We start from the raw sequence: 123,203 nt of genomic DNA, 5'->3' as shown, positions 1-123,203 counted from the left end.
TATAGTTGTTTGGTTAGCATTTTGAAGAAATTTAAGGTAACATATCATCTCTCTCTCTCTCTCATAACATCTCTCTCTCTCAGTGTGTCGGTATTTGTGTATGTGTGTGAAGCATACCTTCTGAATAACCTCGCTATCCATGTTGATGTCCTTTCCTGAACGAATCGGCCTGAGAGAATGAGAAGAAGGCTCTCAAAACGAAAGGAAGCAGAGGACGAGGAGGAGGAGGTAAATCACTGCAAAATACAGTTTTTTGAAGTGGGTATGGAATGTCTCTGTCTGTCTGTGTGTCTCCAGAAAAACAAACCTCCGGGCTCTTTCCACACACTCCTAAGCATAGCGGTAGAAGGATTAAGGAAACCCTTGGGGTAGTATGTCCTGGAAGTGCCCACAAGCAACACACCATAACTTGGCCTGGCTTGGCTTGACCTGGCCTGGCCTTCCTGCCTACATGTCGATGACTCGCATCCCATAACTACCAGGGGGTGGTGTGTTTCGAACATGCCCACAAGCAGCACCCCCATAACATGACCTGGCCTGCCTTCACATGCCCTTCCTGCCTGCCTACGTTGTCGATGACTCGCACCTCGTAACTACTGCAGGCGGTATGTATCGAAAGTGCCCACAAGCAACACACCACCCCATAACCTGACGTGGCATGGCCTTCTTGACCGCCCACGTGTCGATGACTCGCATCCCGTAACTATCGGGGGGTGGTATGTATCGAAAGTTCCCGCAAGCAACACACCCATAACCTAACCTAGCCTGGCTCGGCCTAGCTTGACATGGCCTTCCTGCATGCGTGTCGATGACTTGCATCCCATAACTATCAACCTATAGACAACATAGTGTTCATGCATACTAATATCGTCCCCTCACCTTGCGCCATCAAGAACATCTACCCCTTTTTTCCAACCACATCATAAAAATCATGGTATGCTCAAATTACCTCATTAATCATGAACAAGTGTAGGTCAAGCAACTCCTTAAGTAATGGGCAAATATTGCAATTATTGTAGTTGAATCCATTATAAAATCCATGGAGGACCGATCACCACTGACACCCCCCCCCCCCCCCCCCCCCCCCCCCCCCCAGGCAATAAAAAAGTGAAAAAAACTCCAATCCCCTTGCTTCACATACACAACCTTAGATCAAGCATACGTAGGATATAAACCTTGAAAAACCAAATGAGGTTGACATTAAGCCCATCCCTTAGTTGTTGCATCTTAGCATAACGATAACTTTGACATTGCAATTTACTCCACGTGTCCAAAAGCTCCTTAGTACCTAGTGTTGAGAATCAAGCTCAACTTGTTCTAGTGTGTGAACTCACCTTGAGAGTGAATAAACACTCCAACGGTCAAGAGTCACCATTATGTCACCTCTTTGTATTCTAGCATTTAGTATGAGTCATAGAATCATATTCTATGGCACATAACTTATGAGCTTTCACATTCCCATGCTCCATGAGTCTTGTACTTAATGAAGAGAGAGGGTGACTATATAAAGCACCCTCCTCCCACCTTGTATAATGTTGAGTCTTTCTCCTTTGTTAATATAATCTACCTTGCATATACTCTGTGTCTTACTCCTTGTCTCTCTCTCACTCACTCTCTCTCTCTCTCTCTCATACACACACACAGTTCACACCTATTCCACTACACAAGAATCATACCCGATTCTTTACATGGTATCAGAGCGATTTGGTAGCTCCATCTAGCCCATTCGCGTGTGTTGAGCTCTACGTTGTCGTGAAGATCCGTCACTACGCGCGGATCGTGAGGCGGAACCGCCGGGGTTCTGGACCAGAAGGATTTAGAGTCGATACAAGCTTTGGCGAGAAAGTACTTAAGATAGATTGGGAAAGAGAGAAGTTGAGATTACATGATTGATTTGGAAACGAATTTCTTCCTCTTAATTTTCATAAAAAAAACCATGTTTTTCTCCTCCCCCTTCCCTCTTTTATAGATGCTCTCATGCATATGATGCATGTGAGGGTACAAGACATGCATAAATTGCATGTTTGCCATTTGGCGCTTAAGTATTACATGTGGTGCATGCTAACCATGTCACTCATTTTAGCACTCATGGATGAGAATTTACATGTAAAAGTACAATGATAGAAATATAATTTTAGTTAAATACTATGGCTTAATGGTAAGCCATTTGACTCCTAACTTGGAGGTGCAAGGTTTGAATCCATATTTGCCCTTCTTGTATATGTAAATATGTATATATTTTTATATATTTATTTTATCTAGTCGCCGATTCGCCGGATACCGGTGCCGTCGCCGGATGCCGCCGGATCACCGGCTCCATCGCCGATCCGGTTTTGGTTGGCCAAAACCCTTTTCAAGTAGCTAGCCACCTCCACTCTAAGTTCAAGTTACCTTAAACTCTCTATGCTCCACACATAGACACAAAGATAATATCTTTTGCTCCACCTTATATATGATGAGAGCCGTATTTGTCGTGCCTATGTGGGATATCTCACAATTTTCTCTTTTCTTTTCACAAACTTTATACCCTCATATCTTGACATTTAGTTGTCCATTTCTCGTGTAATAAAGTGCATTCGAAACCTCCATCATTTTGTACTTAGATATTAAAAATGTTATCTTCACAATTATTGTATTACATGATTCATACTCGATTTTGTACGTTTTATGTGATTTTCACACTATTGCCGAAAATCTTCACGACAACGCCGACGTTCAAAAAGAACCGACTCATCAATATTGTAGCTTCGCTACATAGCTTGCATTCGAAGAGAGAAGAAGAAGAAGAAGAATCGACATAATGAATACTCAAATGGGGAGCGCTCTCCCTACCGAGAAGTTGGATCGAAACAACTTCGCATCTTGGGAGTACAAGATGCACCAATACCTTGTCGGACAAGGCTATTGGAGCTACATCAAAGGAGAGCACGAAGACCGACCTGTCGAAGCGGCTCCCGGATACGCGACATGGGAGCAAGCCGCAAGCTGCGTGATGTATTGCTTAGCGACATGTGTTCATGATCACATGCTCGGCTACATTCGCAAAGCCAAGGCGCCGAAGGAGGCATGGGAAAATCTACGAAAGATTTTTGCGGCGAACACAACCGCAAGAAGGCTTCAACTCCGCCAAGAGTTGAACAACATTCAACAAAGGGACATGTCCATCACGACATACACCTTGAAGATCAAGGAGCTTTGTAACTCGCTCGGCTCGATAAGCGTAAGTATCGATGATGATGAGATGGTGCAAATATGCCTCAGCGGCCTTGCACCACGGTTCGGCGCGATGCGAACCGCCGTTCTAGCAAGGGTGAAATCTCCCTCCTTTTTCGAGCTCCAATCAATGCTATTGGTCGAAGAAAACCACGTGCGTACAAGGAGCAATGAGTCGGAAGGCCACATGCTCTACACGCTCTCGAACGAAGGAAGAGGACGCGGACGAGCGAGAGGCCGATTTGGCCAAGGACAAGGCGGACGAGGTCCAACCTACGACAACAACTCCCAATTTCGGCCGCAAAACGGAAGCCAATGAGGAACCTTCGCAAGAAGGGGGAGCTTCCACTCCGGCCCAAGCCGTCAAAACGCAACCGAATGCGGATATTGCGGAAAGCTCGGTCACCACGAAGAAGAGTGTCGAAAGAAGATGCGTGAATCAGCTTCCACAAGCCGACAACTCACGAATTACGTGCACAATTCCGACTACGAAGAGTATAGCGGAATGTACGGGCACAACTCCGACTACGAAGATCGTGGCGGAATGTATGCACACAACTCCGACCGTGGCGGAATGTTCATGATGAAACATAGAGCAAACTCTATGTTGGCCTCTACCTCAACTAGTGCCCTCAATCCGGAGGACGTATGGTTTGTTGACTCCGGAGCCTCAAACCATATGACATCCCATAAAGAATGGTTTCTCGAACTTCGAGAGCCGGAGCGACCCGGTTATGTCGAAACAGGAGATGACACTATGCACCCGATTCGGCACATCGGCAATGTTCCGTTCCTTCAATCTCAACAAACTCAAAGCAATGAAATCGAAAGGAGTCGTCATCGGACTTCCGACATTCAAAGAGAAGGAGATTGAAGGTGTATGCGAAGCGTGCCAATTCGGCAAGCAACACCGACACCCATTCCCGAAAGAGCGAAACGTGAGCAAAGGTCTACTCGACGTAGTCCATTCCGACGTATGGGGACCGGCACAGACGGCTACATTCAACGGATGCCGATATTACGTTCTCTTCATCGATGACTTCTCTAGGCACACTTGGATCTACCCGATGCGGCAAAAGATCGAAGTGTTCAGACACTTCCAAAAATTCAAGAATGAAGTGGAGAAAGCCACATGCCGACATGTACGATGTCTCCGATCGGAGATCGGCAAGGAGTACTTCTCGGACGATTTCACGACGTATCTCCGAAAGGAAGGAATTCGGCGAGAATTCACTTGTCGACACACTCTGCAACAAAACGGAGTAGCCGAGCGCAAAAATCGGCACATCCTCGAAGTAGCACGGGCCATGATGAATGAGAAGCATATGCCCAAGTCATATTGGGCCGAAGCTGCAAATACGGTCGTCTACCTAATGAACCGGTGCACAACATCCGGGGTGCACGAGGTCACTCCGCACGAAAAATACTTTGGAAAGAAGCCGGACTTATCGCACACCCGGATATTCGGCGTGATAGCGTATGTGCACATCCCCAACGAGAAGTGTCAAAAGCTTGACCCGAAGTCAGAGAAATGTATCCTCGTAGGATACAGGGCCTAAAATTGACGGGTTAGTCTTAAAGTTTTTTGACGGGCATTTTTTAAAGATGTATGTCATATGACAGAAGATTGCAAAAACTTAACATGTCATTTGACATACAGATTTTAGACATGAAAAGCTCTATGTAATGTTACATTGTTATATATTTTATTGCTATAGAAAGTACACAAATGAACATAACTACCTCACAAAGATAATGAAATACGTAAAATAAATACAAACAACCAAGTTATTAAGTAATACAAAAACTATATTGTATAAAATTAAATAATGTGATAGATGGTAACTTACCTATTTAAAATGTTGAAGCTTGAGCCTAGCCTTGAAGGATGTCTTCTTCTATTGTTGCTGCAGAACAACTACATATAAAATCAATAATTTTTAAGTGGAACAATAGCTTACTACCCTAATAGAAGTACTTACTCACTTATTTTCTATACTAATAAGTTATTACTAACCTTAATTTCTTCATAAAGCATAGATGATAGTTATTAGTAATAACTTAATAACTATAAAAAGAATGGTAACTATTAAAAGTTTTAATTTTAACTTAAAACTTGTGTATTAAAACTATTTCATTTCAATATAATACAAACAGCCAAGTTATTGTTTAAATAATACAAAAACTATATTGTATAATATTACATAATGTAATAGATGGTAACTTGCCTATTTGAAATGTTGAAGCTTGAGCCTAGCCTTGAAGGATGTCTTCTTCTATTGTTGCTGTAGAAATACATATGAAATCAATAATTTTTAAGTGAAACAATAGCTTGCTACCCTAATAGAAGTACTTACTCACTTATTTTCTATACTAATAAGTTATTACTAACCTTAATTTCTTCATAAAGCATAGATGATAGTTATTAGTAATAACTTAATAACTATAAAAAGGATGGTAACTATTAAAAGTTTTAATTTTAACTTAAAACTTGTGTATTAAAAGTATTTCATTTCAATATAATACAATCAGGCAAGTTATTGCTTAAGTAATACAAAAACTATATTGTATAATATTACATAATGTAATAGATGGTAACTTACCTATTTAAAATGTTGAAGCTTAAGCCTAGCCTTGAAGGGTGTCTTCTTCTATTGTTGCTGCAGAAAAACTACATATAAAATCAATAATTTTTAAGTGGACTGTGGAAGAATAGCTTGCTACCCTAATAGAAGTACTCACCTTTGTTCTGTACTAATAAGTTATTATTAACCTTAATTTTTTAATAAAGCATAGATAATAGTAAAATGTAATAACTTATAAGTATAAAAAGATGGTTAGTAAAATTTTTAGTTTTAAATTAAAACTTAAATTAAACCTAGAGTCTAGACTCTACACTCTAGTATATTAGAATTTAAAGTATTTTTTTTTCGAAAAAAAAAGTATATTAGAGTATTTAATAAATGACTAATGTTATTGTTAAAATTTTAAATCGATTTGAGAATTTATATCATAAATCATGATTCATCATTACAATTTACAACTTACAATTTATATTTTTTATTTTAAGTGTGTTTTTAAAAAACATATAAGATATATATATATATATATATATATACTAGTAACTAAATACATATATATAAACTTAGAAGTTATAATATTGTCATATTAATATATATTAGACTAGACTCTTAATTCTAGGACCTAGTATATTACACACTTTATACTAGTAACTTAGTAAGTTGTAACTACATACTACACACATAGTTATAACTTATAACTTATTAGTTATTACATATAATATATATATATATTATATGACATGGAAATTAGAATTTTAGCATGTCATTTGACATGGATAATTTTTAGTGGCCTTTCATATGAAAAGGAAAATTTTATACTTTATATGTCATTTGACGGACATTTTTATTAGATGTATGTTTTTGACGGGCAAAATGGCCTTTGACGGGCATTACACCCGTCAAATTTTTGCCCTGGTAGGATACTCACTGGAGCAAACGGGGTACAAGTGTTACAACCCCTCAACTCAAAAATCTTGAGTAAGTCGAGACGTCGTTTTTGACGAGTCCGCATCCTGGTACGCACCAAAGACAACTTCGACTCTGACTCCGCTTGACCTGGAATCCGCCGAACAAGAGATAGAGGATGAAGATCGCCTTACGTGCATGTTCGAAGAAAGTCTGATCACGACCCGATTGAGCGGACCACAAGAGCCTTTGAGCAATCAAAGCACATCGCGGCCTAGCCCGAAGATGGACAAAGGCAAGGCGAAAATGGCGGAATACGAAGACGATCGCTTCAACGACGATGAGTTGACTCACTCACTCAATAGTGAGTTCAACGGCTTTGATGTACCAATCGGAGCTAAGAAAGCCCTCATCTCTGCAAATGAAAAGCTCTGTCGCTCCACCTGTGAAAAGAATCCGATCAGCCGATTCGGCTACAACAACTACATGGCATATCACTATGCCTTTATGATGAAGGTGGCGACAGTACGCGAGTCGGAAACATTTTCCGAAACAACCAAGGATACGCGATGGATCGAAACCATGAACGAGGAGATGCAGGCACTACGCAAGAACAAGACGTGGGATCTCGTTCCCACCTCACCACACAAAAAGGCGATCGCATGCAGATGGATTTACAAAGTGAACTACAACGCCGACGGTTCCGTCAACCGCTACAAAGCGCGACTCGTAGTGAAAGGCTACGCCCAAACGCACGAAGTTGACTACGAAGAGACCTTTGCCCCGGTGGCAAAGATGACGACGGTACGGACCGTAATTGCGCTTGCCACGGCGAAAGGGTGGCACCTCCATCAAATGGACGTCAAGAACGCCTTTCTACAAGGCGAATTGGAAGAGGAGGTGTACATGATACAACCACCCGGTTTCAACTCGAGCACCCATCCGAAAGATGTATGTTGACTCAAGAAGCCACTCTACAGCCTCAAGCAAGCACCGTGTGCTTGGCATTCGAAGATAACCCAATATCTTCATCAAATTGGCTTCCGTATGTCAAAATCGGACAACTCCCTCTACATACGAAGCGATTCCGCAAGTCCAATCGTCATCATCCTATATGTGGATGACCTTGTCATTGGAGGTGAGCATCTCGTCGAAATCAATAAGGTCAAATCCCTCCTTTCCGACAAGTTCGAGATGACGGACATGAAGGAGCTCCACTACTTCCTCGACATCGAGGTAATTCGGACTCCGGCCAGAATCATGATCTCTCAACGGCACTACATCCTCAACTTGTTATACAAGTTCGGGATGGTTGAGTGCAAATCCGCAGCAACCCCGCTCGATCGCAATCTCAAACTAGATGCAACCTTTGTCACCAAAGCGTGTGAGCCGACTCAGTATCAGCAACTCATCGGGAGTCTCATCTACCTCACGATCACACGACCCGATCTCAATTATCCGATCAGTCTCCTTAGCCAATTCATGCAAACACCGTGTAATACTCACTTGGATTGCGCTAAGCGAGTTCTACGATATGTGAGTGGCACAATGGATTGCGGCATCCTCTACAAGACTGAGATGCCAATACGACTTGAGCCGACTCAGTATCGGGAGTCTCATCTACCTCACGATCACACGACCCGATCTCAATTATCCGATCGGTCTCCTTAGCCAATTCATGCAAACATCGCGTAATACTCACTTGGATTGCGCTAAGCGAGTTCTACGATACGTGAGCGGCACAATGGATTGCAGCATCCTCTACAAGACCGTGATGCCAATACGACTCGAGGGGTACACAAACGTCGATTGGGCCGGCTACAAAGCCGATAGAAGATCAACCTCCGGATTTGTTTTCTCCCTCGGCAGCGGAGCAATATCTTGGAGCAACAAAAGCAACCAACCGTCGCTCTTTCGAGCACAGAGGCGGAATACAAGAGCGCGGCAGTGGCCGCATGTGAAGCCGTATGGCTCAAAAGGATACTCAAGGATTTGGGCGTACTTCCCTTTATTGCGACAACATGAGCAATATCTATCTGGCTCGGAACCTGGTGTTCCACGCGCGGACAAAGCACATCAAAGTGCACTATCACTTCATCCGAGAGCGCATTCTAGCTGGCGATGTCGACCTACAACACATTAGCACCAATCTTCAAACGGTCGACATCTTCATTAAAGCCTTAGGAGCCAACAAGTTGTGGCAATTCATGACCGATCTCGGATTGACGATCCCTGACCTGCCAAGCTTGAGGGGGAGTACTGAAGACACTACGCAATAACGCGAGGATTCCGCAACCACGCAAGGAAGTTGCGAAGCGTGGATTCCGCAACCGCACAACGAAGCCGCGAAGAGCCGATCTACCGCACAAAGCCGCGAAGAAAGACGCAAGCCGAAGCACATACTTCACAACTACGCACAACGCAAGCTGGAGCACGGATTCCGCAACTCCGCATAAATGCGAGTTTACGCGAGTTGACGCGGACTCCGGAACGCGAGTCGAAGCAGATTTCGGATACCGTCTGAAACCGACCCGACTTGAGCTTGAGGGGGTGTGTTGAGAATCAAGCTCAACTTTGTCTAGTGTGTGAACTCACCTTGAGAGTGAATAAACACTCCAACGGTCAAGAGTCACCATTATGTCACCTCTTTGTATTCTAGCATTTAGTATGAGTCATAGAATCATATTCTATGACACATAACTTATGAGCTTTCACATCCCCCGTGCTCCATGAGTCTTGTAGTTAATGAAGAGAGAGGGTGACTATATAAAGCACCCTCCTCCCACCTTGTATAATGTTGAGTCTTTCTCCTTTGTTAATATAATCTACCTTGCGTATACTCTGTGTCTTACTCCTTGTCTCTCTCTCACTCTCTCTCTCTCTCTCTCTCTCTCTCTCTCTCTCTCTCTCTCTCTCTCTCTCTCTCTCTCATACACACACACAGTTCACACCTATTCCGCTACACAAGAATCATACCCGATTCTTTACACCTAGTGGTGCATGTATTAATAACACATTACACCTAGAGAGAACTTTAGAGAACTCTTGACGAGAACCCCCAAGTCATTGTTGGCCATTAGTTAACCATACTTTTTGATGAATGACATTAATGTTTTGTAGAGTTATATCACATGTCTCTTCTACCTTCCTATCCCTTTTGTAGCAAAAAGTTCACCAAATTAGGCTCCTTGAGAAAATCAAATTGAGATTGAAGCAAAATAGAATATTGTAATAGATTATGATGCATTAACACACATGTCAAAACCACCCATAAGTAACCTTGGTTGACCCACAAATTAAGTCTAAAAAAGTGAGCCCCATAATGCAACATGTTGACTAACATAGTTAACGGCATACATCCCTACCAACCATATTACACCTTGGGAGGGGGGTGGAGCCATTCCCCCACCTCACAATGATTTGCAATGCCATTGCCATAGCCTTCAATCCCACAATGCTTATTATATCCCTATCATAACCCTATTCTACCATTACCGTTCATCATCAATCATCAAGATCAATATCATTAACCCTAACCCTATAACCTATAACCAGGAAGATATTTTTTCATTACATATTGGGATTTGATTGTTGATGATTTACTTGCAGCATTTCAAGAAATGTTCAATCTAGTATTATGCCTCAAAAGTGGAAAGCGGGATTGATATGCCTCATTCCGAAAGGTGATGTTGTTACGGATGAGGTGAAGGGTTGGTTGCCCATTACTTTATTGAATACAATTTACAACATTTACGCTAAGTTATTGGCGTTGAGATTACAATCCTTTCTTCCAGATATTGTGCATGAATTGCATATGGGATTTATGCAAGAACGTAATATTTTTTATAATGTTTTTCTATTTTGGGAATTAACAAGGATGGCAGTGAAGAATAAAGAAGATCTTGCGGTACTTTTATTAGATTTTGAAAAGGCATATGACACAATTGATTGGGATTTCATGGAAGGTTCGTTTTTGAGATTAGGTTTTCCTGTTCAATGGATTAGGGCTATAGCTTCGTTGTATCGTGAGGCCTTTAGTTCAGTCTTGGTAGCCGATGGGCAAACTAGAAAATTCTCTATTTACGGTTCTGTACGTCAAGGTTGTCCATTGGCCCCATTCCTGTTTTTGCTAGTAATGGAAACATTCTCAATGTATTTAAATTCTTCTCAAGTTTCTCTGAAGGGTTTGCCTTTGCCTGCAATGCAACAACAACTATTGGATTCAGAATTTGAGATGATACTGCAATTTATGTTCAAGGTAATGATGAAAATTTAAGTAAATTGCAAGAAGTAGTGGAGGAATTCTGTTTGGCCTCTAGAGCAAAGATAAATTGGCATAAATCTCTTGGTTTTTGGGTATCACAAAATTCGTTGCCTTCTTGGATGCCTTCGCAAGAATTCAAGTGGGTTCATGATGGAACCACTACTCATTACTTGGGTTGCCAAGTGGGACTTCATGTTATTGCAGATATGTTAGTTGCTCTTCTACTTGTAAAGTTAAGGAGAAATTTGTTGCTTTGGGATTCAGTTAACCTATCATTTGCAGGTTGTGTACTTGTAGCTAACCAAGTTCTTTTAGCTACTATTTGGTATATTGTTTCTACTACATTGTTTGCTAGATCATGTATTTTGCAAGTGCAACGCCTCATTTGCAATTACATTTGGGGAGGAAAAACAAGTCAAGATAAAAGGCCAAGAGTAGCTTGGTCAATCAATTTGATTGCTCCGCAACAAAATGGTGGGTTGGGGCTGGTGGATCCAAAAGCACAATGTAAGGCTTTGCTTTCTAAATTTGTGTGTAGAGTTATGTTGTCAATGCAAGGTGTTTGGAGTCGGTTGATGATGCATAGGTTGTCTACTATGTGTCTAACAATAGGTGGAATGTGGCAACCCTCATTAAGATGGGCCTTTATTCAGAATTTTCACTTGTTTAAAACAACCTTATCAGAAGATAGGTTTTTTAATGGAATTCTCGCAAGTTGGTCAGGTGTTAAAAAGTTTCTAGTTCGGAAGATGCCTTCGACAACGGATGACTTGTTGAGACAACCTTTGACCTGGAATTTTTTCTTCTCTGATACAAGGGATTTTCTGCTTGGTAGTCGTCCTCGGTTGAATTGGGCTTCTTTAGATGCATCAATAGCATGTAATGTTCTATCATGGGGATGTTATGTTATGAATCATCCGTTACAATTTTTGTCGATGCTTTCAGTTCGAGGAAGTGTTATTATGTGCAATGATATGCAAGAGGCATTGGGACAAATTATGGCTTCATGGTCCCCTTCTAGCAATCTGGTTTGGTTATTTCTCTCCTTTAAAAGTTATTTTAGGAGCCAAAGTAACTAACATTGTAGGTGATGTTATATACTTTAATGTGGCATGTATTTTCTGCATCAGAAGTGTGGATGTCCGCCAATGTTTTAGTTATTCGAGTAGTTGCAAGATCTGGAAAAAAATGGTTTTTGGATCCACTCTTTCAAGAATTCTTACGGTGTTGTTCATTGTGGGTTTTTTTTTAAAAACCGCTTTACAATTTGGATTGGGATTCAATTGATTATCAATGGAAAAAGCTAAGTGTTGGAGGAAATGGTAAACATTTGGAGTTTTTCCAATATTCGGCTAAGCTAGGTAGAAATTTATTATTGCAATCAAAGTATAAATGCCATGCTGCCATGAAGCATTGGACTGCAAATAATGTGCATGCATTGCAACTTACAAAATTTTGGAAATGGTTGTGGAGTATGCAATTGCCGAAAAAAGTGATTTGTTTTCGTTGGCAGTTGATGCATTATGCTCTTCCTGTTGGTGATTGGTTGAGGCAAAATCAGCAATATGGTTGTGGAATACATTGTGGTGCATCTGGGGAATCTATTTTGCATTTGTTTTGGTTATGTCCCAAGATCAAGCAATTTTGGAGTAAGTTGCTTTTATTGCTGAGACACCATTATTTTCGTTCTATTTTCTCGTGGGGTGTAGTATTATGGGGTGTCCTTCATGGAGATGTTATGAAGTATGAAAGTAGGCATGCTTCTCATGTCTTTCACCTTCCCATGGGTACCTCTATCTCACTTCATTTCCATCTTTTATTCTACGGTTTAGGATTGAAATTTTGGTTATTTGGCGTACTATTACGTCATTAGCTATTTGGACAATATGGAAAGTGAGATGTGATGTCATTTTTAATAATGCTCACATACATCTCAACACCATGCTTATTGAATTCTGGTTATTATTTGTCCATACCCTACGTGGGCAATATCATGATCTGCAGGGTTCAACTGATGTTCTATGGCAACGTCAAGTGGACTTTAAGAAACGATGGTGAGGGCTTCACTTATTTTCAGATACAACTTCTGGTGTGAGGTGGAATTATGCCATACCTTCTTTTATATTGCAGTAGTTTGTACTCCACTTGTTTCTTATATGATATCATTTGTTTGATCAGATGTTGGTATTAGCCTTTCTATTACTATAGAGGTGAGATGAAATGTCTCCTTCTGTTTTCTATCTGTCCATTTCTCAAGTACATAATATACTAAGGTGTATCTTTCTTTCAAAAAAAAGAACACCTAAGGGTATTTGGGGTTCCCCCCCTCAATAATTAAATAAAAGGTTTTAAAAAACTTGCGTTCAACGTTTTCTTTCTTTAAATTATTAGGAAAAACACAATTGTCAAGTGCAAGGTCAAACTCGTGTTTTTGGAATTGTTAGAAAATGAACATCTACCTTTAATCGTCAAACTCACAATGGCCAACTCGGTTTTTTTTTTAGTAAGAAAATAGGTCACATTTAAAGGTGGGGGATCCCACTTAATTTGTTCTCTCCATGCATTCAAATGTCCAAAATTTATTTATTATTAGGGGAACCATAAATTATGGTACCACTTTCTTTAGTTGTCAATCACAAAGATCTAATTACATGTGAGAAAATATATGTATTGGCAATAATGTGATTAATAACATACTTTTTCAATGGTTATTTCTGTGATTTGAATGAGTAACTATGTATTTGCAATAATTTACATTGCAATAAATGCTAGTGTTATAGTAATTTAGATTTCTAATGACATGAAAATTCACCCGAAAACTTCGTGTGCTTTTCAAATGTCAATTGTTTAATCTAAAGGGTTGAGTTTGCTCGAACATTTAAAATGTCAACTCTATTATTGTGAAATTTGGATAATTATTTATATTATGAACTTTGAAGCTTGACTTGAAGAACCAAATGCATCATGTATGGCCCATGTAGAGATTTGATGGTTCATTAGTCATTTAAAAAAATACATAATTAAAAGCTATTGTCGTGTGCTAAAAGGTCACGACTGTTTGAGATAAGTTTGTTAAATGGAATGAGAAGATCACATCCAATTATTGCCAAAAACAATTGGTCTGCATTGAATTCTAATTCGGATGCATGTTAGCCTTCTACTTCTTTTGACATTGAGCTATTTATACGATGTAATTGTTTTATTTGGAAGGTGTAAACCAAGGATCCAACATCATGACTTTGCCTTGTTAGGTGAATGACGTAAATGTGGATACATTATCTACTTAGGTATGCATGGTATCAATTTGATTAGATGGGTTGTATAATAACATAAGTAATGTTGAATTGGAAAGGCAATTCTGATCGAAGGCTTGCATGATTTGAAAAGGCAACCTAAATTGGTGACCTGCGTGCCCTCTCTAAGGTATGTGACACATTGTTAAATGATTGAAGCAAGTGTTTTGCAGGGAGCTCAAAGGAAATATCCCTTAAGGAATTTGGAATATCCATTAGCTTATTGAAAAAAGTGTTTGCATTTTGAGTTAGAAGACTTCTTGGTGTGCAAGTTGGCACACCATTTCAGCTTTCAAGGACAATGTTTGATCTACATTGACTAGATTGACAAATGCCCCCCTAAACCCATTTGAAAAACAAAAAGAAAATGTCATGTTTTTTCGAGTTCTTGAAAGATGCACAAATTAGATAATAGTCAAGAACAATCTCCAAACGTGGTCCAAAATCATGCAAAAAATGTAAGCACGGACATAGAATATGATCATATTTACTGTAAATTCAATTTAAAAAAGTTGATTTCATTGACCAAAAGAATGGATTCCAAACCATACATACATACATATAAAGGGCCATCATCAAACTTTGTCTACCACACATACTTACATCTTGCAACAATTCCAAACCATACATACATACATATAAAGGGCCATCATCAAACTTTGCCTACCACACATACTTACAGCTTGCAACGATACCAAACCATACATACATACATATAAAGGGCTATCATCAATGCTTTTGTGCATCTTGCAACGAAGCTTATTTCACGAGAAGAAATAAGATGAACAATCCCCATATGCATTCAATAAGAAGAATGGGGGGGGATTCAAGGAGAAAAAAAAACTTAAGAGCATTGGGATATACTGATTGTGGGATAATTAAAGAGTCTTTCTCCTAATCACACAATATTAGTGCTAATTACAAATATATTGGTGCTAATCATTCAGCTTAATCAAGTTTGCTAGATTTTCTACTAGTTAAAGTTCAACTTTAGTGGCATCTTTGTAGAACTATCGTATGCAAAACTTGCTTTATGGTGTGTTCGAAATTGTAATTCGTGAGGTTGTGGATGCATTGAGATATGAGCCAGCCTTTTGTGCACACACTCAAATTATTTGAGTATTGGCAAATTTCAATAATGTTCGTCCATTGATGTGAGAATGGGAACATCGAACTTGGAATTTTGGAAAATGTACATAGCTTACAACGAGGTGTTGTTGATAGTGCAATATGTTGTTTAAGTACATGTGCATATGCATTCGATCATAAAAATTGTTAGACTTGGCAATCTTCACTTTGTTATTATTGCCAAATTTGTAAAAGCATTAGTTTATTGGTTTATTTTGTTCATGGTTTTGCATTCTAGTGCAAATTGAAGTTTTTTGAATGTTGTAAAGATTTTTGTTTTATTTGCAAATCAATGAGATTTCTCATGCATTGATATTAGGTTCACTTGCTAAAAAATTTGGTCTCTAAAGCTGGGGTTCCATTTAACATACTGTTAATCTCCTTTAGAATTCCATGGTTTCATAATAGAGGGTGATGGGATCAAAAGGTTGCAATTTTTCATTGCTCTTCGAGTTCAAGTTTCACTCATGGAAAAGATTGCAATGTCAAAAAATATGTGCACTAGTTTTGATTTCTTTATTTCTCCAATTCAAAACTTTCTTTACCAGACCCATTCACTCTTATCCATCTTCATTTGGTACAAAAGAACTTTTCTACAACACTAAGGTGGTCTAGGTTGTGGGCTACAAGGAGAGGATTAGTCTCTATCTTCTTTTTTTACTATAAAATGTATGGAATAAGGGAGTTATATATGTCATGAAATGTTTCAATAAATGGGTTCTATTAGTAGCTTGAATCTATACCAATTGTATCCTAATGTTTTGCCAACCGTGCTCTTTTCATGATTCTCTTTTCAACCAATTGTGATGTTGCATGAGATCAAAGAAGGGGCATGGAGTTTTCGTGATTGGGATCCTAGAAAGAACCCTAGATTTTGGGCATGTCTTATGCTCATAGTAATATCGGCATATCCATGTATGAAGTCTATTTACAATGTTTTGACAGTCATGATGGTGCAATTTCAAATAGGTAATGAAGAGTGCCAACCCAATCATTTGGCACTATGCATTAACAAGACAAGGTCTCCTACTCAATTTTGTGATTGTTTGCTTCAACCAAATGGACATCAAGCTCTAGAGATGAAGCATATAAAAACTATCTGCAAATTGATATTTATGATAGTAGATGAAGATGATTGGAGAAACAATTGGGTTAGAGTCACATTTGAGACATGGAGATAAATATATCTCAAGGTGGTTCTATAATAATTGACCTCTTCTAATGCTCATGTTTATTCATCCCATTGAGCTAACACTCTTGGTATGCTTGAGTATGATTATCCTTGTTCTTACCAAGAAACCTAGGGAAGTTCAACTTATACATTCAAGATATGAAATTCCTTTAGACATGATCCAAACCCATGAGGGGGCTGAAATTGAGGCAATTACATAGCCCAAAGAAATTACAGAATGACTCATTAAATGTGGAGGGAGCTCTGGCTGTGTTGAAAAAGCAGAGAATTGATGCTCTCTTTGTATGTAGAGAGGCTTCCCATGAAATATCAAGGAATGTTAATGAGATCTCTAGTATAACCATATTTGGCTGTGCATTTGCTACAAATTTTAGACATGGATCACCAAGTGATCACTGATAATGATTGACAGTCTCAGCCTTGTGAGATGCAGTGTCCAAACCATGGATTTGAATGGTGTTCAAAGATACCTAGAGAATTGATGCTCTCTTTGTATGTAGCGAGGCTTCCAATTAAATGTCAAGGAATGTTGAGGAGATCTCTAGAATAACCATATATTGGCTGTGCTTGATATGTGACTCTATTTTATGAGGAGGTGAATTCTTTAGAAGAAAAGGTGTTTTTTTAACTTTCCATTTGCTGCTAAAATTTACAGTAAAGCATGAAGCATGACACCAGTATTGCTGCAAAAGAACAGTATTAGTTAAGACCCCGGCAACTGAGTTAAACTACTTTCTGGATTTAGTAATCTTTCTAAAACACCATAGTGAAATTTGCAGGTCACAATATTAGTCTGCACATCAATTTTTTAGATGTATTTTGACACATCTTTTGAGCAGACGTAAGCAGAATTCTCTTTTTGATGTAGTAACCTTTCTAAAGCACCATGGTGCAAAATAATTTTTCGCATGTCACTATATTAGTCTGCAAATCAAATTTTTAATGTATTTTGACAGATCTTTTGATCAGATGTAAACAGTTAATTCATGATCTTTCATGGTCCATAAAAGGAACCAAACATATAAATGCAATGTAGGATGCATATTATGAAGAATGCTAAGATGATGCTGTTTTTGTATGCCAAAAATGTCACACCCGTATAAATAGTAACAATGGAAAGGAATGTGTTCATTTTAGAGTGTTTGAAGATGGGAATGGCTAGTTTCTAGTACTCTACTTGACAATGCAATCCTAGGTAGTCGAGTATGCTCTTTTTTCATTTGGAATACCTAGAATATCATGTATACATGGCCCATGTCTAAGCAATAATAAAAAAATTCAAATGTACTTGGTAAAGTTGATACCATTGTTGATAGCACAATTGTATAGTATCTGTACATGTGGACCTTCTGTTATTGTCTTTGTTTATCAACCGGCCATTCTCAACATATTCTACAATTGAACAAATTGGTCATACTAGTTTCCGAACCATCACAAAAAATCAAGCTCCCAGAGCAGACACATTCAATAGCATGAATTGCAAAGTATGCATTCCTTTAACATATACATATGGCTGTCGAGCACCAACAACTGCAGAGGATGATAGATACTAGGTCCTTAATCAATCCAGCACTGAGTTCAGCAAAACTAACATACACAGCACATAAAACAGCCTCTTCAAGCATATGGCAACCCCGTAACTTAATATTGGAATATCTTACAAAACAATATCATGCTTTTTAGCTTGATGAAGGAAAGAGAAGAGCATATATCAAAGGATCTGTTCTCGGTAACTTAATATTGGAATGCCTTACAAAATAATATCATATTTTTTTACATCTGTTCTCGGTAACTCATACATCAAAAGGTTCCGTTCTAATTGTTTTGTCAAATATCCCAGTTACGGCACTTGCAGTGAACTTTGGCAAGCATAGCCATATAATCACTTGACCTACATGATGATTCCCATTAAGACAAGCGAATAACTCTCGAAAGAAATCATAATGCACCATTTTATTAGCAGCATATGAGCTCACAAACAAGTTAACCGTTATCAGGAACACATGAGCTCATGATTTACAATACCTTGAGCCATATGGAGTGCCCGTGGCAGCTAGTATGGCAGTTTTTGCAGCATCAGAATTTCCCTGCATTGCAGCAATTGCAAGTATCAATATCATCTGTTACAATCCCCATAATCTTGTGGGGATACTAAAATAACCGACAAATAAGAAGATACAGATAATATACCTGGCATTCATGGCACAAACCCGCATAAAGATATGCATAAAATATTTCATACGGCTCTCCGTCTTTGAATTCATTTACCAGCTTTGGTTCCAAAGATTTTCCACACCTATTTATCCATTTGTGGAAAGTACACACCTTTCAAATGTAGAACATGGCTTTCGATTCAAATACTTACATCATTCGGATCGCCCCCGTGTTTGAATAGCTGATATGCTTTCCTCATGACAGGACGACGATCCAATCCGACCTTAAAGGGAGAATCACAAGGGAATCTATCAGAGTATGCATTTTTGCAACATAAAAAACTGTTACAAACCAGTCACCGTCAAATTTTAGATTCTTCTATTTCATAATCTCAGAGACTAAATAATCTCTACAAAACTCAGAGACAGAATAAATAAAGAATCCTGATCGTTATATACATATTAAAACTGGACCCACAATTCAAGCTCCAAAACATGTCGGATTTCTATTGTACATAAACTTGTGCTGTCACATTGCCTGATTACCGTTGTAAATTATCATACAAACAAGGCATATGTCAATCATGCCTATTGCCTAGCAGTTTGCCAGACCATGTGCAGCAATGCTGACTAGTAGTACAGCAAAGAAATATATACCATAGTTGCCAATAATGCTACTTGCTTGATCGATTAACAATACATTATGTATGTGTTTGTGGGCATTTTCAAGCAAAACACACCTATAGGTGGAATCAAGACTCTTCTGTGCTTATAGAATGACATCAACTACAAACAAAAAAAATAAAGGAAATAGAGATTCATTACCTCCAAGAAGTCCTTTCGAGCTTCATCTTCTCCTCGAATCCGTGCTTCACACAGAAATGACCAGATTGCCTCTTCAGTGTCATTTGGATTGACCGCCACATCTTCCCTGAATTGTGCTGCTCCATCTAAAAACCTGAGCATTAAACGGAGATCAATACAATTAAAAGAAGAAACAGATGAGATCGTGAAATTCATTCCTTACCTATCCACATAGTACAGTGATAGGCCTCTCTGCCAAAGATCTGCGAGAAAAAAGGCGAGAAGATGGAACCATGTCTCCCAATAAATACTTGATTGAACAATTTAAATATGCTCATTGTAATGACATGGAGTATCAATGAGCTCACTGACATGGCTTTTGTCGAGGGTCGAGTTCTAGTGCTCTGTCGAACTCCACAAGCGAGCCTTCTACATCTCCCTAACAATCAATTAAAAGGCATAGATATGAAGAGAAATTGAGCACATAATCTTGCGAAATCAGGGAGGGAATGAGTGTTTAGGTCTCGATCTCTCTGTGTCTATCTGTCTCTGTGTATAATATGGAGCATATCAAACACATGCCAAACCAAAGAATCTAAACACAGAAGACACAGGACAAACTAAGGATCTAAACACAGAAAACACAGAACAAACTAAGAATCTAAACACAGAAGACACAGAACAAACTAAGAATCTAAACACAGAAGAGACAGAACAAGCTAAGCACGGGAGAAATGGAATATACTGACCAAAAAATGAGACAGGGCATATGAAAAGCAAAAGAGCAGGAGCATATGCACAGAGAGAGAGAGAGAGAGAGAGAGAGAGAAAGAAACCTGAACAAAGAGCTCCATGCCTCGTTTCACACAAAGGGAGGCTTGCTGTGCTTTAGTCTTCCCTGTCGCAGAAGAAGACATAGATGCTGCCATAGCTGCAGCCACGAGAGCTCCTCCAGCACCAATGGCAGCCCACAGGAAGCTCCCTGACCCTAGAACAGATGCAGCGAGATTAACGGATCTGCGCCTGTGCAAACGGGATGGGGATTTGGATGAAAACACAGGGATCTTGAAGCTATATGGGATTGAGCGATGGCGATGGCGATGATCAGAGGGAAGTACAGGAAATGGACGAGAGAGAAGCTGCGACGAGGAGGCCATTGCCGCATGCTTTCTTCTAGCCACTTGTAGCTTTTATATCTGTACATGCTTAAAGATAAGAAGCAGAGAGCCCGCCCTACTTTTTCTGTTCTTGTTTCGTGTGATCTGAAGACGCCATGGCTGCCCTTTCTTCCTCTGCTCTTCTCCTTCTTCACCCCTCTTCTTCTTCTTCTTCTTCTTCTCTGTCCATCAGACCATTATCCAGCATTGCTAAGCCGAGTCTCTGCGATCGCTTCTTCTGTGCTGTTCAGCCACATTTGCATCCCAACCACAGGATTTCTGCGGCTGCTGCTTCTGCTTCTTTTTCTTCATCATCATTATCAGCTCACGGGAGGTTCAATGTCTGCAATAGGAAATTAGGGTTCCGGATCCTTGCCACTCCTGATGCGGCCGAAGCAGAGGGAGGCTCTGAGACGCAGCCCATCAAAGACTTCTTAGACGAAGCAAAGAGTGTCGGCCGGGTAAGTGTGTGTGTGTGTGGGTGTGCATGGCTATGGTGATGGTTGTCTGTGCATGTGTAGCTCTTTCATCTTCCTCTATCTATGGCCATGGCTATCTGTGCATCTGTAGCTCTTTCATCTTCCTCTATCTATGGCTATGGCTATGGCTGCAGCACTATGTGCATTTGTACCTCTTTCATCTTCCTCTATCTATGGCTATGGCTATGGCTATGGCTGCAGCTCCATGTGTATTTGTACTTCTTTCATCTTCCTCTATCTATGGCTATGGCTATGGCTGCAGCTCTATGTATATGTGTAACTCTTTCATCTTCCTCAAGCTATGGCTATGGCTATGGCTATGGCTATGGCTGCAGCTCCATGTGTATTTGTACTTCTTTCATCTTCCTCTATCTATGGCTATGGCTATGGCTATGGCTGCAGCTCTATGTGTATGTGTAACTCTTTCATCTTCCTCAAGCTATGGCTATGGCAATGGCTATGGCAATGGCTATGGCTATGGCTGCAGCTCCATGTGTATTTGTACTTCTTTCATCTTCCTCTATCTATGGCTATGGCTATGGCTATGGCTGCAGCTCTATGTGTATGTGTAACTCTTTCATCTTCCTCAAGCTATGGCTATGGCTATAGCTCTATGTGTATGTGTAGCTCTTTCACCTTCCTCTAACAGTCGGCAACGGTTCGGTTTGAGCCGAACCGAACCTCAAAACCGTGACTTAACGGTTTAAACGATTCAGTTCGGTTCAGTTTCAACAATTAGAAACCACGGTTTAATTGTTTCTTCTTCTTTTTTAAGTATTTTTAAACAATATTTTTCATTTTCAAGCCTTATTCTCACATTTTAGGAAAATCTTTAAATTTTTGAATTTTTGAATTTTGACGAAGTTGAAAATTGAAATCATGGTTTGAATGGTTTGATTTTCTTTTTTAATGGTTCGGTTTATCGGTTTCGTGGTTCGGTTCAAGTTTCACAATTTTTTAACGGCTCACTTTTGACACTCTCGAACCGTTGTCGATTGTTACAAGCTTCCTCTATATATGACTATGGCCATGGTTGCAACTCTATGTGTATTTATAACTCTTTCAGCTTCTTCTATCTATGGCTATGGCTATAACTCTATGTATATGTGTAACTCATTCATCTTCCTCTATCTATGGCCATGACTATATGTGTATGTGTAACTCTTTGATCTTCCTCTATCTATGGCTATGGCTATGGGTATGCACACACATACACATATATGTATATACGTATATGTATCCATGTGTGTATATGCATATACGTACCCATGTGTGTATATACATATATGTACGTACGTGTATCCATATGTGACTGTGTGTATATCTATGTTTGAGCACCGCTTCCTCTTCCTCTCCTTCTGTATACGTATTTGTGCTCAAAATTGGATACATTCACATCAATGTGACAATGTTAATCGACCACCCTGAAGAGCAAAAGGCATGATTTTCGTTTTCTTTTCTCCTGTTTTTCCACTCGCTTTCATCGCAGATCAGGATCATCGTGAACACTGGAGCCGGGATCCTAGAGTCTGTCACCAGCTTGGAGAAGTTGTTTTACCACACAGTCGCGGGGCGAGGCGAGTACGCGAACCTCATGAATAAAGATGAGAATGTAGATTTCCACCTAGCCCTGAAGAAGATCAAATCCGTCCGATTCGCAAAAGGCAAGTCTATGACTGGTGACATACCGACGTACATGATGCGGATCATGGACGAGGATGACAAGGCGGCCGCTCTTTTCCTTGTCATGTGGAAACCCGATACGAAAGGGGAGTATGATCCAGGGCAAGTGGAAGCTTTTGAATCCCTTCTCGCCAAGTATGGCGACACCCATCAGTTCAAATAGTGAAAGATGGCTCTCACGTGGGGACGAGCCTCTACTCTACTCTTTGAGAAGTTTATTATTCTACTCTCTTTCTTCTCTTGACTTCTTTCCATGTGTATAAAAAGATAATTTTCGATGGAGATCTTTTGAAACAATTAGAGAATGAGTTTGCTTTACTTTAGGCTCGTGTAATGGATTGGTTGTGGTGACAAGGTTTTCAACAATAGTGGTCATGTAACTATGACAAGACAAAACTGTGTAACTATGTTAGGGCAAACTTTGTCTTGTACTCGATTTGCCTTTCATATATTTTGTTGATGCTTGGGACCTCTCCATCCATTCACAATTTCGGAATATGAAATATTGTTGAAGGCTGAAATTATTCATCTTTTGTCCATTTCTTGTAAATTCATTTCCATGCCTCATATCTTCACATTGGGTTCGCTAACTCAGCTTACAATATTTTTGTATCATGGGTTCAAAACTCGTTTCCTCTAAGAGAGCGGGAAGCACAAGTGACGTGATGCAAATGTGATGGAATGTGTTACGTTATGCAGATGCCCATCATCCTTAGCTCGATCGAGTAACACATCAACCTTCTATAAGTTGGATGTCCCAGGTTTTAAAGCCTTCGAAGATGCTTTCTCTCCCCTCCCCCCGCCAAAATCCTTGGCCATGGGTTGGCTAGCAAGGCTCTCACTCTTAAATCGGACATGAATCTAGCTTATGGGCACTTTATATCACTAACATTGGTCACTGGGATTACTTGCCCCTTGGGCCTTCTTCACTTCTTTTCTTTAAACAAACACACCATTATGAAGGACGAGTTCCAAGTATTTTATGGAGACATTCAATTTATGAAGTGTTTGTTTGGATTATATTTATATATTTATTAGGGGATTTAATAACATCAAGCCGTCTTAGCTCAGCTGGTAGAGCGCGTGGCTTTTAACCACGTGGTCGTGGGTTCGATTCCCACAGACGGCGCAATACTAGTGTTCTCTCTTATAGAGTCTTGTGTAGGTATCATATATTTGTTACGCTCTTTTGTAAATAAAATGTAACTATATTTTAATAGTCTTTTTGGCTTTCTTTTGTCAATAAACTAAAGGGTTTAATGTCTGCATTCCAACAAATTTGGGTTTCTATGGTTTGTATTATTTATAGCTAGTTAAATATTCTAAAGTTTTCTCAATTAATAATTCCTCGTTTTTGTAGCTTATAATCCATGAGATATCATCCATGTTTGAAAGTAAAACACACCTTCTTCCTAACAAGCGGCAACGGTTTGAGAAGTGTCAAAAGTGAGCCGTTTAAAATTTGTGAAACTTGAACCGAACCACGAAACCGATAAACCGAACCATTAAAAAAGAAATTCAAACCATGATTTCAATTTTCAACTTCGTCAAAATTCAAAAATTCAAAAATTTAAAGATTTTCCTAAAATGTGAGAATAAGGCTTGAAAATGAAAAATATTGTTTAAAAATACTTAAAAAAGAAGAAGAAACAATTAAACCGTGGTTTCTAATTGTTGAAACTGAACCGAACTGGATCGTTTAAACCGTTAAGTCACAGTTTTGAGGTTCGGTTTGGCTCAAACCGAACCGTTGCCGACTGTTACTTCTCCCCTTGGGGACACGGCAAACTAGATGCCTCGCATCTCCAATAATATCAAGCTACCTGCTTGGTCAAAATGTCAATCTTGTATATACCGTTGCATTTTGGTGATCTCAAAGCCATAACCTGTTATGGGTTCAAAATGTCTCCCATAAAGGTTGTCCCTGCTTCATGCAAGCGCACAACCTAAAAGACAAGCTTTTCCCTGTCTTTGTTAAATGTTTAAACTTTGCATATGATGCTTGCTCATTGTGATCGAGAATGTTCGCTCTGTGTTGGATTCCTCGAGAAATTAACTTCCATGGGATAGTTTTTTTTACTATCGTTGACGATGCCCTTGGGCACCATGGATATTATACCACACGTTTACCTTGAATAAATCTAAAAAACGTGAGAAATAATTATGAACATCTTTATGGATGGCCAATGCGAGGCAACGATACGCAAATTCTAAATCTTTCCATGTGGCATTTTGCCCTTGTACCAATTTTTTATTATCTTAGCCTAACGTATTCTGGATGGGCCTAACAACCCCTTTTTGCCCTTTTTCCAATCAAAAGTTGCCACATGCTTTGTCTGTCCCTTGTTACCGGTGGCCAAGTGTGAACACGCTCTTAATTAAATTGTGTTTGTGTCTCCCTCTGTCTATTGACTTGCTTGCTTTTTGTGAGAATGCCTCCACTTGTTTGAATATAATTGCCAAACCTAGTATTGTTTGTCTTTTCTTCTCATTCTTATTTTATGTAGAAAATGGTATTCCTTGGCTTAGCTTAACATTATTGTCTTGGGAAATCCCTTTGGAGCACGTTATTAGTGTTACACTACCTACATATTGAATCTTATATTGAATACATGTCGTCGTCATATATTTTATCCTTGTGGAATCTTATATGATATATCTAATGCACGTCGAATATTATACTTTAGATTCTCAAAGAAAAGTCAAGCACATGTTATACAAAATTTTCTGCCACTCTTTATGCCCTTATCTTGGCATATTTCCTTCACTATAGTCTCCATCTCTATCTCAAGCACATTGTTTACTACCACAATCAATGCATGTGTAATGAATGATACATGGGAATGGTTGACCATCAGTAGTTGATTCCATCACAATTCTAGAATGATAGTAATAATATTTCAATTTGTGGTTGATGGTAGTCCTAAAGGTCCTAAAACGTGCTCATCTTAGAGCTTCGATAAAGTTAACTCGTGAATCTAATCAATGATGCACGATTACAACTCACATTGCAAATTCTCGAATCATGTCTTTGTTTGTAAGCTCAAAGATGTAGTAATGGGGACTTGTATATTTCTTCTTTCTGTGCATATCTAATACATAGATGACAGACAAAGGGCAACAACTCATGTCGGCAGATCTTGAGAGAAGAATAAAAAAGTATCACATATTCAAGTGTTTTTTGTCATCCGCCCCACATATATAATGTTTCTTCAACGTGACGACATTCATACATACAATAATAACAACATTCCTTAGTCATCATATCTACCACTATCTATCCTCCCCAATGTATTATTGTTATTCTGTAAATTATGTAGGATGTAATGCACATATTTGACATTGAAAATTACATGTTCAACCTCCGCATTCTCCTACTTGTAACAGGTGCCGATTATCTCAATCATTTTTAGAAGTCACGCTATCGATCTCCTTTTTCATCGTTAAGGGTTCATCATGACATAAAGACAAATGACAACACCTCATGTGTACATCATATATTGTCATGATCATTCAAAACGGTAAAAAGACGAAGATAATAAATCAATGCAACAAGTTAAGAATATGAAATTACAAATATGCACATACGACCAAATCTTGAAAATCATACACGACTTGATTTTGGGATCTTATCATGTTCACTATTTTTTACCATACAAAGCATGAACACACAATGTGTACATATTGAGTTTGAGAGTGCGTGAGATAGATAAACCAATGAGCATGAATATTCGTAGAATTGTTTATGAATATTTAAGGCTAGATCCTTGCTCATAATGTCTTAGATTCATGTAATTTTGTAAAGGGGATCACAATGAGAGTTGCATCTAATTAACTAATCCAAAATAGTTCGCAAGTCGTGAAGACATGAATGAATAACATAAAAAACAACCCTCATATTAAGGGTAGTATCATCACTACCTCGATAGTTAGTATTCAATTTATTAACTTTGCCATCAGTAAAAACACAATACAATAGTTACGTTGTTGCGTCAAGAACATGGTAAGTTTTTTTTTTGGGTGGTTGTTATTTTCAAATAAATTATGAGTGAGAAAAAGCCAGAAACAAGTCCTTCTATGTAACACAATACTTCGATTTGAGGCCGTTCTTTTTGACATATGTACTACAAGTGACAATCAACACGGCATTGCACCATAATGATACCCTTGCTATTAGATGCTTGGGCAACTCTTGATGCAATCACAAGAATTATGTCTAATTAAAGCCAAATGGATGGTTGTGTGCATGCAAATAAAGCCAACTTCTCGCCTAGTTGGCTTCGTAAAAAAAACTTCAGAATTCGTAGACCCAAATTGATTCATAAAGGTGTATGGAATCAAGATCATATGGAATGCATGCACATAATAACCACATTACATGTATTAACAACGTATGCGAGTGTTAAGTATTATACTTTTTAGAACAAAAATTCACAAGTGCGTGTACTTTATGCGTGTTGGTGTACATAATCAAACATCCAACATGCATTTTGTTTTATGGTCAACATCGGCCTTTTTTATTCTTCAGTTGGCAACATGCTTTGTTCACATTGTTTTTTAGTGTATCTTTACGTTAGGATCATTGAATTGCCTCCTACAATGGTACATGTAAATGTATGCATAATTGCTTCATAGGCACGTGGACTATTGTGAACAATTTCTTATTCCACGAAAGGAGAGCTTTCTACATTATCTTCTTTCGACCCACACCATAAGGAAAAAAAAAACCACCTCTTTAGGAGCATGTCAAACCTAAAGAATATCATAACATGGTGATATACTAGCATTCATAATGATTAAAGTATGGATTAGTTTTAATGATCAATACTTTGGAATATGGAGTTTGGGCATGATGGCATAGTGCATCCATATGAACACCCTAACTCTTTGGTAGGAAGATAACATCACTTATACACTTTGACCACACATTTATCTCTACCTTAACATATATTGAACTCACCCTTTATCTGATTGGAAGCATGTGCGTAAAAGTGGCAATCCTTTTCAAACCTTCACATTTACGGGTTCAAGAAGCATTGATAAGTCGAAGAGAAAATGATAACAAGTGAGGCAACAACCTTTACTAATAAACAAGGACAAAGTTGGAGTAGGGATTTCTCTAAAACAAAGGGAAACCCTTTTGGAATACAATTAGGCCATACAAAAGTATATATGTCATAAAATATGGACAAAGCATGATTTAAATCTCAAATCATGTTCACACCTTGTGAATGAGTTTTTGCTCAAGTTTTCCATTTTGGTGGGTTTGTTGAAAGTCATAGAAAGCACGCTTATATATTTTCATTCACTGATGTTAGTTGAGAGATATATACCCTCGATCAAGCAAATGCTTCACCCATGGTGTATAAACACATGCACGTTAGATTTTGCTACCGAGGGGTTGAACTTGACAAAATCCGAAGCTCCTCGTAGTTTCCACAAAATCGTGTGACGAGTACATGCAAGATAATTTCTGAGAGGAATGAGGGTATGAATTGAATATTACGATTCTATAATGTGAGATGATTGTTAAATGTGTCATCACTTTACTGCTTCACATGACTTAGTCTATGTACAAACACACCAAGGCCTAGGGTGTTCTTGCCTATATAAGAAGGCTAACTACTTCTTATGAGGAGAGCTTGACCTCTATCAAGACTACGTGAGTGTGCCTATGGCTCTTATTGTTAATGCTACATTGTGACCAATATATATGAATTTGATGGCCCGATTAATCTTGCTGCAATTCATTCATTTCAGACTTGTGGGTCCATTTGTAAAGCTATGTTTCATTGTCACCCATGCCATATTCACAATGAATCCACCACTACAACGTAGATTGGATATGTACATAAACTCGAGCTCCACAGGTAAAAGAGGCATTATTATTACATCAAATACACTATATACTTGGGCGTGAGCTTCGATTGCAGAGCAAAAGATGAAGAGATGTTTTTGTATAATCATCACCATCACGAGTGCGAGACGTTACACCATACATTATCGTTATCACGAACCAATGCATTAAACAAAAACTCGAACCTACACATGCAAAAGCAGACATAAAAATATAGCACACGAGCAAAAAGCTCATACGTTTTACACTAATGAATCACCATGAGCGAAGCGAGCATTACACGGGATGGGGAAGCGGACATTACTACAGGACAACCAGAAGAAGAAGAATACGTAGATTCGCGGACAATATATTGATCGATCGGTGTCCAGGCGGACACTTGGAAATCCGAGACTTGAAGCACCAGACACAAGAGAGAGAAGCTAGAGAGAGAGAGAGAGAGAGAGAGAGAGAGAAGCTAGAGAGAGAGAGAGAGAGAGAGAGAGAGAGAGAGAGAGAGAGAGAGAGAGAAGCTAGAGAGAGAAGCTAGAGAGAGAGAGAGAGAGAGAGAGAAGCCTAGTTCTCCACGAAATCAGACTGCCTCCTCCTCCTCCTCTGGAAAGAAGAGTCCTCCCTCTCCTCTTTTTTGTTTTGTCTCTTTTTATGTTAATCTTTCTCCTGTGCCTTAGAGGTGTTAATTTGTTCTGAGGAAGAAGAGTTTTTGTATCTCTCTGAAGAGATCTATCTATCCATCCAGCTTCCATCCCTCCCTGGTACTGGGTCAACTGAGAATTAAGGTAAAAATTTTCCACTTTCTGCTGCTGGATTTCCTTTCTTTCTGCCTATCCTCTCCTCTCTGTGTGTGCCCCTGTGCGTATGTGTGGATGGGATGCAATTCTTTTGGATAATTTGGAAACAGGAGCAGGGATTCTAGCTGAGATTATCATCTTTGCTCAGTTTCTGAGCTAACAGAAAAGAAAATAGAGGTTTAGAGTTCGTAAATCAAAGTCCCGCAGATCCTGCTCATTTGGGCAGTTTTTTGATACATCAGAAAAAAACCCTAGGTTTAGGGTTTCCTGTGCAAATTCTCCTAGCAGATTGCGTTAATTTGGCCAGATTTTGGTCTCTCAGGGAAAAGCTCTAGTTTTCAGGTTTCCTCTTCAAAGGTTGCAAATTGTAGTCGTTTGGGCAGTTCTTATTCTATAAGAGAAGGATTCAATTTCAGGGTTCTCTCTTCAAAGGATACAGGGTGTGGTCATTTCGACAGTTCTGAATCCATCAGAAAAGTATATCTACTTTTAGGCCTCTGTCAAAGGTTGCAAATTGTAGTAATTTGGGCAGATTTGGCTCCATTAGAAAAACCTTAATTTAGGGTTTACTCTTCAAAGGGTTCAGATTTTCTCCATGTGAACAACTCGGAACCCCTAAAAAGTATCTTGGGTATTCCTCTGCAGATTATTATTGGACAGGGTCATTTGGGTAGTTCTTCATTCTCCAGGCAAAACAAAATCTAGTTTCAGGGCAGCGCTTGATTCATCAGACAAAAATAAATAGTTTTAGGTTTAGCCTCTTCAAAGGCGTAAGGATATTGACGATTCTTGATCAGTCAGAAAAATAATCTCTCCTTTTTAGGCTTTCCCTTGAAAAATCTGCAGAATACTGTGGTTGTGTCCAAGTGTTGAGTATCTTCAACAAGCATTTTTTTTGTTTAATGCTTTACCTCAGGCATGGGTGATTCCAATTATGCGGTTGAAGTATGGGAATGGGATAACATTTTTTTACTCGAACAAGATACTGGGGTTATTCCATGGTATGGGGATCTGTGTATACCTCAATCGACGACACATGCTTCAGTAGGTACTCCTCAAGGCCATGGGTCGAGCGAATCGAGTTTACAATCATCACATATTCACCCTTCGTCTACTTCAAGCTTCCCTGTAGAGCAATCTCAAGGCACTGCTAATACAAGTGGTGATCCTATAGCAAAGTCAACAAATGGGGAAGCTAGTAGTAGTACCCCTGTTTTGAATGCAACAAACATATCTGAAGGAAGTCTTGAAAGTAGCGATTACAATCACCACCACGACCTGCTGCAAAATATCACTGACAACCTTCCTGATGATAATGCTCTAAACAAGATGGCGAAGAAGAAGAAGAAGAAGAGGGATCCTCGATTAGATTGCCCAAACTTCTTGGCAGGAAGAATTCCATGTGCATGTCCTGAAGAAGATGCACTTTTAATGGATTTAGAAGATGATGATGTTGTGAAGAAGAAACCGAAATTAGGGGCTCGATGCCAGGTGCCTAGCTGCGGTGATGACATAGCCCATCTTAAAGGTTACCATCAGCGACATAGGGTTTGCTTGAAATGTGCCAATGCACCCAAAGTTATACTGAAAGATGTACCTCATCGCTATTGTCAGCAATGTGGCAAGTTAGTATTTATACCGATAATCTCTCTCTCTCTCTCCCTTGCGAAATTGCTTTTCTTTGATGCACCTATTCTTGTCACAAAAGGAATAATAATTGTGAATTGCGGTGCAGATTTCATCGACTTTCAGATTTCGATGAAGGTAAACGGAGTTGTAGAAGGAAACTTGAAAGACATAATAAGAGGAGAAGGCGAAGGCCTCTTGAAGGAGGAGAAACTCAGGAGAACGGGGATCCTGACTGTGATTATAGCAATGAAAACAATCAGAATGGTAGCGTGTTGATCATGTTTAAATTAAATGTAAACCAGTATGATCATCATGTAACTTTGAGAACAACTTTTTAATAAAACCTAATTTACTTTATTTCAGCCCATCTTGAAAACAATCAAAACTAACAGATATATTATGAAGAATTTTTTTTCTAATATTGTACTCTTGGTGATTTCGGTGATAGCGCACGAGGAGTGGAACAAGGCCGTCTCAACAAAGCAAACTCATCAAAGGAAGCAACGGTTACGGAAGCGAGTAATACATACCAAGCATGAAAATAAAGGTTTGAATTTTGCAGAATCCTAGGTTATATAATGAACACAACATCAAACATTTCTTTAGCAATGCATCATCATACTTGTTGGATGAAAGCTGAGAATATGATGATGCATCAAATTTTAAGCAAAAAAATTGGATGTCAAGTTTTATGTTTATGACATGGTGAGAAGCATGAGTTGCATTTTTTCATGGTGAATGCATATTCTAGTTGGCATATGTAGTTGGCATGCTTGGTATGATGAATGGTGTGACATATTGCTCTCATATCGAATGTGTTCTGGTGGAATGCAGTAAGCTGTGAAACTTCAGACTGTCCCATATCAAACATTTTAGTTTCTTGGTGGGAACTACTTTGGTGTACTAGGGTTAAAGTGAATAAGTATGATTTTTTTGGCATAACTTTGTCTCTCAGCTTTCCTCTTGTTCTGGTAGATGTTACTTGTTAAAGCTTGTGGAACCTTCACTAGAATGGGATTATTCTTGACTTTCCTCTCATTGTTGGTTTTGCCTCCCTTTGTTTTGTGATCGTCTACATTCCCACGTTTTAGTTATGACCGCCTTCATCTTAAAAGAAAGCGTTTCCTTCAATATCCTGTATGAAGCTATATTAAACCAGAGTTGACTATTTTATTCTTGAAACTGGCATATTTCAAGTGTTGATATGCATTGACAATGTCATGTAACACGGTTATTGATGTTTCTGAAGTCAGAAACACAAGTGACTCTTATTTTTCTTTTTTGATCAGTTGAGGATCCTAAACTGGATTCGCCTAACCAGACCACACACACAAGTGATGATTCATCCACAAAACTTGGGCAAGAGGTTATGAGTTCAGAGAAAACTGAGTTGGAGACACAGTCATTACTGACTATGTTGATGGAGGATACTACAGGAGGCTCAGAGTTAGCTAATTTGAGCATAAAGTCCATGCATCACACCAACAAAAAAGCTGAGATAGCAACAGATGATGTAAATAAGCTGATCTCAAGCCCGTCAGGTGTTCCAAGTGGTCAAATAAGACATGCTAGATATGTAGCTCCTGTAAGGAAATCTGGTTTTCTTTCTCTTTTGTTGATGTTGCCTCTTTTTCATTATCTAAAACATGGATAGTTCTCTGTTTGTAGTATCCAACCGGGCGTGTTTCATTCAAGCTCTATGATTGGAATCCTGCAGATTTTCCCCGAAGATTGCGTCAACAGGTTCGTAAAGTAACTTTCAGAAGGCACCTCACAATTAACCAGAAATCGTTCTATCTCTTATAATGAATATTTTACTTTGTATGTAACAGATTTTTGGGTGGCTGGCAAATATGCCAGTGGAACTTGAGGGTTATATACGATCAGGTTGTATTATCATGACATTCTTTATAGCGATGCCAGAAATGATGTGGGATAGGGTAAAAAACAATTTCATTTGGTTTTGAGGGTTTAATGAAAACAGTTTGAGAATTTTTTAGAATGGATATGAGGTGGTGTGATGCTTTCCAGATAATGGATGGTTGGATTAGCCATATGGAGACCTTACTTCTGTGCCCAGGAATCAGGGTGTTTGGTACAAGTCAATTATCATTGCAGAATAAATTGAAGAACATGTATATACAAGATGGTGAGCTTGCTTGGATTCCTTCTGTGTTTTCTCTTTCATCCAATGAATTAGTTGGTCTTTTGACCATTTTTTTCTAGATCCCTGCGACTGATTTCATTATATTTTAGGTAAGGTGATGGACATAAATCATAAAGAACAGTTAACACCATATCTTTTGGATCTATATCCTCCAAGTTTGGAAGCTGGCTGTCACACACATGTCTACATTTGTGGGTTTAATTTCTCTGGAGGAAGATTTTTTGTATCGTTTGGAGAGCAGTATTTAGAATGCAGTGATTGCCAACCGGTATCATGCCATGATTTTACTCATTCACCAGTGTGGGAGACCATAGAAAACCTCGAAATCCAGAGGGTTACTGTGTTTTGCCCTGATAATGAAAACTTTGGACCAGCATTTGTAGAGGTTTGGATTGCGTTTTGTTTCTTTGCAAGCTTGAGATCTTCGTGTGTGTCATTTTCTCTGAGGACTGTATTAGTGACAGATAAATATGTTTTTTCTTTACAGGTGAATACAGCTAATGGGGTCAGTAATTTCATGCCAGTATTAGTGACAGATAAATATGTCTGTGATGAGGTTAACTCGCTCATGTCAGGTGTGCTGACAGCATGTGAAGATGATTATGTTAGTCCAAGGCATAGTAATTATGAGTTATTAAGGCCACAGTGGTGTCTGGATGTTCTTGCTGATTTGGGGTGGATGTTCCGCTACCCAAGGGAACAGACATCTTCCGACAAAGTAGGGAAACAGAAGGCTTTTGTAGAAAGGCTTGAGAGGCTGTTGATGTTTTCTATAGAACACAATCTCCTTGTTGTGTTGGAAAGGCTTGCCCAGATAGCTCTTACTGTTGGTATAATTGGTTGTGATGGGGTTCAATATTCTTGGAATACAGAATATGCAACCCTGAGAAATGCAAATGATATCTTTACATCCCAGGCATTTTCTTCTGTCAACATGAAAGCCAAACAATTGCCGTCATTAACTTCCCTGAAAGATGAAATATCTTCTGCCAGTGCATCTGGCAAAACTCAGGTAGCTATTTGCTTGAAAATACTTAATCACATAGAAATATGCTTGTTATCTTACTGTTGTCATGGGACATAGATGCTTTCTAGCTGGTTTAATTTCATTAACTGATTTGATCTCATTGCTGCTGGTTTTTTCCTCATCTGAAGGGGTCATTAACGCGTGAAGATCTAGAAAAGAAGTTGAGTTTCGCACTCAAGTGTGTAGAACCACCCCACATGCTGAAAAATTCAGACTCTATGTTGGACACCGATTACACCATCATGGAGATGAAGGAAATGATTCCACTTTTAGATGACACTACGGAGGAGAACAAAAATTGGGCGGAGTCTTTATATTGGTGTAGAAGACCAAGAAGAAATACCGTAAATGCTGCTAATAGCCATAGAAGACTATGGCGAATAGTTGTGGGTGCAGTTAGCGTTGTGTCAATATGCACTGGGATGTGCTTTATGCTACAACATCCACATGAAGTAGTAGAGATGTCCATGTCGTTCAGGCGGTGTTTATGGGGATCAAACCTGCATACGTGAACAATTTCTTTTCTATGTAAACAAAAATGGATTAAAACGCTGATGGAAGGCCCAGATTGTGTCAGGAATATCATCACATTGGTATGAAAACCTTGACATATGGAGCTCCTTGGTTCCATTTTGTATGAGGATTCTCTGTTCGGAGCAAATTTTGATGCAAGGATTGAGACTGGAAACAACTTATAGATTAATCCTGCTAGGTATACTCGGAGGATGGCCTCGAGTTTTTTGTCAAATCATTGTTGTATAAATTTGTATTATTATTGTTGAGCTTCTCTTGCTCCATGATTATGATGAAGATTATCTTCTTCCCCCCCCTCTCTTTGTAGTGAAAGTAAATGACTAATATTATGGAAGGCTAATATTTCTAGTAACATGCTCAATATCATATATTTGGAGTTGATGGTGATTGATGATCTCTATTGTTCGGATGTGCTTCAAGCGATTGTGAGGCTCAAGCCTCACAATCATGTGGCATTGAAGCTCCCAACCTTTGCAAAGTTCCTTTAAAGTATATTAAATGGAATAAAACATTGGTACCATAATCCTTAGCAAGTCTTCATGAAAACACACTCATGTTTTAAACAACTATGTTTACGTTTCATAGTGTAATGCACAGATTAATGAAAACCCTATAATGCAAAACTAGTATATTTTTTACCCCACCTACAACATAAATAAAGTCACCTACATTTAGGTGTATATGTATATGTATATATATTCATGCAAGTGAATAAATCTTTATGCTACACGATAATCCATTTATAAAACTGTAATTTTTAGTCTCATGTTAGATCCACGGGTTTCAAAAACCTAGTAAAGTCATGCTAAGTTGTATTCTCCATCTTGCAGAAATATAGAGGCTAATTTAGTGTTAGTGTAAGGAGTCAACTTGCAAGGCGAGAGAGAAGACCAACCTCACATACGCTTATAGGAAATTGTGTCTACCATTTGCATTGGTTGTTCAGTAACATAGTGAAATAGGTCCATTTGAAAAAAGCAATTGATAAAGGAGATAATGGGGAATTGGATGCAAGTGTTTGCTTGATATTGTGGACCACAATATCAGAGTCGTTTGCAATTACTATAATTGAGAAGACGACCAACTGTGTTGCATGAAATATGATGTTTTATGCTTCGTGGTCATGAGATTTGGGGACATGGATGTTAATGGTTTCATTTGCACTTCATTCAATGACATAATAACACTCTTTCTTTAGGCAAGTGGAGCATCCTTACCCATAGAAAACCATCAAGTAGGATCACTATGGCATATTCAAAACACTTATGCAATACAAGTCATGCCATTAGTAGAGTTGTCATGACTTCCACATAACATGGCACAATAAGGTCAAATTTCAGTCCCATAGGTAGTTTGATATTTTAGTGGTTCTTTGCTCGTTGGGCAATAAGGGTTTCGGGGGCGAGATACGAAGGTCAAGATCAATAAGTGGACGATCATGCCACAAGTAGGAGTGAGTCAAACGAGGTGGTTGGGGTGATGCATGCAGAGAAGTCGTCCGAGGCGCAAGGGTGTGCGTGTGTGGAGTTTCATGACCTATCTAGGCCTTCTATGTGTATGTGTTGTGTTGTACATGCATGTATGTATATATGAATGAATGAATGAATGAATGAATGTATGTATGTATGTATGTACGTGTGTGTGTGTATGTGTGTAGCTCATGTCTAACTACTACCAAAAATTAAAGAGGGCAAGTGAGGGAATCACGGGCGCGGATGGCGCAGGTTGCATAGTTGATGGCGTGTGCGATCTACACTGTCCAATGTGGATAAAAAGCTGACAACGTCTGTCACCAGGAGCCTGACTATCTGAGAGCCTTTGTCACAAGGAGCCCCACTGTCTAACAGTCTTTGTAACTAGGTGCCCGACTCTGTCTTCGTAACCAGGAGCCCGTTGTTTGACAACCTCTGTCACCAAGAGCCCGACTCAAAAACAAACATCAAAAACTCCAAATAACTGTAAGTGTACAACAAATATTTTCCATGAAAATGATGCATAAAATTACTCAAAAGAAACCTAAACTTCCAATTGCTAAAAACCTAAAAGTTAAAACTTAAAAATCACACAAACTTCTATCTCCAAGCTCTAAATAACAAATCAACTTAAAGTTTCAAATAACAAGTCTTACATAAAAGATTAAAACGTCAAATGTTGACAATGGGAATAATCCAAGGCAAAAACCCTAAAATGAAATATGAATACATGTTACATATTAAGATTATGGCTCATGTCGGGATGATGGCAAAATGCAACCACAATTTTTACAACATGTAACAATCGAGTCCCTTGAAGTCAAGGTCAAGCCATCGCAAAGCAAACACTAAACCTTGTCATGGTCACAAATTGGCAATTGCCTCCTCGCCCGACTTGCACCTCTTTGTAGTTTTCCGGTGTGGGATTTGGAAGTGTTTGGGGAGTTGGCAATAAGTTATTGCGAGATGTCTATTTGTTGGTTGAGACTTACTGATCTACCATCTTCTTCATTGGGTGATTTTGGTGCACCAACGCGATACACCTTCTCAGTCATGTCTTCCAATGTTTGTATACATTCCAAAATAGTTGCACGGTCGAAGGTTCCTAACCCTTGCTTGAGCCATTGAAGTGCTTCCTCAACCATTTATATTTTGGACTTCAATGATTCCATCTCTGATGTTGTGGGGTTTGTCTCCCCGACTTGTTCTACCTCTGTCTCCACTTCTATTTCTGTATTGTGATCCATTCACATTTGGGTCACATGATCTATAAAAGGCAACGAGCCACATAAATGTGGCACGTGCCTCTCAATAATCTTTCGGATACCAAGTAAATGCTTACATTTGCTTGCAAGGGCTTGACAATCACAATATGAGCATTGGAGTGAGACATTATACCATAGAGTGGGAGTCGTCATGCTCAAGATTATAAACCAACATCGGGCCTCGTCCACAATATGCATTGTGGAGGTATCGTCGACATACCTTTCCAATATTCTCTTGGCCTCTTCAAGTTTGGACCTTTGATCCCTACAATTTGCACGGGGTGACAATCGACCACTCTCACATATTTCTTGTCGTTGCTTGTACCGTTCTATGACCGTTCCTCCGATGCGAGTGCCAGTTTCACTGTCCTCGATTAAGACATGCACAAGGTCGGCAATTGATCTGTTTATTCTTCGTCTCAAGGCAGTATACTTGATAAACTCCCAATGTATTTCCACAATATTGGTAGTGTCAACATGTGTGTATGTATGTATGTATGTATGTATGTATGTATGTATTTCCACAATATTGGTAGTGTCAACATGTATGTATGTATGTATGTATGTATGTATGTATGTATGTATTTATACATACATACAATGATACATCACCTTCCATTGCCAGAAAACTTCTTGTGCTCTGTTTCTCTACACACACAGAGAGTCCGAGAGAAGCATGGCCCCTGCCATGGCTGACCTCCAGCTCTCCATCAACGACTTGGTTCTGAAGCTCCAGCGCAGGTACTTTATTCCTTTCACCCCCCCCCCCCCCGCCCCCCCCCACACCTCTCTCCTCCCCATATCCAATCAGATAATATTGTAAGATCCGATCAGAACAGACCAGTCCGAATCCCTAATGTGCAGGGCATGGCTTCCTGCTCCCTTTGAACTGTTTTCTTCGGAGTAACATGTCCCATTTTCTTCCACTGCGCTGGCTGTGATGCTGCCTGAAACTTCTGATCTTTAGAAAATGTTTTTTGTGCGAGGGTAAAATGGAACTTTTCTAAGAAAGAAAGATGCCTTCTTTCGGTAGACTCAATGTTTGGAGGGACAAAGTGGTAACTTGTCTATCATATGAAGTATGTGTTGGGAGATAGGCATTCCTATATATGGTATATCTGTCAGTAGATACTTTTTTTTTTCTCTTTTTTCACTACTCAAAGAACAGAAAACGGCCTCAAATATTCAGTGTAGGTTCATATGTGGAGGAAGTTTGTCTGATAAATGAATTCCTTAGGGTTAGTTCATGTTTGGGGAGAACATATTCCGGTTTTATGATGTATCCTACAGGAGAGAAACTTTTCCTCTTTGTCACAATCCAAAGCAATGTGATCAGTGTTTGGTAAAAAGGTTCACGTCTGAGAAGGCAGGTTGGTTGAGAAATGTCTTCCTGGACTAGGTTTATGTTTGTTGGGGGACATGCTTGTCTTTCATATGATGTCTCTGTTGGTGCTATATTTTAATGCAATATATACGGCTTATGGATGAGGTGATCAGAGTGTATAATTATAACTCTTCATCTGTGCAAAAGATGCGTAAGACCTCTCTCATATAAAAGAAGGATGGAAGACACTGGATATCTTGCTGTTTCGGAAAAAACAAATTGCATATGAGACACATAAGGAGTTTACACCTGTAGATGCTTTTTTACCAACGAGCATTGAAAACAATAAAAAAAATGTGAATATTAGATTTACTAAAGTATGTTGCATGTTAAAGCCCATAGTAGGAGCTTCATAGAGGTCTTGTTTGGTTGGGAAGCTGAGGGTGGAACCTAAACAATTTTCATATAGGAGCCTAGAGTTGTTAAGCCTCGTTATCATAAAATGGGCAGGGCCTGTTGAGAACAAGGCCAGGTTGGTTTACTGTGACCTGGCATGCTGTGGCAGCAGCCTGTGGAGTCTCATCTTGGGGGTTTACTACTTTGTACTAAGAACTCTCTGTGTGAAAATAATGCACACAAATATGTGGTCACCCTTCTTGGTGGAGATTTGAGTATGGCACTCAAATGATCATGCCTATTCATACTTCTTGTGAATTAATTTATATGTTGAGCATCCTAGAAGCCACATGTAGATAGATAAACATATTTTATTATTGTCTTTGGAGGTCAAATATGATCTAGGAGACAAAAACTATAACATTTTCTCATAATACATGTAAAAGTGAATAGTGACTCATGATGTTCAAGAACTCTACGAATGAATGTTACAATTGAGAGTGCACATTGGGACTTTGAGGGGAATTCATACAAGGATTGGGTTTGGCCAAAGATGTGTGAAAAGCATAGTTGAATGTGATCGAAGGCAGGGCATTGTATCGAAGTGTGATACTTAGCCTCCCTCAACTTGTTTAGGGCCCCATCTCATTGCTTGTGCCCCATCTCACATTGTAGTGAGTATGCGCTAATCTTTTGGATACGGGATGGGCTCTAAGACGTATTGATGTGTGTGGCTTCCTTGTTCCACGAAGAATATTGTTTTGTAGTTAGGTGCTATATATATATATATATATATATATATCTATATATATATATATATATATATAGATAGATAGATAGATAGATAGATAGAGAGAGAGAGAGAGTTTACCCATTTCATGACCTAGAAAGAAAGAAAGAAAGATATATTAACGTCTTTTACGAGGCCAAAATGGCCTATAAGACCGAATAAGAGATTACATCTTAAATGTTTTCTTGTCTTTGAGAACAAATCAAAATAAAGTAAATATAAAAGTAAATAAGATGAAAAGAAAAGAGACGAGAGAATCTGGTTTTTGGCACATGCGAGATTCTCAAGTTAGGTATATTGTAGCTTTTGTCTCCGAAAGATCTCTATCATAGGTCGATCCAGAATGGAAATGTCTCCGAAGCGAGGGAAGCACCTACGATGGCGGGAGATAATGGCTTTTATTTGTCGGTGACAAGGGTGTCGAGGTCGTGGTCGATGGGGCAAGGGCCTACGTGCACGGCAAATTGCCATTGCCCGATCAATCGTAACCCCTTTGTTATATCCTGGTCTGGATCCCATTTCTGTATCTTGGGGTTGACTTCTAGCATTAGGAGTGATGGAGCTCAATCACAACTTTCTTTAGCTCCATCACTCCAACCTTGTATAAATATGTGTGTTCTCCTTGATTTCAATCAGGGTAAACAATGCCAGTTATGATATTCATAGTTCTCTCCTTAGTCTCTCTCTCCCCCTCTCTCTCTTTTGGTAAACGCACACAATTATATTAATTGATGTAAAATCCACTTAGTTACAACACTTCTTAGTCCCCTCTACCTATCATATGCCTATGTAGGGAGAGGGACATTTTGTAATGCTATTAAAAAACCGGAATATGCATTTGCAGAAATGATCCCCACATGCTCTAACATCCAAAAATTCCACATGAGAATACCTTTCAGCTTCTTTATATAGACTTTCACCTCATGTCTATTATCAAACATGAAAGCATTACGCATATTCCAATTGTGTTGTAGATCCCAATAACGTAAAAATTGGAACTATATCTCCATCTCATCATTTGAACCCTTTTGAACATATTGAGAAAAAACCCATTGTTGAGGTCTCTCTCTCTCTCTCTCTCTCTCTAGAGAAACTCTTAATCTGTCCAAAGGTGCAGATTGAATGAAGTCTGGTCGTGAAAGGGGACATTCAGAAGAGAGACATCCAGGACTTTACCTCATACAAAGAGAGACATTCAACGTATCAAGTTCGAATTAAAAAATGAAGTGATTGATTCTCAAGTGTGGTTTATTTGAGAAAATGTTTTGTAAACACTGCAGAAATATCAGAAGAACCTTGTGTTCGTAATCAGAAGATGGAGTGGAGAATCTGCACATGGCATAACATATTGTTGCCTTTCCATGCACAATGGCAATCCAATTCTTCATTTCACATCTTTGCATGCATTAAAAGGTTGTGTCATCACCTTCACATGGTGTGTTCAGATACATAGCTAACAAGCCTTAAATCACATCGAAGCATGATGATGTCGTATGAGCCATGTTTCTTTTTAGCATATATCCCCTTCTGCAGCTTTATTTGAGGGATAGGGGTTCTCTTGTGACATGCAAAAGCGAGGGTTATTTAATAAGTTTTTTTTGAGAGATGCATTTCTGAGTGAGTGAGTGTGAAGCTTGTTAGGGTATCTCATATTCCATGCTTCTTCGCATGCTAGTAATTTAATTTTGGTTTTCAATTTTAAATTTGTAATCATGCTTAGTGGAAGCTATTTTACTGGTTGAAAGGTGGATTCCAGTATTTATATTTCAATGAATAGTAATGTCACTAAGTATGTGCAAAGCATTGAGAATAGCAGATTCATCTGTCCAGCTTTCTGAATTAGTTTGATAATTAGGGGAAATTATAGGATTTCCTAGAAACATATTCCTCACAATATTATTAGAATTAATGGAGATCATTAGTCCACACCAAACAATCTAGGGAAGAGGAATGTCAACCTTATGTAAGCAGAGTAGATGGCAGAAGCAAGTAGGTCAGTCTCTTTAAGTATATTCATTAGCCCCTCTACAGTATCTAAAATTATTATTCTAAATTGAGTGAATATAAAATTCATAGTTAGAGGTCCTTTATTTGTTTCCTTACCATTTGGTAATCTGTAATAATAGCATGTGTGTTCTTTCGAAGGGATCAGACAAGTGGAAGGATCATTGGACTCAGCAAGGCTAACAGTGTTATTGCTTCGACAAGTGGTTTCTCAACGACGGACCCCTCATTCTGGGCATGCTTCAAGCCTTCTCGAAGCAGTTAAGGATGTGGGCATCCGTCTTATATCTGCTAATCCAATCGGTTAGTACAGTATTGTGCTATATGTTTCCAATCCTCTACACATCAGATTATATTTAAAAAGAGTAGATGTATGTTATCATACATAGCTACAAACATTTTGGGAATCCTATAATATTTGTGATTAAAGTTTTAGAGATCTCTCTTCAAACCTTGCAGAGTTGGCTGTTGGAAATATTGTTAGACGAGTGCTACACATAATACGCGAAGAGGAAATATCGATTGCCACTAATTCAGCTGAAGGGGTGGAGGCCCCCTCTGATAGTGATGACAATGATGACAGGGATCGTGAGGGCTTACCTGCTTTATCAGCAGCTGTCCTTGCAGCAGCCAATAGGACTGCCTTACGAGCACCTTCGCTGTATAATCTACTTGAATCTGTTCCAATACAATCTGCAGTGGCGCTATCATCTTCAGGGGGTGACTCGGAGGGAAAAAGTAGATGTAAACACCACCTTGTAAAAGTGGCTCATTTTGATCAATTTATACTCAGTAATTATGCTTGCTGATTCTTCTATAAATAATGCAGCTTATGACAAAAACTCCAAGGGGTTAAGACTAAGGAATTCAGTAATTGAGGCGATCAATGAGCTACTTGAAGACATAAATAATTATCATGCACAGATTGCAGAGCAGTCACTTGAGCATATTCATCAGAAGTATGTAATGGTAGTTTTGTTTGTTACCTTAATTTTGGAATAAACATCTCATTTTGCTATGCAATAAACATCTTATTTTCCTTTGTTATGCAATAATTTTTCATAGTTTCTATGTGCAGTGAAGTGATACTTACTATAGGACGGTCAAGATCACTTCTGCATTTTCTGCATGAAGCAAAGAAGAAAAGGTCATTTCAAGTATTTGTTGCTGAAGGTGCTCCAAGGTGCCTTGACTACTGTTTCTTAATATACTGCCTTACTATGTCAGAATACTTTGTTGTTTGTGGTTGTGCAATAATCAGTGTGGACTTCTCTAAGCTTAGATGGGTTTGTCCTATTTTTTATGGTTATCTAGGGTGATGATCTATTTAGGTTTGAGAATTTAACCTTCCTTCTGTATATGTGTATCTGTGGTGTTTTTTCTGATTTAATGTGATTATAATTCTGTCTATGCTTGATTTTTGAATTACTGGACGTTGATTGTTTCTATTTTGGTTGTAGATATCAGGGTCACTCACTTGCCAGAGAGTTGGCCACTCTGGATCTTCAGACAACTGTGATTACTGATTCTGCAGTCTATGCAATGATATCCCGAGTGGACATGGTTTGTATCTGTTTTGATATCTTGATGCAAAAAGTGTGGCTTGAAGTTGAAGCTCAATAAGTACTTTTTGTACACTTAAGTAAAACAATTGTGCTTTATGCAGGTAATTATAGGTGCTCATGCTGTCATGGCCAATGGAGGAGTTATTGCTGCAGTTGGTTCTCATATGGTCGCCCTTGCAGCACACCATCATGCGGTTCCTTTTGTTGTTCTGGCTGGCTTGCACAAGGTAGAAAATAACAAAAATCAAAAGCAGCTCTTGATCAATTCTCTTGAAGATTCTGTCCTAACCTGAAGTCATTTTGCAATGTAGCTTTGTCCGTTGTATCCTCACAATCCATATGTGGTTGTGAATGAGATGAAGTCCCCATCTCATATTTTGGAATATGGAGATATCTCAGATTGTGCGAACATCAATCAAACTTCGGGTGGACTATCACTCCAAGCAGTCAATCCAAGCTTTGACTACATTCCACCTGAGCTTGTGAGCCTGTTTATTACTGATACGTAAGAGAAGAATGCATACTATGATGCATTTACTTTACACATGAATCCAACTTTTCTAGGGAAATGGAATTCCTCTGATTGAACTTTTTTTTCTTGGTTTTTCTTCTTACAGAGGTGGACACAATCCTTCCTATGTTTACAGGTTAGTAGCAGAGTATTACAGTCCTGAAGATATTGTTCTTGGATGAAGACATTTTCCATTCATATCTTGGCTCTCAGAATGCATTTAAGGGTTTTGGTTCTATTACAATGATTGAAACATCCAAAAGCTAGCTTTATGAAGCAGAAAATAACTGAAGTCATTATATTTTGGAACTTCGGAAGAAAGCACTTGTCAATCAATGCTATTGGGTAGAGGGTACCCAGCTATTGTTGATTCTAAATGAAAATGATTGGATTCACATTCTGTTAATGTTGCAATCTATTGTTGATTGTAAACGGAAATGATTGGAATCACACTATTTGTTTGCATGAATGAATTATATTCAAAGTGCAAATGCGCTGTGTTTATTTGAATTGGTTGTCCTAATACAAAAAATCTTGAGAATTGTTGAGTCTGTTATTCTCATCTACTTGTTCTACAGTAATATTTATTATCATTTTCTCTCTGTATAGTTTCTAATCCAATGCGGCTGCTTGTAATGGTCAAGGTATTTGAACTGCACAGGTTCTTTAGACAGACCATGGGTGAACAGTTATTGAAACTGGAAGACAATATCGCGACCTCAAGTTAATGGTAGACAATAGACCATTCACAAATGATTCATAATGAGTATGCTTCTGATATATCAGTTTTGGAGCAAATTTGAGCTGAAGTAACCAAAAAATGAAATGTATCCTCCAAGGATATGGCAACAAGATTTGATCCATTCATCAAATCCCAACAAATATTACTCTGAGAACATGAAAAACCTCATACAAAAGCAGAAACATTTAGCCCCTTCTGTGCCAAAACTTTGCATGAAACTAGGGAAAGGAATGACATTTTTTAGCACTATGATGACTCGTCAATACTGCTAACCATAAAATGGTGAGAGGACCTCATTTTTAGCAATGGTTTGAACTCACCAATATACTTGGAAGTATAGCTGCTGTATATTTTGTTAGAAGATTTTTTGTTAGCTAAAAACACATCATCCATTTATTTATTTATTTATGGTGCTTTTACATACTATGATACTTTTACATTTCTGAACGTAGAACATTCCTACCCGTAGATGCCTGAAGAATATATAAATAAATCAACATGCCACAATTAATAACTCTTGATATATCAGGTCCAGTCCTATTACTTGAATTGAGAGTTTACAAAGACGATTGGTTAGCGTAACTCTCCAAACAAAACCCATTGCTCTCAACAATATAGCCACTTTAATCTAGAAAGCACACAACATAATGATTCATATAAGCAAACTATTGATTGTTCCATTAAAAAAACTTGGAATTGTTGTGTTGGGAGAGCTCAGTTCATGTACTTCAAAGAACTTGGGATTCTGTTACTTCTACTGAGTTTAAAAAGCTGCTTTGTTAATATGTGTTCACAATGAGTGATTCTCCAAACAAAGCCCAGTTCATATACTTCAAAGAACTTGGAATCTGTTACTTCTACTGAGTTTAAAAAGCTGTTTTGTTAATAGATGTGTTCACACTGAGTGATTCTCCAAACAAAGCCCAGTTCATATACTTCAAAGAACTTGGAATTCTGGAGTTTAAAAAGCTGTTTTGTTAATATATTTGTGTTCACAATGAGTGATTCTCCAAACAAAGCCCATTATTAAAGAAAAATAAACTTATTTAAATAGAAAGCACAAAGTATGAGTTTGCTCCAACCGTTTTACAAGTGTTGAAATAAACAGCAGCATTATAACATTATCATCATCTACTGTTTATTCAAATAACATCTTAGTTTTGTTGGGTTGGGAGACGTTGTTTCATATATTTCAAGGAACATCGAAAATTTATGTGTATTTCCCAAGAGCAATACATACACAACAGGCTGTTGGATAACTTATCGACTGATATGCTTATTGTTATGAATCTGCACATAATAATTATATATATTTGTGTGTGTGTGTGTGTATAAAATCAATAGCAAATTATTAGTAATATATTTCAGCCGCCTCCTGCATCATCTATCTCCTGATGTTGGTTTTCCAAAAAGCCTCCTATAAAACAACCCAAAGAAAGAGAAGATTTGTTATTTATTAATGAGTTATCTTGAAGGATGCTTTACCATTTAGGATTTTTCCCATTCTTTCCAATCGTTACCAAGCGACACTTACTTCTGCAACCCAGCTTCTTGTTGCTTACCCAGCTTCCTCTCCAGCCTCACCTCAAATGGACTGGAAAACCACTTTACCTTCTGATCCTATACAAATGCAGCATTTAACCAAAATTTGCATGAATTAAACTAGAAATTCTCTAGAGAGAGAGAGAGAGAGCAAGCCACCTAGCTTTGCATCAAATCAAAAGCTTAATTGGGAAAGTTTAAGTCACCTCATTGTACTTGGTGGTTGTGTTGGGTATCCCCTGCCCATCCCAATGCACTGTTTGAGTAACGCAAGTGTTATGCTGTTGTCGATATCCAGAAAAGGGATACAAGTTCGGCCTATCGTTTTGGGCCAGTTTTGGTGATAGTTGCCCCAAAATTGGCCTCTCAGTTTGACCCAAATTCGGCGAGAGTTCAGGTTGTATAGGAAGTACTGGTGGCCTTGGCAAGCAGTTCTTTGGAGTCACCAACGCACATCCTACCCCACCATCTTGTTTAGATGATGATGATGATGATGGATTGAGCCAATGTGAAAGACTCATATCCACAGCAATGAGTTCCTTATGTAAGATATCATCATATTGAAGTGTCTTGTGACTCCCTTCTTCTTCCATAGGGGGTCTAGACCACTCTGAGAAACTTGCAGTTATACTGACAACTGCCTCTTTTTCCGAAGTATAAGAATTCATGTTCTTGGATCCTCGATATGTATTTTCATCCCACCCCTCTTTCCTCGATGCCAACACATTATTGTTCTTGATGGATTCAGGAATATCCCTCTTCGTTGATGCTGTTGGTACAATGCTTTTCAACCTTGCTGATGTGATAGGGTCACTGGTTTTGTTTTCCTTCTCCTGCAACTTTTTCCACTGAAATTCATTTTCCACCGGGGTTAGAACAGGGGATTGGGGTTGGTTCCTTACCCTCTGTGGCTTATAGCATGCTATCGGGGTAGTGGTCAATTCATGATGAGTCATTTTCAGACTATCTATAGATTCCGATTTCTTTGGTTGCAGAGCTACACCATTTGAATCGACACATTTGGATGGATCATCATGGTTTTCTCCAGAATCATGAGACATGGGTTCCAAGAATGAATCTACAGAATAACCTTCATCCACAGTATTGCTTTGGAGACTCCTCCCCATCGATGTTTTCTTGGAGCCATACTTTTGATGAGGTGTAGTTGCTACTTTTTCCTTATATGAGGCCATTTCTGGGCCACCTTCACTTGAGCAGCTAATCACACTATCTTCACGTTTCAGCTTTCCATACTTGGAAATACAGTATCCATGGTTTAAATCACTCACTGTTTGCTCACTATCTATAGAACGGGCAACAATTGTATCACTCTGAAAGTAAGATCCATTATTGCGAGCTCCTTTGAATTTTGTTTTTATGTCAGCACTTGTGGCATTAAATGAAGAAGAGACAGAGGCTGATGGACTTTCACATGAATTTTCAGCTGTAGTAGAAAAGGATGAGCTTTCAGATAAAACCTGTGAGGCAGAAACAGTGCTATCCACTGCTGCATATCGATGATTACCAATGACAGAGCTACTAACAAACTCTGCAGATTGTTTTTTACTAATAATATTATCACATGAATGATTAACTTGTTCTAAAATTTTGATGGTTTCATCATCTTTTTCATGTGAACCCATTGTGTTTGAGGTTGTTCCACTAGTAATTATTGCTTCATTCATCACCTGAGCTGAGGGCAATGCTGAGATTTTCAATGATTCAATAGATTTGAACCTCGATGCATTGACATCCTTTGTTGATGAGCTTTTATCCATGCAAGAAATATAAAGTTCATGTTCTTCTATCTGCTTGGTCAAGGCACTCGCATTGCCTGAAACTTTATTGTGTTTGAGTGGAGTTGGAGTGGACATAACATTCATGTTTGCATTGCATGGCTGAGATTCACCCATCCACGGATCATGAATTACTACTGGAGGATTCCCTGAATTATTTTGCTTCTCCAAATCCTCCATCATATGCTCAGATGTCACAAGTGAGCCAACGTGAAGATTGTCCTTGATTCTGTATCATGAAACCTAGATTAAGAAAACTGGGTACTCTTCTAATTTATGGGAAATGTATGTATATCTGTAAGCAGCATATGCATATGCATATATAGTGTACATATACACATGCATTTATTCATGATCCAAACAATTTAGAGCTCATTTTGCTTCATTCATACATTTTATGATGCAAAACAAATGAGATCTGGCTTACCTCCCTACTACCATACATATATGCATATGCATATATGGTGTACATATACACATGCATTTATTCATGATCCAAACAATTTCGAGCTCATTTTACTTCATTCATACATTTATGATGGAAAACAGATGAGATCTGCCTTATCTTCCTACTACCATACATATACACACATACATATATACAGCATATAGTCATCATGATTCAAATAAAAAATAAAGGCTAACATACTTCATCTCATTTCGCCGATGTATAATCCCAGAGGCCTCTTTTGCAGGTGTGCTTGACGAGGAAGCAACTTGTAGACCTTGGACAGCACCTCTCCTTTTTCCGACGGAAAGCTGAGGTTGAGGTAGTTTTGGTAGCGCTGGAGAAGAATTCATAGATGCTGGTAGAAACCAAGAATGCCATCCCCTTGAATAGCTGGACGTGCTTATAGTCTCTACTTCTTTCTTTTCAAATTCTGAAGGAGATTGTGACAATGCTCCACAAGACTTAAGGAATGTAACCTAGACCAATTGCCAAAAATAGACCTTTAAAAAAACCTATTTGTCAAGCAAACTCATTTGCCAATGTGAGGAAGACAACAGTTTTATAGATATGTATTATATAAACTCTCAATGGTATTGAGATAATGCTCCACATGACTTTAAAAAAAGCAATTCCTAATGCATTAAAATTTGTATTCATTAATTGTTTAGAAATTCTATTTCCTATCATATAGATCAAGACAACATACACATACACACAACCATATATGTGCAGATGTATACGATATATATAACCATATAAGTGCATATATAAGAGAGAGGATCCCTACCTCCTCTGTAATTTGATTGCTGTTAGAATCATGGGCTGCTGTTGTTCCTTTCTCGATTTGTTTCCTTAAATCTTCAAGCTCTTCTGCTAGATCATCTACTTGAGACCAAGGATCTTCCTGTTTCTTCTTATTGCTTTTATTCTTTTCTGACATTTTTTCGGCGTTTTCCTGAAGAAGAATGCCATAGCCGAGTCTGACAGGGGGCGCACTAGTTGAAAGAGGCCTTGTTCTGAGGGAGACTATGATTAAAAGAAAAAGAGAAAAGATGGAGCACATCAAATGTATAAATTTGAAGAAGAAACACATGCATTAAATCAAATTTATAAATTTGAAGAAGAAACGCATGCAGCAAATCAAATTTATAAATTTGAAGAAGGAATCCATGGATCAAATCAAATTTATAAATTTGAAGAAGGAATCCATGGATCAATCGAATGTAATAATTTGAAGAAGAAAAGATGTTGATATATCAGAAATAGAAATCCGAAGAAGAAATACAAATGGATGAATCATATGTAAATAATTAGTCTCTAAAGAAGAAGAAGAAGAAGAAGAAACAGAGAAAGGAGGTCATACCATGTTCTTTCAAAGGATTTAGGTTTTTGATAGGAATGGATGCAGGCTGTGATGGAGAGAAGGGCAGAGGTTGAGGGAGAAGGAGGCTCTGATCTCCATTGTTGCTACGAGGGTTCTTGTTTTTCCTTCCAAAACATCCAAAGAACCATCCCATACCTGCACAACAAGACTCAAAACAGAGGACACGGAAGATGAAGAAGAAGAAGAAGAAGAAGAAGAAGAAGAAGAAGAAGAAGAAGACCAAACAAAAAGAGGAGAACAGAGGAGAAGGGGAACAGAGGAGGGTACAAGAAGCAGGAGAACAGAGCAGGGTAGAAGAAAGAAGAAGAAGAAGAAGAAGATTTAAAAAAGAGCCGTTGGGGAGTTGCTACATTTAGTGTGTGTGTTTTAGGGTAGCTTAGTTTTCTAGGGTTTTTTTATCTTATTCTTCTAAGTTTATCTGAGAGGGTCTTTTTTTGCCTTCTTCTTCTTCTTTCTTCTTCGCTTCTGTGAAGCTCCAAGTAGGAATCAACGATGGTTTTGACTAAACCGTTTTGGCCTTGTCCAAACCAAACCGGTTAAGGCTTAACCAATTCAGTAACCAATTAAGGCTTAACCAGTTCAGTAACCGGTTAAGCCTTAACCAGTTCAGTAACCAGTTAAGGCTTAACCAATTCAATAACCGGTTAAGGCTTAACAAGTTCATAGCAATGGGCCTGGTTTCGGCTAGAACCGAACCGAACCGTTAAGCCATGATTTAAAGGTTTATAAGTTCCAAAATGGTTAATTGGTTTGGTTTGGTTTTAATTATTAATAAACGGTTCGGTTTAGTTTCAACTTTTCCCTAAACGGTTTTGGTTTAAATAGTTTGGTAAGGATCGGCAACAACTCGGCTCAAGCCTAAACCATTTGGCTTAGCCAGCTTGAAAACGGCTTAGCGGCTTGGTTTAGGCTTGAACTTGCCTTAACGGTTTGAGCTTGGCTCAGCTTGGCTTGAGCCCCGCCAAATCGGCTCAAGCTGACTAAACCGTTTATCAACTTTAGAGAGAGGGGGAGAGAGACAACAGACAAGGGGAAAGAGAGAGAGAGAGTGAGAGTGAGGGAGACTAAACAGACGATGGGAGAGAGAGTGTGTGAGTGAGGGAGAACTACACAGACGAGGAGAGAGAGAGAGGGAGGGAGACAACATATAAGGAGAGAGAGAGAGAGAGAGAGAGAGACTACACAGAGGGGGGAGAGAGTCAAGACCACATACGTGAGAGAGAGTGGGAGGGAGAGCTTGTACAATGTATACTATATAGTATATAGTATATAGTGGATCATCTGAGAGAGAGAGAGGGAGGTAGGGAGAACTACACAGACGAGGAGAGAGAGAGAGAGGGAGGGAGACAACATATAAGGAGAGAGAGAGAGAGAGAGAGAGAGAGAGAGAGAGGAACTACATAGAGGAGAGAAAGAAGAAAGAAAGAAAGATATATTAACGTCTTCTAAGGCCAAATTTGGTTTCCAAGCCATTTACCAAATCGGTTCACAAATCGGTTTGTGAACCGGTTCGGCTCAGCTCGGCTCAGGTTTGAGATCCCGTAAACGGTTTAGGCTTAGCCAGTTTGGCTTAGATTAGGCCAAACCGGCTAAGCCTAAACCGAACCGTTGCCGATCCCTATAGTTTGGTGTACCTTTTCTTAGATGGTTTGGTTTAATGGCTTGAAAGTTCATAAACGGTTTGGTTTGGTTTTGTTTTATATAAATGGTTTGGTTTAGTTCAGTTTGGTTTCAAGGCAAAGAAACCAAACCAGGCCATCGGTACCAGTTTAATAACCGGTTTGGCCTTAAACAATTATGTTTGCCTTGAGCCTTGCCAAACTTATGAGCTCAAACCGGTTAAGGAGGCCGAAGCTTGAACCGAGCTGAACTAAACCGCCAAACTGCTTAACAAACGATTTACCGGCTCGGTTCAAGTTGAGTAGAGCCATTGCCGATTTCCAACTCTTAGAGAGTCGCTTGTCTTTATAGAGGGAGGAGGGTCTCATCTCCTTTGTCATCAATTAATACCACATACCTACACTGCACACTCCATTGCGAGCGGAGCTCGATCCATCTATATGTCCACGCGTCGAAGCTGCAAGAAGAAGAATGTTGGTCTCCGTTGAAACACATAGGGTGAGATGAGTTATCAAGCTCAACCACACACAACATCACACTTGTCTGCAAGAAGAAGAATGTTGGTCTACGTTGAAACACATAGGGTGAGATGAGTTATCAAGCTCAACCACACACAACATCACACTTGTGTGTGGACTCTAGGCTCTCGGTTCACCACTCACTTAAGGAATAAGAGATGCCTTGGCATTGATAACGTAAATAGTTTAGATATCCGGCAATCTCCCCCATGCTTTAATAGATTGATCATACATTCTATGTGTGCTCACACATGTGTCTATATAACCACACCCTCCTCTTCTTTGTATCAAATGTTGGTTACATAGTCATTTTTAGCTTTATAAGTGTAAAATAATCCCCAATCCTACTTTAACTCTTCTGTGATATCAAGTTTCAAAGTCACTCATTGTTGTTCAATAGACATTAAGAAGATAAGGGAACGTGAGTTACCCGACACATTGTTATTGTATCATTTGTCTCATGAGTCAATTTTGGTCTTCAAAAACATTAACCTTGCCTTCTTTCTCTCTCACCCACACACAATCTATTACTTCAACATATTTTGCTAAATAGAACTATATTATCTAGTTCATTGTCATTTGTATGTAGTTAACTCCATAAAGTTACACATCCTCAACTCTTCGGCTTTGTAGGATGGTAGAATCTTATTTCATGCTTAGACTTTGAAAGAGGAGAAGCCGTGGAAACTTATTGTCGAGCACACCTTGTAGCAAGCTCCGATCGTTTCTTAAAAGGTAACAAATTCTTCATGAGGTATTCTGATTCTATCTTCTTTGAGCTTCAATCTCAAGCCATCAAATACCAATCAACAACACAATGTTCTAGGTTCAAAATCAACTTCCTCTCACAAAGACATCTTTTCCTTGATTATCTTGAACAAATCGGGAGCCAAGGTCTTCACGATATCTAGTGTCTTACACAGATCAAATGTCAAACTCATGTTATGAGCACATTTTGTGATTGATTGGGCTGTCATATGTGCTATGAAAAATTGCATGTAAACATGAGGGGGAAAAAATAGTATCCATGACACATGGGGAAATGTTTGTTGAGAGTGACTTGGGGTCATCATAGGTCTCGAATCACATACTGAAAGGGCCATGTTTAATCTGAACATTACACATGCTAACGTTACAAAAGTGTGAAGGTGGTTAGGCAGACACCCCATTGTTTGAGATGTTCTTATGAATATGGTTGATTATTCTTACGGAGGAGGCAAAGGACGCAGGAAAGGAGGTAGAAGATGTGAACCCCCAGGGATGTGCATAGGGCACCATACACTATGTGCTTACGCCACATGTCCCCGACTTATCCTTGTCACAACAGGGAGATCTGCTCCGAGAAGAGTCCGATTGGATCAACTCGTGGTGTGGCGTCTTCTTCTGGATCCACGGGATGACATGTACCTGTGCACATAGAATGACATACATACACACGGGAGATGAGGCGGTGTGGTACTGACTTGACTCTTGAACCGAACCAAACCGAGCCGAGCCGAACCGAACCTTAGCCAAATGATAAGTGGCCAAAAAAGGATTTGAACCCATGACCCATCCATCCATCACTTGGAGAGAGAGAGAGAGAGAGAGAGAGACTCTGTTCCTGTGTGGCTATGGTGGAAGCGATGGCCATGCTCTGTGATAATGCCACTCTCCGTACCGCCCCCCATGCTCTGGCCGTACAGCAGCACTATGGATGGGAGCCCAGGAATCAGAAGCAGCCCCTGGTTTCCTCCGCTTCTGCCTCCCACCTGTTCATGTCCCATCATCTTCCTTGTCTCCTCCACGGATTCCCAAGCCTTCACCCGAAGCTTCGATGTGGGACCTGCCAGAAGAAACCTCCTGTTTCTAGCACTTTGAAGCGTAATCTGCTCATCAGGTACAGGAAAAGTTGTAATAGCGGTCAGTCTTTTTGATATAATGGCCGATGAGTAAAGATGATGATGCTAGTGTGCTTTTCTAATCTTCTTTTGTAGAGGTGCAACCACTGAAGATGTTGAAGCTGAGAAGGAGCTCATAGAAGAAGATGCAGTAGGTTTTCTTTCTGTTTTTCTAATGCTTTTGAATTTTTCGTTTTGGATATTTTGTTAGAAGAGCTATAGCTAACTATCCATGATACATGAATATGGCTGGAGATATTTTCCTGAAATTCTTGTGGGTATCTATTAAAAGAGGTTCTGGCAGCACTAGCCATGAATATGGGATGAGTTATTCTGCGCATTTCTAATCGAACTCCACTGTAAAATTATTGATAAAAAATGATCAATGCAAGTGCAATTAGATTGATCGGCTTCAATTTCAGTATTTAAAAGGTTGTTTTTGGATAATGCCAGTGAAATTATGCTAAAATCGAGTTTTAGTTTTTTAACATTGGATTTGCATCACCTTTCTATTTCACGGTATTTATACACATTAACTCTGATGATACTGTCATGTAGTTAGAGAGAATGGAGAAGACTTTAGAGTCTGTGAAGGGGAACTTTAACACTATTCGAACTGGAAGGGCTTCACCATCTTTATTGGATAGAGTTGAGGTAGGAACAGCGCTTTGTATACATATTTTTCCATTAAAATTTTGAGTTTTCCAGTTATTCAATGTACATTTTACGAAACAAAGTTTTATATACACAAATACATTTAGATGCATTCATTGCACTGTGCACATCCTGAAGATATACCGAGTCTGTTTAAAAAAAGGGCAGGGCTTGTTATAATAAAACAGCATCTACATGCAGTAGACTGCATCTACTATTAATGTGATATCGTTACAGTCTAAATATGATTACAGATTCTAAATACAAGGCTATTTTGGTTTTCTTGTGTGTAATGGTTCATTAGCAATAAAGAGATTGGTCTTACTTGAGAAGCACAAGAGATGATTCTCTAACAAGACCAAGGTCCTTGCTGCAGAATTATGAATAACTTCTGTTTCTGTGTGATTGAGACGGTAATATATTCATTTAGGAAGACATGAAATTTTTGTAAGCTGTAGCTTTCAAAGGGATGACATAAATCAATCTCGACCATTGAATATATATTAACTGGATCGTCAGAGGTTGAACCATTTTTTGGTTTCATTATGAAGATTCCACAAAACATACTGAACGAATTTAATAACAGATTTTTGTCATTGACATGTAGGTGGAGTACTATGGCACTCCGGTTTCACTCAAAAGCATTGCTCAAGTAAGCACTCCAGATGGAAGTTCACTACTTATACAACCATTTGATAAATCAAGGTGATTTCTGCTGTTTTAATCACTCATTATTATTATTAAATCGCAGAATTGAAATCATGGTGCTGAATAGTACCCTTTTTGTTGGTCTATAATTTAGTCTAAATTCCATCGAGAAAGCTATCTCAAAATCTGACATTGGATTGACACCAAGCAATGATGGGAATGCTATTCGTCTATTCATTCCTCCTCTGACTTCTGATAGAAGAAAGGTAAAGTTAAGACATTTATTCAAATGATACAGTTCTATTTTCTCGAGGCACTGAATGTCTGTTTGATTGAAATATTATGATTATTGATAAAAAAGTTGCTGTGTTTCTGTCTTAAGATTTCTCTAATTCCTCAGGGCCCTGCTAATTGCCAATTTTAATAACTCTGAGAAATCTTTCTGAAACATTTCTCATGTACATGTCACTAGGATGATGTGCTTTTTCGGTCTCTATGAGACATTAATATAATTTCTATTTTCTTTCGTTCAAGTTTCCCATTGGAAAACTTCAAAGAATATGTAGTTTTCTGAGAGAAAATATTTCTAGTTTGTAAAACAATTGCTACAACAGAATTGGTTTTCTTGTTTGTAGGAACTTTTGAAAATGGTATCAAAACTCTCAGAAGAGGGCAAGGTGAGTGAATTGCTGTTTGTGCTACTTTCTAAGATAGTAATATAAATTGTTTATTTTTGTAATAAAAATAATTTTTCATTATGTTAGAAAACCAATTATTTAAATATTTTCTTTTTTAGATTGCTATTCGAAATATTCGACGAGATGCCATAAAATCTTATGAAAAACTAGAGAAGGTATGTCATCTACTGTATCCTATTGCTGATCAATTCATAATTGCTCCTCAATATCCATGAAAGCATCCTGCTAGTCTGTGGAAGGTTTTGAAATGTCCAACTGGAAGACTCATAGAATCGATTTAGACATGAAAGTTTTGTGTTAGATTTTGTCATGGGTACTACTTGTTGAATATTTCCGACAAATTGTGAAGATATCCATTTCTAGTTTGCAATAGATAAGAAAGTGATGGTACATAGTCCATAGAATGTTCTTTCATGATAATATGTAAGGCTACTTATGAAATTATTTAAGCTGAATTTTTCTGTCCCATTGGTTGAGCACTTTTGCGCTTGCTACAACAAATCATAAGTGTGCTGTTTTCTTATAGATCATTCGTTGATTTTATGGACTATGTATTCTAAGTATTGAGTGCAGAAGACTATAGTCTCTATGTTTCTCTTTTTTATTTCTATTTTCTTGTGTCTTTACAATGTACATGGTGATTGAATGCTATGCAGGAAAAAAAGCTTTCTATGGATAATGTGAAGGACCTGTCTGATTCAATGCAGGTAAATTACTGTTATTTTGTGGTTCCATGGCAGGGGGAATATCTGATATCCCTACTGAATTGTTCACAGAAACTAACGGATGATTACACAAAGAAAATAGATGTTATGTTCAAGCAAAAAGAAAAGGTAAGTTTATTACGTTTGCTTGAGTATTTTTTTGATTTAAATGAATCTCTCCTTCATTCGAACAAATGTACATTTTAGTTCTCAGAAATTGCACATATGTTTTTTTGAGGAATAGACAACAATGTCAAAATTTAACTGAGTTGATATGGTACATTGATATGCACGATAAATATCCTTGATCTTTGTGCATTGGAACTGATGATATTCTCCACAAAGCACCTAATTTTGTAACCATAACACTATCTAATTTTTGCTTGTTAGAGGGCATATTTCAAGTATGTTTCTATTTCTTTTCAGGAGCTCCTGACAGTGTAAACCAGAGGACATTTCTAGACCAGGCTTATGATCAATAGAAAAGCTGCAATTACACATTGTTGTATGAAGAAAACAGGAGACATGCAAATAACTCTTGCCATTCCATCTGATTGGCCGAGCGTGTAAAAATTGTGCTGCTAAATAAACAAGGTTTCAGGGAGTGATGAATCCATGGAACCATATTGTAAGGAGGTCTTACATGCTCCATTCCATTTTGTACAGTAATGTAGAGTGGTATTTTCTCTATGCGTAGAGATGCTGAATTTAGGTCTTGTTTTCCTTTGTAGCATTTTCTCAAATAACTACCAATCTTCTAGTTGATTTACAAGCAGGTGTATTTCCAGGATATCCCTTCTCTGATGGGAACGGGGAACTTTACTTTCTCGATGGATGCTTACAAATGAATTGGGCTAAGGTGTAGAACTCAGATTTGATTGATTGACCACATCTAGGAATGTATGTCGCAACCTTGGTGTAGGATAAACATGTGTAAGATATGATGTCTCAATGTCTTCGATCCATTAATAGGTTGTATTCTTTCTGTACACCCATATAGGGTAATGTACCGACATTATTGCATCCCAATGAGGTTGAATGTTTTTTACTTTGAGTTTAACAGAGTGTCTCTAAGGACTCTTGTAGACAAGATTATCCCCAATGACTGAGTCTCTGGACATTTCTGCTCCAGTGGAGGACACTTTCTGGGTGGATGAACTCCCATGCTTTTGACATTTGAAGGGCTTCTAGATGAGGTTCAAAACTTGGATCCAATAGTGGTATGGATTTAGAGTAATAGCATCCACATCTTGCACTAGTGTCAGATGAGTTTGTAACTCATTTGAAGATGTGGTTCCATCTTGCACTACTGTATTTCTCATATTTCCCTTCTGGATTCTGATCTTCTCTCAATATCTCAATTCTCTCCAAGAAAAATGTTTGATCATTGTCATGCAATAATCAGACTCAAGAAGAATTACTTCATTATGGATGATTGTCTTCAAAGTCTCGGCTTCACAATTTAAGGATATTAGTTAGGGACAGGAAAATCTCATGTCTATTGTGAACCATGGCTCCCTGCTCCCTTCAATGGTGCGAAGGCAACCAATTGTGTTCAACATTGTAGCCATCTTAATTCAGTCTTTCTTCTTTGAGCATAAGAATGTTAATGAGCAGTGTTGCCTTTCTAAGAGATTTTGAGCCAAGAAGCACGGCCTTCAAACCAGACTTCCATTGTTTCCCTGCATTTTTATCTTATATTTCGTGTGTGGACCACTTGGTTGCAGAGCAATGCTTGTATAAGAAATTATCATTGGGATGATTGCATCAAGCTGAAATGTAAGATATATACACATTTCTCACCCTCAAATGCCTGTAGAATGGAAATGTCTTGATTTGTTGTGTAATGGGCAGATTTGAGATGTGATCAAGTCTCATGGAAATGATAGTAAGTTAACACTATGGCATGATATGTAAACATGTCTTGCAAGAGATTTGACAAAATGTAAAGCGACTTTTGCTAGAGCTTTATTATGTGTGAGTGTATGTGAGAATTTGGTGAATTTCTAATACCATTTCTTCAACTAGTCTGAGGTTATTTTCTTCGATTGCTTTTGCACTTGCTAGGAGCAAATGCATGAGCTCGATTATCTCAAGGGCTTCTTCAAGAAGAGTATATCAATACATTTTAGTCTTCTACTTCTTTCTGCAAACAATTGGTGAACATAGGATGTTTTATGCCAATTCTATGAAGGATATGTCAAGTTTTCAATTATGTTAATGATGATGTGCCCCATATTGATCACTTTCTAGATCTCGGCATAATAGTGGAATCTCTTGTTGAGCTTTAGAAAGATCGTTATTACAAGCAAGACCGGATCAATGACAATATTCATATGGCAGTTTGATTATTTGTGTTTGAATGACTACAATAATTAAGATATATAGATGTCTTAATTTAATAGAGAAGTACGAGTTTCTTAATTTAAAAAATATGATTCTCTCAATTAATTAGATTAGAATGCTACAAGAGGAGAACCGAAGGTATCCCTTTCATAGTAAAGTCTACTGGGCATTGAACATTGCCACCATATAATGGGTAGTTCCCACAAAAATACAATAAAAGGTACATGTAATTCCTACAAATAAAAGAATGTTTCTTGTATACACTTGGCATTGTGTCCAACATCTCAAATCATAAATATCAATACGATATTACAACAAATCGTTTGTTTATGTAAAATATGTCATTATTTACCTTAAGAATATCAATATATATTACTCATTTTCTCATGAGTATGTATGTGGGTAGATCCATGGAGGAGCTTATCATATGATGGATTTGGTCTTCAAAAGGGTCAAATAAAAAATGAACTAGTGATCTTCCACATGAAGAAAAGATACTAGTCTCATGGAGAGTTCTTGCAAATGATCTTTCAATGTTGATTATTGTGTGTAAGTACCATAAAACATTCCTTTTCAATGAAAATACATTCAATTATGCCCATTTAGATGACCCTCACTACTTACATGGGAAGATTTTTAATATGATGCCATAGACCATGTATAGCCTAGCATATTTGTAGTCTACAAATACATCTATATTGACATCTAGAACTTGTAAACCATGGATCTAGAGTATGCAGTCATCCCTAGTGATAAAGTTGAGAGGAGAGCTCTTGACTTCTCTTCCTAGGTGGTCGCATTATATATGACATGTTTGTTAATTATCACATGCTTCTAAGACCACTTTTAAAAGTGATTATCTTTGTAGAGAAGACAATTATTGACATCTAAAAATTGGTAAAATATGGACCTAGAATGCATATTTCTCATCATGAGTGATAAAGTTGCTACAAAGCTCCCAACATCTTCACTAGGATGGTCACACTACACTATGCTTCTTCTATTAGTTACCAAGTGCTTTTATACCCATCTTAAAATGTCTTTACATTTGTAAAAGAAACATTGACATCTACAATTGGTAATATATGGATCGTGAATTGTCATCTTGAGTGTCAAAGTTGATCCAAGGGTTGTCAACCTCTCTATCTGGGTGGTCACATATACTATTTATGCCTTGTCTATTAATTGCCATGTGATTCCAGGCCCATTTTAAAATGTCGTTATCTTTGTAAAAAATGTCGGCATCAAAGATTGGTAACATATAGATTTAGAGTGTATAGTCATCGTCCAAGTGGTAAAATTGATACAACTCTTGACCTCTTCTCTATATGAGCGATAACACTACACTATATACGTCCTACCTATTTATTACCATGCACTTCCATGCCCATTTTAAAAAGTCTGTCAACTTTGTCTTTCTTTATTCAATACAACAACACATCCTTTGTCCATTTGATACATGAATATCCCATTCAAATGATACCATTGTGTATGTAAAAAGATAGTGCAAATTTATAAGTGGTACATATCCTTTTGTCAAACACAAGTGCCAAACTCATCTATTTGCAGGTGGTGTGCCCCCTTCAAGCTTTATCTTCAAATTAAATCCTACCGTACATATAAGAGAACACACGTGCTAAACTTACCTAAAGCGTTACCGTCAAATTAAATTTTGGAAAAGTTGTCGTGTTCGTTTTAAGTAGATAGTTGAAATGAACCAAGTATTCAATGCTTATTGTTTTCAATTTACTACTATTCTCTTTCGGTTTGAATCTCCATCATATTCCTAATTCATCAATATGTCGAGGCATTGTTTCACATTGTGTTATGCACTTAATTTCTTGTTTACTTTCCACATAGCAAAGCTCCTTCATCTATAATTATCAAAAAATTGAACTTTTTGGGATCTCCTCATCAAAGGTTATTATCACTAAGCCTCAATGTGCAAAATGTTGTCATTTTTAGATGATCAATGTCCTCGTGGCTCATATTTGGAGCATTTAGCTGCAATGCTATAGAGGAAATGATATCATGGCTTGCAAGGTACTAGGGTTGAGAATTCACGATGGAGAAGGAACTAAAGCCAACTCTCTAGTTCTTAACCCCCTCACAAGTTGTTGTGATGTGATGGACATATTTTTCACAACATTGCTTTAAGGTGCTAGAAGAGCGATAATGGATTCAACAACACATTATTGAAGATATTGGGAGACTCAATATAGATTGTCTTATAAGATAAGACTTGTAACTAAGATTTACCTCACACGACCATCTTATTGGGCTTTGCAAGGAACTTTTGTGAGTCTCATTGTCATAATGCCCTAGTCTTGAGCATGAGCATGTGAGGACCTTTTGGAGAGTCAAATGTAGAAAGGATTTTACATGACTCTACAAGGTCAATCTTCATGCATATTAAAGTTTTAAAGCTTCGAGCAAGAAATTAGAACAAGTTACTTGCTTCTAGTATGTCAATGGCCACATAGGTTGAAGCTTATAGAAAGTATATCATGCCAAAGGAGGTTCGGACATTCTAGAACATTCTAGAAATGTCTAGGGAACTTCAAGACATTCCAAGCAAGATCTTCATGTTCATGAAATCAATGGGAACTACTTTGAAACTACCAAATGATGGAAATTTGAAGTTAACTTTTCCTTGAGCATATTGCTACATGGCCTTTGTTGGGCACATTTTCATATATTATATTCTATAAACAAAATTCCACTTGATATTTGTGGCATGCTTTAAAATGATGTTTGAGATCGGAATCTAAACACATGCATATCTAACAAAGGGAAATCCTCCATTTCTCATGTTCCTTGTTTGTCAATATTTTTGGAATTGTACTCAAAACCTTAATTAAAATAACTTTTGAGCATTCTCAAAAAAAAAAAAACTAGGGATGGTCATATAATTCACATGTACCTCTGCAAACATAGTTTAACTTCCACTAGCATCTGAACAGAGGTTGTATTTTTTTTGCTTGTGTGGTGTCATACATCAATTTGGTAGAGGAACTTCCATGCATTGTAAGGAACCTTGACAATGTCAGTGAAGATAACCTAACACTAAGTTTGTATTTAAGTTAGGATGTGTCATATGATTTTACGACGATTTTTAATTATTTAAATATAAATATCTTGTGCATAGGACGGGAGCATGGGTTTGAGCTCAGGTCATTAAAGAGGATATGCGCCACATGCTTAAATCGTACCTTGATGCATATACTAGGGCAGGTGCATACACAAGCATTATCAACAACAATAGAATGCATTTTGAAGTATACTTAGAATGCATTTTGAAGTATTGTTGGGTGCCTTGATATATGAAAGCCAATTAACCATTTATGTTTCTAATATCGATTAGCCAAGGATTATGCTTCATTCTTCTAGGCCAATATTCCCTCATAAGGGCTCCACATTATATCATGTGGATTCTAATTGAAAACATTGTTTTAAATGTTTCGACATGCTTGAGGGGCCAAGTGTCACTCTATTCATCTGTATCCCATACTTTCAATGACTATTTAAAACAGCCTTGCTATTTTGATTCGTTTGCACCCTTTTCCTACTAAAGCGTAAGAGAAGGTTTAAAAAAAGCCATTGATGTTGAATTCATGTGCTATTGTTACATTTCTGTGAGTGACCCCCACCCACCCCAACGACAATTGGTGGGGTCAATATTAGCAATTTTAAAACCAAAAAAGATTTTAAATCAACAGATGAATCATTCCCGAAAACTTCACGTGCCAATGATTTTCGAATTTGGTTTTTGGTATTGAACGCATAATATATAGACTTACAATTGCTTTTTCTTGCTTTGTTAGGGGTAAGCAAAAAAGGGCCACATGTTATCAATCTTTTTTATTTGGGTCGAAATCACTAGTCACTTGTGTTTAGCTCATGTTTCAACATATTGCAATGGAATGTCTTCATGAATAAAGCTTTTCTAGAGGGCAAAACATATGATAGAGCATATGCTAAAGGCAAGAAGTCTCTCTCTCCCCTCCCCACTCTCGATCTCACTTCCTCTTGAATAACAACATTAATTTGGGAGAAACCAACACAACATAAATACACTTGTTTTAATACGTACCTGTTCATTCAAGTGTGCTTGATGGTTAGTCACTCAATCACTATGTGTGTAGTACCAGGTACGTTTTATTGGTGTTCATTGCTCACATTCTTTCTCCACAAAATGTGTGAATCACAATGTGTGTTGTATTTTATTGATTCAAACTTTTTAACATGGTTTGATTGATTCAAAGAGATTGGGAATGTGCCATTTTGCTCAATTGATGCATTAAAAGAGTTACGGAAACCATTTTCACTCAAACACATTTTCACTTATGACTACAGTTGGGTGAAAAGGATGAGATGACTAACTACTAGACGAGAATGTATATCCTTATCTGACCATGTGGAAGTATCAATGATTTACAAGAAGAGAAGCCAATTTACAATGCATAATGTGTGGTTTGAATTCGTCCGTAAGATCAGAAATCTTGTGATGACACAACAAAGATTCAAGATCTTGGAATTTTTGACATATTTACAAGTATGGAACCATGTAAATAAACATGTAGGTTTTATACATCGATAAAAACAACATGCATATTTAAGCTCATGGTAATGCCCTATATCCTAAATCAACAAGAAGATGTTTGAACAATGCATCGTTATCTTCCTTCGTTCGTAAGGATAACTATTTCCTCTCTCCAAAGAGTGCCCTTTATCGAACATAAAGAACAGTTGTGGATCTAGGGATAATATTAAGTCTAATAGATATACATGCTTCAACAATCATACCAATCAAGATGCTTAAAACATTATATAATACAGTCTCTAGTAAGTCCATGTACAAGAATACAAAAGTTTTATGAATGCATGTAAATGATAACATCATGAGGGATAAAACTCCGATGAGACACTAGCATTCCTGTAATTCCATAATGCATCTCATGTTGCAAAGACAAGAAACACTGCAGAAATCAATGACTTGGAAATTTTCTCGTCGAAATCAATAATGGTTATATAGGTAGTAGAGTACAACCATTGAGGATACTTACATGTGATTGGAGAGAAAGTTTTTTCTTTTTTTATCATCTCTAGGTTCCCAAAAACAGCAATAATAGTAGTAATAACAAAACCCTCTTAAGAGAGTGATTCACTTTGCAAGAGGCTTTTAGCTAGAGAAGCATTACACATTTGCTGATGTTGAGCAATGTGTATGTTGATTTGTATACTAATGTTGGTGAGAGATAGTTTCTTGTATACTGCCATGGAAATTCAGCACTTCACTTATGCTGCTCTTTCTAGTTCCCATGTGTGCTCTCGACATTTTGTGCGCATTTGAAAACATGACGACGGTCTTGGTTTTCTTCCCCATCAACAAGAAGAGAAGAGACCCTTATGCATTCTTGGTGCCTAAAGCATTGCACCAAGTGGTCATTCGTCATACCGGAAGCTTGCATGAATGAGTAAACAGTAGTAGGACCCACAGACCGGAAGCCTCTCTTCACGAGCTCCTTGCTTATGGACTCTGCTTTCGATGTCTTTGCAGGTACTTGCTTTGGGTATCGATAATCATTCACCAGTGGTTGTTTGTTGAAAAATCCCCAAAGGTAATTACTCAATGAACCGAATTCGCGTACCACCTAGAAGGAAGAAGAAGGAAACAGTCAGATGCCATGAAAACACAATGCAAACGCATTGCCTTTCAAAACTACAGTTGAATTTACATATGCACATTACGTTGTATGTATGTATATGTATATGTATCCAGAAAAACTGAGGTAGGAGACAAAACCAACAAGAAGAAATTCACACCTCAAGAATTCTCTGGGCATTCTCGACGACTCCGCGGATTTTGCTTTTCGAGAGGCCAAGTTTTTTATCTGCCTCCAGACACTGGATGTGCTTCTCAGTGAACAAAGCCACAGATGTTGCATCAAACCCGGAAAATGACGCCCTAAAATCCAATAAGAAAAGCAGAAAGCATTTAGCCATAGTCATATAGATTTGCTGATACAAAGCACATCAATAAGAAGAAGCATTGTGCTTTGAAGGTTGAAAAAACAAAATCTCTGAGATGTATCTATCACCTATATGCATCCCTTTTATGGAGAATGGCAGACCAGCTAAGCTCCCCTTGAAATCCAGCCAAGACTAAGAGCTCAAACAGCATCCTGGAGTGAAATATAAATCAATAAAACAGAAATGTAGGACAGCAGGAAGTTCCAAAATCATTTTTACATACCCTCTGGAAATTATACTAAATTTGACTAAGTTTATTATACGGAGAGAGTGAATTTACCTATCATCGTGGACAGGAACTCCCCATTCTTCATCATGGTATGCAATATACAAAGGATCTGTAATCATCAAAAAATAAAATCTCAGAAGATTTCAAAACCATGGCACAATTAATCAGTATGAAAAACAAAAGCATATAGATAGATAGATAGATAGATAGATAGATAGATAGATAGATATACATATACATACATATATATATATCTTGACATAGATGTCTATACATCTAAGGCAACAGACAAAGTATCTGTGGCCATCAACCATTTCTTCTCAGAAGATTTCAAAGCCATGGCACAATTTATCAGTGTGAAAAACAAAAGTGTATATATCTAGACATATATATCAATACATCTAACACAAGAAAGCTTTAGATATGTTCTGTCTATATGGAAAATAGACCATTTCCTCCATGTGTTATAATGAGAAAGGTCCCCTGTAAACAACTCTTGTTTGTGGCATACATTTCTTCGTGAATATTGATGTAGAAAAATCCTGCTTATGTTTACCGGAGCGAGGAATGAAGAATTCTTTTGTATTATCAATGGAAACAGATTCTTACGACTCACCAGTCTGAGCAGTGATGAATTTGCATCGTTTGAGTTCAATTGAGAGAAGAGGAGAAAGAGATGATGATGATGATGTAGAGACTTCAGTAGAGGGCACTATTCTACTTGATTTAATCTGTTTCCTACCATATTCTGCAACTTTAAGCTTCCTCTGAGCGGAAACTTCACTAGCATTAGCTTTCTTTTCAGCAACAATAGTAGCCAAGGAGGCGTCATCAAACCTAACGCTATGAAGCTTCTTCAGATCTAGCTTCTTGTTGGTCTTTACCAAGCTTTTCTTTAGTGGGACTCCACATGAGTTAGGAGAGGAGCAGGAGGGGGATTTGGGGAGGCTAGTGGCAGTTATGCCATTGTTTTGATTGGAATTAACAACATGAGCAGATGGTTCATCATCAATTAATGGAAGAACAATGTCAATGGGACATGGTGGGGTAATGGGATGAAGCTTTGGGCTATGTCTGGCTGGTAAAAGGGTTACTTTGGGGGGAGAAATTGGAATTGGTGGATTAATGTTTCCATTGGCTGGGGAGATTTTGGTCTTAATTGGGGAAGTAGGATGAGAAAGGGCTGGTTTTGTTGCCTTTTTGAGGCTATTGTTACCCTTTGCCACTATGTTACCAGCTGGCCTCAACACTGGCCTGTTCCCAATCTCTGCAGTAGCCATGGCTCTGCTCTTCTTCAATATATATATATATATATATACTGTGGTTCTTCAATATATATGCTCTCTGTTTTATCAATATACTCTGTTTAATCAATATATGCTGGCTCCCTTTCTTTCTTCCTTCCTTGTTTGAATAAGCTCTCTGCCTTCTGATCTCTCTCCAATATGTAGGCTCTGTTTTTCTTCTGCTCTGTTTCAATGTATGCTCTCTCTGCCTTCTGATCTGTTTCCCCCTACTCTGTTCTGGTTTTGATAGTATGCTGCTTCTCTGCTTCTTTGTGATTTTCTGCTTCTTTGTGACTTCCTGCTTCTGCTCTGTTCTTCTCTGGATATGCTCTTCTTGGTATCTGTCTCTGAGATGTTTTTCCTCTACTTATAAAAGGCTTAGGCAGGATCCTTTGTATCTCTATCTCTTATTTCTTCTTCTGCTGCTTTCTTCTTCTTCTTCTTCTTCAGCTTCTTCTTCTGTTTCTGTTTCTTCTTCTTCTTCTTCTTTTGGCTTGAATCATGCAAAACCTTTGTCTCCTCTGTTTTTCTTGTGTTAGTTTTCTTTTTGCTCTTCGTTTATGTCTGCATCTCTCTACTTCTTCAAACGATGGCCAAATTTGGCCTTAGAAGACTGTTAATATAACTTTCTTTCTCACTCTCAGGTCTTTTTACTCTGTTTCTCTCTCTCTCTCTCTCTCTCTCTCTTCTGTGTCTCTGTCACACTGTCTCTCTCTGTCTCTGTCTCTGTTTGCTCTGTTCTCTCTCTTCTGTTCTCTCTCTCTCTCTCTCTCTCTCTCTCTCTTACACACACACAGAGTTTGTACCCCCACTCCACTGACCAATCCTCTCTCTCTTCTCTCTCTCTCTAGTAATTTAATGAAAAGCCCTTCCAATTTCTCTCCTTTCATGGAAGACTCCAGAAATTGATGAAGGTTTTTTGAGTGCCCAACAAGCTCTCCTCCCTCCGTCTCCAACTTCAAGGCTCTGTGTGTCAATCTCAACAAAAACAAAAAGGCTGTCTAGTCTAACTGGTGCCTACACAGAAAGAGAGAGAGAGAAGAGAGAGAGAGTGAGAGAGAGAGAGAGAGAGTGTGTGTGTGTGTGTGTAGCACAGACCCTAGAGAGAGAGTTTGTGTGTGTGTGTGTGTTGTTTAGCACAGACCCTAGAGAGAGAGTTTGTGTGTGTGTGTGTGTTGTTTAGCACAGACCCTAGAGAGAGAGTGTGTGTGTGCCAGAGACCCTAGAGAGAGACTGTGTGTCTCTGTGTGTGTGCATATACACATACATACATTACATACATATATATGGATGCATGCATGCATACATACATACATACATACATTCATACTTACCTGCATACATACATACATACATACATACATACATACATACATACACACACACACACATACATACATACATACATACATGCACACATACACAGATACACACATACATACATACATACATACATACATGCACACGTACATACATACATACATACATGCACACATACATACATACACACATACATTCATTCATACTTACCTGCATGCATACATGCATACATACATACATACATACATACATACATACAATGCATACATAGTGCATTGCCTGCCTACAAGCTCTTGACATTCCCTTGTGTCGAGAGAAAAGTTAGCATGTGCTTGCCTCTATGTGTGTGTGCATTCGACCCCCACCCACCACCATCCATGTCTTGTATTATTTGCGACACTTCGGCCCCTTTTGTCTACACCTTCCTGCCCCCTTTCATGAAGGCTATAATTATTGTTATGGGACCCCACCTATTCGCGAAGTTTTATTCACTTATGCGATATCGTCTTCTCTCTTCAAAAGCTCACGTTAGATTTCGCGTGCAAACTCGCTCCCACCTTCTCTTTTCGTGTTGACGTATGACCTTCTTGTCCTTACTAGAAAAGTTTTACCTATTGATCTACTCTTCTCCTCTCCCCCTCCCTCTGTACGTCCTTGTCTCTGAAACTTGAGGAGTACAATGTGAAGCACATTTCGTTATCTACTATGGAAATGTTTCCCATCATCAGTCGCCCAATGTGCCAACCACATACAACATTGTCAAGGTGGACACATCCAATCATCCTCTTAGGCCAATGTATCTATGCTCTATACTTGCGCATGAGAGCGACTTTCGCAAAAAATGCTCGAACCCATGTGCTATGTCGTATGCATTAACAAGGAAGAGTCTCTTATATTGTTTTTGGGCCCCATAATCATGTTCCTTGTCTGATGAGGACAATGCATAATAACATCATCTTTGCAACTCATTACTTGCGGCATATATTTAGGCTCTATCACATAGTTTCAGTTGTATCTTACACATATGTAATGTATGAGACAATGGTCGTAACTTTGGTCACAAGTATCATTTTGGCCTTTTGCATTCATTTTTAACATCCTTCATATCAAATCTCTTTCTGTGTCTATGTCGTTGTTTCTTCCATATACATAGTTGTCAATTGTCTCTCTCTCCCTCACCCTTGATTGACTTTATGAAGCCAGTTGTGAATGATCATTGAGAAGGATCATAAATACATTTGGCCTTAGCATGAAGCAAGAATAGAACTACCTTAATGCCCAAGACCATTGACAACATCATCTATAAGCTACTTTAATGCATTAGAAAAGGTATTTTCATCTAGATATATTTTGAATAGAAATTTCACATGGTTTTTATCATGGTTTTGTTTTGTAGCATAGATCTCATGCAACTTTAAAGTTTTCGCTCTCTCTCTTTGTCTCTCTCTTTGTCTCTCTCTCTCTCTCTCTCTCTCTCTCTCTCTCTCTCACACACACACACACACACACACAACATATCATGATAAATAATACCACGGTCATTTGTTGCTACAAATAGTGAACCAATATCTTCTATTCCATCACCTTGTTATAAGCTAAATGTTATTTTAACGAGACATCTTGTGCCCAACCACAATGCAAAAGCATCACCTATGCATGATATAAAAGACACTAAACGTCTCCATAGGTTATTGTAGATAAATTCATCGATGTTACTTTTTGACATACCAAAACTCAAAAAGATGAACTCAATGGTGTTATCATAAAGCTAGTGGGTTGCAACATTGAGGTGATGGTAGTGAGCTCGAGTATCGAGCACATGGCTTTACAACACTTGACGTTATCACATATTCCAGAGTACAAAGAGTGAAAGCAATAGCATCACTGTTTAATGAAAGGTGATGCCAATAAATGAATAGCATCCTTGCATGACCTAACCTAACTAGTTTCCATCAGCCTTCATAAGAGCATGTTTACGACCTTGTTTCATCCTACAAATATGTATTATTTTCAATCCAATTCAAAATACTTGAAAATTTGTGCTAATGTTTATAACAATAGTAACTCCATATGAATGCTTAGAACAAGCTACAAATTGAAGGGCATGATAAAGATGAGAATAATGGATTCTATTACTAGCCAACCATTTACATAGTCCTTGAGGGATGACTTTAAATTCACAAATTTGTTAACGGACAACCATATCTCCGACCAACAATAATATGAAAGAAAATATTGAATGACTCAAATATTGTTCCTACAAAATCACTAGGCAATAATATCATGTAAATGTACGTGTATGTTCCTCCTTGATATCACAAGTTTTTGCATTCTGTGCCGTCATTTTGTCAACTTTTGTGTCGTATGTGTTTATAACAAGAGCAAACTCTTTGTTAATAGATCAAGGAAATCAGTAGAATGTATTACTATTTAGAGTTGTTTTGTAAGAAAATGTGATTTGGATATCAAAACTTGTTTATTACAAATGATATATTTTCTATTTTAAGAACTAGGTGTGTCTTAACAATATTCATCTGAATTAGTAAGGGTATGTATACGAAATGGTGTAAGAGGAATTCTCTTTGCACAAATACATAATCACTAAATAGCAACAACACATGGTAGGATCATGTTCATTATGAATTGTGCCACTATGGCCAGCCAAGCACATGCGTGCACACACAAAAACGACATTAATGACCTACGACCAATGTTAAGTTAACCTTTGGAAATAAGTAAATACATAAAATTTCCAGATTCTAGTCATAGATACCCTTGAAGACTCATCGTTAAATTAACCAGTACAAGATGGTTCAAAACAATTGAGGGGCAATACAACTCATTAATGGGTTTTCACTTTGTTCATTTTTCCTTTGAATGAATGGAAGATATAAAGTTCAAACCCCATGGAACACAATCTCCGTGATATGCCGTTATGCTTGAATTGAACAGATTTAAATGTTTTCAACAACCTTGGGATAATATCATGATTACAATTTACAAGCCCTTGACCGCATTAAAATACATAACGAAACTCTAACCATGCCTCTAATCTTCATGATGGCAATGGGCACTTTTGAGTCTTAAATATGCAGGTCAAATTCTATTCATTTAAAAATGGCAATATGCGAATCACATGATATTCTCCTATTCATAAGTGTGCAATTGTTAGTCTCCTTAATATACTTAAATATTTAATTCAAGTATGTGAACCACCGAGTCGTTAATAAAATGTTTCTATCATGAAACACATGCCATTCTCATTATGACCCTATTGTAATGAGATGGTGCTAAATAATTTACTCTTCCACAACTCAATGTCTTCTTTGAAAGCATATTGTCGTCACTTGGTGTAACAACCTCACATGAAAGAAATGACACTTACCATGATCATTCCATTGGTGCCATAGTGCATGATTGCAAAATGATGTTCAAAATATAAATGTAGAGCTGTGTGTGCATTTATTACTTTGTTTGCCGCAAGAATCTTTTGTATATACATGAATCTGTCATTTCATGGAAAACCAAATCCGCGAGGTGAGTGTGTGCATAAAACTTTCTTCTTCCTCTCCAATCATAAGAGCATCAGAATCACCAACGTGTTTTTATTCTGGTAGATAGCATCGTTACTATTGAACAATCTTTTCTTTGCCAGCAAAAGAATTTTAATTTATTATGACAATCATTCCAAGCTTCTCTCTTCACACTACACAATTTGGTTATTTAATACATGCCCAATGTTTCAATTGTTAAAGCCTATAGTATCATTTTGACTATCAACAACATAATGACCATACTCACCTCATATACATGCTTGACCGTTCCAACCTATCATTTCTTGCAATAGTGTAGTTGCACGCCACATTCATTTTTGGACATCCCATTTCCCATTTAGGTGATAAGTGTAGTTGTAGTTGTGGAAACAATGACTTAAAATGTGAACTTTCACAAGAAATGTCAATTTTCATTCACATTGTCTAGCACAACATTAGGGCATTGAGTGTCTACTTTTGGCATTTTCGAAGCATAGTTTGCTTGGCTTTTATGCATGGTTTAGCTAATAGGTATGCAATTTATTTCCCTTGATGTTCCACGTAGTTCATCTCTCATGCATATGATCAATCATTGTTAAGATTACCTTTTATAAGGCAACCCTACCATTTTTTATCCAATAGAAAAGATGAGGGAATCTTTTATGAATTTCAGTATGGTAAGGTTCATTAATCCGTTGGAATAGCTTGGTGGGGACATCTAAATATAAACAGAAGAAATGCTTCCCTCTTGTGCGTTAGCTCATAATGTCTTGGTTCTTTTTACTTTTTGCACATGCATTGATAAGAATTTCATCCATTTGGATCACAAAGACTTTTTGTTCACGTGCATTGATAAGAGTTTCATCCCTTTGGATTACAAATAACAATCGGCTACGGTTCGGTTCAACAATGTCAAAACTGAACTGAACCACAAAACCATTTATAAAAAAAATCAAACCGTTAAAACCACAGTTTCGTGGTTCGGTTTCAGTTTTCAACTTAGGTCCAAATTCAAAATTCAAAATTCAAAATATTTCATTTTATAAAATTTCAAAAATTTAAAGATTTTCCTAAAATGTGAGAATAAGGTTTGAAAATGAAAAGTTTTTTTTTAAATAAGTAAATACAATTTTAATATTTTTCTTAAAAATATTATAAAAAATAACCGTTAAACCATTTAAACCGCAGTTTCTAACTGTTGAAACCGAACCGAACCGTGTAAAAAAACCTGAACTTGAACCGAACCGTTAAAATTGTTAAGCTATAATTTTGCGGTTCAGTTCAGTTCAAACCGAAACGTTGCCAATTGTTAATTACAAAGACTTTGTGCCAATTGAATTTTGGTTTGATCGGACAAAAGCAAATATGTTTAGATAAATTATCCAAGCATTGAAATGTCACACTCTAGTTTGGGCCAAATTTCTCTTTTAAAACTTGAGATTAGAAACCTAAAAATTCAATATATACTTCCAAAGTTTCAAATTCAATAGATTTATGTAACACAACACTAAAACTTCAAAAAAATTATCGCAAACATTGTTAGGGTCCAATGAATGACAAAATGACCCTCTTGAGCACAAGAACATCAATCATAGTCTTCTTGGCACTTGCTAACATATATCTTGCATGCCTTAGTCAGATCCTCTTTAACGTGTAGAACATCGAAGAAATGCTCCTTGTTGATAAGCATAAAAGTTGAGTTATATGATGTTGTTTTCACAATCAAGAATTCTATATTACTTGAACCTTTTGCACTTAACACTTAGCATTTGTCAAACTAACACAAACTCGAGTATTCAACACCGGCTGAAAAAATGTTCACTTGCTTTGATGTATTGTATAATCCCAATCCCAAACAACAACAACAAAAATTCATGTCTTTAATTCAACTTGATTTTCATAGTACTTGTCATTCCTTCTCTTTCAACGTCTTAAAAATGGGAACAACAATAATTAATTCACACAAATATATTTGGACGCTTACGCGTAGTATTGAATGAAAATGGGAAACATTCGATGAACATATGAACAACAAAACAAATGTCCAATGAGCTCCAAAATTGATCGATCATGTGTGTTGAGTTGTGTTGCTTATTATGCATCACAAAACGATTTGATTAAGATATCAATTGAGAACGTTAGAACTTAGGTTGACGTGTATGTCTTGTATATTAAAATACTCATCAAGTTTATAGCTATTGTATTGATTTTTTTTATTTCTTTATGATGAGTTTGACTTTTATCTTTTAAATTAAAACAATCATGGCTAATCTTTATATTTCGTGAATTAATGTCGAAAATGGGCAATCATTAGGTTGACATTTACACCGGATTTCATTCGTCTTTAGCATGACATCTTACTTAGGATTTTTTAAATCATGACACCATCAATATGTAGCAAAGAATATTCTTTTATAGTCTCTATGTTAGTCCAAGTTTGGATCTTATCTTCACGAATCACGACTCTTGTACATCACTCAACCACTTTGGCAACTCTTATCTAGTTTTCTATAGTACCATATATAAAATGCATAATGTAATTTGAAAATCCCCTCTAATTTCTAGTGGTTGCTATAATTTCTACTAACTTGTATTATGTACATCAATTTGGATCAAGTAACAAAATTCTAGTTGATCATTCATTATTTGCTTGAACTAGCCATGATCACTTTGTAAAGGTTGCTCATTTTTGTTCAAGTTTTTGTTTGAAGAAGAACAAGTTGAAATTGGGAAGGTCAAAGACAACAACTTTGTGACAAGTCTTAATGTTTGAATCAAAACACGTAAAATGTTGTGAACAACCCCATAATGATTGACCACTTTTTTTGCACTAATGTTTGCGCTTGATTCATTTTCCATACATTGGTGTGTAAATTTTGATGTTATTCGTTGCCTCCATGAGTTATTGGTCAAGTCAATCTTCTAAGGTCCCATAGAATTCAATAAATTGACCATGAACTAACCACTCAACAATTAGCTGAGCATGAACAACAAGATTAAATCAGAAAATTAATGTTTACTCATTGGCTCCAAAATTGGCAAAGTACCATGGTCTATGCCTATGTTTAGCTGTTTGCTTGCGTATGTGATTGGAAACTTAAGAAAACTAATTGGGAAATGGTAAGGATATAAATGCTAGTGGTAACTTGGTAAGGATATAAATGCTAGCCAATTTGAATTCGAACATTTGAATTTGACGATAGAACATTTCTTCAATATTTTAAAGTTGGTTGAAGATTTTCTATAACTTGACATTGGAGCTATGATGGGACTACGATGTGATTTAACTTTCAAAATATGGCGTGAAAAACGTAGTTGTTTCGGAGTTTCAAGATATCTTAACTTTGTAGATTAAATAATCTCTAGTTTGAAATTTATATCAATGATTTGCAACTTCTAATAGGATGCTGAAAGAAGATATTGATGACTCTAAATTGAGCTTGCTTTCATGGCTTTTGAGGAAAAAGAAAACGTAGAGAAATTGCTCGTCATAAATTGTATCTTCAATTCCCAATTTTCAATTTGGTTCTTATGATACAATGACCTCGCCACCCACTCGTAAAAGAATGTGCCGAACAATGCCAATGACATCACATCCTCGTTTGGCCAAACTTTGTATATAAGAAAACAATTTACATGAACATAGCACAAATTGTTTGTTAATTTCTTTGGTTTCCCAAGAAGCTATTGTTTATATGAAGAGATCAACGCTAGGATTATATCTACACCATCTTGTTAAGTTATCCGTTGAACTAGGGCAATTCATAATAGAAGCATTGTTGCTAGTCAAAATAGATGCGAGGGGCTAGAGCTCATTTAACTAAACCATAGAAATATACAAACTAGGTTGTAAGGATATGGCCCGAGGGGTTGTTTGTCCTCTTCATGGTCGAGAGAGGGCATCATATGACCGTCTCCAAACTCCACCATTAATCATGGAGTTATATTACATAACTAGAACATGTGCCATGACAAGCATGCAACATGCGATAAACAAACATAACGAACTCATCAAATATCAATAAGGTTCTTCATATCATTCTTGGGAACAACAACCCATTTGGACAATCATTGGATATGACCAAGATGGCATTGAAAAATGTCGGAAAAGATCTACCTTAATTTGCTATAGAAAAGTGCCCGTGTTGTTGCAAGGCAATACTATAGTTAATTGAATTTCATTTCATAGTTACAACAATGATGTCTTTTAAAATGAGGGGTGTGATGCATGGAAAACATCTAAGAGAAGTTTTTGAAACGTCTGGTTTAAGTGACAAGACAAGACGTACACAAGCAAAATTACAAAACAATCATAATCATTGGGATTACAAACATAAAATGTTTTTTACATAATTTATCAAATTTCTTAGATTAACAATATGATAAAAGCATCTTTTCTTAGCATCACAAGATTACAATTTGTTCATTAACAAGCAAACACAATACTAAAGCTCTTCATAAGAAGCCTTTGGTTAATAACTCTCCATAACGGGCCAAAAAATTCCAATGACTATCCTCCTCTACAAGTGCACACTATCTTTCTCTTCCCCACTTCAATAATTTAATCATCTTGCTTATCGTATTAGTTAAGTGCATCTCACATACATACCTACTATACTAGTGAGGTGACATGTCAATATAAATTACAATACTTCAATAGATTATTCTCATAGGAGCATAAAGAATAGGTGTTAGCTAAATAACAATTTTCTAATGATATTTTCCTACAAGCATTTAACATAACACTACACTCTTTCTTGTCATTTAAATCATATTCTATATGACACGAGTCAAACGTGGTGTTTGTGAGAAATGACTTTAAAAACTTGAATGACAAAATTCTTGTCTATTTACATGGCAAAAACTTTGAATAGTGCAAAATTTTGAATGCACCAAAATTTACAATGACAAAGGAGAAGCCTCACCTCCTAAATCACTTATGGAACCATGCATTCTACTCTAGTTATACATGAACCACCCACATTTGGGTTCATCCTAAACTTCTCTAAGGTGTATACTATCACACGAATTTAGGTTCCTCCAAAACATCTCGACTCTTGTAAAACTGGTTCGAAGGTTTTGTATCTTTGTATGCACACTCAAGTAGCCCTATTTCTCATTGATTTATATACAAGTCCACTTAAGACCTCACCCTCTAAACCACAAGAATCATCGGCATAAAATTTGCGGCATCTAAATACACAAACTCTTGTCCCAATACTTAAAACGCCACGTGTAGGGTTGATTGAGGTAAGAAAGATAAGGACACTTCAAAGTTCATGGGGTTTTATATGGTTTCACCTAATTTCTATCATTTATCGGCAAAACAAAAAAGGTATCATAAAGGTTAAGAATGTACTTATTTGCTAGTGTAGAAAACTTTCTTCCAATGGTTGAATGCAGGGATATGATATTTGTACTTCTCATGAGTCATAATCATGGGAACATTGAGAATAAATGTTGTTCTTGGTCTTGAGATTGGTGTAATTCTACCACAGCATACCCTCGTTCTGGGAGCTACATAAGCAAATGCATAAAATACTAACATTGTGGTTTCACAATCAAAATCCTTTTATTCTACAAATATAAAAATAAATGCATATTATTAATACCTTAGTTGATACTTGAGGTGAGTTATGTTCCATGGGTGTAGCTTCGATGGGAAATTCATCACTACTAGAGACTTGGCACCCTAATTTGGAGGTAGTACCACATCCATTTCCATATGGATTTTTTAATTGGTTTGTTCCTCGGCTCACACTCATGTCCATGCACATTTTACCCGTGTTACCAATATTCGGATGCCCTATAGGCACCCCTAGCCCCATATTTGGAATTGGGCCCATTTGTAGATGTGGCATAGTGACTGGAATCATTAATGGTGATACATTTATCCCGCTCCTCATAGAAACCATCTAGTTTGAAGTAAAATTTTTTCTCAACTCAAACTCTTTTGTGTTAAGAAAAAAGTGGGAATGTAATTTGGGAATATTAACTCACTATTGATTAGTCACCTGTAGTTGCATTTGCAATCTTTTCATGTACTCGATCGCCTCGTCAAGCACTGAAGCTTTGTCTGTCTAAATATTGAAGTTTCACAAAACAAAATAATGGGTTGTAAATATTGACTAGATATATGCAAATGCAAGCCATGATTTCACAAACCTTAGTTGAATTTGGTATAAGATCTTGTAAAGCCTTCAATTTCTCATTGATTCGATTTCGTCGATTCTGTGTCAAATGCGAATTTGATACCTTCTTAGTTGAATGCATTACCTTATTTTGACCATCATAAACTTCTAGAGGACAAAATCATAATGCTAACATTGATTCTAATTAGACCGAAATGCAATTTCAAATACATGAATAGGACTTCAAGTGACATTGTTCCATGCCTAACAATATGTATATTGTATGTAAATCTTAGTTTAAACACTTACCCTTTCAGAAAGGTTGTGGACCTCTGCAGCTCGGTTCCTCTTCAAAGATGAAGTTCGTTGTGGTTGTTTTATCTCAATAGATTCATCATCCACGTATTCCTACAATTATGTGGAGGTCAAAATCAAACAATAACTAAGGATATTAAAATGTAAGTAGCAACAACGATGGGATATATACTTCATTGTGGCATTTTGAATTCTTGTCTTTATGCTTTCCTTTGCTGAATTTGTCATCCTTAGAGCTCACATCTAGTACACTTGCTTGTGAACATGCATAACTAGAGGCCAATGTTGGTTGTCTAGGACTCATATTATGGGGAACACCCACCATTGTCCTTTGGCAATCACTTGTGATCATGGTTGAACTACTTAGGCTACTACTTCTTTGGGTAGCCACACATTGATGGTCCTTGGTACTAGCACTACTCATATAGTTGTCTGAAGTCGTGGCTTGTAGCATGGTTTCTTCGGTAACAAAATTGTCACATCCACTACCTACTTTTGACGAGAGTATTGTAGGATCAGATATCTTCCTAACTAAACTATCCAAATTAGGCAAGTTTCCTGACCTTGATGGTAAGGATTGAGACCTAGAAGAAGCCGATAAATGGGATGTCACTTCGGTAACAAAACTGTCACATCCACTACCTACTTTTGACGAGAGTATTGTAGGATCAGATATCTTCCTAACTAAACTATCCAAATTAGGCAAGTTTCCCGACCTTGATGGTAAGGATTGAGACCTAGAAGAAGCCAATAAATGGGATGTCACTTTATTCGAGACAACTTTGTCCTCCACAGAAGCTAAGATACTATTACAAACTTGAGATATTTGGCTTGAACCCATTGACTTTGGCATCTTTCTTGGTGCTTTATAAAGCTGGTTCAAAAAGGCACGCGACAAACCTCGCATTGAAGGCTCTGAGCTTAGTAAAGACCTGACCTTGTTCTCGAAGGTGGGCATAGAGTTGGATCTCATCGATGACAATGTTGACATCCTTTGTCCACCCAAACCCGATTTGCTCATGGTAGTAGATGCCCAACAAGACACATTACTAGATGTTTTTGTCGGATAAACAACAACAGGAGGGGTGGGGACATTGGAGAATGATAGAGAAGAGTTGGTTAATGTAGGTTTGGCTACTATGCTAGGGTTGGTAGTAAATGATGGTTGCTCTTGAATTGTTCTTCTAACATTGGTAAAATGACTTTGATTTGCCGGGTTTGAGCTCAAATGGCATGTGGCCGAAACTAGAGATGTTCCGTTGTCACTTATAGATCTTTGTAAGAGTAGCCCATTTCTTGGAATATTATAGCCATTGCAATAATTATTAACAAGTCTACAAGGATTTGAACCCATAACCTCTCTATGAATAACATCTCGAGGAGTATCCACACCGAAATCCGAGCTTATGTTTTCGTCCCTCAATATGGAAGGTGACGAAGAAGATGGCCAAGTTATAGTCGAAGGCAATTCTTGGATTGTCTGTCTAATGTTAGGGTTGGCTATGGTTGAAGGCGATTCTTGGATTGTCCGTCTAATGTTAGGGTTGGCTATGGTTGGAGGCGATTCTTGGATTTTCCTTCTAATGTTAGGGTTGGCTATGGTTGAAGATGGCGATGACGAAGACGGCCATGGAAGCTCGAGCAATTTATTCTTATTCTTATTCTCACTACCATCCGATCGGCAATAGTTCTTCTCGATGGGATCTTCGATCGGATATTCTAACCAAGTAACGAGCTCTTCACCTTCATCTTCATCTTCATCTTCATTTTCATCATCATCACCATCACCATCTTCTTCTGCTGGTTCTTCATTCACAGGTTTGTTCATGGATTGTGCATCACACATACTTTTTATCATAGAGTTTAAAAAGTAAACAAAGTTTGGTTTAATAGCACTTTATCATAGAGTTTAAGAGAGGACACAAAACCCTAAATTCTTTGGAGGAGGCCATTGAAGCTTAAACCGGGAGCAGGGTGTATCAGATAATTTGGGATCAAGCAAAAGAAGGCAGGGATTAACGATGCAGGCACTTAGATTCTGCATCGATCGATCCTTCGAGGTTAAAAAGCTATGGATTTTAAGGGTTTTTAGGATCCAAGCATTATTAGTAGGAAGGAGAAACAGAGATGCAAAGGGAGGAGAAGAAACAGAGAGAGAGAGGCAAAAAAAGAAAAGAAAAGAGATTCCAGAATCTGGCCCCTCTGAGCAGAGATTCCAGATTCCCCTCCCGGAATCTTTGGGGCCGACCCAAACTTGGCCATTCAGACCATTTTGGGGGCGCCCTCTCCAAATTTAGCAACCTCCAAATCATCAATTTCTCTTTCTCTTTCTCTTTCTCAAAATTTGTATGTTCATATGAAAATAAAGCATTGCCATCTAGATCACCCCATCCTATCCTTACTGCAATAAACCCTCTAAGGTGTTCCAATACTAATTAAATACTAATTAGTCATGCTAAGGCAAATCCTCACTAATTAGTCATGTAAATGGCAATTCCTCACTAATTAGTCATGTGAATGGCAATTCCTCACTAATTAGTCATGTAATTGCAAATCCTCACTAATTAGTCATGTAAAGGCAAATCCTGTAAGGATGGTGCCCTGATATAGTTTAGTTGTGAAAATTGCTAGATTGTTTTATCTCTTTTAACCTCTACAAACATGAGGTGTTGAACACTCTCCATGGGGACAAAAACAAGAACCCATTTCTTGATCGTTCCACATACCCTAATACCTAGAAGGTAGTAAAAACATCCTTATATGATGATAAGGATAGATCTTGGCTCCTTGGATGAAAACCCATCGAAAGAGTGACAAAACATCGTAATGACAAAGCCTAAAGTTAGGGCATATGAACCCTAAAGTTCTTAGTAATTGGGCATCTACCATTCCTCCATTATCTCATTTCATTTACCTATGAGTTTGGACCACCATTGCTCTAACATAATATCTATATATATATATATATATATATATGTAGGCTCACAAAAGGTCATTAACATGAATTCGAAATGGGGAAGGATTTATGGATCACATGCAATGAACCAGCCTTGACCTATAGCTTGAGAGATTATAGATTAGTGTTTCAAATATCCACTACAAAACTAAAACCTCCCCCATTGTTAGACAATGATGGACCAATTCATCCTCCATACTGCCTTCATACACCACAATGATCGAATCGACGCATGTCAAGGGTGGTCCCATAATGTCTTTATCATTGAACCAATGGGCATAAAACTTCGCTCACTCTAACATTTGGAGCTTGGTATGATCACAAGATTCTACCATGACCACAAGAGGTTTCTTCAAAACTTCGATCTTTGAGAGAGATATGTGCGCATTTACCTATAGGCTACATTATGACAAACCTAAAGTTTCCCGGCTATAAAATTATGCTTTTAAAAAAAATGTGTGTTTGATCCCCCGTGTAGATGTGGTTGATTGAGATGTATGACGAACAAAACAATTTTTGGATACGCAATCAAATTCATCATCATTGAGAGAGATATGTGACATATACCTTTAGGCCGCATATCACAAACCTAGAGTTGCCCAATTAAAATTTGTACGTTATGTAAATCATATGGTTGATCCCTGCATAGATGTGGTTGGGCAAGATATATGATGAGCAAATCAATTTTTGAATACTTAATAAAATTTAGATAAAAATGGGAAAACCGTAGGGATCACTCAACATAAAGAATAAGGTAGATCAATTTAGACTTTTTCCGTATCCCTAGATATCTCTTTAAAGGTGATGACACACCCTTATAATTCCACATTTTCCTACTCAAATTGAAAACTTTCTAGCTTACCATATTGTCATAAGGATATAAAGTATCATAGGTTTCGGGGAGCATGCACCCATGGTCTCCTCAATGTGCATTTTTGACTTAAGAACCATTATAGTATCTATCATAGATAATGATTTAACATCTTATATTTAATACTATGTATGCCCACATTATTGTGACAATTCATGTTATAGTTATTGTGGCACATTATGTGATAGTTAGACCTGATAGGCTAGTGGCAAGCTTGGTGTAAAACTTGAGGAGTACTATATATAGAGAACATCTCAATGTTGACTAACAATTCCTATTCAATGCTAGACTTTGGAATGATCTTGTAACACAATTTTATCTATAATAAATTCCTCTTTTTTTCCAAACATATAATAAATTCCTTTTTGCTTATTCTTTAAGGAAGAAGTGGAAATATGCTAAAAGGACAAAATTAGAATATTACATTGCAAACATCAATCCTAAATGTTGGGTTCAATATAAGGCAAGAAGGCGTATTGATTATATTCAACCTTACCTTATTACTAACATGAGTATTAGCTCTCATAGAGCCCTAACACTCTTTCACACTCAATCACACAACCTAGGCATTGAAGTTGCATTATGGAATCAAAATCAGTCAAATATAAAGGCATGTAAGGTATGCAAGGAGGGCTAGTAGAGGATGAGTATCACTTGCTTTTTACATGCTCTGCATATAGTGCAATTCATGAAAGCTATTATAATATATTAAGAGGGGATGATGATGTTGGATGTGGATGTGATTTGCGGAAACGTGTATGGATTTGTGTTGGTCATGAACAACAAACAACGCAGATAGAAAACAAATAGAATAGGCGTGCACTTACACAGTTCAAGCTCTAATGGAAAGCTTTATTGCTTCGTTCTCACTCTCTCTCTCTGAGATACAATGCACAGACGCTTCGTTTCTCTGTCACTCGTCACTCTATACAATGTTAGGTATTCGCTTATATACTAAGCCCAAACTTATTGACGAGTTCACACTCGAATAGATACAACTTGGAAGGAGTCGGCCTTTTATGCCAACAAACTCCCCTGTAAAAGGACTACTCTTTCTTGCGTGTACAAGTATTTGGGGTTATCTCCCCCCGTAAGCCTAGTTTACAAAATTGATCTAAGTTTATATGTTACAAGTCGGTCGGCATGAAGCCGAGTTGGCAGATGTATAGGATGTGTCGTTATTGTTCCGATCAAATCTTACCTTTTGCTCCTCGTTCGGCTTTCTTCTGCTCGGTTGCTTTTCGTAGCCCCATTTTCGTCCTTAGTGCTCCGAAGCATAGATTTGGGAGTGGCTTCGTCAGGCAATCGACGATGTTCACCTTGATGTCGATCTTCTGGACTTCGAGTTTCTTTTCGTTTACGAGCTCCCGGATGTGATGATACCGCACCTCAATGTGGTTCGTCTTAGCATGATAGATGGGATTGTTGATGAGGTGTATTGCACTCTGTGAGTTGCAATAAATGGTCAACGTTGGTCAATCGTTTTGGCTTGCAGTTTCGAAGTTGGCTTCCTTCGCTGCTATGTACTCAGCTTCTGTGGTAGACAGAGCCGTGCACTCTTGAAGTTTCGACCTCCATGATATTGCATCGCCACCATAGGTGAAGATGTAGTCTGATGTCGATTTCCGATTATTTGTATTTCCAGCATAGTCGGAATCGGTGTAGCCTTCAACTTCGGCTGAGGTTGTCAGTCCGAAAATCAGTTGTGCATCCAAGGTTCCTTTCAGATACCTAAGGATGTGCTTGACGGCCTCCCAATGCTTCTTTCCTGGGTTTGACATGTACCGGTTGACCACCCCTACGACATAGGCTAGGTCGGGTCGGGTCGCCACCATTGCGTACATGATACTTCCTACTGCCGATGCGTAGGGTATCTTTCCATTAAGCTCTCTCTCCTTGTCCGTCAAAGGAGAGTCTCTGTCCGATAGTCCAATCGACGTCGGAAGTGGTGTCAGTGATGGCTTCACATTCTCCATGTTGATGCGCTTCAGCACCTTGCGGATGTATTCAGACTGTGAGAGTCGGAGAGTTTTGGTCGTCTGATTTCGCTCTATCCTCATGCCCGAGTTCCTTCATCGCGAACTTTGCGTGAAGGCTCCGCTTCAACTTACTGATCTTTGCTTGATTGCTTCCTGCAATCAACATATCGTCGACGTATAGGATCAAATAGATCCTTGACTTGTCGGTCAGTTGTCGAACATATATGCATGGGTCAGAGTTTGTTCTGTTGTATCCAAGCTACCGTATGTAGGAGTCAAACTTCTGGTATCACATTCTCGGCACTTGTTTTAGGCCATATAGACTTTTCTTTAGTCGACATACGAGGTGACTTTCCTCCCCCGTCGCCGTGAGGCCTGCTGGTTGAGACATGTATATGTCTTCTTCCAGATCTCTGTGTAGGAATGTCGTCTTTACATCCATCTGCTTCAGCTCTAGATGTTCTGCCGCCGCGACTCCTAGTAAGAGTCGGAGGGTGGTCATCTTGACTACTGGTGAGAATATCTTGTCGTAGTCGACCCTGTATTCTTGTTTGAATCCTTTCGCGACAAGCCGAGCTTTGTACTTGGGTTTCTCTGCGTCGGATACATACTTGTATCGGAAAACCCATTTGCAAGGTAGCGGCTTCCTTCTAGCTGGTAGTTCGACCAGCTCCCATGTCTGATTATGATGAATCGAGTCCATTTCGGATTGCATGGCTTGTAGCCATGTTTCGGCAGCCGATGCGGCTATAGCTTCTTCATAAGTGCTTGGTTCGCCTACATCTGTGTAGTTGACGTAGTCGAGGCTCGATTGGTAGAACACTGCTTGACTTCGAGCTCGTCCAAATCTCCTGTGTGCCAAGATGTTTGGTTTGGATCCTTCAATCAGCTCTGTTGGTCGATCGACATTAGTTGAACCATCTGTATCAGGAGTCTTGTTAGGTGTCCCGCCCCCAGATTGGGATTTCAACGATGTCTGGTTGTCCTCCCCTGTGGTATTTGTTGACTCTTTTCTGACTTGTCTCTTGGTGACTTTGCCTTTATCGATCCTTGTCAATTTGGCTGTGTCTTTGATGACTTTGTCTTTGAGTTCGACGATAGGACTTGTTGCCGATTTAGTGTCGGTAGGGAAGTTGGCAGCTTGTTGGAGTTCGACTATTTGTCGAGTCTCCGATTCAGCCCGGTGGGTTGGTCCTTCTACGACAGTGCTGTCATCTTTGAATGATACCTTCTTACCAATTGTTTTCTGTTGGTTCCGCTGAGAGAAGATAGAGTCTTCATTGAAGACTACATCGTTGCTCCGGATCAATTTTCGGTACTCAAGGTCCCATAGCCGGTAGCCAAAGTCCCCATCGGTTCCATAACCAAGAAATATGCACTTTGTTGCATGGGGTGCCAACTTCGTCCTTTTGTCCCTGGGGATGAACGCGTAGGCTTCGCATCCGAATATACGAAGCCTATCGTAGGTCGACTGTTTGCCTGACCATAGTGCCTGTGGCACTTCGAGACTGATTGCTTTTGACGACGCTAGATTTATCAGGTTCACTACCGTTTGCAATGCCTCGGCCCATAATTCCAGCTTCAGTCCGGCTTGCTGGAGCATTGCCGTCACCCTCTCCTAGATCGTCTTGTTGATCCGTTCTGCCACTCTATTTTGCATGGGTGTGTAGGGAATGGTCTTTTGGTGTCGGATCCCTTTTTTGGACAGGTACTGTTTGAAGGCTTTGGAGGTGTACTCACCTCCATTGTCGGATCGGAGTGTCTTCACTCTGTATCCTGACCGGTTCTCCACTTCAGATATCCATCAAGTGAAGAGCTCGAGCGCTTCGTCTTTGCACTTGATGGAGTATGCCCAAAATTTCCGTGTACAATCATCTACGAATGTGATGAAGTATCGGGACCCTCCTAGTGATCGCTCTGGCATGGGCCCACATATGTCTGTGTGCACGAGCTCTAGGGGCTGTCATACCATCTCGTAGTGGAGAGAGTGCGGACTTCGGGTCTGTTTCCCATATCGACAATGCTCGCAGAAGTCCGGTTTTGCTTGGAGTTTCGGGATGTAGCCGACCGACATCAGTCAATCAAGTCCGGCTTGTGACATATGGCCTAGTCGACCATGCCATAGGTTTGGGTCGGTCTTTTTGGCTACGTTCACTGCCCCTTTAGGGTTGATCGCCATCAATGGGTATAGATTATTATACTTGTACCCTCTACCGACACCCATGTCGACTTGTGTAGAGTGGTTCTGTACCCGTCTTCAGCTAACATGCCGATGGAGACCAGACTCCTCTTTAGATCGGGTACGTGCCCAACTTGGTGCATGGTTATTGTGTTGCCATTTGGCAATTTGATGGGAACCTCCCCGGTTCTGGCTATCTTGCACTCTTGTCCGTTTCCTAGTCGGACTGTGCCGCTGGCGTCAGCTGAATAGTTCGAGAACCATTCAATGTTGGGGGTCACGTGAAATGTGGCATCAGAGTCTAGTAGCCATGAGTGTGCAACTTGTGCACTGTAGAGGACTACTCCAATCATTGAATCCTCTAGGGAGAGAATTTCTCCAGATTTGGTGTCGGCAATGTTGATCTGGTTACCGATTGGAGAGTGGTCCGAGTTGAAACGTCCCCGATTCCGCTTGGATCGCCGATCACTCTATTTTCTTTCTCTTTATTGACCAACACTTGGAAACATTGTGGCCAACTTTCCTATAGTGTGTGCAGTACTCGTTTGATCGACCCGTTTTCGACTTCGACCGTTGTTGTGAAGATTCCGGGCCATAGTGAGAAACCGGGGAATATTGGAGGAATCAGCATGGTGGCCATGTGCACCCACTCTTGTAAAACTTGTATAGGGAACTGGGGACGCCTTTATGATGCCGAGCGGCAATAAAGTTGGGACGGACGATCCCATGTATCACGGGATTTATCCCACATAGTCACTTGACCCTCACCTTGTCCTATAAAAGAGAGGGCGTGCTTCTTGTACAAGGGTTCCCACCCGTTGGGTCCCAAATAGTTTTGTTCCTCGTTTTGAGGTTCCGTTTAGTGTTAATAAACTTCTGCGTATAACGTCTATTTTTGTCTTCTCTTCATCTTGGTGTGGGTGCGTTGTCTCTGTTTTCTGTCTGTTGGACGGTTTTATATTAAGCTTATTCTACCACTTACGTGAGCACTATCTTCAACTCTGTACTTTGTGTGATTGTTGGATGGTTTTATAGTAAGCTTATTCTACCATTTACGTGAGCACTATCTTCATCTTTGTACTAGATACTGACATTGACAATATCTTCGAGGGATCTAATACTCACCACTCAAGAAATAAAAATCAAGACCCTAAAATTTAAAATTATCTTTACAAGTGTCTTTTGTGTACATGCTTAGGTGGTGTGTTCGGTTGTGGCAAGCGGTGTGTGGACTGTCTGTGCTTTCTTGTGTTCCTGCTAGTTGGTTCTCAGTACTCCATGGTCCGGCCCGTGTGTGTGTGTGGGCGTTGGCTTCTGTCGCCTGTGAAGAGCCCGCGCGCTAGGTGGTTTGTTGGCAAGTTTCCCTCCTCAGTGCGCAAGACCCGACTTGGTTTAGCGAGCTCGTGCTCTCCCTGAAGGCGTCTTGGCACAGGAGGCGGTCGTTCTGGAAGAGGCACGAGGGTCCTGTCACGCGACGATCTTGGGAGCTCCCCGACCGGCCTTAGGATGCAAGCTCCCTCTTCCTCTCCGTGTGGAACTGGCGTCGCAGCGAGCGTTGCGTGTGTAGGTGTGTGTGTGTGTCTTCGGTTAGCGTGGGGTCCGGGAGCGGGTGCGTGTGTGGTCGCCGGTGTAGAGGTGTCAGCTGTAACCGGGTGTGTATATGTGTGTGTGTAGGCGCGGTTAACCGGGCCGTGTCCAGTGCCTCTTTTGGGCCCCTTGTACATACTGGCGAAAGGGGCGGCAAGGACGAGGGCGCGCCCTCTCGCTTCCTGTGCGGTTACTGGTCGCGTTCGAAGAATATCTAGGATCGAACTGGCTGGCAACGCGGCAAAGCCTAGAGGATTTGGGTCCCCAGCAACTCTTCCCCTCCTGGTCCATGATCTTGGTGGTCCTGCCCGGATCCGACATGCAAGCGCGGATTGCCGCGACATCTTTGGTGAACTTGACGTGAAGGGCGGCAAGGGAGGATGGAGTTCGAGGCCGAAGACTTTGAGAAGGAGAATTGAGAAGCGACGCATCGAGATGGACGAGGTCGAAGAAGTTGACCGTTACAACGGTGACGGAGTTCCACGAGTTTCACTGAAGGCCTGACCGTCTAGCATAAAGAGGAGGAGCTCCGAGAAGCTCTCAGAGCGTGGTCACCCAGAAGCGAAACGAAGGTGGCGTGCGACGACACGACATCACAACGGGAAGGGGGTGCGCGGACGAGACGGATGTGGTCAAGTTGGAGGTCAAGTGGGGCACGAAGGTGCCGGTACGAGAGAGGGCGTGGGACGAGCCGCCCTTTTTTACATGGGGAGAAAGACCGGTCAAGCGAAGGTCGGGAATCGGGAAGAAGATGATCAAGGGTACGAAACGAGTTCGGAAGGATCAACATCGGAGCCGAAACTCCAGACATTGGAGAATCAAGCCTAGGCGGGACTTGATCGATCATAGAGTGGATGCTATCCGCTGACACCATTAAAAGGGTCGGTGGCCTGGGACAAGCCGTCGTGAGTCCTTATGAAGTCGGTAGACCCACATCTTGACCAGAGACTTCAGCAGTTCAGCCGGCGCGGCAACGTTGTCGTGAAGAATTTCGGCCAGAGGCGGAAACCGAGAAACATTGGCTACGTCGGCGGGGTGCAGCGTGTGCACGCACCCATGTACATTTAGTGTGAATATCGAGGGCGCCTTTATGGCGCCGAAGAGTAGTCAAGTCGGGACAGACGATCCCATGTAAGTCGGGATTGTCCCACATTTTAACGCATCCCTTTCCTTGTTCTATAAAAGGAAGGGAACGCCCTTTGTGTAAGGGCTGCCCATTTTGCATTAGAGGGTATACCGTTAGGTTTAGAGTTAGGTTCTTCTTCTTCTCCTTCTGCGTGTTTGCTTAGGGTTTGCTTTGGTTCGGCCTCCTGTGCAAGATTCATTTCTTGTTCTATCACACGTAACTCCTAAGCGGCATCCCATATGTGTCGCTCTACGTTGAGAGCTCCCCGACGGCGGCTTGACAGCAGACGACTACTGTAACCTACCTCAGTCCGGCTCGAAGCCGGGAATGTATTCTTCTTTATATATATACATACATATACGTTTGTGTCCGTCTGTGTATATTCGCGTCTTTGGTGGTGTCGAGTGCTTCCCCTTTTTTTCCTGCGTTTTCTGTACATAAGGGCGTGAGTCGGGTCGGGCTGCGTGTGTGTGCGTGTGTGTGTGTGTGTGCGAGTCGGTGTTAATCTCTCTCTCTCTCTCTCTCTCCCCCTTCGGTTGCTTCTGGTGTGCTTATGGGATGCCCCGGAGACAGCGAGGCACGACTTCCTACGCTCCATCGCTCCCTAGTCCAAGACCCTCGTGGTCCCACCTTTCTCCACGCACGCGCGTAATAACGCGACATATTTGGTGAACCCGACGTGAAAGGCGGCAAGGGAGGATGGAGTCGGGAGACGACGACCTTGCGGAGATGGTGGCCGAAGTGATGTTGGAGTCGGCACGAGTGGTGATGAGGCGAGAAGCAGCGCAACAAGCGGTTGAGCGAGTGGTCGAAAGAGTCGGCCGTTTCAACGGGGACAAAGTCCCACCTTACTTGGAAGCCTACAACGCGGAAATGGAGGAGCGTGGCGTAGACGAGGCGTTGAGGCTGGAGTTCTTCTGCCGGGTCGTAGCTGTCCGGATGTATGCGGAAGTAAAGGAGCTCCGTGAGGCTCATGACAACCGGGTGGAACTTACATTAAGGGAGGTGCTAGGGATAACGAAGAAAGAGTTCCACGATTTTATCATCAACCTCGTGAAGATAAAGCGACTCTTGTCAGAGTTGGAGAATGAGAGGTTGGTCGAAGTGAAGGCTGCCCATATCGAGGAGGTTGCGATGGAAGGTGAGTTTCCGGCTAGTCACTTCTCGAAGCCCCATTGGGTGAGAGCTACGACGGAAACACCGGTCCGGATCGGTGATGTGTAGGAGCCAGTGATGGCGTTGATCGACTAGGGATTGCAAATAAACCTGATGTCAATGGACTTCTATAAGAAGGCCAAATGACTGATTAATACCAAGCACGAGTGGAAGATACACGCGACGACCCGAATCATGTAGGAGCTACACAGAGCGTGCCCGAATGTCCGGGTGAAGGTTGGCGACGTCGAGATCAACCAACACTTGTTTGTGCAAGATTCCTCCTCGCATCCGGTCATCTAGGGTGAACCTTATATTACAATGGCTCGAATGGAGACCAAAGTGCTGGACAACGGTTCAGCCTACACGAGGGTAAAGAGCCAGGATGGCCGACACTCTGTCTAATTCTTGACGGTTTGGCCCAACCACAAGGGGAATCGTGACACTCTCGGCAACGACAACCGAGAGGAGTTTTGAAGAGGGCTATCAAGGCGTGGGGCCACGATAGATAGGAAATTTTGGCTCTGCTAAAACGGAGGCTGTACAATAATCAACGTCATTAGCGAGGAGAAAAGACGAATCGAAAAGGGCTTGAAGGCATGCAGGGCCTTGGGCCCCGATGAAGAAATCAGTGGCGCCGTGGAGGCGGTCTCGTTCGACGATACTCTAAGGGAGATCGAGAAGGTAGTCGGAGAGGATCTAAGTGAAGACCGGATGATTCTAGTCAGCTCGGTCGAAATGTACGAAGTCATCATGGACTTTGGAAGAATGGTCTGGTCGGATTGGACCACCCGAGTCGACACCAAGTACAAGACTATGAACTGGTGTCGTGAAGGATTTCACGCATAGGAAGAAATCAAGTCGGATGCACGTGAACATGTGTGTGCACAAATGCACACGAATTAAGTGTTATGTACAAATATATGTAAATAGCATAGGACTAGTGACTATTAGGGAGTAGTGTTTAATGGGTGCTTTAAAGACTAGCGCGAATAGAGAAGATACGAGGATTTGATGTGAAGAAATCGGGGGGGATCTCTGACACTAATCACGATGTAATGGTATCCCCTTGTGCTATAAAAGGGGAGGCTTGAGCTTGTTTTAGGCATTCATGATTTGGAGGACATAGTGTTGTCAGTTTGAGTGTCGAGCTCTCTCTCTCTCTCTCTCTCTCTCCCTCCCTCTCTCTCTCTCTCTCTCTCTCTCTCTCTCTATCTATCTCATGCTCTGCACTGATTCGTGGAAGAAGGTGAAGCCTCTGCCCATGCAGGAAGCCAGTGAGCCCCCAACTGGAGGTTCATCATTCCGTGTTTTCTGTGTGTGTGCATGTCTTGAGGGCACGAGGCTTTGACACCGGCGGAGTTCGGTTGTATTCTTTAGATCTTGTTTAATCTATTTTGTCTTCATTTTATCCGATTGCTATCTTTGTGTTGAGTACGCATCTCTATCTTGCATTTGTCTGTCACTTGCATTTGCCTGATTCCTGAGCCGTGTGCTCCTTGATGTTATCCAACGACTGGTCAACGATAACACACATCCCCCTTGACCTGTGCGCTCGCTATCTGGCATTCGGGGACCGATCCGGACCGGATACGCGACTGGACACCGTTTCAGAGAACCTTCCTACTCACACCGACTCCTTGGTCCATGACCGCCATGGTCCCACCTCGTTTTGACATACCCTCGCGGATTTCCGCGATGTCATTGGTGAACCCGACATAAAAGGGAGGCAAGCGAGGATGGAGTTGGAAGAAGAAGACTTCACAGAGATGGTGGTGGAAGTGGTGATGGAGTTCGGACGAGTGACTATGAGACAAGAAGCAGCGCAACAAGCAATCAGGTTTGTGGTTGAAAGAGTCATCCGTTTCAACGGGGACAAAGTCCCATTCTACTTGGAAGTCTACAACGTGGAAATGGAGGCGCGAGGTATAGACAAGGCTTTGAGGTTGGAGTTCTTCTGTTGGGTCGCAACAGGCCGGATACATGTGGAAGTAAAGGAGCTCAGAGAAGCTCATAGTCCGTGGGAGGCCTACGAAGAGGAGTTCCTGCAAGCATACGGAGGACAGCCAAAAAGCTGGGGACAACACGACTTCAACCAGTGGGTAACATCGACAAAGACCCATCAGGGTGCAACGAAGGCATTCCTAGAGTTCAGGCGGCGCTTCACTCAGCTCCCGAAGCGAGAACAAAGACTGGTGGGGTGGACCCAGTCCTGCTATTACTTAGGTTGATCGACCAAGCGGAATGGGAGACCATCAAAATAGAGCTTGAAGACGACGACAGAGCGAATGGCCTTACCGGGGACTGGTCAGAATTCGAACAGGTATAATGCCGAAGATAGCTCTATGTCAAGGCCCTAGGTTGGGAAGCGTACGAGGCTCTAAAGGTGATGATCAAGGAAGAAGAGAGATCCGGCACGCGGTCGGATTCCGGTGGTTCAGAGCTAGTCGGCCTTCCGGACGAGACGGACGTGGCCTATGCGGAGGCCGGATGACGATACGAAGGTACCATGGGAGAGGGTGCAGAGAAAGATGCCCTCTTGACTTGCGGAGAAAGTCCGACCGAGGATAAGGTCGGATTTGGAGCGAAGACGATCGCGGGTTCAAAAGGAGATCGACAGTTTCGGGCGCGGCTGCCCGAAACTCCGGACATTTGAGAAGCAAGCCCAGGTGGGGCTTGCGTGATCAAAGAAGTGATAGCTACCGACAACACCATCGAGGAGTCGGCGGCTATGGACGAGTCAATGGAGGGTGAAGTTATGATATCGTTCACCACACCGGATTCGGAGACTTCGGCAGTTGGGCCCCAGAGCCGATGTGAGACCGGAGAGAAGGAGGGTGGCGGCTGGAATGTCCAGGAGGAGGACAACGAGTTAGAGGTCGGATGAAGAGATCCTTCCACACCGTTTCCGGAGACTTCGGCAATTCAGCTGACGTGGCAACGTGAGATCAAAGAGAAGGAAGGTGGCAGTGAGGCGATTTAGCCCAAGAGAAGTACAAAAGGAGGCAGAGAATCCAAGGGCGATCCTCGGTGTCTCTTCATAGTTGTTCCGGAGATTTCGACTGTTCGGACGACGTGGTAACGTAAGACAGAAGAGAAGGAAGGTGACGGCGGAAGACCGGGAATTGACGATGTGGTGAAGTTTGGATAGAGCGGTCCCTCCACACTGAGTCCGTAGACTTCGTCAGTTCGGCTGGTGTGCCAACATAAGACCATAGAGAAGGAAGGTGGCGGCGAGAGGACATGGCCCGAGGCTAGTGTGTGCGAAAGGGAGGATGAGGTTGGCGAGGCGGCCAAAGACGAAACCATGGTGGCCAAAGACGAAACCAAAGACGAAATCGGTCGAGACCAATCCAAGCAAATGACGAGTCGGCCTTGTTGACGAGTGCGTTTTGCGGAAACTTGTATGCATCTATTGTCGGTTATGAACAACAACCAACGCAGACAAAAAAAATAGAGTAGGCGTAGACTTACACAGTGCAAGCTTTAGTAGAAAGCTTTATTGCTTCATTCTCACTCTCTCTCAGAGATACAATACACAGAACCAGAGAATCAGTTCTCTGTCTCTCTTCCACTCTTCATTCTTTACAATGTTAGGTATTTGCTTATATACTAAGCCCTAACTTATTAACAAGTTCACAGTCGGACAGATACAATTTGGAAGGAGTCAGCCTTTTATGCCAACAAACTCCCCCGTAAAAGGACTACTCTTTCATACATATACAAGTGCTTGGGGTTATCTCCCCCGTAAATCTAGATTACAAAATTGAACTAAGTTTTATGTTCCAAGTCTGTCGCCAAGTAGTCGAGTTGGTAGAGGTATAATATGAGTGTCGATCAACTCTTACCTATTGCTCCTTGTTCGGCTTTTTTCTGCTCGGTCGCTTGTCGTAGTCCCATCTTCGTCCTTAGTGTTCTAAAGCGTTGATCTGGGAGTGGCTTCGTTAGGCAATCGGCGATGTTCACCTCGGTGTCGATCTTCCGGACTTCAAGCTTCTTCTCGGTCATGAGCTCCCATATATGATAATACCGCACCTCAATGTGCTTCGTCTTCGTATGGTAGACGGGATTGTTGATGAGGTGTATTGCGCTCTGTGAGTCGCAATAGATGGTCGGCATTGGTCGGTCGATTCAGCTTGCAATTCCAAAGTTGGCAAATAGTCGGTGCAACCAGATCGCTTCCTTAACTGCTTCCGATGCTGCTATGTACTCGACTTCTGTGGTAGACAGAGTCGTGCACTCTTGAAGTTTTGACCTCCATGATATTGCACCACCACCATAGGTGAAGATGTAACCTAATGTTGATTTCCGATTATCTGTATTTCCAGCATAGTCGGAATTAGTGTAGCCTTCAGCTTCGGTTGAGGATGACAGTCCGAAAGTCAGTTGGGCATCCATGGTTCCTTTCAGATACCTAAGGATGTGGTTGACGGCCTCCCAATGCTTCCTTCCTATATTTGACATGTATCAGTTGGCCACCCCTACGACATAGTCTAGGTTGGGTCGGGTTGCCACCATTGCGTACATGATACTTCCTACAGCCGATGAGTAAGGTATCTTTCCATTAAGCTCTCTCTCCTTGTCTATTGAAGGAGAGTCTCTATCCGATAGTCTGATCGATGTCGGAAGCGGTGTTAGTAATTGCTTCGCATTCTCCATGTTGAAGTGCTTTAGCACCTTGCAAATGTATTCGGATTGGGAGAGTCAGAGAGTTTTGGTCGTCCGATTTCATTCTATCCTCATGCCCAATATGTGTCGGGCTTGTCCAAGTTCCTTCATCGCTAACTTTGCGTGAAGGCTCCGCTTCAGCTTACCGGTTGAGACATGTATATGTCTTCTTCCATATCTCTGTGTAGCAATGTCGTCTTTACATCCATCTGCTCAAGCTTGAGGTCTTCTGTTGCCACAACTCCTAATAGGAGTCGGAGGGTGGTCATCTTGACTACTAGTGAGAATATCTCGTCGTAGTCGACCCCGTATTCCTATTTGAATCCCTTTGCGACAAGCAGAGCTTCGTACTTGGGTTTCTCTGAGTCGGATACATACTTGTATCAGAACACCCATTTGTAAGGTAGCGGCGTTCTTCCTAGAGGCAGTTTGACCAGCTCCCATGTCTGATTCTAGTGAATCGAGTCCATTTCGGATTTCATGGCTTGTAGCCATGTTCTGGTGTCCGGTGCGGCCATAGTTTCTTCATACGTGATTGGTTCTCTTGCATCTGTGTCGTTGACTTAGTCGAGGCCTGGTTGATAAAACTCTATTTGCCTTCGAGCTCGTCCTAATCTCCTGGGTGCTGAGATGTTACGTTCGGATCCTTTGATCGGTTCTGTTAGACGATCGGGATTTGTTGAACCATCTGTATCAGGAGTCTTGTTAGATCTCCTGCCCCCAGTTTGGGATTTTGGCGGTCTCTGGTTCTTCTCCCTTGTGGTTGTCGTCAACTCTTTTCTGAGTTGCCTCTTGGTGACTCTGCCTTTATCGATCCTTGTCGATTCGGCTATGACTTTGATGACTTTGTCTTTCAGTTCAACGATGGGACTTACTGCCGATTAAGTGTCAGCATGGAAGTAGTCAACTGGTTGGAGTTCAACTATCTGTTGACTCTCTAATTCGGCCCGGTGGGACGGTCCTTCTATGACAGTTCTGTTGTCTTCGAAGGATACCTTCTTACCAATTGTTTTCTGTTGGTTCCTCTCAAAGAAGATAAAGTCTTCATTGAAGACCACGTCATTGCTCCAGATCAGTTTCCGGTTCTCAGGGTTCCATAGTCGGTAGCCGAAGTCCCCATCGGTTCCATAACCGAGAAATATGCACTTCGTTACATGAGGTGCCAGATTTGTCGTTTTATCCCTGGGGATGAACGCATAGGCTTCGCATCCGAATATACGGAGCCTATCGTAGGTCGGTTGTTTGTCTGACCATAGTGCTTGTGGCATTTCGATCCTGATTGCTCTTGACGGCGCTAGATTTATCAGGTTCACTGCCCTATGCAATGCCTCGGCCCATAATTACAGCTTCAGTCTGGCTTGCTGGAGCATTGCCATCACCCTCTTTTGGATCGTGCCAATTGATCCGTTCAGCCACTCCATTTTGCATGGGTGTGTAGGGAACGGTCTTTTGGTGTCAGATTCCTTTTTCGGACAGGTACTGTTTGAAGGCTCTGGAGGTGTATTCACCTCCGTTGTCGGATCGGAGTGTCTTCACTCTGTATCCCAACCGGTTCTCCACTTCAAATATCCATCGAGTGAAGACCTCCAGCACTTCATCTTTGGACTTGATAGAGTATGCCCAAACTTTCCGTGTACACTCATGTACGAATGAGATGATGTAACATGACCCTCCTAGTGATCGCTCTGGCATGGGCCCACATATGTCTATGTGCACGACCTCTAGGGGTTGTGATACCATCTCGTAGTGGAGAGAGTGCGGACTTCGGGTATGTTTCCCATATCGACAATGCTCGCAAAAGTCCGTCTTTGCCTGGAGCTTTGGGATGTAGCCGATTGACATCAGCCGATTGGCGCACCATTATGTGTACATGACGAAAGGATGCGCATTGGCGTGCTACTATGGAGGAAGAAATTTGGGCACTTGATGCCTACGATACATGGGACTTGGTTGACCCTCCCGAGAATTGCAAACAAATAGGATATAAGTGGGTGTATAAGGTGAAATATAATGCCGACGGTTCAGTCAACCGGTACAAGGCCTGACCGGTGGCCAAGGGATATGCACACACCCACAGAATCAACTATTATGAGACCTGTGCTCCGGTAGCGAAGATGACGACGGTACGTGTGGTGTTGGCCGTCGTAGCGGTGAGGGGGTGGCATCTCCATCAAATGGATGTGAACAATGTGTTTCTTCAAGGATATCTTGAAGAACAAGTGTATATGATCCAACCCCCCGGATTTTAGTCGGAACTGAACAAGTCGACAATATGTCAACTCAAGAAGTCGCTTTATGGCCTAAAGCAAGCCCCCCGAGCTTGGAATTCGAAGATCACACACCGGTTTCATAAGATGGGGTTTGTGACCTCCAAATCCGACCCTTCGTTGTTCGTTCGGTATGTATTTTGCTATATGTCGACAACTTGATTGTCACCACACCTCCGACAGCATATTTTTTTCTCAACTACACTATGTGTTCAATATGATGTTCATCTTCAACATGACCGATTGCTGACCAGTCTTGACACCCCTTAATCGGAATCTAAAGTTACGTCCCAACTCCAGAGCAGCTTGCTACGAGAAGCGGTTCAAACAAATTGTCAGAAGCCTCATATACCTGACTATCACCCAACCCGACATCAGCTATCCGGTCGGAGTGATCAGCCAATTCATGGAGCAACCGACCATTGAGCACCTTCAGTGTGCACATCGACTAATGTGATACGTGAGCGGCACTAAGGATCAAGGACTGTTGTACCAACATGGTGTAGCCGAACAACTAGTCGGCTATATTGATGCCGATTGGGCCGGTGATGCATGGGATCGTCGATCAACATCCAGATTCATGTTTTATCTCAGAAGCGATGTTGTTGCGTGGAGCAGCAAGAAACAACTGACAATAGCTCTGTCAAGCACCGAGGTTGAGGACAAAGGAGCTACCATCACGACCTGTGAAACCTACTGCAAGAACTCTAAATCGAAGTATTGACCCTAATTGTCATGAATACATAAACATCATGGCTTCACTTGAGCTTGAACCCAAGACCTTGTAATCCATAATCAAGAACCCAACCATTAAGATAGCCTATGATCATATGAGATAATAAGAGCTACTTGTTGTAATACACTGATTATTGTAAATACTTTGGAACATTCTAGAATATCCTAGAACATCTTAGAATATTCTAGATCTAGAACATTCTAGATCTAGAACATTCTAGAATATTATAGAAATCTCTAGGCTATTCTATAAGAACCTATAAATAGGGGCATACATCTATTCTCAAATCAATTCGAATCAACACCAGTCTTAAGCTCTCATCGCCTATCTTGTATACATTGTCATTCTACTTTAATACATTCAATGTCTTTTCTTATCATTTCATTCCTCTCTTCTTGTGATCTCTTTATATCTTTCTTCTGTCACTCTATCTTTTGTCTTGGCTCTGATAGTTTGATTCGAATTTCTCTCTCTCCTTTATCCTCCTCTATAACATCACGAAACCATGGTTGCCATCAACTCAGAAGAATATCTCACCCTCGTTGTTGAAATGGAGAATCTTAAATCCAAGTTCGCATCTTTTGAATAAGAGAATCAACGTCTTCTTGGATATCTACAAAAGATTACTGTGGAGAAGCAGCAACAACAACAAGAGGAGTTTACGCGACGGGTGCAACAACTACAATCAACAATCACAATTTTACAACAACAAAAGGGCGAAAGTCAAGGAGTTATCAAGGAGCCCAAAATCAGCTTCCCCGCTAAATTTGATGGTTCGAGGGCACATTTACGAGGTTTCTTGAATCAAGTGTGGTTGGTAATTCAAATGCATCCCACGCGTTATCCAATAGATGCATCTCGAGTCGGGTTAGTGGGCACCTTATTGACTGGCATAGCATTGTCGTGGTTTGCTCCATTATTAGAGACAAATTCTCCTCTACTCCATAATTTCGAGGAATTTGTCAAAGAATTTAAGGCTTGCTTTGGAGATATAGATGGGGCAAGAACAACGATCAACAAGATTCGTACACTACGTCAAGGTGATCAGCCAGCATCAACATATGTAGCCAATTTTCGTCTCATCGCAAGCGATATTCCTTGGGACGAACAAGCCCTAATGGAGCAGTTACAGTTTGGTCTTCATAGCGATGTAAAAGACTTACTTCTTACATTCCCCAAGGATCCAAAATCTCTTACAGAAGCTATTAGTCTAACAATACAGTGCAAGAATCGTCTTTTTGAGCGTCGACGTGAATGACAACAACACATAACAAGATCAAGACTCACACCAACTTATGCATCAGTAACGGCGCAGTCATCTCCAAGGCAAACATATAGCCCTGCTCCAACTCCAAGGCAACCACGTAGTCCAACCCCAATAGATAGGCCTACACCCACCCATGGAGATCGATATGACCCAACAATGAGGACCGTTGTCGGATGAAGAGAAACAACGATGTTGAGCAAACCGTCTGTGCTTATATTGTGGAGGTCCAGGACATATAGCCATTCATTGCTCCCATACGCCAAGACGTTGGGTAAATCAAATTCATTATGACAATAAAACTGAGTCCAACATTTTGGAAGCACTTAGTGATCCTAACATTAGGAATAATCCACCCTTTTCCAATAAGTTTGAAGTACTAAGCCAATTAGAAGAGGAGTCAAACGAATAAGTTCGGCCAAAATAGGAGCCATTTAGTTGGACAACTTCATATTTGTACAACCTAGTGTAGGTTCCATTTCTTCTAAGCATGTTAGTAGTCTTCTCAACCCAAGTACAAGTTAGGACACCGAGTTGTTAACTTCAGGTCCAAGCCCTCTTAGATACCGATGCCAATTCTTGTTTTATGGATAGAGATTTTGCCCAAAAACATCAAATATCCTTGCATACCCTTCCTTGCCTGATTTCTGCAGTAGTGATTGATGAACGTCCCATAGCTTCCGGGAAGATAATCGAAGAGTTTGAGCCAATACACATACTCTTAGGTGATTTAGGATGTGTAGTTTCCTTTAACATAATACGTAGCCCCGAGCATCCAATTGTCCTTGGTTTGCCATGGTTTGAGCTACATAACCTAGGAATCGATTGGAGGAGGCGAGAAATTTGATGCCCTTGATTAGGGAACATCATTGCTAAGGATTGAACCCAAGACTCTTCCCATAAAGAATATAGTTCTACCACTACACCATCTCCTTTTCATTAAATCTTAACCATTACATTGCAATAATTGTCCCAAGTGGGAGGAAAGGAGGAACTTTTCTTATTTGCAATATTCATGACACCTTCTAGTACCAGTCAAGGGAATTCAGACATCCAAATTCCCAAAAAATATCAAGAATATGTTGATGTCTTTGATAAAGTCAAAGCTAATGTACTTCCAAAGTATCAGTCGTACGACTGTCTCATTGATCTTCAACCAAGAAAAGAGCCACCGTGGGGTCCGATCTACAATCTATCACCAACTAAGCTTGAGGTTCTTCGAGAATACATCGAGGAGAATCTTGCCCATGGGTTCATTCGACATTCAAAGCCTCCAGTTGGTGCTCCCATATTTTCTGTGAAGAAAAAGGACGGATCGCTTCGTTTGGTCGTAGACTATCGGGGATTAAATAAAGTCACCATAAGAAATAGGTAAGCTCTACCCTTAATCTCCAGTCTTTTAAAGCGCATTGGTGGGGCAAAGCATTTTACAAAAGTCAATTTAAGGGGTGCCCATAATATCTAGTTCGAATTTAACTGGGAGATGAGTGGAAAACTGCATTTCGTTGTCGGTATGGTCATTTTGAGTATACAGTCATGCCTTTCAGGCTCACAAATGCACCAACTGTTTTCCAACATATGGCAAATGACATTTTTCGATATTTTCTGGATATCTTTCTCATCATCTATTTAGATGATCTGTTGATTTATTCGAAAACACAGGAGGCGCATGATATGCATGTCCAGAAAGTACTTGAACGCTTACGAAAGTATGGTTTGTATGCCAAACTTGAGAAGTGTAGTTTTGACAGCAAACAAGTTGAATTCTTGGGTTATACTATTTTGTCCAAGGGTATCTTCATGGATCCAACAAAAGTCAAAACAATATTGGAATGGAAACTTCCACGTTCTGTTCGAGACGTTCAATGTTTCCTCGGATTTGCTAATTTCTATCGCAAATTCATATGGAATTATTCAAAGATCGTGTTGCCTCTCACCCAACTCACCAAGAAAGATCAAGCATTTGTTTGGACTAATGAAGCGGACACGGCCTTTACTCAGCTCAAAAAGGCATTCACATCAGCTCCTATCTTAGCGCATATTGATCTTGAAAGGCCATTTACTATTGAGGCGGATGCGTCAGAATTTGCATTGGGGAGTATCCTATCACAACCAAGCAAGGACAGGCAGTCCCATCCAATCGCATTTCACTCACAAAAATTTACTGTTGTGGAGATTAACTATGAGATGCACAACAAGGAGTAATTAGTTGTGGTCGACTCTTTCGAGCAATGGCGACATTTCTTGAAGGATCGCCTCATCAAATCATCATTTATAGTGATCACAAAAATCTTACATATTTTCAAACAGCTCAAGTGTTAAATAGGAGACAAGCTCGGTGGGCACAATTTCTAACTCGTTTTGTTTCAAGATCATTTTTCGCCCCGGGAAACAACAAGGGAAACCAGATGCTCTGTGTCGACGATCATATCTCGCACTTTGACCTGGAGATCCAACCTTCAACAATCAAAAGCAAATTCTCTGAGGACCATCAAAGCTACAAGCAACAATAGTTTATGCCACACCGCTTGAATCAAGCCTTCTAGATACTATTCGGCAACGACTTCACTCTGATGATTTCGCTAAGGATGTCTTAGCCCACATTAGTCCAAGCCATGCATCTTGCTCCACATTGCAAGGGTCATCTCAACACTATCAGGAATTCAAATGGCAAGATGGCTTACTCTTTTACAAGAATCTCCATTACGTCCCTGATGGATCACCCCGCCTTCAAGTATAGGAGCATTGTCATGATGCCCCTATGGCTGGACATTTTGGCATTGCCAAGACAATGGAGTTGGTGAAGCACTCATTTTGGTGGCCTCATTTGCAAAACTTTGTTGAAGATTATGTCCGTACATGTGACACTTGTTGTCGAGCCAAAATACCCAAGCATCATCCTTATCGCTTGTTACAACCATTACCGCCTCCAACTAAGTCGTGGCAGTCTATTTCTATGGATTTCATTACGGATCTGCCACCTTCAAAAGGATTTGATACTATTTTAATAGTAGTTGATTGATTTACCAAGATGGCGCATTTTTTACCATGTGTAAAGAGCATCAGTAATCCGGAAACCGCAGATCTCATTATGCGTGAAGTGTTTCGACATCATGGTTTTCCAGACAATACAGCGATCGTGATCCTCAATTTATCTCTCACTTTTGGAAGCACCTATGTATGGGTAGGCCTCAAAATTTCCTGCAAACTCACTTTGGCTTATCATCCACAAACTGACGAACAAACAGAGCGTACAAATCAAACACTAGAGCAATATCTCCGTTGCTTCATCAGTTATCAACAAGATGATTGGAGTAATATTTTACATCTTGCTGATTTTGCATACAATAACACGGTACACTCTTCTACCAAGGTTACACCTTTTTTTGCCTACACTAGCAACCATCCTCAATGGTGTATCCTAGATCTTCTCGAGGTCTCACGAAACCCTAGTGTTGAGCATCAGGTTCATCGACTACACCGGATCCAGTTAACGTTATCTTCACATCTTGAGACAGCTCAAGCACAACATAAGACTAATGCAGATCGTCATTGTCTTAAGTCTCCTTTTAAGGTTGATGACCGAGTATGGTTGCTTCGTTGTCACATCAAGACTACCCGGCCCTGTGAGAAACTTGATTATCAGTGCTTAGGTCCTTTTCTCATCATGGCGCGGATTAATGATACAACCTTTCGTCTTAACCTTCCAACACACATGCGGCTTCACCCAGCTTTCATAGCTCTCTTTTGGAACCTTGTCACACCTCTTCCATTCCTAATCGAGTCGTGCCAACTCCGCCCCCTGTCCAACTTGTTGACGGCCCTGAACTGGTCAATTGGGTAGGGTATCTTCCGAGTGATCGCACTTGGGAACCCATCAATAATGTTTCTAATGCTCAAGCTCTTGTCAACAACTTCCATCGCTGCTATCCAAGCAAACCGGGCCCTACCTTGTAATACATAATCAAGAACCCAACCATTAAGATAGCCTATGATCATATGAGATGATAAAAGCTACTCGTTGTAATACACTGATTATTGTAAATACTCTAGAACATTCTAGAACATTCTAGAATATCCTAAAACATCTTAGAATATTCTAGGTCTAGAACATTCTAGAACATTATAGATATCTCTACACTATTCTATAGGAACCTATAAATAGGGGCATACATGTATTCTCAAATCAATTCGAATCAACACCAGTCTTAAGCTCTCATCGCCTATCTTGTATCCATTCTCATTCTACTTTAATACATTTGTTCTTCTCTTATCATTTCATTCCTCTCTTCTTGTGAGCTCTTTATATCTTTCTTCTGTCTTGGTTCTGACACCGATCCAGATCTACTGCAACAACATTGGTAGCATGCAGCTAACCAAGAACCCTATGTTCCATGCTCGCACAAAGCACATTGAGGTGCATTATCACTTTGTGCATGAGCGGGTCCTAAGTGATGAAGTCGAACTCCGGTATGTTAGAACGGATCAGTAGGTTGCCGACATATTCACCAAGCCACTCGGATCCAAGTTGTAGCACTTTTCGGAGATGCTTGGGCTACATCATCTTGACGTGCCGCACTTGAGGGGCAGAACAGAAATGGGGAGAACAGGTAAAGGTACTAGAGAAGCAACCGGAGAGAAGGAGAACGAAAGCGGAATAGGGGGAGCAACTGAGAAAAAGGGAGTCGAGTCGACTGAAGAAGTCAACAAATCCGATAAAGTCAGAACAAGCGGCAACGGTGGCAGAGTCAAGAAGGACAGAGCCGACCGGAAGATGAGGACCAAGACCTGGACATGGTCTAATGTGGTGAAGGGCCTGAAGATTGAAGATGAATTGGAGAAAACCAATTCGGACAAGAGCGGGAACTAATCGAAGACAGTCGATTCGGTAGAGTTGTTCAATTCAGAGGAGCTAAATCACATAAAGGCCGAGCAAATGAGAGGGCATCGGAAGTCGACGGGTCGAGAAGCGCTAGAGTTACATCAGCGAAGGAGCTGAGATGGGCCTGATAAGCTGACAAGCTGACCGAGAAGGTTGAGGTGCACGGAACCGGACAGGTCGAGGAGCGCAAGCGAGGCGTGAAGACGCCAAGAGAAGCCGGAGGCAAGGACCGACAACGACTGACACGACGAATTGACCTCAAGTTGAGCTTGAGGGGGAGTGTTCAGCAGACAAGCTCAACATGGGCGGGATCGGCTGAATAAGCCGAGAGCCAAATTAGGTGAAGGCCGATCAACTAGGCTCAGATCAAATCGAAGAGCCGGATCGGTGAGCCGTACTGGAGAGATGGTGTCACAGTATTCCGCATGGATGTGTTGAAATAGGGCGGAACCATGGGGGGCTCAGACCAAGGAGTCAGTGGGAGTAGGAAGGTCTTCCAGATATATTCGTCAGATTGGTTAACGGTCACGTACCCGGTCTGAATTGTTTCCCGAGAAGTCGAACAATGAGTGCGCAGGATCAAAGATGTGTTTTGTTCTGAACCGGTCGTTGGATAACAAGTAGCAAGCACGTAGGCTCCGGACTCAAGGAAACATGAGCCACAAACGGAGACAGAATGACGATGTGTATGCAACACAGGGAGAGCAATCGGATACAATGAAACGAAATAGATTATGCAAAGGGGAGTACAACCGGACCTTGCCAGTAACAGAGTTATGCACTCTCGAAACACACACACACACACACACACAAACTCAGGACCACGAACCTCTGGTCGGGAGCTCACGAGATTCCTTTGCAAGCAGAGGCTTCACCTTCTTCCTAGAGTCAGTACAGAGCACAAGACAAAGAGAGAAGAGAGAGAGCTCGACACTCAAACCGACTACGCTTCGTCCTCCCCAAATCGTGGATCCCTAACACAATCTCAAACCTACCCTTTTATAGAACAAGGGGAAGACCGTTACATCACCCATAAAGATTGCCGCTTTCTGTCCTCCCTAATTCTCTCTTTGATTTCCCCACACCAAATCCTCGTATTCCTCTTTATGTGTGTGGCACTTAAAGTACCCATTAAATCCTACTCCCCCTATCACTTTTTAGTCCTATGCTATTTACATATGTCTGTACATAAAGTATTAAGTTTATGTGCATTTGTGCACACATCCATTCACACGCATCCAGCTTCGTTTCTCTCTACGACCGGAATCCATCACTACAACGGGTCGATGTCCAGATCCGAGTGTAACCGGTAGGCCGTTAGAGGCCGACAAGCCTAGCCTAGTAAGTAGGCATATTTTTAGGAGATAGTGTCAGTAACTCAGAACTTATGAGCATTGAAGTACATGTCAGTACTTCTGTCAGTTCTTTTAAGGACTTGTATAAAAGTGCTCTCTGAGCACATTCGATGTACAGACTGTTGTTATTTTTGAAATAGAGTTTTTTGTATGTGTGTTCTGCTCTCTCTATCTCTCCCACATTCTCTGTGTATCTTCTAAGCTTTCCATTAAACCTTTGTTTATTTTCTGTTGTTATACGGTGAAGCTAGTTGTGTCTATTAGCTGAACCGCACACTATTCTTTTTAGTAGGTGGTTCCACAAATTGTCAGTGGTCAAAATCAAAGAAAAATGGTATTACTCAAATAATCTTGAAACGTTTTATGCAATGATATGAAATGGTTTTTCTAGTGGAGTGAAACCACGATTTCGATGCCGCCCAATTGCAAAACATGAGTAACATCATGTGTAATGTCCTTGTGAACTATCCTTCATGTTCCTTCAAGCCGAAATGAAATTGCATGTGCTCAATTGACTTGTTGCTATGGTCAAACTATGTTGGGTTTGTGCTCAATTTATTTGGTGGTGGCTTTAGGTATCTAACATGGCATGGCAATTACAAATCAAGGTGTTGTTTTCATACTTTCTTTCTGTATGGCAATCAAGTTGATCTTAGGAACCAAATTCATGGTTTCCCTAGAATCAACCCAATTGTTTGGTTGAGATTTTTGACATCTATGACATTTCATGTAGTATGACCCCATTATCGATGACCATACTTCTCCAAATGTAGAAATTTTGATTGTACTTTAGTAGTTTGTAACATGAGTGTATAATGGTAATGAAAATTGAAATTCACCATCATGCCACCCTTCTGCAATAGGTGGAGTATTTTTTTCACAAGCTTCTTCTTTATTTTCTCTCTACTAACCCTTGTCCATCCTATCCTTAACTCGTTAGTCGTTCCCTTTCTATGTTCAGAGCTCTTTGGCTCATACCAACTCCAAAGAGCTAGCATTAAACTTGGCCTAGCTTTGAAAGGGTAGCCAACCCTAAGGTAGGGCTAGCTTTGAAAAGGATAATGAGCCTCAAGAAGATAAAAAATTCCCTCCCTACATCATATTAAGCTCTTGACCCAAAAACGACCCTATGTGGTTTCAAATGAGACTCGAAATTCTAGTCCTATTGATGCTAGAGTGGCTAAGCTTGACTAGGATGTGGTTTCAAGCATGCAAATTTGCATCAAAGTTTATGTGGCAATTCTCATAGTAAGAATTTTAAAGTAGAATAGTGTATATTAAAATTCTTAAGAGTGGTCATACAATTTGCGAATTGCAATTAATTTGATGGGGGTGAGATTGGGGCCAAGCTAGACAAACAAAACAAACCAACAATATCAAAATTTCAAAATTTCGATGACGTCTTGCAATATCATTTTCGTCTAACCTCTGACCTAGTCAACACTAGAATCAAGTAATTGGAAGTAAAACCCGTTCAATGCCAAACCCAAAAAAATTCCCAGAACTCCAACACCCCCCCAAATATCTAAGGGATGCAACAAAAACAAAAACAAAATGAAGATGAATGGATGGAAAAGTTCCCATGAGGAGAGAGCTCCAAACTTTTGCCCTAGTTCCTAGTTTATAGCATTTGGCTCTTTTCCTTTTCTCCTAACTTGATTGTTTTTTTTCCTTGCTGAATTCTTATTTTATAGCACTATGGTGCTTTGTCTCCTCTCTCTTTAAGTTAGAGTGCTTTTTTTTATTCGTGCATGGCATCTAACGCTTTGTCTCCTCTATCTTAAGTTAGAGTGCTTTTATGTTCATGCATGGCATCTTGGCACTTTGCCTCCTCTTTCTTCAAAGATGTAATCTCTTATTTGGTCTTATCGACTATTTGGCCTCTTAAATGGCATCTTTCTTTCTTTCTTTCTTCCTCTTAAATGAGAGTGTTTATTTAATCATGCATGGTGTCTGGTTCAATGCATATAATCGAATTTTCATGTCATGGCGTCCGAAAGGCCAAAATGGTATTTTTGGTTTAAGCAAGATTTAAACCAACACTCTTCATCTTGGAAACCAAATGAACTAACTTGTTTTGTTACCATCTTAATACTTCCTTCCATCCATGCAACCTATTAAACGAACTAGCATTGTGCCAATTTTGAAATTGCTTGGAACAAGTAAAAAATGATATTTTTTATTATAGTAATAATTGAACCTCCACCCTTGATTTTCCATGGCCAATTGCTTAACTAATGTTTTTTATTATTATTTATTAAATTATATTGTTTTATCCTTGTTTAATGTTGCATCAACCTCATGTTCTTGACAATTTCTCACTATCAGCCAATCAACGACAAACTTTCACAATAAATCGACCTCATGTCAAATCACTATCTCAAGCATAGATAATTACAAACACTATCTCTAAACACAACTAGTTACACACAAGCCAACTCAGACAAAGCTAGCTACGATTGAAATCAACTTGATTGTAGTTAGCTACACTCAAAGTAAACTCGAATGTTGCTAACTATAGCAAAGGATGAAGCTAGCTATGAACAAAGCTTGGTTCAAGCTCAGTAAGCTACAACTGAGATCTTGATTCAGTTATAGTGTAGCTAGGGGACAAGTTGTTATTGCGCAAATGAGTTGTAGAGGGAACAATCTATCGATGATCGTTGTCATAATGACTATGGTGTCCTTCAACCTTACTTCCTATAATCTAAGTTCCACTCTTAAGACTATATTTCATACCAAGAACAACCACTTTCATGCGCTTGTACACATATTCACAAACATGCACATGCACATACAAATAAACATACACATACACATACACATACACAAACACAAATTGTATGCACAACTACGAGAGAAACAACATCAAAACCAATCTTCCTTCATTCTAGACCCTTTAACCCCACTCCCATTTTCACACTTACCTAGCAAATTCTCATAACAATGGGAGTGTTTTGTATTTTAATCACCATTTTGGTTGTTTGGGTTATGAGAAACCAACCATAGCTTGTAGTGAACCAAGTAGTTCTGTTAGCCAAATAGTCTTCCAAGTTCAAAAACCTTTTTGTTGTTGAGTGTTATTTCATAGCTAGGTGTGATTTTTCCCCCAAATGGTTGTACTTTCATAGCTACACACAAAGTACTAAATCTCTTTGGCTTTTGGCTTCTTTCGTAGTTACTTGTCCTTGCATTGGTAGTTGTCTTTCCTTTCGTGTGTAAGTTGCATGGTAGTTAGGAATTGATTCATAGTTAGGTGTCACTCCATTGGTAGTTGTCTCCATTTCTCTTCATAGGTACTTGGTGGCATTGTGGTTCAAGAGTTCTTTCATGCGGAATTTTTGTAGGGAGCCATCGTCCTTGTAGTCCTTCCATTTCTAGATTTTGTAGGTGGGTAGTGGGTAGTGGGTAGTTATCTTTTTGTAGGTAGTAACCTTAAGTCCCTTCGTTTCTAGGCTTCATTCATCACTATCTCCCCTTGCATAGGTAGATCCTCTTTGTTGACATCATAGTTGTTTGGTAAAAGAAATTTAAATTTGACCATAAATATTTCTATTAAAAGACTTTTGTCATGGTATGTGATAGTTCTTCTTTCTAAAAGTTAGTTGAACCCTTAATTATAGTGATTAATCAAATTTTCGTGACTAACTATGAAATCAAATCCAAAAACAAATATGATGTAATGATTTAACACAATAACAAAATAAAACTAACTAAAAACTTGTGATAGAAAATATATGCTTCTTCACCCACTTGTTGCATGCCTTGGGAGCTTACAAAAAGCTCGCCAACATTTGTTAATGATTGCTTAAGTCCTTGGAAATGAAGCCAATGGAATGGTGTCAACATGATAACCCATTGTTTTCTTCACATTAGATTGTTGTGGCATCAATAAAGCATGCACCATGTTGCAACTGAGGTAAGGAGAAATGAGTGTAAATCACCATTGAACATTCCTACATTATTTAGATCCCCGGCATATATTAATACAAAGATCAATAATCTCATTAACCCTTATTTTACAAAGAGTTTCACCATAAATGCACGCTCTTAGACTTAGCAATCTATTTAAACCCTTAAATGAAATATTGAAAAACAAGAAAGGAAAATACAACGAAATTCACAAAATAATGTCACCAACAACCAAATGCTTTATTCCTCAATCGAGTAGAGCTTACAAGAGATAGGTATATATGAGAATGATTAAGCTTAGTGAGATAGGAATGGAGAGTTGAACCTCAATCTAATACCAAAGAGAATGGAGGAAAAAAGCTTAAATTTTGCTTTTATACCTCTTTTAAAGAAGGTTTACACAATGCACAATTATAACCCTTCATGTGTATCTTTCACTTTGAAGTGTCTCTATTGTCTTGCTTCATCTCCTTTCATACCTTACCCAAAGGTTTAGCTTAGGTGAGGCTATGTCCTGCTTAGGCTTAACACTCACACAATTCCAAGATCCACCCATTCAAGAATTCACTGATGTCTTCATAAAGTGAAGGCCAACACACTACTCTCCGAGCATTGGCCTTATGTTTGTCGTATTGATCTACAACCAAGGAAAGAGCATCTGTAGGGGCCAATTTGTAATCTCTCGCGATCAAAACGTAACATGAATTCAGGAAGTGGATTTATGCGACATTCAAGATCCCCATTCAAATTTTGCACTTCAAATGGACATTTTGAGAGCACAACTATGCCTTTCAACCTTAGAAATTCACTAACAATTTTTCAATATATGACCAATGAGATTTTTGGGAATTTCTTCTAAATCTTTACCATAGTTTATTTGCAACACATCTTTGGGTTTAGTAACTTCATTAACTTCTTCTTTTAGTATTTTCATCATAAGAACATTTTTCTATTTTATCATGATTGTGTCATCTTTTTCCGCAAGTTGAGATTTCATTTTTGCATTTGCTTTGAATAGGGATTCATTGTTGTTATTTTGGTCTCTAGTTGAGACATTTGGGCAACTAAAAGCAAGTTAGTCCTCTTTCAAATAATTAACCCTATTGCTTGCAAATCCACTATATGTTAGACTCATCATTTCCTTCTAAATACAAGCATGTACTTCTTTATGCAATATTATTATAGTTTCTTGTAAATATATACACATTATTGCAATTGTGTCAATAGACTAGGAATGTGAGCTTCCACTAAAAGTTTATAAGACATCTTCAACAACCTTGCATCTCATGTGCTTTATTTTAACCCTCATGGTATTCACTTGTATTAAGTGTTGTTAGCTTAATATTATATTTGCATGGTTTCACTATGGTTTTTCTTGTTGCTTAAATGTTTAGATTAGTGGAGTTCATCTTAGTGATTGACGTGATCATTAGTAGCTTCGGAATGATTAGCAATAATACCTACATGTGTCAATAAAAACAAGGTAGATGACAATTTGGCACTCTACACATCCTCTATGAAGAGTTTTTTTTTTCCAAAAAAATATTGCTTCGCATTAGTTAGCAAACAAAATTACATCATAGAACTCTCAAAATTCCTCTCAACAGCCCTCACTCTGACCTTCCCACCAAAGCGGACATAGTCCCCACCTCATTTTCAACAAACGTATCCAAACAACTCCAATAACCTAGTTATTTGTACCATAACTATACAAATTTACAACACCTAGGCGTTGTTGGAAACTATTGGGGGAAACAACCATCGGGGTGCTTGGTAGTGCCATTGAGGCCCTGATGATGATGAGAATTACCCCATTTCAGCAAGAACTTTGATCGAGATCTTTCAACTGCATCAGATTCCCCCTTAATCGAGTCGTATCGTCCCCGCAGCCAAGAGACCAACTCAAACCAGATATTTATTAATACCTCACCACTAGGGATCTTTTGTTGTTGAAAAACAAACTTACAGCGGTTGGTCCAAATGTGCCAGACCGATAAACAAGCCACCATCCTCCATATCTCTTCAAAAAGTTCTGAGTTAGTGCCAGGTCGAACTCCAGCCCGTTGAAACACCTTGCCACCTTGCACTATAAATCCATGTCCGTGAGGGTTTAACTGTTCAGCCCAACCTTCCCCTGTTAACTTCAGCCCCTGTACGGACCCCCATACAACTCTCCCATTCACGCCGCATGCTGCCACTATCCGGAGACTTCTACCCCAAATGTTAATAGCCTCGTTACAATTCCAAAAACAATGAGGAATTGATTCCAAAGGGTGACCACAAATTTTGCATCCAACCTCACCACCACGACACCTAAGCCACTCCCCCACTGGTACAGCTTTGTGACTAAGAAGGCACAACCAAAGCTTTATTTTTTCTGGCATATCGAACACCCATAGCCTCCTCCAAAACAACTTCAACCAGCCATCAGAAATGCCTTTATCCTTCCAACTATTGCGAGTTAGGGCAACACCCATCGATTTAGATCCAATGATTTGCCTTCCTAGTTTGGTAGTGTACTCGAAAAACCGTTCAAGTTTGTCCGTTCCTAGTTTCTACCACCACACCTCTAGTGGATCCCAATCCAGATCACATATGGGCTTGTTGTCAACTATCCAAAGCTTACAATCAGATTGCAGCTTCCCTGGGTCCGGGTTTACTTGCCACTTCTTACCTTCTAGCATTGCCACTCGTACTGCCAACCACTAGCCATTGTCTGCCAAAGCACTTAGGTTGCCCCACCACCGATACTCATTAGATGGGCACCTGCCTCGGATAACTTGTGCATCGTCCTCACCCACAAACCACCCAAACCAGACCCCCTCTTCTTCATTCATCCTAGCTAGACCATCAACAGCCTTATCTATCAAATGGGTAATCTTTTCCATCTTGCTAGTAAATCTAGGGCTACCAACCAGTCCCTCCCTTCTTCTCCTTTTGAACTCCTCCCAGTCTCTTACTGAACTAACATTGTACTCTACCATTTTTCCCCATGGCAAGTATTTTTTCTGACCAAGCATCATATCGTCATCACTTCGAATCCTGGGGTTCCAAAATAGAGGTTGACGAAGTTGTTCCTCCATTGTTTTTGGCTGCATTAAGACAAGCCCCTCTCTTAAACTTGACCATGCCCTCATTATGGAGCGGGCCACCCTATCCTCCATGCTAGTAGGTTCTTTTGCCGTCCAAGGGCCGCCATTCCTCGGACACCAGAGTTTAGCTCTGTCTCTAAGAAGCAATTTCCACAATTCTGGTCCAGGTTGGAGACTTCGCACCAAGAGCTTACCAAGTAAAGCCTTACTTTGGTGAACCGGATCCACCAGCCCAAGTCCACCTTGACTTTTTTCCTTGATCAAACAACTCCAAGCCACTTTAGCCGACAATGTCTCATGGTCTCTACCCGACCAAAGGAACCCTCTCACCATTGCCTTAATATTTTTGATGCAATCTTTATCTAACATCCAACATGCCAACGAGTTTATAACTCCAATCGAGACATCCTATTTAGCATTGTTACCAGATTGATAGATAGAAATTTATTCTTGTCCTTAAAGGTGTGAATATCCACTCATGGGACTAAAGTGAACAAGTTTTCTTAATGTGTGTATCCTTCCTAAGAAGGGATATTCATATTACAAAGCACAAAATCTCTATGTGTGATATTTATCCTCGATTAGGCCTTCCTTATATGTTGTCATACCTTATATGCTTTGTGGGGTCTATGAAAGGTAATCCTTATATTGATGATGAGATAAGGTTGAATACTTCAATAGGCTTTTATTGCCTTCTATTGAACCTAACATTTAGGGTTCATGTTTGCAATGTAATATTCTAATTTTGTCCTTTTCGCATCTTCTAATTCTTCTTTATTGTTCCATTAACCTTTACTCAATAATTACATATTGCATTGCAAACTAGTGATAAAGGCACAAGGGATTTTGTTTTCCACCATTGACAATATCCACTCAAATCCTATTAATGTCAAAGCTCAAGTTGTGTTGGAATTGGTCAACCCAATAGCTCTTTGGATTCTCTAAAAACAACAATGTATACGGGTCTTTTCCAATCAAATTGTGCATCAAGCAATGTTATTGCAGGAGATATGGAGTGAAATTGTAGCCATTCGAAAGAGCCAATACGATGGCCTCATAGGCAGATCCGATGAAGTCGAGAGACAACGATTAGCCTTCATCCAACAATGGTCATCCTCTCCCTTTCTTGAGTCAGTGGGCTTCCATATAAGATGGAACTATAACATCCCTACTACGATTTGTATATAGCATTCTCATCTGTAAAATTTTATATCTAATGGAAGGAATTTTTTTTTGGAAAAAAAAACACTTGAAAGCTCTAAGAGATCGTCCACACTCCATCTTTTGAGCCATTTTTTGTGTTAAGTACCCAACCAAATAAGACAATATTTTTCTTGTGATTCGAATTATAGCTTACATCCAACATTCCAAGCACAATGTGGTCCTCGCATATTCTTGAGTTTTGTGATGTATATATATACTCTTTGTAATGCTTCCAAGAACATAATGTAGCAGGATGTAGTGGATTTAACGCTCATTTGTCTCCTTAGAAAACCTCTTTTGAATCTTCCCAATGTCATTCTTTGCATTAAGAAAGATATTGTCGCCCCACACTTTCACTCAATAAGGGAATACTTGAGTAAACATGGCATTAAATTACATTTGTTTCACTTCCCATCCATGAGTATCATTTTGGTTACATTGTTTCTCCAATATATAATAATTGTTCCAACTTGAAGCCTAGACTCCAAGCATACACTCCATTTTTTTGTGGAGGGTACATCAATACCAATATACTTAAAGCTTTGCACAAATTGTATATGTTCTCCCTTATATGTAAGTGTATGATATCAATGAGGTTGTTTCCACACTATTGACATTTTTGTTTTGTCCACATTCGTAGTTAGTGCTCCACTTTAACAAAATTCTGACACTCCCAAGTAAATGTTCTATACCATCAACATCATATGAAAAGAGAACTACATCATCCACATAATAAAACAATAAGATAACTTGCTGCAATATTCAAACCTACACCCTTGGTCTTGAAACCAAATACTTTAAACAATTGAACCGACTGAAAAAGGAAATTAGATAAACCTACAAACTTGGAGAGGTTTATGGAATTTCAATGTTATGACTTGGAAAAGGATAAGATGAGATTCCAACAAATTACATGTTATGAACTCAAGATATTAATCTCATTAGACCTATGATTTAGTTATGGGAGAAAGATATTCCAAACTTGATCTAGGTCAAAGGTTCCTATCTGTTTAAAACATAACAGGGGTGTACCAAGAAGAGGTTCAACAAGAAATTTCAATCCCTAGCCCTCTCACACAAAGTTCTTTGTTAAACTTGATGAGATTTGGAGTACTTATTGGTCAACATCTCACATGAAGAATTGTCAATGTAAGTGATTTGGAGTTTAGTGTGCCCCAAAAGATTATTAGTGCTTGCATGACTCATTTCTCATAGATTTATGACAAATCAAAAGGCCTTCAACATTACAAAATATGACGTGTGTCTAAATGTGTGTGACAAATGCATGATCAATGCTCTTCACTTGGTGAGAAATCTTTTCAAGGAAATGCAAAGGTATCCCCCTCCATACTTTGTTGGTAATGTAGACTAAAATATTGATGGATACTATGAAAACATATGTAATAAAAAATTTAACAATGTAAACGATGGCCAGACCCATGGGTTTATATGTTTGCTACATGGTGAAGTCATGATTGAAGTAACATAGTTGGCAAACTTGAAACAAAAAAGAAGTGGAGAAGTCCATCGATCATGAAGACAATGACGATGCCGAAGTTGAATACATAAAGCACAACGTGGAGACATCCCACAAAGAGTACTTGGGTAAATATGTTTGCTTGTACCTACATCAACACATTAATGATCCCTAAACTTAGATGCAATATATAAGTTTTTATCTTGATTGGGATCTACATTCCACCTAATCATTGTCTTGGTTCACTAAGACACTACGCTTTCCTAGTTAAATGTCGATAGTCCCAGCACCAATATGAATCATTCATTTTTTTAATATAATTTTGTTGTTTTGTTGTTCATACTAACAAATAAATAAATAATGAAAATTGACATGTGACCACATGTTAGTAAAATGAAGTAAAAACATCCTTGTCTATTTATCCATTTCTCTCTCTCTCTCTCTCTCTAAGAGAAATATGAATATTGAAAAGTCTCCTTGGTCTCACACACACAAACATGAGGAACCTTTGGCAACAAATATTTTGTCCTTTCGAGAGAAAGTTATTGATCTGTGAATTTTACTGAAAACCATTAATAGCACATTCCCACTTTTAATTTATGATTCTAAGAAAATAAATAAAGACATGTGATCCCTCTAGTAGTGTATCTTTCCAAGTTTTGCAATGTTTCAAAAGTGTCTTTACACATGTCAAATTCGACAATACTCGTGTGACGGGTATCTATCTTCTTAAATGATGCATGTTGTTATGCAACAAACACAATGGACCTCTTTGGTAGAGGCCATTATCTCAACACTCAAGTCCACATGAAGTTAAAATCAAGTTGACACCAGCAAAGCACGAAGTTCATGCACAATTTCATATACTTTTCTAAAGCATTAAGGATGTTTCTTTCCGTATGATTTCCATGACATTAAATTGAACAATCAATGCATGTCCTTAAAGATTAATGAGCGCTTTACAAGTTACAACATTTCAAAAGTAAGGTGTCTGAAGACAATATCAAAGAGTGAAGGAAGAACATTAGAGACTAAAGAGTATGAATGGTACATTTCATCAAGAATTTAGAAAGAGAAGGAGATCACAAATTTTGTTATTGTAACAAGTATTTGGCATAAAGTTTATACCATAGTGCAGAGAGCATCTCATTTAGAATTTCAAGAGAAGGATTTCAAACAAGGACACATCATAATACAATGCTTACCAATATAGGTTCCAAATCAGCAATATTTCTTAGGGCTGATCAAGAATCTTGGACTCCAGGTGATCAGGATCAACTTAATAATTCAAATCCTGAATTTCAACTGAGGGTGTCCATTCTTTCAAAGGAACCCCTAGTAGTGCTACCTGGGCATTATCAAAAGTCATAAAGCCTCTCATGACAGACAAATTAAAGGGAAAATAATGTTGTAATGTTAAACCAATACAAGAGGATATTTATGTCATACCATCAGTAGGAGACCAATTTCTTAGGATTTATTAAGAATCTCACATTTAGCTGCTATTGTATTGAGCATCCATTGGTAAATAGCAATCAATAACAAAGAAATATCAATCATCATGAATCCTCTCTGATCCTCCATTAATGCACAGGAATACATTTAAGATGTTACGATATGCAACTAGAGGATTGCTGACTTGCTGAATATGGTACTCTACAAGAGTAGCCAAATGAAGCAAGAAAGACAAAGAAACACAATTGTTCAATAATATTCAACCATCTCATGTAAAATGTCCACATCAGTAATATGCATATATTCTTCTTATATATTTAACACTAATACTCTACATTTTATTCTTCTGAGTAACACTATTGACATCACCAGTTTGAATCCTTGTTTTTCCCTAAACTTTTAAGCAAATAAAAACTTCCAAAAGAATAAACTTGGTTTTCATACACCATATCCATCAGATATAATATATATATATCTGTACTGCCATAAGCAAAGCAGAAAATATAGTTCTTAGTTCGGTTTTCTCCACCAATCACAAGTGTTGAGGGCACGCACAAACCAACCCCCTTTAATACAAAGAAGAGAGGGGCCCCTTCCACCACTACATATAACTGAAGATGCCCATCTTTTAGACAAGATGGCACGGAAATTGGTAAAGAGGATTAAAGCTTTTGCTTCTATTTGATTTGGTTTTTTTTTACTTCGAAGACACAGCAAATTTATTGCTGTATAAAAAACCCAAGTGAAATAAGGTGGCAAACCAAGCCACTCCAAGTCCTAAATAAACTCATCCCATTAAATCAACATCATTTTTTGAAAAAAAGAAGAAAATGTACAAAGAACCTCCCTTCGAAAGACAATGAAGAAGCAGAGTGGAGTGTTGCTGCAGTATGGTTTTCTTCAGGAGTCATCGAGGCGAATTCAGCTTCTTCACGATGACTCGGCACAAAGCAGATATATGTATTTATATCTACCAGAGGATATAGGTACTGCAAAAAGCTAGACTTGAAAAAAAGACAAAGAGCTTTTCTATATAGCTAAACCTTTCTTCTTCTTTTCATCTCACTGCCTCGGCTCCTTGTCAAAGGAGATAGATTCCATACCTCTCACAACTGTCTCGTATTGCTTAGTAGTAGCAGTAGGAGGGTTCCTACTTGTAGAAACAACTCTTTTTTGATCAGGAGTGATGATAGATCCTCGTTGAGCCGAGGAAGAGGCACGGGGTGCAGTGGAGATACCCTTGCTTCCCGAGGAGCGAGATAGGTCCACAGGGTCCGGAATAGGTGTGCGAAGGGCCTCAGTGATGAACTTTCTAGTCAAGAATCGTGACGGGTCATTGGATTCGGTAGTTGGTTGCTGGCTGTTGCTTGGGATAGTTGGTTGCTGGCTGTTGCTTGGGATCACCGCCTTCCTTGATGAGCTTCCTGCTCGGATAAAGTTTGACAGACGCACTCGTGATTCCTCCACCTAGAAAACAAAACCAATGCATAGCACACTGATATCGGTAAAGAGCATTTTAACATTTTAAGCAATCAAAAAGCACATTGATACCCTAATCAAGCAAAGCCAAAGGTAATAGCAATGCAAGCACATCACTAATCAATTAAGCATATTGGTACGAAATGAATTTTTCAACGCCAAACCAACCAAAGAATGTAGATAATGGATAAAGACATTGTTACGGACTGATCAATGGAAGCAGGTAGTTTGGTAAATACTTGAAGGCAAATTAAGCAAAACACATCAATTGGTAAAAGAAAGTTTTTAAGAATCTATTCAAGCAACGCAAATTGATAGGTATAATAGCACATTACCATTGAATAAATAGAACGACTGATCGGTAAAAAGAGTGTTTCATACATAACCCATTCCAACTTACTTGTTCCTTCGAAATCCCTGGTTCTTCCATATCTGAATTCCGTTGCTTGTAACCCTCAGTTGGTCCCACTACAGTTGTGTTTGGTACTGCTCTCCGATCAGGTCTAAACCATGGAGGTTCTCTGGCGTCCCTACTACCTTGAGCTTAGTTTGCACAAAAATACCATTCAATTGATTTTGATATCCAAAAGTACCAGACTGCTTATGACAAAACAAATTTCAACAAGGATAAAACACAAAAATATCCAGAACTTTTTGGACATTTACCAAAAAAACCTGGTGTTCCAAAACTCACCAGAATACCCCTTTGAAGTAGTAGTATTTGTACACCCAAGTGGTATTCTGATCAATTTTTAAAATTTAAGGGTACTTCTGGTTACTATCCAGCAGGTTAGGATATTTTGGTGTATTCCTCCTACAAAAAAATGGTGATTGGTGTCCTTTTTCTTACCTGGGGCATTCTCAGGTGCAACTGCTGCCCCTGATGCACTTGTGGTGCTGGCTAATGCATCTCCAGGTGTGACACCAGATGGCCCTCCCTGCAACATTTGAACAGAAAAAAAGATCATTATTTGATGATCAGCAAGAGCAAAATAAAAGCTTTTAAAAGATTGTTGAAGAGTTGAAAGTTCTGGTACAATTGGGCGAAAATTAGAGCCTCCACTGCTAGCACCAGCTATTTGAGTTTGCTGATATTTCAATATAGTCCAATCAAAAACATAATCAAATTGAAAACCTGGAAACATAGCCATATTAAGTTTTATAAGTGATAGTCAAAGATACATAAGAAGAAAAAATACTACTCGGTAACATATTACATACCCTCTCTAATAAAGAGGTCACGAAATATTCTCTTCAGATAGGCATAGTCTGGTTTGTCAACAAATCGTAAGGACCGACAATAATGGAAATAGGATGCAAACTCTGAAGGATAGGACTTGCATAGAGCCTGAATGTGAACACGGATGTTTTTAACCAGAAAGTGATTAGAGATCAAGGAAAATTACTTTTGAAACAGGAAATTAGATATACCTCAATCGTTGTTGACATCTTCTTTTCACTAATCCTCTCATACTTCACCTTTTTCGTGCCAGCTTTAAGTCCTTGCCATGGCAAACTGGTACAACATAAACTGAATGTAAGCATATTGACCAGCTATTTGTAATGAGGAAGTAAGCAGACCATAAAATGTACCTTCCCCTCAAGAAATACATCAACACATATCCCAATGACTCAAGATCATCCCTTCGACTTTGCTCTTCAAAAAGATTAACAAGGCAACCAAATAATTAAGTAATAGGTTTACATCTGACCTTTTAAATTGAAGAAACAAACACAATTCCGAACTTACCAATCCCCAAATGTGTATTGATACTCGCATAACGGGCAGTGCCTGTCAGATTTTTATTTTCCCTGAGACAGGCATAAGATAAAATTTAAAAAAGTCAGGGAAAGAAAGAAAAACATCATCAAGTATAAACTCTCAAGCATCCTTGACTGCCAACTTATGTTGACAATGTCCTTATACATGAATTTCTGTGACGTTAAAAAATGCCAAATTTTCAAGTTCTATCATAGCATGAAAACAAGACGAAACCAAGAAGCAAACAAAACAGCATTCAGAAAATTTTCTTACAGGATAGCATTCACATAAACAGCTACTTATTGAATTTCCTATTCTAAATAATTCCTACTTATAACGACAGTAAGATGGGAAGACAGTGTATAAGAAATCAAATACTAGCCAAGCTACAAATTTGGTTCCAAAAAGCTACATGCATAAATCAGAACTTAACATTATGTGAACTAGTGCCCTATGGGAGAAGAGAACAGAGAAGCTATATAAGGGAAGTAAAAACAAAATGGAAGCACACAACAAAAAGTCTATATTCCTGTATTATGGAAAAGGAAAAGTCAAGATACACAACATTGCTAATGACGGAAAGAAGAACAAAAGACAATGGAATAACCAAGTACGAATGCAATATACATTTACAAATAATAATAATATAAACATGAGAAAGAGTATTTTCAAGGTAATTACAACTAGCTAGATATGAGCCAGGGTAGTTCAACAACCATCACTAAGTCAAACAAGTACCCAAACTGTTCATTAAGCACAGATAATACTATTACTCAAGAACTAAAGATTCTCATGGCCATTAGCAGGGTACTTGCACCATGCAAAGACATCAATAATCAATATTACATTCAGTATTCAGTATATAGTTCAGAATGAAAAGCTTAAGCTACATATAATTACCAATTGCCCTCCCACCGTCATTTATGGAAAATATGACAGCACTACCCAAATTTAACCATAAAGAGATATGAGCTTTGTGCAAAGTAGAACCTGTAAGTTATGTGCTGGTGTGTGGTGAGATCACGATATTTCTTTGCTAGACCAAAGTCAATTATGTAGACCTGTCATGCCACATGAACTTAGACTAGGCAAGATTTAAAAAGAAGAAACTAATAAATCTTGTAAAAATGTACTATAGAACCCTTCCAATTTCATTGAAATTTGGTCAAAGTTAAAGGGCACCTGATTAGCTCGCCTTCCAAGACCCATAAGAAAATTGTCAGGTTTGATATCTCGGTGTAACAAACTCTTTGAATGTACATACTCCACCCGATTAATCTGTACAAGAGGCAGTAAGTAGGTTATAAGGGGCAGATGACAAGAACTCAATATCATCTCTGCTAGCATAGATGATATAAGTGGCAGATGACAAGAAATCAATATCATCTCTGTTAGCAGAGATAATACGCATTTAAGTGCATAAGCATAAGACAACTGGGTGATATATGGGCAGATTCAGCAAAAATGACGATGTACAAACGCAAACCATGGAAGAGGATAGGAAATTCATAATGAGAAAAGCATATAATTGAACTAAGTTCTGTGTTTTCATACACATTAAGGATATGACCATCAAGTACAACAGATTCTTATTTCTTGGATGAAAACTTGATTTGGTCAAGGATTTATGCATATACAAAAAGACGTCAACTTGCAAAATCATCCAGTAACCAGAATTTAAAATAATAACGAAAGGAAAAACATAAAACTATCACTAGAAAGAAATTTGGAGGCTGGAAAAGAAAAAGGAGATGAGTACAATTGATAATTGAGATGGGGAACAATGGCAACTATAATGGCATGCATGCCAAAAGGAAAAAAGTATAGTCTACTGGTGACATCCATGTGATGGTTAAGCTACATCATAATGAAGAAACGTAATAAAAACTCACCCTCAAAAGAAATGCCAGTAAAAATAAAGTCCTTAGATGGCTGGAATTCTAACTTCATTTGCTATTTTATTGATTATGAGCATGTGCTAGTAAATTTTAGATCGAAAATTAATTTCCACTGTGCAAAAACACATCCACAGCATCTCAAGACACCTTCATAGATTATGCTATCAGCCTGAAACAGGGGGATTATGTAACAAGAAGCTAAAAATATCCTCACAATCTACTTTATGGTGTCACTCATCACATGAGAGGTATTTTGCACATCATGATCTTTATTTGCTTTGTAACTAAAACGGTTTAAATTAGCATTATTCTCCCTCTTCCTATTTACTGGATTTGGAATGCAAATTTATGAGCATTAATGGTGATTTCAAAATATGATTGTATCTCGAATCTGTAATGGGCATTGTTCTATACATAATGATTCAACTCCACTGAGCTTTATCATGTTCAAGACTGTCAGAAATATTTGTTACTTTAATATTTGGTAGTGAATATAAAGGTTAGCAAGCTTTCAAAATGAGCTGATTTCATAGGATCCTATGCAACTCTCCAAATACATCAGTTCTATGAGATTCATATAAACCCATAATTGAGCCACAATCCAACCATCCATGGCATTAAAATCCTTCCAACACAGATCCCTCTAAAGAGTCAAAATGTCCTTAATATCCCAGGGGGGAAGCATCTTAGAAAACTGATTATATATAATCAGTTGAACTTCTATTTCTCTCAAATTTCTGATTTCTGATTTGGTAGTAAGACATAACATGCAATTCAATGTGACTTTGCCAGCATTAGCAGGGACATTCATTTAGTTTCAAAGAGGAAGGCAGGCATAAAAGCTACATATAACCACTAAATGGTGGTTGTGAAGGATAGTGTTAGACTCTAAACGGCAACATTTTCACCATTCATGGATAGAAAGATATATTATCTCACTAATCTCCAATAACTATGTTTTTGTGAAATATTCCCAAATGATGATTGCATAGGCTAGGGTTAGGACAAAAACAACTGGTATTGTCACCATTTATGGATTCGAAGATATATTATCTCACTCATCTTCCACAATTATTTTATTATGATTATGATTTGTGAAACAATGTAAACATCAAATAAACCTACTCATACCATTTGATCTGCAAGCATCAATACAGTCTTTAGGGAGAATTTGCGACTGCAAAAGTTGAACAAATCTTCAAGACTTGGACCAAGCAAATCTAGCACAAGGACATTGTAGTCTCCTTCAACACCACACCATCGTATGTTAGGAACTCCAGCTGCAATTAGCCATCACAATGAAGATATTAGTCTGCGTATAGATGTAGAACAATACAAGCATTTCATTGCCAATCATCAGCAACAACTAAAAATCTGGCAGCTATTTTATCATTCAATATTCCTGCTTAGCTTAAATGCTAGAACTTTAACTATTTCATGGGAAATTTCTTACTTCCTCCTTGAAGAATCCTGTAAATCTTCGCCTCATATAAAAGTTGAGGGTGCCTGCTTTTGACACTCTCCTGCAAATAGACGCTCATGATGAAAAAACATAATGCTAGCATTAAATCAACATACATGCATGTGAAATAAGAATCCATTACATGAGTACCATGAAAATAATATATTACATACCATCACTTAAATGTACATATATGATATTACTTAACATTAGAAATAAGGCATGTTTACTAGCACATAGATAAATTTATTTATTTATTATGTATATTTATATATAATTTTGGATAATAAGATCAAATCTATGGCATTGTATATATTTACAAATGAAATAACCACGATAAACAAGACAAGCTAGTTTATGCATACATAATATAATATACATTTCTATGATTTTGGACAATATCCTGTGCCAGCCAATGAGAAAGT

At 39.2% G+C, this 123,203-nt stretch overlaps 8 protein-coding genes and 1 non-coding gene across 11 annotated transcripts in view; 5 read left to right on the top strand and 4 right to left on the bottom strand.

Annotated features, from left to right (window-relative positions):
* Positions 1-18,289: 18,289 nt before the first annotated feature.
* LOC147860648 (Tetratricopeptide repeat (TPR)-like superfamily protein) lies at positions 18,290-20,749 on the bottom strand. Of its 2 annotated transcripts, none has more exons than XR_015530218.1 (8): positions 20,372-20,749; positions 19,908-19,974; positions 19,759-19,798; positions 19,557-19,689; positions 18,944-19,015; positions 18,789-18,849; positions 18,604-18,665; positions 18,290-18,469 (listed from the first exon to the last, which is right to left on the bottom strand). XR_015530218.1 is itself a non-coding variant. In XM_087324292.1 (8 exons), exons 1-8 carry the CDS (start codon positions 20,690-20,692, stop codon positions 18,406-18,408), a joined length of 840 nt encoding a protein of 279 aa, XP_087180418.1. In that variant the 5' UTR covers positions 20,693-20,747; the 3' UTR covers positions 18,290-18,405. The 2 variants fall into 2 exon arrangements, 1 of the variants encoding a protein (XP_087180418.1); XM_087324292.1 differs by having other exon boundaries at positions 18,769-18,849; positions 20,372-20,747.
* Positions 20,750-20,764: 15 nt separating this feature from the next.
* On the top strand, positions 20,765-23,182 carry LOC147860647 (uncharacterized). Its single transcript, XM_087324293.1, has 2 exons — positions 20,765-21,153; positions 22,661-23,182. Exons 1-2 carry the CDS (start codon positions 20,809-20,811, stop codon positions 23,015-23,017), a joined length of 702 nt encoding a protein of 233 aa, XP_087180419.1. The 5' UTR covers positions 20,765-20,808; the 3' UTR covers positions 23,018-23,182.
* A 728-nt stretch (positions 23,183-23,910) lies between these two features.
* TRNAK-UUU (transfer RNA lysine (anticodon UUU)) lies at positions 23,911-23,983 on the top strand. The gene has a single exon. It is a non-coding gene; the product is annotated as a tRNA-Lys (tRNA).
* A 5,365-nt stretch (positions 23,984-29,348) lies between these two features.
* Positions 29,349-35,224, top strand: LOC147860645 (squamosa promoter-binding-like protein 9). The gene is made up of 11 exons (XM_087324130.1): positions 29,349-29,487; positions 29,610-31,124; positions 31,235-31,442; positions 31,492-31,675; positions 32,418-32,713; positions 32,797-32,871; positions 32,961-33,068; positions 33,160-33,277; positions 33,385-33,680; positions 33,783-34,307; positions 34,451-35,224. The coding sequence occupies exons 2-11, from the start codon at positions 30,418-30,420 to the stop codon at positions 34,832-34,834; spliced, it is 2,901 nt and encodes a 966-aa protein (XP_087180256.1). The 5' UTR covers positions 29,349-29,487; positions 29,610-30,417; the 3' UTR covers positions 34,835-35,224.
* Positions 35,225-38,205: 2,981 nt separating this feature from the next.
* Positions 38,206-44,676, top strand: LOC147860644 (uncharacterized). 2 transcript variants are annotated; one of them, XM_087324894.1, is made up of 9 exons: positions 38,206-38,334; positions 42,256-42,410; positions 42,567-42,851; positions 42,937-43,066; positions 43,186-43,290; positions 43,568-43,670; positions 43,774-43,899; positions 43,984-44,177; positions 44,290-44,676. In XM_087324894.1, exons 1-9 carry the CDS (start codon positions 38,270-38,272, stop codon positions 44,363-44,365), a joined length of 1,239 nt encoding a protein of 412 aa, XP_087181020.1. In that variant the 5' UTR covers positions 38,206-38,269; the 3' UTR covers positions 44,366-44,676. The 2 variants fall into 2 exon arrangements, with proteins under 2 accessions (XP_087181020.1, XP_087181021.1); XM_087324895.1 differs by lacking the exon at positions 38,206-38,334 and adding an exon at positions 38,595-38,633 and having other exon boundaries at positions 42,230-42,410.
* A 1,451-nt stretch (positions 44,677-46,127) lies between these two features.
* Positions 46,128-50,328, bottom strand: LOC147860643 (uncharacterized). Its single transcript, XM_087325101.1, has 6 exons — positions 50,078-50,328; positions 49,502-49,740; positions 48,913-49,190; positions 46,674-48,492; positions 46,460-46,545; positions 46,128-46,342 (listed from the first exon to the last, which is right to left on the bottom strand). Exons 1-6 carry the CDS (start codon positions 50,229-50,231, stop codon positions 46,306-46,308), a joined length of 2,613 nt encoding a protein of 870 aa, XP_087181227.1. The 5' UTR covers positions 50,232-50,328; the 3' UTR covers positions 46,128-46,305.
* A 3,475-nt stretch (positions 50,329-53,803) lies between these two features.
* RRF (ribosome recycling factor, chloroplast precursor) lies at positions 53,804-57,548 on the top strand. The gene is made up of 10 exons (XM_087324955.1): positions 53,804-54,115; positions 54,213-54,267; positions 54,675-54,770; positions 55,378-55,475; positions 55,573-55,684; positions 56,054-56,095; positions 56,215-56,271; positions 56,773-56,823; positions 56,893-56,949; positions 57,247-57,548. The coding sequence occupies exons 1-10, from the start codon at positions 53,850-53,852 to the stop codon at positions 57,262-57,264; spliced, it is 852 nt and encodes a 283-aa protein (XP_087181081.1). The 5' UTR covers positions 53,804-53,849; the 3' UTR covers positions 57,265-57,548.
* Positions 57,549-64,146: 6,598 nt separating this feature from the next.
* LOC147860641 (uncharacterized) lies at positions 64,147-67,244 on the bottom strand. The gene is made up of 5 exons (XM_087324973.1): positions 66,045-67,244; positions 65,480-65,537; positions 65,268-65,351; positions 64,993-65,134; positions 64,147-64,820 (listed from the first exon to the last, which is right to left on the bottom strand). Exons 1-5 carry the CDS (start codon positions 66,706-66,708, stop codon positions 64,479-64,481), a joined length of 1,290 nt encoding a protein of 429 aa, XP_087181099.1. The 5' UTR covers positions 66,709-67,244; the 3' UTR covers positions 64,147-64,478.
* Positions 67,245-116,463: 49,219 nt separating this feature from the next.
* LOC147860640 (casein kinase 1-like protein 12) overlaps positions 116,464-123,203 on the bottom strand; it is an 8,553-nt gene continuing 1,813 nt past the window's right edge. The window contains exons 3-14 of the mRNA XM_087324915.1: positions 122,770-122,839; positions 122,448-122,596; positions 120,601-120,696; positions 120,409-120,479; positions 119,407-119,468; positions 119,250-119,313; positions 119,088-119,172; positions 118,878-119,004; positions 118,694-118,791; positions 118,507-118,594; positions 118,057-118,199; positions 116,464-117,644 (exon numbers count right to left, since the gene is read on the bottom strand). Of these exons, the coding sequence (XP_087181041.1) occupies positions 117,240-117,644; positions 118,057-118,199; positions 118,507-118,594; positions 118,694-118,791; positions 118,878-119,004; positions 119,088-119,172; positions 119,250-119,313; positions 119,407-119,468; positions 120,409-120,479; positions 120,601-120,696; positions 122,448-122,596; positions 122,770-122,839 (1,458 nt within the window). The 3' untranslated portion in view covers positions 116,464-117,239. The remainder of the gene's footprint in view (positions 117,645-118,056; positions 118,200-118,506; positions 118,595-118,693; positions 118,792-118,877; positions 119,005-119,087; positions 119,173-119,249; positions 119,314-119,406; positions 119,469-120,408; positions 120,480-120,600; positions 120,697-122,447; positions 122,597-122,769; positions 122,840-123,203) is intronic.

The sequence above is a fragment of the Azolla caroliniana genome, unplaced genomic scaffold (assembly GCF_043228905.1).
Source record: "Azolla caroliniana isolate FFs.n. ecotype wild unplaced genomic scaffold, voAzoCaro1.0.p SCAF_9, whole genome shotgun sequence".
Classification (NCBI taxonomy): Eukaryota; Viridiplantae; Streptophyta; class Polypodiopsida; order Salviniales; family Salviniaceae; genus Azolla; species Azolla caroliniana.
Note: the sequence above shows the minus strand (reverse complement) of the source record. Positions and strands in the feature narration are given on the sequence as shown.

What these genes read in the sequence shown, in the direction of transcription:
- LOC147860643 (XM_087325101.1), bottom strand. Translation starts at nt 50,231, where the DNA reads ATGGGATGGTTCTTTGGATGTTTTGGAAGGAAAAACAAGAACCCTCGT. An exon ending in GCAATCAAATTACAGAGGAG is followed by an intron (nt 49,191 to 49,501) that starts GTAGGGATCCTC and finishes CAATTGGTCTAG; the next exon opens with GTTACATTCCTTAAGTCTTG. An exon ending in CAACCACCAAGTACAATGAG is followed by an intron (nt 46,546 to 46,673) that starts GTGACTTAAACT and finishes GCATTTGTATAG; the next exon opens with GATCAGAAGGTAAAGTGGTT.
- RRF (XM_087324955.1), top strand. Translation starts at nt 53,850, where the DNA reads ATGGTGGAAGCGATGGCCATGCTCTGTGATAATGCCACTCTCCGTACC. An exon ending in AAGCGTAATCTGCTCATCAG is followed by an intron (nt 54,116 to 54,212) that starts GTACAGGAAAAG and finishes CTTCTTTTGTAG; the next exon opens with AGGTGCAACCACTGAAGATG. An exon ending in CTTATGAAAAACTAGAGAAG is followed by an intron (nt 56,272 to 56,772) that starts GTATGTCATCTA and finishes AATGCTATGCAG; the next exon opens with GAAAAAAAGCTTTCTATGGA.
- LOC147860644 (XM_087324894.1), top strand. Translation starts at nt 38,270, where the DNA reads ATGGCCCCTGCCATGGCTGACCTCCAGCTCTCCATCAACGACTTGGTT. An exon ending in CTTGAGCATATTCATCAGAA is followed by an intron (nt 43,067 to 43,185) that starts GTATGTAATGGT and finishes TTCTATGTGCAG; the next exon opens with TGAAGTGATACTTACTATAG. An exon ending in GTTGCTGAAGGTGCTCCAAG is followed by an intron (nt 43,291 to 43,567) that starts GTGCCTTGACTA and finishes TTTTGGTTGTAG; the next exon opens with ATATCAGGGTCACTCACTTG.
- LOC147860645 (XM_087324130.1), top strand. Translation starts at nt 30,418, where the DNA reads ATGGGTGATTCCAATTATGCGGTTGAAGTATGGGAATGGGATAACATT. An exon ending in TAAACCAGTATGATCATCAT is followed by an intron (nt 31,443 to 31,491) that starts GTAACTTTGAGA and finishes ACTTTATTTCAG; the next exon opens with CCCATCTTGAAAACAATCAA. An exon ending in TTGGACCAGCATTTGTAGAG is followed by an intron (nt 33,681 to 33,782) that starts GTTTGGATTGCG and finishes TTTTCTTTACAG; the next exon opens with GTGAATACAGCTAATGGGGT.
- LOC147860647 (XM_087324293.1), top strand. Translation starts at nt 20,809, where the DNA reads ATGGCTGCCCTTTCTTCCTCTGCTCTTCTCCTTCTTCACCCCTCTTCT. An exon ending in AAGCAAAGAGTGTCGGCCGG is followed by an intron (nt 21,154 to 22,660) that starts GTAAGTGTGTGT and finishes CTTTCATCGCAG; the next exon opens with ATCAGGATCATCGTGAACAC.
- LOC147860648 (XM_087324292.1), bottom strand. Translation starts at nt 20,692, where the DNA reads ATGGCCTCCTCGTCGCAGCTTCTCTCTCGTCCATTTCCTGTACTTCCC. An exon ending in CGACCCTCGACAAAAGCCAT is followed by an intron (nt 19,799 to 19,907) that starts GTCAGTGAGCTC and finishes TTTTTCTCGCAG; the next exon opens with ATCTTTGGCAGAGAGGCCTA. An exon ending in ACGGGGGCGATCCGAATGAT is followed by an intron (nt 18,850 to 18,943) that starts GTAAGTATTTGA and finishes TTGGAACCAAAG; the next exon opens with CTGGTAAATGAATTCAAAGA.
- LOC147860641 (XM_087324973.1), bottom strand. Translation starts at nt 66,708, where the DNA reads ATGGCTACTGCAGAGATTGGGAACAGGCCAGTGTTGAGGCCAGCTGGT. An exon ending in GTTCCTGTCCACGATGATAG is followed by an intron (nt 65,352 to 65,479) that starts GTAAATTCACTC and finishes ATTTCACTCCAG; the next exon opens with GATGCTGTTTGAGCTCTTAG. An exon ending in ATGCCCAGAGAATTCTTGAG is followed by an intron (nt 64,821 to 64,992) that starts GTGTGAATTTCT and finishes TCTTCCTTCTAG; the next exon opens with GTGGTACGCGAATTCGGTTC.